Source organism: Dermacentor andersoni, chromosome 10 (assembly GCF_023375885.2).
Source record: "Dermacentor andersoni chromosome 10, qqDerAnde1_hic_scaffold, whole genome shotgun sequence".
In the NCBI taxonomy this organism is placed as follows: Eukaryota; Metazoa; Arthropoda; class Arachnida; order Ixodida; family Ixodidae; genus Dermacentor; species Dermacentor andersoni.
In genome coordinates this window covers 86,042,066-86,176,885 of record NC_092823.1, presented here as the reverse complement: position 1 = coordinate 86,176,885, position 134,820 = coordinate 86,042,066, and the positions used below count along the sequence as shown (strand labels likewise).

At 46.5% G+C, this 134,820-nt stretch overlaps 3 protein-coding genes and 1 long non-coding RNA gene across 4 annotated transcripts; 3 read left to right on the top strand and 1 right to left on the bottom strand.

Annotated features, from left to right (window-relative positions):
* The first annotated feature begins 8,457 nt into the window (after positions 1-8,457).
* LOC129388354 (uncharacterized) lies at positions 8,458-16,118 on the top strand. The gene is made up of 3 exons (XR_008615320.2): positions 8,458-8,547; positions 12,689-12,886; positions 15,910-16,118. It is a non-coding gene; the product is annotated as an uncharacterized lncRNA (long non-coding RNA).
* Positions 16,119-44,693: 28,575 nt separating this feature from the next.
* Positions 44,694-51,497, top strand: LOC126544242 (dehydrodolichyl diphosphate synthase complex subunit DHDDS-like). The gene is made up of 5 exons (XM_050191471.3): positions 44,694-44,820; positions 47,851-47,967; positions 48,137-48,241; positions 49,668-49,890; positions 51,160-51,497. Exons 2-5 carry the CDS (start codon positions 47,867-47,869, stop codon positions 51,337-51,339), a joined length of 609 nt encoding a protein of 202 aa, XP_050047428.3. The 5' UTR covers positions 44,694-44,820; positions 47,851-47,866; the 3' UTR covers positions 51,340-51,497.
* Positions 51,498-70,948: 19,451 nt separating this feature from the next.
* Positions 70,949-92,291, top strand: LOC129388353 (dehydrodolichyl diphosphate synthase complex subunit DHDDS-like). The gene is made up of 6 exons (XM_055078485.2): positions 70,949-71,122; positions 75,257-75,399; positions 88,539-88,655; positions 88,818-88,922; positions 90,358-90,580; positions 91,895-92,291. Exons 1-6 carry the CDS (start codon positions 70,949-70,951, stop codon positions 92,072-92,074), a joined length of 942 nt encoding a protein of 313 aa, XP_054934460.2. The 3' UTR covers positions 92,075-92,291.
* Positions 92,292-108,328: 16,037 nt separating this feature from the next.
* LOC129388352 (uncharacterized) lies at positions 108,329-133,102 on the bottom strand. Its single transcript, XM_055078484.2, has 4 exons — positions 132,958-133,102; positions 130,742-130,933; positions 111,492-111,602; positions 108,329-108,657 (listed from the first exon to the last, which is right to left on the bottom strand). The coding sequence occupies exons 1-4, from the start codon at positions 133,015-133,017 to the stop codon at positions 108,409-108,411; spliced, it is 612 nt and encodes a 203-aa protein (XP_054934459.1). The 5' UTR covers positions 133,018-133,102; the 3' UTR covers positions 108,329-108,408.
* Between the last annotated feature and the right edge of the window lie 1,718 nt (positions 133,103-134,820).

Genomic DNA, 134,820 nt, shown 5'->3' with positions numbered 1-134,820 from the left:
GGCCCTGAAAGGTCCTTTAGATTGGCAAGCCAACACCGGGCCTCGTGGTCGCTTACGACTCTGAAGGACCTGCCATATAGGTAAGGGCGGAACTTCTGGGTCGCCAGAAGAATGGCAAGGTATTCTTTTTCTGTCATCGAATAACTAGCTCCTGCGTTCGGTAGTGCCCGGCTAGCGTAAGCAATGAAACTTTCATATCCGTCTTTTCTTTGGACTAGGATGGCGCCGAGGCCTCGGCAATTTGCCCTCGTGCAGATTTCGGTGTCAGCGTCTTCGTCAAAGAGCGCAAGTATTGGTGGTGACTGCAGGTGTTGTTTAATCTCATAGAAGGCTCCGGCTTTCGGAGCTTGCCACATTATTTGAATCTCTCATTTCGTGAGAAGAATTAATGACCTCCCAATGCAAGAAAAGTAATTCACGAAGTGCCTGTTATAGGCATACTCGCCAAGGAATCTGCGTTCTCCCTTCTTGTCGGTGGGCTTAGGAAAGCAAGCGATGGCAGATGTCTTCTGTAGTACCGCGAGAAATCCATATTTCATGACGACACGACCTGGGAACAGAAGCTCATTGTAGGCGAAGCGGCACTTTCGCCGCTTCAGAATAAACCCTCGTGACCTGGTGACCTCGAGTACTGTCCCAAGCCACCTAAGGCGAACGTCTAAATTTTCAGTCAAGACAACAACGTCATCCACATAAACAAGACAGGTCTGCCACATCAACCTTGCTAACACCGTGTCAGGCGTTGCAGGCGTCAAGCAGTCCAAATGACGTTACCTAGAACTCATAGAGACCGCCTGGCATGATGAAGGTGGTATTTTTGATATCTCCTGTCCACGTCCACTTCTATCTGCGAGTAGCATGTCTTGAGATCAATCGACGAGAAGTATTTAGCGTGGCAGAGCCGATCCATTGCGTCATATATCTGCGGAGGGGTTTATATATCCTACTTCGTAGTCTTGTTCAGTCGACCATAATCGACGCAGACACGTAGGCTCCGTCCTTTTTCTTCGCCGACAACACAGGAGATGCCCATGGGTTGTTCGGCGGCTGGATGATGTCATTGCACAGCATTTCATCGAATTGATGCTTTATATCTTCCCATTCGCGGGTCGAAACTCCGGAAGTGCTCTTTCGGAGTCGTCGAGCTTGCTCTTACGTTGTCATGTAACGCTTTGCGAATGGTGTTCGTCGATTTCTTGATGAAGTGCAAAAGCAGTCGTATCGTCGAAGGCATTTGAGGTGTTGCTGCTTACTCACTGGGAGACTTGGAAAACATCGGAGGCGAATATTACCACCGTTTCACGCTAAACTAAACAGAGGTGCGTCAGTTGCTAGGAGGCGATTAGAAACAGAAACCTATACGTGTCCCGTGCAATTAAAGACTTCCTACCCCGAGATATACGAGACCGATATATGCAAGCTATTTAAGTCTGCTAAAGCCACCCTTCAGCACACGCTGTGGAGGTGTAAAATATATCAAGATAAAATGGCGGGCTCCCCGGAAAATCTACGGGTGTGGTGGTCGGCCGCGCCGCTCAGCTTAGGACTCCAGGACCAACTTTTGGCCATCCAGCGAACCATGGAGTGCGTACGGGAGCAACAACTCTTAGTGGCCATCTAGACAGCTTGCCCGGGTCTCCCAACGCCCGGATTACAAATAAAATTATCTCACTCGCACTTTGGGAAATGAGGCAATGTGATTGTGAAATGTGAATAAATGCTCGTTCCGGACTTTCTGTGCATTCATCCAACGCTGAGCCACCAGGTAAGCAGCAGCAATTCCCGTACGAACCTCCACCGGGTGGCATCAGCTGAAGTAAGTAAATTACAAGCATCTGTAATCTTGGTATTTAGATCTTATGGGATGACTGCGTGTAGAAACTAAACGTGTGAAAGTGGTGAAGGGGAGGCATTAGAAGCAAAAGCATTTCGCTTTTACATAAATGGCGTAGATAATACCCGACTCATCTCAAACAATACCATAGATGAAGCATGATGAAACCAGCCTATTTACAAGCATTCTCTTGCCTTAATTCCTGCACTGTAACATGTCAAATACACGGGCGACGGCGCGTTTCCAAAACAACTTCACCTCAACCAACGCGACGGTACGCTACGTACACAGATCTGGCTACAACGCAAGCTCCCAACCAAACAATGCTAGACGCTCGTTTAATACCTTCTAAGTGTACTCAAAACAAATACGCGGATACAAAGTCTCTTTTCAGTCGCTCAGAAGACTGAATTTTCGAGCTCCTCGACGTTATATTTAGCGCGTTCTGCCGGCTCAAGCAAAAGACCCCCATGTTATTACTCTTGGTAATCGCTTGTCGCATTTTTCATAAGCGCAAGTACCGAAAGTAGGTACATTTTCTTGCGGAGCCATTAAAAGTGCCAGAAACTTTTCCCACTAAGATTCAGTACACGCCAAAATAACTTGGTCTCCACGGCCGAACTTCGCCAACTGCGTCACAACTCCAGGCGCGGCGAGCACGCCTCGAAATTGTTCCTAAAATAGCGAAATTATTTACAATGATGTTGGGGGTCAAAGAAAGCGTCACGAACTTGTCCCAGTGAGATAGAGTACTCACGAAACTGCCTCACTCGTCGAGCTGCTTTTCGCTACCAAGGTAAGTTAGTGTTGGGGCCCATAGAAATTGTTGCAAACATCTCCCAGTATGAATCATGAACTGAAATTAGCTGTGCCAGGATGGCCCAGCTGTTCGCTAACTGCGTCACAAGTCTAAGTTCCATCATCATCATCATCATCATCTTTAGCAGCCTGATCGCGCCCACTGCAGGGCAAAGGGCTCTCCCATACTTCTCCAACTATCCCGGTCATGTGCTAATTGTGGCCATGTTGTCCGTGCAAACTTCTTAATCTCATCCGCCCACTTAACTTTTTGCCGCCGCCTGCTAGGCTTCCTTTCTCTTGGAATCCAGTCCGTAACCCTTAATGACCATCGGTTATCTTCCCTCCTCATTGCATGCCCGGCCCATGTCCATTACTTTTTCTTGATTTCAACTAAGATGTCATTAACTCGCGTTTGTTCCCTCGCCCCCCAAATCTCCTCTCTTCTTATCCCCCTTAATGTTACACCCATCATTCTTCTTTCCATAGCTCGTTCCGTCGTCCTGAATTTAAGTAGAACCCTTTTCGTAAGCCTCCAGGTTTCTGCCCCGTAGGTGAGTGCTGGTAAGACATAGCTGTTATACACTTTTCTCTCATCCAGTTTCGTCAAGTAAGTCTAAATTGCTTGAAGTTCCGTCTCAATCTGCTAAACAAAACTTCCCACTTTACCCAGCAGTGCAGTGGTGCAATGTCGAAATGCCGAAGGAACGCGTGAATACGCCAGGAGCCAAACACATCAGGTTACATAAAAAAAGAAAAAAAAATTGACCGCCCTTTTACTACTGTGAACGGGGAGTACAAGCGAAGGCCGGGATGCGCGACTCTTCGCTGTCGTAACGCCGCTGCTTGCACTCCCTCAAGGCGAGGTTGGCACGTCTACAAACAGCCCTTTCTCGAGCGAGGTGCAACCTAGGAGAATATCTCTCCAGACACGTTAAACTCAGGGCAATAGAGCTCAGCGGCTACAGAATTTCGAGTTCCTACTTTCGTTCGAAGTAAGTCTCCTGGCTCTGCAAACGACCCTTATACTGAAAAGTGAACTCAAACGTAAAAGGATGAGTGAAAACGTCGAAAAATCTAAATAACTTGTCAGAGAAGGTCACTTTTTATATTTTTATGTATTACCCATGAAGCGCTATAACACAAAGCTATTACAAATATTTATATTTTAATTCTGCAGTCAGCCCTCCGCGATTGGTAAAAAAAAATCTTGGACCAACCCCACTTCGCCTGTCGCTCACGCGACATCAGGAAACCGGCGAGAACGCCCCATTCGATGTAATATGTGTACATCTGATTATGTGTGATTATACCATACGAAAGAAACATAATGATCGCTGATTCGACGCCTTTTTCGGCATTAGCCCTCTTCTATTGGTCATACGCTTCTGGGCTGCGATCACTTCGCCTCTATGTCACGCGACGTCATTAAACCGCGAAAACTCACCGCATCAAAGTGACGTGTACGCGCTAAAAGCGCATTATTATGCCGTACAAAACTGATTTATTTTTCTGAATAGCCTGGCAGTGCCCCGCTCTAAGCGGAATCGAAGATGGCTGCCCGCCAATCACTCGAGCACTGTTAAGCCGGATGTAATTATTTATTAGATTTTTCTGCCTATAATAAAAAAAATTTGTGGCAGTGTAACGTTGTGGAGATCTTTTGGCACATATGCGGCATTCCTTTCCAAGTCTTCCGTGCTGAGGACCCGTTTTAGCGACACTTTTAACCTTCAGTAGCACGCCGCCTCGATTTTCGACCAGTCAGCGCAATTTAAGCAAGGGAAAATGGACCTATTGCAAATACCGACACCAGCCTCCTCCTCCACTTATTTGCTTTAACTGTGCTGGCTCGGCCCCATAGAAACCCGCTACACTTGAGCGTGTTCCTCGCCTTTCGTCCCCCAATTAAATAAGAAAAAAACTGCTCAATGTAGAAAATGCTATTCGTTTTGAAAGCGAAATAGGTGTCCTACTACAAACGATGACCGCCTTTGATTGGGCTTTTCAAACAGCGCTGCGGGTTACCGCACGATGCATGCGTCGGTGGTTACGTGAATTTGACGTAAGGAGATTGGAATAAAAACACATGTGGATAGTTGAGTGTTATAGGGCTAATGGGCTATAGGGATAAAGTCAACGACGTGTTCTATCATGCCGCCTAAAAAACATCGCATTAGTAATGTCTAACACAAATGTGACATCAAATGTGACCAATTTAGTCTAATCACCACGACACACATTTTACATGTTTTCATTTGTTGAACGGAACTCAATCTAATACAAGGTGAAATTATTTTTAACAGATAACTCTGTTATCTGTTAAATATTATCTGATAATATGTATTCATCTTCAGCAATTTTTATGCTAGTCGTAATGACTGTGACCAACGAGCACGCTGGACTTGCTCTAAGCTCACATTTCAGGGTAAAGGAGCTGCCCAGGCATAGGCCCTGAAGGTCTTTGAGGCATTCCCTCCAAACGAAGAGTTTTTGCCGGGCACAAAATGCCATGTTCATGTTCGCTTATTATTTACACTCTTCCTGTTGTTGCGTGACCATTTTGGTCACAAACAGCTTTGTACATCAGACTACGGTGCCATGTTGGGCTTCTTCATACAAACCATACGCTTCGCAATAAAGCCGCGTCATGACGTGCTTCACAATGTACCATTTCTTTCCACCGAGTATAGCCAACACACATCAATCTTCTTTAGGATGGGTTGAGTACAGTTTAACTAATTTTGGTCTAATAAGGTTCAGTGTTGCCTCTATGCACTCCCAGTTTAGCGTTCTCCTTGGATAGGGGTCAGGAGTTGTCCACGCACCATGATTTTTCTGTTTTCTAAAATTACGGATATTGTGCTGGACGCTTGCTGAATCAATTCGCTTGATATCATTCATGTCAAGTGATGTCGGCAGCAGAACTAAAAGTTGATAACGTGCACTGAACGAGTCTGATGCTATGAAAGCTTTGTTCAACTTATTGAACTATTCGACTGGATATTCAAGCTCTATTGCGTTGTCACGGACGGTGTTTATGTGTCATATGCTGCTCATCAACTACGCTGAATTCTTTTTCAGAGAGCGTGCCCAATTTCTTCCTTCTTGCATTTGGCGTGCGACCTTGGTTTTCTTTTTTTTTACCAGACGTGGATGTTCTAAAGGCGCAGCTTGAGGCACATACTTTTAAGCTGTTCAACAGCCGCTTCTTTTGGAACAAACACTTCCTCTTGCCCAAATGTGTCGTCTCCCTCAGATTTATTGTTTGCGGATGTTTCTACCAGTAGCAATGAATCCTCACTTACCACCGTGCTTTCAGGTCACGATGCCGTTGAAGAATCCACGGTTTGTGCCTTGAAGCGGCATACATGCTGCCTGCGGAGAAAATTTTGATTCGAAACAGTGCTTTCACGCAGGGATTACCGTAAGAGAACAATGCCTCAGTCTCCTGCGATAAAACAGTTCCGCACGTACAAAATTTTCTTCTTGTGTTTATGCAAATAGTCTGCCGAAAACACGGTTTCCTCGCTATAATTGGCGACCGCAGCAATCACAGTGGAGAAAGACACTCAGCCGTGCTGCACCGGAGGCGCTTTAGGCAAAACATCTGGCATGACATTTCCTAGCGTTACGTCAGCCTGCTTAGTGCATTCAGGACTTCCGCTTTTCACAGTGGTACATTGTCCAAGTCTCTCAGCCTGTACGCTTCGATCCTGCGCGCAGGCGTACAGTGTTCAGTTTGGCCGGGCCTCATCAAAGCTGCATGGATGAAAGATTAACGGCAGCCACCGCGTGCCACATCTCGCCGTCCGCCATACGGCGGATCTGAAGACAAATCCTACCGGCTCATGCAGCTTAGCTGTGTGTCATGTGTGTTAACGGCTTTTTCTTGCCTTTGACGCGTGGAACATTTTTTGAACGACAGGAATATAATCTTCGGCACAATATCCATGTCGCGTTTACCTAGCTAAGTTGGTCACATTTGACGTTCGGTATACGGTTAGTCACTGAAGGATTGCAACGTCTTTTTAGGCAGAACTGTAGGCCAAGTCCTTGACTTTATCCAGGGTGATCTATGACAGATTAGGAAACGGTCTTTTTTGACAGCGTTCTTGACCAACCACCTACGTTGGAGAGAAATATTAAAATATAATGGTGCTTAACTAAGCCACATGAACTACCCGGCAGAAAGCAGTGCATTTGCGTTTCGTGATGCATCTAGAGATGTTAGAACTCGCAAAAGAACAGTGATATTTGGGGGGAAAAGTCTTTCGTTTTTTTCTGACAAGGCATAAGAAGCAGGGGGAACAAAGAAATGGGGCTATTTACCCTGTAAAATGGAGTGTGTTGATGTAAATTAGGGGAAGTTAAAACAGTGTTATTTTGCGAGTCTACATGTTCAGGCAATGTATTGTCTGATCGAGTTTGCGTAATATTTTTGATGATGCTTGTGTGATGCAGCTCCATCGTCAAACTCCTGTTTTTGATTCGAGTTGTCGAGAACTTCTACTTCGTCCAGCCATCGGCTAACCGCCTGGTTAGCTCAGATGGTAGAGCGGCTGCCCCGCTAAGGCGGTGGTCCCAGGTTCGAGTACCGGACCAGGACGAATTTTTCTTCAACGGCGACGTTTTTCTTTCTAGGAAGCCGTATGGGTTTCCTTTGCAGAAAGTGCTACGAACGGGGATGTCTAATTTTCCCATTATTATTTTTTATATTTCTTCCTTTCTTTATAGCGTCGCAACTCGCGGCACGAGGCACGGAATACCCACGCCGGAAAGCGCCATATATTAGAAGCAACTGTCGAAACCATGGCGGCTCAAGAAATGTATAAGGAAACAATAATAAAACAACAGACTTAGGAAAGCTTGGTAAGGTTTGAAGAGACAACCAAGCTAAAAACAGTTTCAGACGCGGACGCTAATAAGCTGAAACAAGCTTTACTGCCACACGTGGCCATACGAGAGAGTGTATTTCATGAGTCTCGGTGTGATTTATTTTGTCCTGTGTTCTCGTATTTGAGAACTGCGGGACAATGCTTCGGTAAATTATACAGAGTCGCTTTAAATTAAAGCGCTGCAACGACATTTTGCTTAGCTTGCATGAGACAGGCAATATCCTGTCCAACTTTAACACACCTCCGCAGTGTAAGCACCGTTGCGTGATATGGGTAGCCGATGTACTATTCAGTGTGGCAGTCGCCCTCGTCCGCGCACGGTGACAAACGGGGTTAGTACCAGCACTCAGGGCAAGCTTCCTGGCCCCTATTAAATTGCTCTTGAATTGCTTGAATTGTTCGTAAAAGGAAATTTGAGACAAAAAACAAAACGCCCACAAAAAGCAAGAGTATCTTTCTGAGCAACACAATCAGGCAGCTGGCACTATCCAGCCTAGAGATTACGCCGTTGGAGAAAAAACAAAACACTGCTTTGACTGCCCTGATCCGCATGTTTGTCGACATAATTATTGTTTTTTTTTTAGAGAAGCTACAATCTATGGACGCGCTGTCGCCTCGTAACATGCCATGAAAATGTAACAGCTCGCGCCGTCAGTTGTTATTCTACTAGCGGTTGACTCCTCGAATAAACACGAAAATTCCTGTAATTCTCGTGTCAAATGAACGGATGTTTGAGTTGCCAGTCTCCTAAACAAATAGAAAACGCACATGTTTGTCTGGCCGTCAAAAATCCTATTTCGCCTGACCACGTGCAGCGTCAAAATGAAAAAAAGAAAAAGAATCTTCATTGCTGCCGGAAGTGCGTTGCGCGTTCTTTCAAATATCCTGCGTGATAGTAACACTATTTCTCGCAGTCTATCGCATGGTTGCCGGGGATGGGCAGCCTATGCACAATTCAGTGTCTCCGTCACTCTAGTCCGCGCACAGTGGCAAGTGGTGTTAGAACCAGCACTCACGGTAAGCTTTGTGGCGCTTATTCGCGAAAAATCCTTTAGCCTATAATTAATTGTAAAAGCAAATTTCGGCCCATCCTGATGCGGAACATTTAGGCTCGTTAAAGCATTTCACTTTCTATATTCACGAGGTGCGGTCTTGTTTTTCTGGCCGCATGCTACAATCCTTGAATTGCTTGTGCAAAAATAGTCCCAGCTTCTCCCGAAAGGCAAACCTTCGATTGCGATAGGGAATTATTATAAAGTATACGAGGTAGCTTTATTGGCCATAACAACATGTAAATATTTACTTACTAACTAAATTACCAAGCATGATGTCCCGTGTGCACAGGCAAACGAGCACATGTCGCTCGAAGACCTAAAAAACTCCCTGTAAAATCACTGGTGTGAGGAAACGGGGCAGCACCAGCGAGCGAAGTGACCTGCCTGCTGCCTCTCGCTTCAGTCCTCGCTGTCAATGCTGCTCAGATCAGGTTCTATAGCGCAGTCGTCCTCCGTACCTTCCGCGATGTCAGAAATGACAATGAGACCAAAACTTTTCACAACGATGTCCGGAGATTATGCACAAGCCACTCAGAATCGAAGAGCATGCACAGAAGCTGCCACGCTCTCTTCAGTCTTCGAATGATTTTTCTCAACGTCTAGTCTTTTTTTTTTTTCTAATTTTAGACTGGCATGGTTGGGGTGAGGCTGTTATATGAATGCGGCCTTTAAGAGGCATATACGGTAACACTAGTATAGGCGGCCAACCAATGCCCAAAACTCTTACGAATAAAAGTCTATGTACTCATACACTTGGCCCCTGATACGTGGTATTCAATAATTAGAAAATTGAAATAGTAAGGCAAACAGTACCGTATTTCCTACGAATTCACAGTTGAATGAATAAATGACTACGAAACTTCAAGACCGGGGGCACCAAAATACATTCACATTGCTGCATAAGGCGTCGGGCGAAAAAAGCATAATTTTGGGCAATTACGCGAATCACAACACGTGCATTGCGTTCGTATAAAAGCATTGACGCAGACATCAGCATGCGATACATTCCAATAAGAGCATGTTGACTATTCCATGCATAAACCGACGCGAATGCAGTCGCTATTCGGCAAAGAAAGCTTTGCAGGAAAAGGGACGTGTCAAATCTACGAAGTTTCGCGAAGCCGCTTATTGCAATAGATAGGAACATCGTATGCGTCCTTGCGTCGGCTCCGTAGCTTCTCCACTGAGATGAATATTTATTGAATCAACAATTGAGCACAGTATTCTTGTCTACGTAGGTGCTGTGTGGTGTTCACCCATGATTATTAAAATACCAAACTGTCTTCGTATTAGGTCGGAGTTTACAAGCGTTTCTAAAGATAGCATTATCTCAGTGGTTAGGCGTGTGTTGCACCGTGACCGCCGCCTTCGGCTTTTTCCATTTGTTCAGAACGCTGGAGAGCATACTTCGAGAGACTTTATCGTATTTTTTTCAACCTATATTTTTAACGCCAGGAGAATTTACGCAACCTAGATGAAGCGCAGATCAATCGGATTATATCTTCTCGAGAACGTTCTAGAACGCCATGCTGGCATTTTTGAAAAATATCACATTTCACAAACTTTTGAATTTGTCGCTTGTAAATTTATTCAGGCGGGACAGGAAATGTAGTTCACATTGCCCCCCCCCCCCCCCCCCCCCCCCATAGAGACTACACTGCTCTATTCTTAGGGGAGATTTACTCCCGCGGCATCACTGCATTTTTTTACCCTTGACACAACTTGCGTGCCAAATTGAATTTTACGTAATGTTTTCACAAAAAGCACAAAAGAGGAGCAACATGCCACACGAACACTCATATCCACAAGCTATTGATTAGCAAATAAACAATGACATTTGTTTCTTCTGCTCGACGAAATCCTATTCTCGGCTTTAAGAAAAGAGAGTTTAGTTCCCGACGTTCACGTGCTTTTAGTATAGACAGCGAGAAACATGACATACCTTTCTAATACATTAAAATATAATGTACATATGCAAGGCAAGTTTGGTGAACTGTAGAAAATAAACCTATTTGTTCCGTAATTATGCTTATAGCTTCACTCATAAAAAATGCACATAATCCTACCATATTACCCAGAAAAGCATTTTCACGGCGGTATAGCCTGCCGACCAAGACAGGACTGACCACGTAGTCCTAAACAAGTCGAGAGCTGGGCACCAGCCATTGTGGTCTACGCTGGTGTTACGCTCTAATTCACTTCTAGAGAATGGCTCAACAGCGACATTAAAATCTGTACTTTAACAGTATACTAAATTATCCGGGTTGGGGAACTTTTGTAGGAAAAGAAAAGGTAATTAATAAAAGGAAAATCGGACATCCACCCATTCGTAGCAATTGCTACAAAGGAAACCCATATGGGTTCCTCGAAAGAAAAAACTCAAAGCTAAAGAAAAATTCGTCCTGGGCCGGGACCCGGACCCGGGACCACCGCCTTTCCGGGGCAGCTGCTCTACTATCTGAGTTAACCAGGCGGCTAGCAGATGGCAGGGCGAAGTCGAATTTCTCGACAACACGAAGCAAAGGAAAGTGTTTGAGGTAGTAGTTCTGCGGAAGCCCGCAAGGTGGAGAGAGGTAATTAATAAAGGGAAAATCGGACATCCACCCGTTCGTAGCAATTGCTACAAAGGAAACACATACGGGTTCTTCGAAAGAAAAGCCTCAAAGCTGAAGTCCGATTTTTCCTTTATTAATTACTTCTCTCCACCTTGCGGGCTTCCGCAGAACTACTACTTCAGAAAAGGTAATGCTTAAAATTAAGTTAACTTATGGGGTTTTACGTGCTAAAACCACTTTCTGATTATGAGGCACGCCGTAGTGGAGGACTTCGGAAATTTCGAGCACCTGGGGTTCTTTATGAAGCGCCTAAATCTAAGCACACGGGTGTTTTTCGCATTTCACGCCATGATCACAATGCAGCCGCCGTGGCCGGGATTCGATCCCGCGACCTCGTGCTGAGCAGGCGAACACCATAACCACTGAGCAACCATGGCGGGTAAAAGATAATGCTAAAATTTACTGGGAAAATGTTCCCATCAATTTATTGCTATAAGGCAGCTGGTACACGTTCGAAAGAAAAAAATACGACACACAGACATGCAGCGCTGAGTGTTCAGCCTGCGATTTCTCGGCGTTCAAAACTAGGGGCCCTACGCGAAAAAGTCCTCAACATGTACCAACCAGACGATATATCCACGCCTATCACTGTATGGTAAAGACAAACAGATTTGCATGATTGTCTGGCGAGTACATCATGAAGAAATCCGAAACACGAACACAGTCACGTGGAAATTACAAGAAAACTTCTGCTATTTACGTTTATAACGTTCTTCTTACTTTCTTCGCTGGTCCGCCCGGCAAGTCACGGGTACGCGGATTTTTAATGCGCAAGCACTCTCTACCCCATTACGCGAAAATCTGGCGTCGGCGGCGACGTGACCGAGCGGTGGTACCAAACATGGTTGACTGAGCAAAAAGTACAAACACATTATTAAAATGCTCGGGCTGACATCAAATTTCTCAGGGAGGTTCCTGTAAACCAATTATATTAATGGCTTCGAAAAGGATATCTTGCAAATTTCGCTCTGTGGCGGAGTCAAACCCTGGCGCCCGTTGTGCCAGACGAGCACGCTTCCATGACGCCCCGACGGCTTCACGGTTCTGGCTGACTAAAGACGTGGCCTCGTGCATGCGTCATTGGCCACGTAACGGTGCAGCCAATGGGGAGGAGGTGGCACGACGTCATAAGTGTGTGAAACGACCGAAAACATTCCACCCAAGGAACTACTATAATACTTTCGTATTGCCACACGTAAGCAGGCATGAGTTTCTCTGCCGAAATTTTCCCATTTGCGCCGGGACTGCTTTCTTTTTATTCGAGTTGTTCATGGCATATATATTTGTTGTTCACGATCGCAGCAAACGGGCGATCGAGCGTGTACCTCCGTCTCTTCGTCCGCATCTGTTTTAGCGCGGCCTTGAGAAGTGTGAACAACAATACAGTAAAGAAAATAAATTCACTCCGGGGCGTCTACCTAGATGCACCACTTTCATTGTGAAAACGCTCGTTTTTACGTAGAGTCTAAAGTATTCTTCATTGCTCAGCATCACCGCACAGGGTTCACCAGGATGGCATGGAACGTCCAACTATCGTGGCACCAGCGAGTAGTTATCTGGGTGCTGCGTCAGGGAGTCATTCCCCGTCACTCTGCTATCGCACCAGACGGAAATCGACGCTACGCCAAGAGCACTGGCATAGGACTGGGCTCCGCTTACGATGTCATGCTTCAAAAGATAGCTATGGTAAGATGATGAAGGAGTTGATTGCTTGATTTATAAGCGTGCTACTCTTATTCTTTCATTCTGCACATTAGAGTACGACGGAAAGCCAGCTCAAGAAAGCAACAAATGATGGTGTGTGTGACTGCGTAGTTGTTATCTTTGTAATGCAATAATTTGCGCCAGTATCTTTACTTCCCTCTCTACACACACATTCAAACTGAAAAGTAAAAATGTCAATAATACAGCCAAAACATTCGCTTTAGCTTACACTGTCACAACACTGTTAAATTCGAAATTCTGTTGAGAAAGGAAGATTTTAATATTTTAAGGATCCCCGAACAAAATGTATTTGCTTCCTAATTTAGTATATTTGAAGAGAAGAGCGCGAGAGATGGGGCAGGTGATGGCAAACACACACATGGTGCGCCGACTTGAACGAAAAATCGAGGCCGAATTCACAAACAATTTCGTTCGTAAGTGCTGTCTTTCATGGGCTTATTATCGTTTTCACTAATAATATGTCCTACATCACAATTCCCTGGCACGAACACCTTTAGCGAAATAATGTTTTGTGAATAAGAGCTCTGGTGGAATACCCAAAAATCTCGATCTGATTATGAGGCAGGTTTTAGCGGGAGAATCCTGATGAATTCCCAGTTCTTTGGGTTTTTCTGAACGTGCACCCCATGCGTGGTACTCGGACGTTTTTGCATTGCGCCCCTATTGAAATGGCGCTTCCAAAGCCAGTATTTGATTCATCGACTTTATGCTTAGCAGCGTAACCCCATAGCCACTAAGCTGCCTTCGCAGCCGAAAATAACTGTGGGACACTGCACTTGAACCAGTTCTGCTACCAGCATACAAACGCGCATAAACGACGTTAAAATGTTTGTTATTAATTCAAATGACAGACACTGGGGGTGTCCAATGTTTTGCGTCAGCCCCGAGGATGAATGACGCACCACGGCTAGCGGCTCATGGGTGGCCGAACCCCAGGACGTTAACTGCAAGCCCATGCTCTGCGACTAGACATTCGTGAACATGACTCGTACAAAATACGCGCAGCTGACCTTTCGCTACTTGTGTTTCACTCATATACCATCAGTAGGATGATTTGTTAGTCGTGTTGGTACCAAAATCTTGAAGCAAATCGCGGAAAGAAACAGTTACATGTTGGCGAAAATACGCTGGCCAAACACTCTGAATTATCCATGAAGAGCTTTCTCTTTTTCTCTCTAAAACGGTATCAAACTTCAAGATTGTGTTGATGATCTGACGGCCTCCTTGATGAAGTAAGCTTTGATGTACTCCGAAGGCTCGCTAATAAACTCTTCTGAATGTGTGCAATAATAGTGACCGAATGGATAAGCAAAAATATTACTTGCGAATAAAATGGATCGATGTATTGAACTTTACCGAAGTCCCTGGAGGAATATTTCCACAGTAGTTAACTACCTTATTACACCTATAAATGACTACTTAAAAGTAGGTAAAGCGCCATATTGTCAAAAAGTTCCTTAAACTGACCGACAGCCTTCTCATTTCAAACAAATGTGTCGCTAGGTAAACTGGTCCGTGTATCTGTGAGGCCAGGGCCTGTGTTCCTGTTTCGCGAATCTTACGAACAAGAACGCCGTCTCCACCTCCTCGCATAGCTGTCGTGTTACGGTGCTCGCCCACCAAAATGGTATCCTTTCTCGCACCGCAAGATAGTGCCCACTTCCTACAAGACACTTTCCGTCATCCTTTCTCATTCATCTCCTAGCGGAGCACCATGTAACAGTTGCAAATCAAATTTGCAAATGGCAACCTACATAATGAAATGTTCAACGTTGGCGCAAATTAAAAAAATTTTGGGAAATGTTAGTAATTCTTCTGCGTCACATCAACACGTACCAGAATATACAACAATATCCTCATTGTTTCTGTTGTTAGCCGTATTTTGTGCGAGTAGAAACTGTGGAGCGTTCTAATAAATACTGAGCATAAGATACGGAACGCTCTTGAAAACATAACTTCATTACTTTCTATTCAATGTGTTTGTAATTCAATGCACCAGTATTTCCTATAGATTTGTTTAATTCACATAGAAAATATTGACAACAATGTATTGCGCGCACATACTAAGGAAATAGTGTGTGAAATATAATTAATTTAAGAACACTAGAACAAGATTTTTTCATTCTTTTTGAATACCTGCACATTCTTTGCAGTCCTTTTTCTGCTCATTCCCCCGACACACTCTATAAATGTCATTTTCAACCCAAAGCAATATTTCTAGCTCTTGCTACGTAGACAGGCATTATCCGATCGTCTTGTACAATTTTTTCACGGAACGCTATGATAGAGCAACCACTTGCACAACTCTTCTTGACATACGCGGTCCCAACTGTACAAAGCTGATGTGTTGGTTTCTGCCAGCTTAGGACTAACAAACTCTGATCTTCTGTACGTTTTCGAAATCATTAGAAAGGAAAAAAAGCAGACCTCACACGAGCGCCTACTAACACAATGCATTTGTTGATTGTGTCGCGCAGTGGCCACACCACCTCAGCATGCATAGCATGGAAGAATGCCTAATGCTCTCCTCCGTTTGTTTCTTTTCCTTCCTTCTTGTTTCTCTCTATGCTTCTTGCTTTCTTTATATCTTGTTAACCCGACTCCGTGTGGGAAATCACATCTTGTTATTGAACATATTTAATGCGCGACGCAATAAACGATGTTAGTCAGCTCTCGGCTGCTGTCTTTCTTGTCAGTGTCGTTATTTTCACCCTCCCAAATGCGTTGAAAAGCGTAATTGCTCTTCAGCAGCTGCCATTGGGGCTAATTTTGGCACCAAAATAGCCGACATGTACAGGTCGCGTTTTCGAGCGAAAATGATTGCTGCTGGTCCACGAATAGGTCTAGGTCTAGCAAATACACACTGGCATGCAGCTTTATCCAGCGACACAGAATGCGTTTCGAAAATGAAATGTTGTTTCAGCAACGTGTTTTCCTAATCGTTCTCTTTCGTTTCTTCTCTGCATGCCTTTCTGCGGACCCAGCTGTCTCAATGCATGGTGGCTGCCGCAGTCCAGGACGTCTCGTATGGCGCTTTTAGGACTCCCAACTTCCTCTGCGACGCCTCGGAGACCGACGCTGTCTTTTCTGCGTTGGTCCCGTTCTGCAAAGCAACGCTCTGCAGCTTGTAAGCATTCTGCGTAGCATGCATGCATAATTCCAAGTTCCAATAAATACTGCTTTCATTCTTGTTTTTATATAGCGTTACCTAATCACAATGCACAACGTTTGAAGTAACCTTAGTAGGGCCCGATTTAGCAAGCTGTTTATTGCTGACCCGGTACGTCATCACCAATGTCTTTCAGTTGTGACCAGCGAAGTCCACTCGTAATTATATTCGTAAGTATTTCTTTACCTTGAGTAATAATAACAAAGTGCAGGTAAGAATAGATGGAGGCGTCCAGCCGTTGCATTTATTGCCGAGCGCTGCTCATAGTGCCTCCAGCCGACCGCAAAAAGAGTTCCCTGCATGGTATTCTCGAAACCGACTTTCCGCGTGGCTTTGTTGGGGTTAGTGCGAATGATATAATTAGAAAACAGCGTTGCTGATGTTGAGGCACACAACGTGAACGTCCGTGCTCAGGGTCACGTCGTGTGGGTCTTAATATACGCGAGAATGCTTTTTTTTATTTTGCGCTTCGCCTCTTGTAGTTGAATTTAGGTCACAGATGCAGAGGTCATGTTGTGTGAGCCCTCAGGAACTCCTTCGCGATTGCGTGCAGATGTACTGGCCTGCAACAAAATTTCCTATATCACACTCCATCTTCCGAAAACTCTTGAAGTTAGCGATAACATTCTTACACGCTGGTCGCGCTTCTATAGAACAGTTATAGGTACCGAGGTTACGTGAACTTCAAGAATGTGTGACTCAGCTAGCGAAAGACCTCAGAACTGTTCTAACCGACGGCAGGGGCCGAAGAAGCGCTTTCTTTATTAGTCATCCATTTCCTCTTAATCTCGCACCTTGCAGCGCAAGGCACGAAACACATGTGCCGGAACGCCCCATATGGAATAGCCGGCTGAGGAAGATGGTTCTGGCTATGATGACTATGTGCAGCGGTGCCCAGGAAACAGCTTTTGATGCCGGCGGATCACGTGTATCTGTCGTTTCGGCGTTTGTGAAGTTGTTTAAAGCGCATAATGATGGCGATGTCGTTAAGTAGGTTGGTTTGATCTTGTGTATCACCCCTGTGTCTGCACGTCCGTTGAGGTCGATGATAACAGCTTTTTCCATCCGCTTAAGTACCTGGAAAGGGCCGTCACAGGGAGGCGTAAGAAATGGTCGGATGCTTTCAGGCTGAGCGAAAATGTTGCTCCGTGTAGGCATGTGGGCTGACAAAACATTACATTACGATGAAACCCTACTAGGGCTAAGGCGGAAGCATGCAAACAGGAAGGGGAGCTGCTGGACATAGCTATGTGGATCAGGCGTGGCAGCAGTAGATGGCGCGCAAAATTTGCCGCGTAACCACAACGTTGTGCCACAGACCAGTTCCGCCACCGTGGCGCCGAGGTCTTCCTTGAAAGAGGAGCGCATACCTAGCTGATTGTGCAGGAGTTCAATCATTCAACGACAGTTCCGAAACAGCTAATGCGCTAAATCGATATTTATGCTCAGTGTTTACGCGCCACGATGGTATCAGCCCACAGTTCCCTATCTATTAACACATTCTGCCGATTGGTGATGCCAGAATTACTGAGAGAGGTGTGTTAGCACTTATGCTTAACCTCGACGCTAAAATATCGCCTGGAGCTGATAGAATGCCGAATGCGTTTGTTTACCGGTATGCCGAATGGTGTTCAAACTATTTAACTTTAATATTCTAGAAATCACTGTCATGCGCGGAAATCCCAACCGACTGGAAATGCGCGATAGTCATCCCTATACCAAAAAAAAGCATATCCGTCTCTCTTCACATCATATAGACCAACATCTTTACTCTGCACATGCGCAAAAAGCTTCGAACACAGAATTTTTCCGCACATTTCTGCCTTTCTTATCAACGCAATAATTGACGGAAGACAACACAGTTTCCGGCGAAGTTTTTCTACCGTAACTCAGCTCGCAGAAACAGTTCACGACTTAGCGGCAGTTTTAGATAGAGAAGGCCAAATTGATTAAATATTTCTCGATTTTGAAAAAGTACTTGACCGCGTCTCTCCCTGCAAACTACTGCTTAAACTAAAACTCATTTTAAAGACCGACGCCTTAGTACACTGGATTAAAGCGTACCTTTCATTACGGAAACAAAGTGTTCAAGTCAACGATGCAGCTTCGACACCCGCAACTGTAGACTCAGGCATTCCGCCGGGATCAGTGTTAGGGCCGCTCTTCTTTCTTGTCTTTATCAACGACCTCATCAGTTACATACCCGTCAAGATAAAGCTTTTTGCAGATGACTGCATTTTGTACAACGAAATACGCAATCCAAATGATCAGGAAGCTTTAAACACCTCGTTCTCTACAATACAAACATGGTGCTCGAAATGGCATATGACAATTAACCTCAGAAAGACTGTTGCAATGATCATTACTCGGAAAAAGAATCCCTTAACCCCTACTTATAGCATTAACAACCAGTCTTTACAGTCGTTTCTGCGTACAAAAGCTTGGGAGTAGTAATAACATCAGATCTTAGGTGGAATGAACATGTAACATACATTTATAATAAAGCAATGAAGAAACTAGGCTTTGTAGGCGATCAATAGGAAACGCTTGACCTGAAATAAATCTTTTAGCATATAAAACATTCATCCCACCCATTCTAGAATACGCTGCGATTGTTTGGGGTCCGCACACACACGCCAACATCATTATAATTGAGAAAGTCAAAGAAAATCAGCCAGGTTTATTTTCAATTCGTACAGCTGGCGCACATCCCCATCATCTCTTCTAGAAGCTGCAGAACTGGAAAACCTTGCAATAAGGCGTTAGCGGAACAGAATGAAATTTTTCTTCTTACTCTATACCAGTCAGTTAGGCACACATAAACCATTAGATATTCTACCTGCTAGCCACGACTCCACGCGCACTTATCACAACAGAAAGGTTAGAGATTTTTCCTGCTGAACCAACGCATTTATTTGCCCGCGCACGATTTCCGAATGGAACGCATTACCTGCCACAACTGTTGGCTGTCCAACGGTTTCATCCTTTCTTTCAGCACTTCGTGAATGAACCATAGCGTTCATCTTTCGTCTCTACCAGTCAAATCATGAGTGTGAAAAGGTTTCTCTTAAGCTGTTTGTTATGCAGATTCTTGTTCAGTGTCTGCTATCTTGTTTGATCTTATTTCATACTTGTGTTTTGTTCCAAATGCCCACTCGTGCATAAGGCCTGATAACAAGGCTGGCAGTACTTGTAAAATAAATAAATAAAATTCCATTTGCCGATGGACGATGCGCGGTAGTGGTGGTATGGCGAAAAAAGAGGAGGCATGTGACTTCGCGGAAGAGATCGGATTCCAACAGTCGTCCCCTATCGGCCGTAGCAACGCTGAGGCATCCGAAGTGCGAGATCCAGCCAATGACCAAAGAAGGAAGCCACTGTAAGTGCTTATTACACATGAAGAGACGCAATGTTCATAATAACGACACTTGCGGAACGCTGCATTTAGGATTTATGCAATCAGAATATTCACCAATAACTGATACAATTTGCGATCCGTTAGTCAGAAAGTGCGCAATCTAGGTTAGTAACAGTTCAGCAGTACTGAGTATAGAAAGCTTAAGCGACGCTAGTTGCGGGGGGGGGGGGGGGGGGGGTGGCTGCTCTGTCCAAAGCCTTTGCGAAATCGAAGAAAGTACAGTACCATCAAGAATTAACGTCAAGTATTAGGCGCAAACATCATCGAAGCAAACTGTTTTGACACGAAGATGAGCGTTGAAATCCGTATTTCTGCAACCTCGGAAAATCTGCAACCTCGGAAAGGAATTCCGGGTGTGTCGTGAATACCACGCCAAGTGTGCTTGCTTTTTTCTTATAGTGACGTTCACCAGATGGGCCTAGTTACCAACTTTGATAAATTAAAACATGAACCTAAATCTATATCTCCTTGGCAGTGCGATGAAAATCCTAAAATGCGTATATATAAACTGGTAAAGTACGAGACCAGTTATTGCTCGGAAGCGTAGTCTCCCACAAGGATTACTGGTTAAGATGGAGGGCGATGGGCAATGTTATTGTGAAGTCGTGCAGGTCTGCTGCAACTGCTGACAGTGAGTTTGCGGAAAGTAACAAGTTAGCACTAGAACACAGGTATATTTAGGTGTCATTGAATGTCATACAATTTTGAAGTTTCAAACTACGTCGTTAAGAAATGATGTCGCTTCTTGCAACAATATTATGACATGTGAGATGGTTGTCAAATGAACTTTAAGCTCAAATATGTTTATGTGAACTAGAATGAGTTTGGCAACCCCAAAATACCCGCCCAAAGCGTGATATCGTTCGCGCGCGTGGAATTCAACGATGGCGGCATAGTCGCATGAACTTCCGACGCCGCTCATATGAGACCCATCATGCTCGACGAGCTGTTCATTGATGCAACGCCATGTTTTCCGGCGCATTACCACGTTCTGAAGTGACATGGCATGCGACGTATTCCGTGCATGTAATTACAAATACTGTAGAAGCTTTGCGGGGCTTTGGGAGAGACATTTGGTTAAGCGCTAATTCAATGGCATAAATTTTGATTGCCTTTATGTGTTGCTGTTGTCTGGCCTGTAGAGACTCACTCCAGCGGATAAACCTGCTTGTTAGCGTCGTGGGTGACGTTGGCCTTCTTCCTAGAGAGCTGCAATCTAATATGGCGCAGGTTGAAATCGCCACTTCTAACGGAAGACGGTAAGTAAGTTGCTCGCATTTGATTACCATAGCCAAAATGGTCTTACCTTCGGCTTTTATTGGACACTACAAAAGTACTCAAACTGTATTGTTAGAGAGCTTGTGTTCTTTGGAAGCGATCATCACAGTTTAGGGAATCAAGCAGTTTCTTCATTTTTGCAGAAAACACACATGTCGCTTATGCACAGCTCACACCAGCAAATTCGCCATGAACATTGCGATGCTACATACAGCAAATGCTGTGAGAGCAGGCGTCATCAAATCTGAGTGATTACGCATGATTTTATTTTCTAATTTTCGTGGCACGGTATTAGGTGTATTATCCATGTGTATTTCCGCTAAAAAGGACATAAGCTAATTTACAGTTCCTCAGAAATGAAAACTTGCATAGCGCTATAATACATTCACCTTGGTGAATATTCGTCAAAAGGAAAATAAATAAAAGAAACGTACAGTACCTTTCTTTCGGATGTGATACTCATTAAAACGCGTGATGGAAGAAAGCATAGCAAAATAAACATTCAAATATTTGTCATTTGTGGCTATGCAAGTGTGGCATCTTCGGGCCGCTTTCGTGAATATTTCAACTTTAACGAAATTTGAATGGCCCCTAAATTGGCTGCGTAATCTAAGAAGGTCTGCCATTTATTCGACAAAAGTTGATAGGGTTGTGCGGCAAGAAACGTGTCTTCAGAGGCCTGCTACTCCAGTGACATATTCTGTATCAATTTCAGTTGACCGAACTTTGAAAACATTTTCCAGGCCACAATCTTTAGACAGCATAGAATATTTGATATCTCAGTTGCCCTTCAATTTATTGAAACAGACTATATGTGAGCATAAGTAGCACCGTCAACTCGAAGAAAGCTGGTTGCGTAACATAAGAATGTTACCTTGTTGGTCTAATGACAACCTTAGGTAAATGTCGGGGCCGACATATTATTGCGATAACAATTATATGAAGACATCACTCTATGTGGAATTTCACCGCCGTCATCAGCGTGAACGGGCGAAAGTAAGCCGAGAAAGATGGCGACTTGATGCGCGCCGTTCCCCCACGCGCCCAATTTTGGAGGTCACGTGATCAAGCGCGCGCTAAGGTGGGATGGGGAGCAGGGTGAGGTGAGCGTACGAGGGGCAGATGAGGGCGCGCCGCCTCTCCAACGTCGGCTATGGCTGCCCGTGGCTGTACCTGCGGCTAAGCGCATACGCGGCCTTCGCGCTGTACTTTGGAGGTAATCTGCAGCGAGCTCAACGGTTAGGGCGAGCGAGATGGCTGGTCAATTCACGTGACCTATCTTCCCGCCTTCCTACTGTTGCACGTCGGATACGTGTTGAAGCCAGAAGCAGTCCGAAACAACCGCTCTCTGAGGTCAGCGTTCTTCAGTACAGCAAACTCATGAAAGCAAGCTTTCGCAGTTATCGAGTGATACCTCTTGTTTTTTTCATGTGCACGCGTGACAGAAGGCTGGTTAATTTAATTTGTGAGCAAATGCTGACTGCTATTTATTCGGCGCATGAATCTGCTAAACCTTGCTTCATGTAGTTGTCTAATATATTGCTATTTCTACCCATGCTTCGCCTTTCGGATTAAACTGCGACTTTCTTATAGCAAAGCACGCATAAGAAAAGCCATAGAAGCCAAAGATGCGAATCATATGCAGTGACGTCACAGCGGAAGTCATCTGGGACCTGTTTCCGCTTATCGAGGCTTCCGAGACGGATCTGTGGTATCGAAGCTCCGGGAGGCAATGCTTAGCGGAACTCATGGTTCTTCAAAGTGGATACCCTTACATGCACATAGCACCACAACTATGGCCTGTAATAGGATTTTGGGAGTTTGTCTTGCCAATTCTGCGATTCAAGCTTCACTGGCCGTACATTAAGGTAGGTGAAAAATTTTGAGCAAGAAACGTGATTAGATTTTGTTTAAATATAAAAGCATAACACCATCTCAGCATCACGATGCTCCATATGCGCTAGAAAATTATACAACAGTACGTATATTAAATGATTGTAGCGTTCACACTTCCATACATCCATATATGTATGGTGTCGAAAACATCCTCGGCAAATAAGAGCACAGGAATCATTTTTTTACAAGTGCTTTGCCACCATTATTTATGCAACACTCAATGCCTTGACAGCGCCAAAGTGCATGGCTTCATGGCACAACAACACAACTTCATGACCTATGCTTACGAAAATTTCGCGACTCATGAACATCTGGCGGAGCAGTTAGGAACACAACGCAAAGGACGAAATACAGCACGAGTGGAATCCGCGGAGGATCCTAAGCCGACAACACCAAACCGCCAACTCCAGGTGGAGGACAACCACCAACATGGCGGCTCCCAAACGTAGGCACACCAAGCCGCGTCCTACCCTCTGCATTTCCCACTGGAATTGCAGATACAATAGACCCCGCTCGGCCAACCTGAAAGATTACCTCAAAGCAAACAATCCTGACATAATCGCGTTAAAAGAAACCAACACCAAGTAAATAAAGCTCCCCGGTTACGACACTATGGCACACACTGCCCGCACCATCATTCTTCTCAAGAAGACACTAACCGCACAGCCCCACGAAAATGAAGACACTAAAATCAAACACACGATACTGGAAGCGTTGCCGACTCGCAAGAACCAACAGAGCCTATACCTCGTCAATCTCTACAGGCCGCCGCGGAAGCAGCTACTCCTTTACGACCCCTTCGTCCGGGACCTTCGCAAGAACGTTAACGGCAACCGGCTTGTTGTAGTAGGGGACTTTAACGCCCGACACGCCACCTGGCGCTACCCCAATATCACCAAGATAGGGGCACGGCTTCACGACGCCGCACAGCAGTACCGTCTTATGCTATGGAATGACCTGCTCCAAACCAACCGAGTGGGTAACAGGTTGTCTAGGGACACCAATCCTGATCTCACGTTCACTCGAGACGTGCGAAAGACCATGTGGACCTGACTCCCGGGCACGCTACGGAGCGATCACCGCTTAATTCAAATCAAGGTTGAAAAATCTCACCGCGCGCCCAAGACAGGAAAGGCACGACTCGCTGACTGGAACGCGTATAGGAATGAGCTTGACAACGATTCGGACGTCAAAGACATTGAAGCTGGGCTGAACAGTATCGTAGGTGCGGTTGATGGCCACACCAGGACGACTCGACTAGACGAGCACAATCCGGTGGTCGATAATCACCTACTGCGCTTATGGAAGGCTCGGCGATCGCACCTCAAACGATGGCGATACCAAGAGCTCAACCGCCAGCTCTGGCACCGAATTTCTCTATTAAGCATGCAGGCACAGGAGTACGCTGAACAGCTAGCGAGTCAGAACTGGCGATCCTTCTGCGACCAACTTCAAGGGACCCTCAGCACAAAGAAGACTTGGCATCTACTTCGAGCCCTGGTCGATGACACCCACACCAAAACCCAAAAAAGACATGCAATTCACCGACTAATCCACAACTATGGCGGCACAGAGGATCAGGCACTCCAAGAACTTCAGACGAAGCTACACGGCTCAGCTAACCCGCAAACCACTGCCACCAACCATTCCACCTCCAGGGTGTACGAAGGAGCGCCGAACGAAGAGTTATATCGGCCTTTCACACAGGCAGAGTTACAGGCGACCCTCTGTAGGCTAACACGCAATACGAGCCTGCGCAAAGACAGAGTCACCAAAAAGCACCTTCGACACCTACCCCCTCTGGCGCTGACGGCTCTCATTCAGTACTATAACGACTGCTGGATTAAGGACGAGCTACCAACAGCCTCTAAACACTCGGAAGTAACCATGGTACCCAAGTCAAACAAACCCATCTCCATCTCATATCTCCATCCCATCTCCCTTTCGTCCGGCGCCGGGAAACTGTTTGAACACGTGGTCAACGAGCGGCTCACCACACATCTCGAGGAAAACGATCGCTATCCGCACACCATGTTCGGCTTCCGCCAGATGCTCTCCACGTACGACGTCCTCTTCCAGCTAAAGGAAGATATTCTTGACCATTTGAGCAAACGCAGCAAGTCTTGCATTCTAGCTCTAGACGTCAAGGGCGCCTTTGATCACGTGAGCCATGAAGCCATTCTCAGTAACCTAGAAGATATCGGCTGCGGTGCCAAAACATACGCCTACATGAGCGCTTTCCTCATCAACCGTACGGCCACGGTGGGGATTGCCAACCTCCGGAGCAAGACATTTTACCTACCTAACAGGTGTACGCCACGAGGATCGGTAGTCTCGCCACTCCTCTTCAATGTGGCCCTCCTCGAACTTCCCCGCCTCCTAGACACCATCCAAGGGATATTCCATATTCTATATGCAGATGATATCACACTGTGGACGAGAGGCGTGAGCACGGGCGAACAGGCGACAAGTCTTCAGGAGGCGGTCAACATCATCGAACGGTACCTGAACACCTGCGGCCTCCACTTTGCCCCGAATAAATTCGAGCTGTTAGCACTCGGGGCACGCAACCAGGGCCGGCCCACAAGCCACGCCGCACCGGACCCACAAGTTCTTCTTCAGGGAGTCCCGATGTCGAAGGTCGACTCACTTCGAATCCTCGGAGTCCACGTACACAAGGACGGGTCCGGCTGCCCCACACTCCCCAGGCTACACAGCACCGTAGCACAGCTTACTCATCTGATACGACGGGTGGCCAATCGCCGCAATGGCCTCAAAGAGCACGACACCTTGCGAATGGTAGAAGACCACATATGGAGCTCCTTACCTCAACCTGAAGAGAGCCGAGACACGAGAGCTAAACCTCCTAATAGGAAAGGCCACGAAGCTCGCCCTAGGACTGCCGAAAACCGCCTCCACTGACCGATTGTTCGCATGGGAGTTCACAACTCCTGGGAAGAACCCGTGGAAGCGCACCTCATCCACCAGATCGAGAGACTCAAGCTCACAACCACAGGCCGAGCAGTCCTCCGACGCAGAGGATACGTAACAAACCTAGAACATGATGGCGAACGTAAGGAAAAGATCCCGTCCAAGCTCCGAGAATGTCTAGTTCTTCAGATACCTCGGAACATGCAGAACAGAACACCATCGAGGCAGGCGGCTCGCTAGGGTAAACGCCATCAGAGACAAGCATCGTAACGACCCGCAGGCGTGCTACGTGGACGCAGCCAAGTATCCGGGCCGAAATGTCTTCGCCATCAGCGTCACAGACTACAGGGGTACGACACTGGCATTGGCGACAATTCTCGCCAAACGTGCCGACACAGCTAAGGAGGCCGCTAAAGCACTCGCCACCCATACAAGCGAGGATGACGTAGTGGCCTTCACCGACTCTCAAACAGCGGCACGTAAATACATGAAGGGCAGGATCTCCATCAAATCAATCAATACACTGAAACGTGGCGACACTCCTCCCCCATACACCTGCAGCATGTGGGTTCCGGGACATGAGGGACTCGAGGAAAATGAAGCGGCACACACCGCGGCCCGGGCAAGCGTCAACCGGGCCCCCCCGCACGAGATTCTAGGCACGTCCCACCCACCCAAATCCGCGGAGGAAATGGAAATGTAGCGGCCGCACGTCTACCGATAACCTACACGTGCGCTACTGCGACACGCCCCTTTGATAAGAGCTTATATACCGCGGCGCCGAGCGTAGCCGGCGCACTTCTTCCCAGCTTATCACAGTCGGCGGCCCAGCTGTGCTGGTGCTCGCCAGTCACCTTGTCAATGGAATAATGCAATTCCTTTTGCGTACTGTCCCTGCAACCGCCTGGTTCCTGCCTGCCTGGAAGAACAGCACAGGAAAGAATACCGCTAACTTATCAAGTACTACTGCAGCACTATCGGCTTGAACGCAGGGTATCCAAAACTAACGAGAAACGAAGGGACCGACTACAGGTGACTCCAGAGCAATACTTTTACCCATGGAAGCTTACAGCATCATTTCCACCCGACGCTATACAGCTACGCCTGTCCACATTGCAACGTGCCAGATACCCTGGCGCACCTCCTGCTGCAATGTAAGAAAACCCGAGCAAGCATCAGAGCGACACAACCAGTGGCAGCAGACGCGGACCCAAACCTCCTCGCTGAAACGTGAGAGGCTGCGATCTCCATGCCGGACCTGATAGGCCAGCGCGAACGCGTCGCCCGGGCCCGGAGGGCGATCCAAGCAAGAGGGTTCCTGGAATAAGGGACCGTCCCACCTCGACTGACAAGTCACTGCTTCAAATGAAGGTTTCATAATTTCGCTCTCTTTGCATCAAACAAATAAATGACACCAAGTATGTCCCAAGTAATTCTGTTTAGTTTCTAGGAGATTCTTCACGCTCCAGCACTTCGATCGTGCGATATGTTTTTATTTTGAACGATCGTTGAGTAAATGGAGAAAACATACCAACGTAAAGCTTTTCAGGGGCAAGCTAACCTTGCGTTTGAGCTGCTCGCCAGACTTACGCAAAGAAAAAAGATTTCCACCCTTGGGGACTTCATTGCCTTCAACACGAATGGTCACCTATGCTTTCAGCATTATCCTTATTTAACGGTGCGTGCTTCCTGATTTTCTGTCGGGATCGCTGAAATACAGGCATGCTTTCCAGACCTGACAGTACCGGGACCACAGCGTTAAAGAAAAGCAACGCATGAGAGACACGTTACCAATATTACCCCTGGACAAGACTGAGGCCCCAATCGGTACCAATTTATCGTACAGTCCACGTATTATAGGCAGCATAGTTAAGTCCACAATAACCTCGTCACACTACAAAGAACGTTCGTGGAGAAGGAGGTGGGGGACAGCCTTGTGGAATTTCCTCGCCAACTCCGCACAAATTTATGCTGATTTAAATATTCCGTGAATACGCAGACTTCGCCTAACATTGTGTTTGGATAACCTTGAGTGACTTCAAAGTCTCACAGACAAAACGAGGTGTGCGTGATATGTGCAGGCTACTTAAAATTCGCACGCGTTAGCACATTTCTGTGGCAACTTCTCATTTTTCGTAAGTTATTCTGGATGCTTTGACAATTCATCTGCTAGTTAATTTCGCAAAATAAATACAAGATGCAGTGACTGGTTTCGGTTGTATGGTGCATTAGTGCTAGTGGTCAGACAAACTTTATTTTTGTTTCTTAACAGTTTAGTTATTTTCTATTTATTTGACATCATTGAAAATCAGGGCTTGTGCGTTCTATTTACACGAAACCAGGCTGTCAAGGAGAGACACCAACAATTGGATGACTCATTCACCGATATGGATCCCGCGATAGCGGTTCGCCAACGCATGTTTCTAAGCAACATAAAGTCATGGAGGATGACGTACATCGGTAAATTCGGCTCCAGAAAGGTGCCTGAAGGGAATGCCTGTTTTCCGAAGAACCACCTGTGAAATGCTTGCACCAAGCAATTGTTTGTGAACGCCAGTCCTGTGAATGCAAAGATAGACGTTCAATGCTCCAAGGCCAATATGTGTAGCATCTCCACAACTTACTTAAGCATGTGCCCATTCTTTTTAGGCAGTCAAAATAATCAAGGTAGATACGTTTCCCTGTTACGAGGAACGATGTCGAGTACAAAAAAAATAAAATGTTTTCAACATGAACTAATGACCATGAGGATCATCAATTGATAGGTGTAGTGGCTATAATAGTCGCCACTTCGGGAAAATTTCTCACTCTTACAATTTATGACTGTCGTGTAACCTGGATACATGATTTTAAATGAGCAGAAGCGCACCATGGTGAGATAACCCCTTAGGTATAAGTGATTCCCTTTTTCGATTAGGTCATTTAGATGGCTCCAAATTACATAGTTCTTCGGAAAAGAGCTTTTTACAAAATCAAAGTGAATGTTTTTATTGGCGCATGCTATTAACGCAGTGCTTGACAAGCCAAGTGCTGCCATCTGTATAATGTGCAAAACAAATTTCCTTTCGCAGGCTCTACACGTCCACGCTCCACCTCGCTGTTTTTACAGCTTTACCCGTTGAGGCCAGTTCATTCTGGCTTGCCCCAATGTTCAGTGCTCGGCCCTCTCCTGTTTCACGTTTATATTAATGACTTGCCGCAATGCGTGATTTCTAACTTTCACTTATTCGCCGACGATTGCGTAGTCTTCCGTGAAACTATAGACCAAAATGATGTTACGATCCTTCAATGCGATATCAACTGTATATCTAACTGGTGTCAAGTCTGGCTGACGGAACTCAACACAACCAAATGTAAGGTCTTACTTATCTCCCGTACAACTTCTTACCCCCTTCCTACTTACTCGAGAATTCCGCTCTCGAATCCGTAAACTCCTATTCCTACTTAGGCGTCCACAGAACTTCCTCTCTTTCTTGGTCTCTTCATATTACCAAATAAATAGCAATGCAAACCGCTCGTAAGGTTACCTCCGGCAGAATATTTCATCTGCTCCTGTTTTTTTAAAATTCCTCCTTTACAAACCTTTAGTCCGAAGTAAATTCGAATATGCCTCTTACATCTGGAACCCTAGCACTGCTATATTAACCTCTGCCTTCGAGCTTGTCCAAAATAACTCTGTCCGCTTTATTCTAGGAAATTACAGTCGTACTGCCAGTGTCCCTTTATTGAAAGAGTCCCTACAGCTCGCGTCACTCGCCTGTCGCCGCAAGTTTTCTCGAGTATGTCTCTTCCACAAAATATACTACAGTCCTGCCCCACACGACGGCCTTATTCTTCCTCCATCATGCATTTCCCCTCGTTGCGATCATACACAAAAGCTGGGAATAATGTCGTGCTTAACGCAAACATGTTATCAATCATTTGTTCCCCGCACCTCACAGGATTGGAACCACCTTCCGGGATCAGTCACGTCCACTGCTCACTATTCCAAGTTTTATGATGCTTTGAACACAAGTGTCTTGCACTGTAACTAACCATGTAATTATATTTGCTATCGGTCAATTGTTTGAATTTTGTTGTTTCCAGCTGTTATCTCATCTTTTTATCTAACATTGTATTAACAGAACAAAAACCTGTATCGTGTATTTTTCCCGTATGTTCTACTTTTCTCTGTTGTGCATCTGGCCCTGAGGGTAATACTAATAAAAAAATAAACTTCATCTAAAAAAAACATTTTCCCACTATTCTCGTTATTTGTCTGCGTCCAAGGAGATACTCATGCCTGCAGAGGGCTTTATGCTGCATCTATTCTCGACATTGACCGGCGTACGCCAAATAAATTTATAAGTTCAATCATGGCATACATTCAAGTGCATAGTGACAACAGGTGTCAAGATGGTATAGTATGAAGAACTTTATTTAGGTCCTGAGGGATCAGTCTGGGACTGACACGGGACACTCCCACGTCGGGACAGGGAGGCCGAGCCCCTCTGCCTTCTCACAGTCAGCCGTAACTCTTCCTGTGGTGTGTTAGTGTGCGAACCATTTTAATGTGACATATTCAGATGCATTTTGTGTATTCACACGCAAGCAGCTTCAAGTGTTCATGTGTTCAAAGTTGGTTGTTACAAGGACGTGCTTAAGTCCTGCCTTTTGATTAGCTTTGTCTTCTAGTCATAAACTTAAGTCGAAGGTGAAGACGACAATGATCGTTTAGACTGAATTCTTATGTATAGGTTTTTTCAGCTGTATTTACACTGCTAGAGTGCTGTAGGCACTAGCCTATGTATCCAAGTTCGATGTAGTGGTGCCTTATGTACTGTAATAATGTTTCATGTGCACACATCTTTAGTGTAAGTAAAGGTACTTCAAATTGATCAGTCTCTCTTTTGCTATTGTTTGGGTTTGGAAATGTTATGAACAGGCACCGGGGCATGCAAGTGTGAACAGCAAAGCAATTTCAATATATGAATAAAGATCCTCTAGCCAAACGAAACTTCAATCATATTTCAATGGCTACTTCTGAAATCTCAATGCCATCTCAACTGGGCCACAATGTACTTTTCAGTGCTGTGGAAATATTAACTGAACAACACGTCAACAGAACTACCACAACGTCAGTTCAACGCAGAATCAATGGTAACCCAACAACCATTCAACAAGACGAACACAACGGGCCCTCTAAGTACAATGGACTTTCAACGGTAACTTAACAATTATTCCACATTGAGAAACCCAATGGTGCTTCAATTAAATTTCAGTGGCAAATATTTAAGAGCCCTCAACACTAAGCCCAACAATTCTCCAGCAAACTCTCAATAATTCCTCAATAAAAACTCAACATTGACCAACGATATTTCATTGCCTTCTCAATAATGTTTGTATGGGTACGGATATTGTTTGTACGGATATTTCATTGCCCTGACCCAATCTGCTCTCTTGTAATGCCCCTTGATGTTGCACCCATCATTCTTCTTTCCATAGCTCGTTGCGTCGTCCTGAATTTAAGTAGAACCCTTTTCGTAAGCCTCCAGGTTTTTTCCCTGTAGGTAAGTGCTGGTAAGACACAGCTGTTATACACTTTTCTCTCATAAAGTTCCATCAAGTAAGGTTACATCAAGTAAGTTTAAATTGTTGAAATGCCGTCTCAGTCTGTTAAACAAAACTTCCCCACCTTGCCCAGCAGCGCAGTGGTGCCATGTCGAAGTGCAGAAGGAACGTGTGAATATGCCAGGAGACAAACACATCTGGTTACGTAAAAAAATAAAAAAAATTGAGCGCCCTTCTACTACTGTGGAGGGCGAGTGGAAACGAAGGTCGGGATGCGCGGCTCTTCGCTGTCCTAACGCCACGGCTTGCATCAAGGCGACGTTGGCACGTCTACAAACAGCCCTTTCTCGATCGAGGTGCAACCTAGGAGACTATCTCTTCAGACAAGTTCAACTGAGGGTAACAAAGCTCAGTGGCTATAGAATTTAGAGATCATACTTTCGTTCGAAGTAAGTCTTGTGGCTCTGCAAACGGCCCTTATATTTAAAATTTCACTCAAGCACAAGATGGTGAGTGAAAACGTCGAACTATCAAAATCGCTTGTCAGAGAAGGTCACTTCTTACATTTTTATGTGTTACCCACAGGGCGCCATAACGTAAAACTATTACAAAAGTTTGTATTCCAATTCTACAGTCAGCCCTCCGAGATTGGTCAGAAAATTTTCAGACCACGCCCACTTCGCATGTATGTCACGTGACGTTAGGAAAACGGCGAAAACGCCCCATTCGATATAATATGTGTACACCTGATTATGTGTGATTATACCATACGAAAGAAACATAACTATCGCTAATTCGACGCCTTTTTCGGCATTAGCCCTCTTCTATTGGTCAAAAGCTTCTGGGCTGCGCTCACTTCTCCACTCTCTCACGCAACGTCATAGAGTGGCGAAAACTGACCGCATCAAAGTGACGTGTACGTGTTAACGGCGCATTATTATGCCGTACAACACTGATTTTTTTTCTGAATAACCTGGCAGTGCCCCGCTCCAACCGGAATAGAAGATGGCTGCCAGCTGATCGCTCGAGCACTGGCAAGTCGAATGTAATTATTTATTGGATTTATCTGCGTATAATAAAAAAACTTTCGTGGCAGTTTAACGTTATCGAGCCCTTTTGGCACATATAGCGCATTCGTCTGCCAAGTATTCCTTGCCGACGACCCATTTTAGCGATATTTTTAACCTTCCATAGCACGCCGCCTCGATTTTCGAGCAGTCACCGCAATTTAAGCAAGGGAAAACGGACCAATTGCAAATGCCGACACCAGCCTGTTCATCCGGTCATTTTATTTGACTGTGCTGGCTCGGCCCCATAGAAACCCGCTACACTTGAGCGTGATCCTCGCCTTGCGTGACCCAACTAGATAAGAAAAATTGCTCAATGTAGAACATGCTATTCGTTTTGGAAGTGAAATAGGTGTCCTCCTACAAACAAGGACCGCCTTTCATTGGGCTTTCCAAACAGCGCTACGGGTTACCGTACGATGCTTGCGTCGCTGGTTACATAAATTTGAATTAAACAGTTTGGATTAAAAACACATCGGAATAGTTGTGCGTTATAGGCCTAAAGGGATATAGGGATAAAGTCAAGGACGGTGTTCTATTATGCCGCCTAAAAATATCGCATTATTAGTGTCTAACACAGTATAAAAAATAAAATATGACCAATTTAGTCTAATCACCACGACACACAATTTACATGTTTGACTTTCTTGAACAGAACTCAAACTTATACAAGGTGAAAGTATTTTTAACAGATAACTCTCAAAAATACCTTATTTGCTGCAGTTTAATCAAGGCGTATATAATATGTATTCATCTTCAGCAATTCTAATCCAAGTCGTAATAACTCTGACCGACGAGAACGCTAGACTCACTCTAAGCTCACATTTCAGGGAAAAAGAGCTGCCCAGGCATAGGCCCTGAAGGTCTTTGGGGCATTCCCTCCGAACAAAGAGTTTTTCCAGGGCACAACATGCCAGCTTCATGTTCGCTTATTAATTACACACTTCCAGTGGTTGCGTGGGCGTGACTCATCTTGGTCACAAACAGCTTTGTATATCAGACTACGGTGCCATGTTGGGCTTCTTCTAACAAACGATACGCTTCGCAATTAGGCCGCGTCGTGACGTGCTTCACAATATACCATTTTTTTCCACCAATAATAGCCAACACACATCCATCTTCTTTAGGCTCGGTTGAGTACAGTTAAACTAATTTTGGTCTAATGAGGTCCAGTGCTGCCTCTACGCACTCCCAGTTTAGCGTTCTCCTTGGATTGGGGTGAGGAGTTGTCCACGCCCCATGATTTTTCTGTTTTTCTAAAATTACGGCTGATGTGCTGGACGCTTGCTGAATCAATTCGGTTGATATCATTCATGTCAAGTGATTTCGGCAGCAGAAATAAAAGATGATAACGTTCACTGAACGAGTCTGATGCTATGAAAGCTTTTTTCGACTTATTGAACTATTCGACTGGATATTGAAGCTCTCTTGCGTTGTCACGGGCTGTGTTTATGTGTCGTATGTTGCTCATCAACTACGCTCAATTCTTTTTCACAGAGCGTGCCCAATGTCTTCTTTCTTGCATTTGCCATGCGACCTTGGGTTTTTTTTTTCACCAGACGTGAAGGTTCTAAAGGCGCAACTTGAGGCAGATACTTTTAAGCTGTTCAACAGCCACTTATTTTGGAACAAACACTTCCTCTCGCCGAAATGTGTCGTCTCCCTCAGATTTATTGTTTGCAGATGTTTCTGCCAGTAGCAATGAATCCTCACTTGCCACCGTGCTTTCAGGTCACGATGCCGTTGAAGAATCCATGGTCTGTGCCTTGTAGCGGCATACACAGTTCCTGCAGAGAAAATTTTGATTCGCTGGAGTGCTTTCACGCAGGGGTTACCGTAAGACAACAATGCCTCAGTCTCCTGCGATAAGACAGTACCGCACGTAAAAAATTTTCTTCTTGTGTTTATGCAAATAGTCAGCCGAAAAGACGGTTTCCTCGTTATAATTGGCGACCGCAGCAATCACAGTGGAGAAAGACACTCGGCCATGCTGCACCGGAGGCGCCTTAGGCAAAACATCTGGCAGGACATTTCCTAGCGTTACGTCAGCCTGCTTGGCGCATTCACGACTTCCGCTTTTCACAGCGGTACATTGTCCAAGTCTCTCAGCCTGTACGCTTCGATCCTGCGCGCAGGCGTAGAGTGTTCAGTTTGGCCGGGCCTCATCAAAGCTGCACGGATGAAAGATTAACGGCAGCCGCCGCGTGCCACATCTCGCTGTCTGCCATGCGGCGGATCTGAAGACGAATCCTACCGCCCCATGCAGCTTAGCTGTGTGTCATGTGTGTTAACGGCTTTTTCTTGCCTTTGACAGGTGGAACATTTTTTGAACGACGAGAATATAATCTTCGGCACAAAATCCGTGTCGCGTTCACCTAGCTGAGTTGGTCACATTTGACGTTTTGTATACGGTTAGTCACTCAAGGATTGCAACGTCTTTTTAGGCAGAACTGTAGGCCAAGTCCTTGACGTTATCCAGGGTTATCTATAACAGATAGGAAACGGTCTTTTTTGACAGCGTTCTTGACCAACCACCCACGTTGGAGAGAAATTTTCAAATATAATGGCGCTTATTTAAGCCACGTGAATTACCCGGCAGAAAGCAGTACCTTTTGTTTTATAACCACTGAGTTTTAATATCATCTGTCTAACGTACTCGGAGAAATAAAATGCTAGCCTTCGGGCCCTCTTCATATTTGTTATCTCTATTGTCACAGTCGCTTCTGTAATGAAGTGAAACAAAATGTGCATCAGGTTCTGCTTTACGCGTTCACTGCTGAAAAAAAATGCCAATTGTAGTAATGAATTGTCCTAATTTTGCGCAATACACGTTCGCGAAATTGTGAAAATCACTGTAAAGGGTTGTGGTGGAGCAGGAAATAGATCCTGCCACCTTCACGGGGAAAAAGCAGCCCCTTTCTTTCTCTCCTCACGTGCTCACTCTGCTCACGCCTTCTTAGACGTCATCGTCGCATTTGCGTCGGCACATTGCCACGTCGACCACGATGTGGTGGACACATCGGCACATCGACATCGACACGTCGACAGTCGGCCACGATGAAACGGGGTCGACTGAGGCAGGCAAGAAGACTCAGCAGATGCGAGGTGAATAAGGACGGGACCTGCGCACAGTCTTCGCCGACTTGCGTTTTGGAAGGCGCTGCCCGGGAGGGATTGGGAGCTGTAAAAAACCGGGTGGAAGACCAGAGGCGTGTGCGAAACGCGGTATATGTGACGGACTGCGAGGACTAGCACTTAAGGGAGCCGGCGCTGTGGTGGTCGAAAGCACCTCAAGTTGTGGCTTGACGGAAGCGAGAATTTGTCATGGCACTACCAGTTATGTTAGGACAAGCACGAAGTTCCGCGGGGCGCGGTAAGCCTGTGGGCCTGGAGACGAGACATCACGGCGCAATGCCACGGACGGCAGTCATAAAGCCAGCGTTCTAAGACACCTGCAGCGCCACTGGCGATGCTCATCAATGCAGCGTTCTGGGACGCTTTGTAGTAGCCAAGCTGCCGTTTCCCGTGCGCAGCAGCATTTGCGTTTCGTGCTGCATCTAGAGATGTTAGAACTCGCAAAAGAACAGTGAAATTTGGGGGGAAAATTCTTTCGTTTTTTTCTGCCAAGGCATAAAAAGCAGGGGGAAAAAGGAAATGGGGCTATTTATCCTGGAAAATAGAGTGTGTTGATGTAAATTAGGGGAAGTTAAAACAGTGTCATTTTGCGAGTGTACATAATCAGGCAATGTATTGTCTGATCGAGTTTGCGTAACATTTTTGATGATGCTTGTGTGCTGCAGCTCCTTCGTCAAACTCCTGTCTTTGATTCGAGTTTTCGAGAACTTCTACTTCGCCCAGCCATCGGCTAACCGCCTGGTTAGCTCAGATGGTAGAGCGGCTGCCCCGCTAAGGCGGTGGTCCCAGGTTCGAGTACCGGACCAGGACGAATTTTTCTTCAACGGCGACGTTTTTCTTTCTAGGACCCCGTATGGGTTTCCTTTGAAGAAATTATTGCGAACGGGGATGTCTGATTTTCCCATTATCATTTTTTATATTTCTTCCTTTTTTTATAACGTCGCAACTCGCGGCACGAGGCACGGAATACCCACGCCGGAAAGCGCCATATATTAGAAGCAACCGTCGAAGATGACGATGGCGGCTCAAGTAATAATTAAGGAAACAATAATAAAACAACAGACTTAGGAAAGCTTCGTAAGGTTTGAAGTGGCAATCAAGGTAAAAACAGTTTCAGACGCGGGCGCTAATAAGCTGAAGCAAGCTTTACTGCCACGCGTGGCCATACGAGAGAGTGTATTTCATGAGTCTCGGTGTGATTTATTTTGTCCTGTGTTCTCGTATTTGAGAACTGCGGGACAATGCTTCGGTAAATTATACAGAGTCGCTTTAAATTACAGCACTGCAACGACGTTTTGCTTAGCTTGCATGAGACAGGCAATAACCTGTCCAACTTTAACACACCTCCGCAGTGTAAGCATCGTTGCGAGATATGGGTAGCCGATGTACTATTCAGTCTGGCAGTCGTCCTCGTCCGCGCACGGCGGCAAACGGGGTTAGTACCAGCAATCAGGGCAAGCTTCCTGGCCCTTATTGAATTGTTCTTGAATTGTTGTTGAACTGCTTCAATTGTTCGTAAAAGGAAATTTCAGACAAAAAACAAAACGCCCACAAAAAGCAAGAGTATCTTTCTGAGCAACACAATTAGGCAGGTGCCACTATTCAGCCAAGAGATTATGCAGCCGGAGAGAAAACAAAACACCGCTTTGACTGCCCTGATCCGCACGTTTGTCCACACAATTATTGTTTTTTTTAGAGAAGCTACAATTTATGCCAAACATGCCATGAAAATGTAACAGCTGCACCGTCAGTTGTTATTTGACTAGCGGTTGACTCCTCGAATAAACACGGAAATTCCTGTAATTTTCATGTCAAATGAACGAATGTCTGCGTCGCTAATCTCCTAAAGAAAACGAAAACGCACATGTTTGTCTGGCCGTCAAAAATCATATTTCGCATAACCACGTGCAGCGTCAAAATGAAAAAACGAAAATCTTTATTGCTGCCGCAATTGCGGTGCGCGTTCTTTCAAATATCCTGCGTGATAGTAACACTCTTTCTCGCTGTCTAACGCATGGTTGCGGGGGATGGGCAGCCGATGCACAATTCAGTGTCGCCGTCACTCTAGTCCGAGCAAAGTGGCAAGTGGTGTTAGTACCAGCACTCACGGTAAGCTTTCTTGCCCTCATTCGCAAAAGATCTGTTAGCCTATAATTATTTGTAAAAGCAAATTTCAGCCCATACTGATGCTGAACATTTAGGCTCGTTAAAGCACTTCACTTTTTCTATTCACAAGGTGCGGTCATTACACAGGGGTCGGCCATTGCAGTCATGTTTTTCTGGCCGCGTGCTACAATCCTTGAATTGTTTGTGCAAAAATAGTCACAGCTTCTCACGAAAGGCAAACCTTCGATTGCGATAGGAAATTATTATAAACTATACGAGGTAGCTTTAATGGCCATAACAACATGTAAATATTTGCTTACTAACTAAATTAGCAAGCATGATGCCACGTGTGCACAGGCAAATATGAGCACAGGTCGCTCGAAGACCTAAAACACTTCCTGTAAAATCACTGGCGTGAGGAACGGGGCAGCACCACCGAGCGAAGTGACCTTGCTGCCTCTCGCTTCAGTGCGAATTAAGGGGCGAGAGCTGAGGGCACACGAAGCTATCAGCCAACGGCGCACCTAGACTCTGTACTCACCGCAGATCGCTTTCAAGTTAAGGCCCGCGGGGCCGCGCTCAGCCACGCCATACACAGCCGCATCCGGAGTAGAATGCCCCCTGTCATTTCCCTCCCCCTCGGGGCCTTGCGCGCGATAAAAGACGGCGCGCTTACGCCTCTGCGAGATCAAGATCGAGCAACCATCCTCGGCTCACCCTCGCAAGCTTTCACTGGCAGACAAAGCATACGGCACGGGGCCACCATGTAATCGCGGAACACCATGGCTACGCCGACGACAATGGCGGAGGTGTGCGGGAGCGCCCATATAATTGCTATCTCAGTAAAAAAAAACTAATTCTGTTGCTTTCATAATGCACGTCTTTGTTCATTCAAGCAGGCCACGCAGCCGGTGGCCGTATAGTCCTCACCGATGTCGCTTCCACTGCTGCTAAGATCGGGTTCTATAGCGCAGTCGTCCTCCGTACCTTCCGCGATGTCAGAAATGACTATGAGACCAAAACTTTTCACAACGATGTCCGAAGACAATGCACAAGGCACTCAGAATCGAAAAGCATGCACACAAGCTGCGACGCTCTCTTCAGTCTCCGAATGATTTTTTTCAACGTTTAGTCTTTTTTTTTTTCAAGTTTTAAACTGCCATGGTTGGGGTGAGGCTGTTTCATGAATGCGGCCTTTAAGAGGCCTATACGGTATCACTAGCATAGGCAGCCAGCCAATGCCCAAGAGCTCTTACGAGTAAAAGTGTATGTACTCGTACATTGAGCCCCTGATACGTAGTATTCAAAAATTAGCAAATTGAAATAGTAACGCGAACAGTACCGTATTTCCTACGAATTCACAGTTCAATGAATAAACGACTACGAAACTTCAAGACCGTGGGCACCAAAATACATTCACTTTGCTGCATTAGGCGTCGGGCGAAAAAAGCAGTACTTTTGACAATTACGTGCATTGCGTTCGTATAAAAGTATCGACGCACACCTCAGCATGCGATACATACCAATAAGAGCATGTTGCCTATTCCATGCATAAACCGACGCGAACACAGTCGCTATTCGGCAAAGAAAGCTCTGCAGGAAAAGGGACGCGTCAAATCTACGAAGTTTCGCGATGCCGCTTATTGCACTAGATAGGAACATCGTATGCGTCCTTGCGTCGGCTCCGTAGCTTCTACACTGAAATGAATATTCACTGAATCAACAATTGAGCACAGTATTCTTGTCTACGTAGGTTCTGTGTGGTGTTCACCCATGATTATTAATATACCAAACAAACTATCTTCGTATTAGTTTGGAGTTGAGAAGCGTTTCTAAATATAGCATTAACTTAGTGGTTAGGCATGTGTGGCACCGTGACCGCCGCCTTCGGCTTTTTTCATTTCTTCAGAACGCTGGAGAGCATACTTCGTGAGACCTTATCGTATTTTTTCAACATATATTTTTCACGCAATGAGAATTTACGCAACCGACATGAAGCGCAGATCAAGAGGATTATATGTTCTCGAGAACGCTCTGGAACGCCACACTGGCGCTTTTGCAAAATATAAAATTTCACAAACTTTTGGATTTGTCGCATCTAAATTTATTCAGGCGGAACAGGAAATACAGTTCACATCGCCCCATAGAGACTGCATTGCTCCACTCTTAGGGGGATTTACTCCCGCAGCATCACTGTATTTTTTAACTTTGGCACAATTTGCGTGCCAAATTGAATTTTACGTAATATTTTTAACACGGAGACAAAAGGGGAGCAACATGCCAGTAGAGCTTTATATCCACAAGCGATTGCTTAGCAAATAAACAATGACATATGTTTATTCTGCTCGACAAAATCCTATTCTCGGCCTTAAGAAAAGACAGTTTGGTTCCCGACGTTCACATGCATTGTCTACTATAGACAGCGAGAAACATGACATACCTTTTTAATACATTAAATATTAGGGACGTATGCAAAGGAAGTTCGGTGAACTCTACAAACTGAACCTATTTGTTCCGTAATTATGCTTACAGCGTCAGTGATAAAAAACCCACATATTCCTCCTATATTGCCCTGAAAAGAACCTTATGGCGATATAGCCTGCCGACCAAGACAGGACAGACCACATAGTTCCTAAAAAAGCGGAGAGCTGAGCCCCAGCCATTGTGATCTACGCTGATGTTACGCTCTAATTCACCTTGAGAGAATGGCTCAAAAGTGACAATAAAATCTATACTTTAGCAGGATAGTAAATTATGCTGGTTAGGGAACTTTTGTACAAAAAGAAAAGAGAATGCTTAAAATTAAATTATATTAAGGGGTTTTACGTGCCAAAACCACTTTCTGATTATGAGGCACGTCATAGTGTATATTTGTTGGTCACGACCGTAGTAAACGGGCGATAGAGCGTGTACCTCCCTCACTTCGTCCGCATCCGTTTCAGCGCAGCCTTGAGAAGTGGAACAACATTACAGTAAACAAAATAAATTCACTTTGTGGCGTCTATCTAGCTGCACCACTTTAATTGTGAAAACGCTCGATTTTACGTAGAGTTCAAAGTATTATTCATTGTTCCAAATCCCCGCACAGGGTTCACCAGGATGACATGGAACGTCCAACTAGCTTGGTACCAGCGAGTAGTTATTTGGCTGCTGCGTCAGGGAGACATTCCACGTCACACTGCTGTAGCACCAGATGGAAATCGACGCCACGCCAAGAGCACTGGCATAGGACTGGGTTCCGCTTACGATATCATGCTTCAAAAGATAGCGCTGGTAAGATGACTAAGGAGTTGACTGCTTGATTTACAAGCGTGCTACTCTTGTTGTTTCATTCTACACATTAGAGTACTGCAGTAAGCCAGCTCACAAAAGCAACAAATGCTTGTGACTCCGTAGTCTACATTTTTTGTCATGCAAATATGAGCACCATCATTTTTGCTTGACTCTCGGCGCATACAGTCACATATTGATAAGTAAAAATCTCATTAATGCAGCCAAATGATTCGCTTATAGCTTACAGCGTCATGAAATTATTCAATTCGAAATTCTATTGAGCAAGGAACATTCTAATATTTTAAGGATCCAGGAACAAAATGTATTTGCTTGCTAATTGGATATATTGCAAGACAACAGCGCGAAAGACGGGACAAGTGATGGCACAACCCACACGGTGCGCCGACATCCACAAAAACATCTGGGGCCGAATGCACAAAGTATTCCGTTCGTAAGTGCTGTTTTTCATTGGCTGATCGCGCTCGCTAAAATTAGGTCCTACGTCACAACCGGCTTACACGAACACTTTTAGCGAAAGAACGTTTTCCGAATACGACCTCTGTTGTTTTGCACGCTAAAATCTCGATTTGATTATGAGGCATGTCGTAGTGGGCGACTGCTGATGAATTCCAACTTCTTTGGGTTTTTTTTAACATGCACCCAATGTGTGTTACGTGGGCGCTTTTCCATTTCGCCCCCGTTGAAATTGGGCCGCTGTAGCCAGTATTTGATATAGCGACTTTGTGCTTAGCAGCGTAACCCCGTAGCCGCTAAGCTACCAAGGTAGCCGAAAAGCACTGTCGGACACTGCCCTCGAACCAGTTCTGCCCCCAGCAAACATGCGTGCATAAACGAGATTAAAATGTTTGTTATTAATTTAAATGGCAGGCACTAGGATCTCCAATGTTTTACGTCAGATCCGAGGATGAATGGCGCATCACGGCTAGGGGCTCCTAGGTGGCCGAAACCCAGGAGGTTAGCTGCAAGGCCGCTTTCTTTCTCTTTCTCTTTTTGTCTCTAAAACAGCATCAGACTTCAAGATTGTGTTAATGATTTAACGGCCTCCACGATGAGGTCAGGGGCCCTATAACGTAAAGCTATTCCAAACTTTTCTATTCCAGTTCTGCACTCATCCATCCCTCAGCGCTCAGTAAAAACTCTTTTTTGGGCCACCCCCATTTCACCTAACTGTCACGCGACTTCACGAAAACCGCGATAGCTCCCCATCTGATATGACGTGTACACACTGTTTTGCATGATTGACCGAAAGGTGACAAAATAGTTCTTTCTGATTAGACGCCTTTTCGCCATTGGCACTCGGCTATTGGTCAAAAGTTTTTTGGGCTCGACTCACTTCACCTGCCTTTCACACGACGTCAAAAAACCGCAAAAACTCGATGCGTCAAAGTGACATGTACGCGTTAAAGACGCAATAATATGCCGAACAAAACTGAATTTTCTTCTGAATAGCCGTTCCGGAGTGCCCCGTTCCGGAAGGAATAAAAGATGGCTTCCGCCGATCGCTGAGGCACTGGCTACTCGCACCTGCCATAGAGCATGGGTTAATTGCGTATAATAAAGCTTTTTACGTCGCCGTGTACCGTTTTCGAGCACATTCGGCGCGTTCACGACCTCGTTCTACCAACCCTCCTTTGCTGAGGATCTGTTTTAGTGTCGTTCTTAAGCGGATGCGGCCGCGATCTTCGACCAGCCACAGCAAGCTAAGTTAGGGAAAGTGGACCAATCGCAGTTGCCGGCACCACCCTCTTCATCCGTTTATCGATATTCAGTGCAGTGGCTCGGCCCCATCATATCCCTTTCAATTTGAGAATGCTCCTCGCCTCTTGTAAGCCAATTAGATAAGACAAGTAGTTCAGTGTATGCAATGTTATTCGTTTTTCAAGCAAACAAAAGTGACCTCCTATGAAGGAGGAGAGCGTTTGATTGGTTTGTTCAGACAATCCTGCTTGTGACCGCCCGATGCTTGCGTCGTCGGTTACGGAAATTTGACGGCAGGAGATGGGGATAAAAACATATTGGAATAGTTTTACGTTATAGGGCCTTTGGAATAGAAAGTTTGGAAAATATTTACGTTATAGCGCCCCGGCTTTGATGAAATCTGAAGGCTCGCTAATAAGCTCGTCTGAATGTGTTCAAAAATAATGACAGATTGGATGAGGAAAGGTACTGCTTGCAATTAAATTGCGGCGAGGTATTGAACTTTACTGAAGCCCGTGAAGGAATGGTTGTCACAGTATTTGACTAGCTAATTACACCTATGCACATTTAGATGACTTCTAAAAAGTAGGTAAGACTCCATATTGTCAAACATCTCTTTAAGCGGACTGACAGCCTTCTAATTTCAAACCAATTTGTCGCTAGGTAAACTTGTCCTTGCAGCTGCGAAGCCAGGCTCTGTGTTCCTGTTTCGCAAATCTTATGAACAAGAGCGTCGTCTCTACCTCATCGCGCAGATGTCATGTTACGGTGCAAACCAACCAAAATAGTCTCTTTTCTCGCACCGAAAGGTAGTGTCCACTTCCTACAAGACACTTTCCATCATCCTTTCTCCTCCATCTCCTAGCGCAGTACCATGGAACACCTGCAATGCGAATTTCGCTAATGGCAGTCTACTTATCGAAAAAACGTTTCAAGGTTGCTGCAAATACCCAATTTCTGAGAAATGTTAAACAGTCATTCTTTTGCATCAAATCAACACGTACCAGAATATCGAACAATATCCTCACTACTACTTTTGATAGCTGTCTTCTGTGCGAGTACAAACTGTGGAGCGCTCTAAGAAATACTGTGGATAAGGTACGGAAGCTCTTGAAAACTTAACTTCATCATTTTCTATTCAATATCTTTGTAATTCAATGCGCCAGTATTTTCTTCAGATTTGCTTAATTCACATGGCAAATATTGATAACACTGTATTGCACGCACATACTAAGGAAACAGAATGTCAAGGACATCTAATTTAAGAACCCTAGATCAAGATTTTTTCTCTCATTTTGAACACCAGCACAATTTTTGCAGTGTTGTTTGCGCCCATTCCCTGACAAACTCTATAAACTTTCTTTTTTTCAACCCAATGCAAAACTTCTAGCTCTTGCTATGTAGACAGGCATTATCGGATTGTCTTCTACAGATTTTTCACGGAACGCTATGATAGAGAAACCACTTGCACAACTCTTTTTGACTTTTTGGGTCCCAACTGTACAAAGCTAATGTGTTGGGTTCTCGCAGCTTAGGACTAACAAACTCATATGTTCTGTACGTTTTAGAAAGCATGAGAAAGGAAAAAAGAAAGATCTCACACGAGCGCAAACTAACAAATCTCTTTGTCGATTGCGTCGTGCAATAGCCACTCCATCTGCGCCATGCATAGCATGGAAGAATGCCTTGGCGATTAGACTGTCTCAATGACGCATTGCCAACAGTACTTTCCTTATGCATAGTTTGTCTAATGATCTCCTTCGTTTCTTTATCTTGTTTCCACCTTGTTTCCCTCTATGCTTCGTACTTTCCTGATGTCGTGTTAACCCGACTTCGTGTGGGAAATCACATATTGTCATTGAACCAATTTAATGCGCTACGCAGTAAAATATTGTTGTTAGTCAGCTATCGGCTGCTGGTTTTCTTGTCAGCATCCTCGTTATTTGCACTCTCCTCATGTGTTGAAAAGCGTATTTTTCATCAGCAGATGCCATTGGGGCTAATTTTTGCAACAAAGTAAGTGACACGTACAGAGCACGTTTTGGAACGAAAATAATTACTGCTGGTCTAGGAATCGTACCCAAATATGCACTGACATGCAGCTTTATCCAGCGAGACAGAATGCCTTTCGAAAATAAATGTTGTCTCAGCAACATCTTTTTCTAATCGTTCTCTTTTGTTTTTCCTCGCATGCCTTTCTGCGGACCCAGTTCTCTCAATGGATGGTGGCTGCCGGCGTCGACGAGATCTCGTATGGCGTTTTTAGCACTCGTAACTTTCTCCGCGACACCTGGGAGATAGACGCCGTCTTTTCTGCGTTGGCCCAGTTCTGCAAAGGAACACTCTGCAGCTTGTAAGCACTCTGCGTAGCATGCATGCGGAATACCAGGTCCAATAAGTACTGCTTTCATTCTTCTTTTTATATAGCGCTACCTAATCACTAAGCACAACTTTTAAAATAACCTTAGTAAGGCCCAAATTAGCAAGCTATTTATTGCTGACCCGGCACGTCAGGACCATTGTCTTTCAGTTGTGATTAGTGATCTACATTCGTAGATACATTCGTAAGTGTTTCTTTACCATGAGTAATAATAACAAAGTGCAGGTAATAATAAGCGCAAGCGTACAGCCGTTATTTTTATTAGCGAGCCCTGGTGATAGTACCTGCAGCCGACCGCGAAAGGCTTCCGTGCATGGTATTCACGAAACAGATTTTCCGCGTGGCTTTGCTGGGGCAAGTGCGAATAGTATAATTAGAAAACAGCGTTGCCGACGTTGAGGCACGCAACGTGAACGTCCGGGCTCAGGGTCACGCTGTGTGGGTCTTAATATACGCAAGGCTGCTTTTTTTTATTTATCGCTTCGGCTCTCGACCTTGAATTTGGGTCACAGATGCAGCGGTGACGTTGTGTGAACCATCACCAATTCTTTCGAGATTGCGTGCAGATGCATTGGCCAGCAAGAACATTTCCTATTTCAAAAGCCATCTTCCGAAAACTCTTGAAGTTAGCGATAACTGTCTGACAGGCTGGTCACGCTGTCATAGAACACAGTTATAGGCACCGATGTTAGGACGAGAGAGAGAGAAAGGGAAAGGGAAGACAGGGAGGTTAACCAGAGATTATCTCCGGTTGGCTACCCTGTACTGGTTGAAGGGCCAGGGGATGCGATAGTGGAGAGAGAGAAGGATAAAAAAATTTTAAAAATGATACCTAGACACACACGCGCACACGTACACACGAACTGTTCCTGTGGGACACATGTGCTCATGTTCGCGTAGGCCAGTTTCCAAGGACGTTGTTTTCCATTATTGGGCGCTTGTCCACTGTGTCTAGGGTGGCTGAGAGGACTGCACTTTGCGGGTTGAAACAAGAGCATTGAAAAAGAAGGTGCTCCATTGTTTCATTGCACCCGCAGAAATCACAAAGTGGACAATTTGCCACTCCGATAAGTAAAGAGTACGCATTCGGAAATGCTACTCCAAGCCATAGGCAGGCTAGAAGGGTGAAGTCACGTCGTGGAAGCTAGGACGGAATACGGAGCTGTAAATGAGAGTCCCGGGTATTGAGACGTGCACTTGTGAACTCGGATAAATTCCATTCAGCTAATGTCAGGTCACGCGCAAGTGCGGAAAGTTTTTTCGGTGCGTCGGCTCTCGAAAGAGGAATGGCAACGCAGTTTAAGCGGTCATGGGCAGATCGGGCCACTGCGTGCGCTCAATCATTGCCATGTATGCCACAGTGACTAGGCAACCACTGATATATTATATCGAAACCTTCGTCAACTATGCGGTAGTGTACCTCTCTTATCTCTGCGACGAGCTGCTCATGTGAACCATGGCGCAGTGCTGAGAGTATACTCTGTAGAGCTGCCTTGGAATCACAGAAGACTGACCATGCATGGGGTGGTTCCTCCTGAATGAAATAAAGAACCCCACGGTGCAGGGTTACCAGTTAAGCAGCTGTTGTTGGTAATTCATGCAACGTATTTTAGCTGAATCTTCTCGGATATTGTTGGTATCACCACAGCAGCAGCTGAACTTGCATATGTGACTGAGCCATCGATGTAAACGTGTACGCGAACACTGTGCTCCTCACGTAAAAGTTCTAATGTGGCATGCTTCAGGGCAAGCGATGGCATGTTAGCTTTCTTCGTGATTCCTGGGATGGTGAGGCGTATTTCAGGTCTGTGCAGGCACCATAAAGGTGAGGATGGCCTTGCTGCAGGCATGTATTTGATGGCAATGAGGTACGATTGGCAACAATTATACGACTGAATGTTTCGTGTGGACTTTCGGCGAGTAGAGCGACAAGATGGTGAGAAGGTAGTCGGGCAACGTGTCGAATATGCGCCCTGAGAGCGTCGGTTGTCAAGTACGTTGATATTGGGTGATCTGGAGCTATGACAATCGTTGCCGCTGTAGACGCACACCTCGGAAGACCGAGACACATCCTTAGGGGTTGAGCTTCTAGTCCCTGGACTACACGCAAGCTTGTTTTGCAGGTGTTACCAAGCGCAGGCAGGCTGTATCTTGTGATACCGAGGCACAAGGCGTTATAAAGCGGCACCATTGACCGCACCGAAGTGCCCCATGACTTTCCGTCGAGAAATTGGAGGAGATGTATTAGCGTCATTAACCTCTTCTTTAGGTATGAAACGTGCGGGCTCCATGACAGGTTGCGGTCGGTAATTACCCCTAAGAAGCGGTGTTTACGTTCATTTGCAACTCCTTGCCCATTGACACTTACATAGTAACGCTTCATTGCCTTCCGAGTGAATGTAACAAGGCAGCATTTCTCTGAAGACAGCTCTAAGTTCTGTTTTCGCAAGTACAGTGATGTTAACGTACCTGACTTTTGTAGCCGAGCTCGTAGCTGCAGTCGTGTTACAGCAGACGCACAAATGCAGATCTCGTCTGCATAGATTGATACTTGAACTGTGTTGGGCAAGCATCTGACTAGGCCAGCGAGCTCTAGGTTGAATAGCGTCGAGCTCAACACTCCGCCTTGTAGTACTCCACGGAACGTTTGGTGTTGAGTCGTGGCGCCATCCTTGGTCATCACAAAGACATTCCTGTCGGTCAAATAACTGCAGAGCCACTGATAAGTGCCGCTATCGATTCCGGCTTCAATCAGAGCCTCTATAATGAAAAAATTTGCTATATCATCATTGGCGCCTTTAATGTCAAGGAATAATGCCGCAGTGAGTCGGTTCAGAAGTTTTTGATGTTGAACAAACGTAACCAAACCGATGACATTATAGCTGTAGTATATACATATACTGTAGAAGTATTGCGGGACATTCGGAGAGACATTTATTTAAGCGCTTATTCAATGCCATAAATGTCGATTGCCTATATGTGTTGCTGTTTTCTGGCCTATAGAGACTCACTCCAGCGGATGAACCTGCGTGTTAGCGTCGTGGGTGACGTGGGCCTTCTTCCTATAGAGCTGCAATCTAATATGGCGCAGGTTGAAATCGCCACTTCTAAGGGAAGCCGGTAAGTAAGTTGCTTGCACACGAATACCATAGCCAAAATGGTCTTACCTTCGGTATTTATTGTACACTACAAAACTGCTCAAAATGTTTTGTTAGACACGTTGCGTTCTTTGGAAGCTATCATCACACTTTAGGGAATCAAGGAGTTTCTTTTTTTTTTTTTTTTGCAGAAAACACACATGCCGCTTATGCACAGCTCACACCAGCAAACTCGCCATGAACAGTGCGATGCTACACACAGCAAATGCTGTGAGAGCAGGCGTCATCAAATCTGAGTGAGTACGCATGATTCTCTTTTCTAATCTTTCGTGGCACGTATTAGGTGTGTTACCTATGTGTATTTAGGATAAAAATGACATAAGCTAATTTACAGTTCCTCAGAAGTGAAAACTTGCCACAACACTATAATACTTTCACCTTCATGAATATTAAAGTGACAAGCAAAAGAAAAAGTAAGAAAAACCTATAGCACCTTCCTTTGGGATGTGATACTCATAAAAAACGCGTAATGGAAGAAAGCATAGCAAAAATAAACATTAAAACATTTGTCATTTGTGGCTATGCAACTGTCGCATCTTCGGACCGCTTTCATGAATACTTGAACTTTAACCAAATTTGAATGGCCCGTAAATTGGCTTCGTTATCGAACAATATCTGCCATTTATTCGAAAAAAGTTGACATGGTTATGGGGCAAGAAACGTGTCTTCAGAGGCCTGTTACTCCAGTAACATATTCTGTATCAAATTGAATTGACCGAACTTTGAAAATATTTTCCAGGCCACAATCTTCAGACATTACAGACAGCTTAGAATACTTCGTATCTCTGTTGGGCTTTAATTTATTGAAACAGACTATATGTGACCCTAAGTAGCACTGTCAATGCGAAGAAAGCTGCTTAGGTAACAAAAGAACATTGCCTCGTTCGTCTAATGACGACCTCAGGTAAATGTCTGGGCCAACATATTATTGCGATAACAGTTATATGAACCTATCGCTCTATGTGGACTTTCTCCGCCGTCACCAGCGCGAACGGGCGAAAGTAAGTCGAGAAAGATGGCGACTTGATGCGCGCCGTCCCCCGCACGCCCAATTTTGGAGGTCACGTGATCAAGCGTGCGCTAAGGTGGGATACGGAGCAGGGTGAGGTGAGTGAACATACGAGGGGGCGGATGAGCGCGCGTCTCCTCTTCAACTTCGGTTACGGCTGCGCGTGGCTGTCCGTGCGGCTAAGCGCATACGCCGATTTCGCGCTGTACTTTTAAGCTAATCTGCAGCGAGCTCAACGGTTAGGGTGAGCGAAACGGCAAGTCAATTCACCTGAGCCATCTGCCCGCCTTCCTACTGTGGCACATCGTGCAATATCAACCGTCTCACACGTGTTGAAGCCAGAAGCAGTCCGCAACAACCGCACTCCGGGGTCAGCGTTCTTCACCACAGCAAACTTATGAAAGCAAGCTTTCGCAGTTATCGAGCGATATCTCTTCTTTTTTTCATGTGGCAGGATGCTGGTTAATTTTATTTGTGAGCGAATGCTTAGTGCTATTTATTCGGTGCATAAATCTGCGACCGTTGCTTGACGTAGTTGTCAAGTACATTGCTATTTCTACCCATGCTTTGCCTTTCGGATGAAACTGCGACTTTCTTAAGGCAAAGCACGCACAAGAATAGCCATAGAAGCGAAAGATGCGAATCCTATGCAGTGACGTCACAGCGGAACTCGTCTGGGATGTGTTGGCGCTAACCGAGGCTTCCGAGACGGATCTGTGGTATCGAAGCTCCGGGAGACAGTGCTTCGCTGAACTCATGGTCCTGCAAAGTGGATACTCTTACATGCACATAGAACCACAACTATGGCCTGCAACAGGATTTTGGGAGTTTGTCTTGGCAATACTGAAATTCCAGCTTCACTGGCCTTACATTACGGTAGGTGGCAAATTTTGAGCATGAAACGTGATTATAAAAGCACAACACAATTATTATAAAAGCACAAAACAATCTCAGCATCACGCTGCTCCATAGGCGCAAGAAATTTATGCAACAGTAAGCATATTATATGATTGTAGCCTTGACACTTGATATATCCATACATGTGCGGTGTTGAAAAGAACCTCGGACAATATGAGCACTGGAATATTTTTTTACAAGTACTTTGCCAGCATTTTTTATGCCAACACTCAATATTTTGCCAGCGGCACGTTGTAAATTCTTTTTTTGTTTTGCTTTGCATGAAACAAATGAATGACACCAAGTATCACCCCGAGTAGTTCCGTTTTGTTTCTAAGAGATTCTTCACGCTCCAGCAGTTCGATCCTGTGATATGCGTCTTTTTTTTTTTTTTTTTTTTTTTTGACGATCGTTGAGTAAATTGAGAAAGCGTACCAACGTAAAGCTTTTCAGGGGCAAGCGAACCTTGTGTTCGAGCTGCTCGCCAGACTTACGCAAAGAAAAAAGGTTTATACAGCCTTTGGGGCTTTATTGCCCTCAACACCAATCGTCATCTATGCTTTGCGCATTTTTCTTATTTAACGGGACGTGCTTCCTGCTTTGCTGTCAGGATCGCTGAAATTCAGGCATGCTTTCCAGAGCTGACAGTACCGGGACCACGGCGGTAAAGAAAGGCAATGAATGAGAGATACATGACCATTATTATCCGTGGACAAGATATAGGCCCCAAAAAGTACGAATGTTTCTTATAGTCCACGGAGTATAGGCAGCACAGTTAAGGCCACAATAAAGTCGTCACACTATAAAGAACGCTAGTGGATAAGGAGGTGGGTGAAAGCTCTGTGAAATTTTGTCGCGAACTCCTCACCAACTTATGCTGATTTATATAGTCCGTGATTACGCAGACTTCGCTAACATTGTGTTTGGATAACCTTGAGGGACTTCAAAGTCTCACAGACAAATCGACGTGTCCTTGATATGTGCAGGTTACTTAAAATTCGCACACCTTAGCAGATTTCTATGGCATCTTTTCGTTTTTCGTAAGTTATTCTGCATGCTTTCACAATTCCTCTGCTAGTTAATTTCGCAAAATAAATACAAGATACAGTGAGTAGTTTGTGTTGTATAGTGCATTAGTGCTTGTGGCCAAACAAACTTTGTATTTCTTTCTTAAAAGTTGTGGTTTTTTTTCTTTTATTTGACATCACTGAAAATCAGGGCTTGTCTCTTCTATTTCCATGAAACCAGGCTGTCAAGGAGAGACACCGAAAATTGGATGACTCATCCACCGATATGAATCCCGCGATTGCGGTTCGCCAACGCATGTTTCTAACCAACATAAAGTCATGGATGATGACGCACATTCGTAAATTCGGCTCCAGAAAGGTGCTTGAAGAGAATGCCTGCTTTCCAAAGGACCCCCTGTGAAATGGTTGCACCAAACAATTGTCTGTGAACGCCATTCCTCTGAAGGCAAAGATTATTCGAAGCTCAATTTTCCAGGGCCAATATGTGTAGCATCTCCTCAACTTACTTACACATGTGCCCATTTTTTTAGCATGCCAAAATAATCATAGTAGATACGTTTCGCTGTTGCGAGGAACGATGTGGAGCACCAAAAAATAAAATATTTTCAACAAGAAGTAATGACTATGATAGGTGTAGTGGCTGTAATAGTGGCCACTTAAAGAAAATTTCTCTTTCTCTTACAAGTTGTGACTGTCGTGTAACTTGGATACATGATCTTAAATGTGCAGTAGCACACAGTGGTGAGATAACTCCTTAGGTATAAGTGATTCCCTTTTTCGATCAGATCATTCAGATGGCTCCAAATTACATAGTTCTTCGGAACAGAGCTTTTACGAAATCAAAGTGAATGTTTTTATTGGCGCGTGCCGTTAACGCAGTGCTCGTGAAGCCTAGTGCTGTCATCTGTATATTGTGCAAAAAAAATTTCCTTTTGCAGGCTCTACATATCCACACTCCACCTCGCGGTTTTTACAACTTTACCTAAAAAGAATTTCCCAGTTTTGTTATTATTTATCTGCGTCCAAGGAGATACTGATGCCTGCAGGGGGCTTCCTGCTGCTTCTATTCTCGACATTGACAGGCGTACGCCCAATAAACTTAGAAGTTGATTCGTGGCATACATTAAAGTGCATAGTGACAACAGGTGTAAAGTTGGTATAGTATGAAGAACTTTATTTAGGTCCTGAGGGATCAGTCTGGGACTGATGCGGGCTGTTCCCACGTCGGGACAGAAAGGCTGAGGACCGTTGCCGTCACACGAGCCCTCTGGACAGCACTGAGTTGGTCCGCCAGCACTTCACTGTGCAGCATCCGTTGCCACCACTGTTCGCCTCGAGAACCATCACTACCAAGCAGCGCCAAGGAACGCCAAGCAGCGCCAAAGCATGTGTTCTAAATCGAGCAACCCCCCCCCTCCGCTCGCTTAGTACAATAAACTGAAACCCCGCCGCCCGGAATTATATTATTCATGATGACCGGGTTAGGGAACGTTCGTGTCTGGAGAAGCCTTAATGTAACCGCTTGTGGCCTATTTAATTTAGAATAGGCCAGGGGGAATGTCGTTCTCTCTTAGTAATAGTGCTTGGTGATCTCGTTTTAGGTTACCAGTTGGTTCCTGAGCTCAGCCCCGGGGGTTCCAGTCCCTTCAGGGAGTACACGGCCCACTAATCCTCGTGCCTGTGCGTCCCCTCGTTGAGGTTACGCGGGGCTCCTTCCCCTGTCCCCATGTGCGCCGGGACCCAAGTAACTGTATGCGAAGTGATTTCCCTACACTGCAGCAGTCTATTAGCCGGTTGCGCAATAAGTCCTCTCGAGAAGGCTTTAATCGCAGATCGGGACTCCCTAAACACCAAAACTCTTCTTCAATTAATTAGTGCTAGAGCAATAGCCACCTGCTCGGCGACCCCTGGATCTCTGGAATAAATGGAAGCGGCATCTCTAACGCTCGCCTTGCCATCTACCACCACCACCGATTAAGCATCTTTCCCATTAATTCATGCGGTGTCAAGAAACGCAGACTCCTCCTCCTGAGCCTTTGCCTCTCACAACAAAGCCCTAGCTCTCGCAACCCGCCTCCCTACGTCGTGCACGGGGTGCACATTCTGCGGAAACAGACGAACCATGATATTGACCCTAAGGTTCACGTTCAACTCGTGTAGGGGCGTCCAATCGTGCGACAAATCCACCGATTCTTCAATTGACTCTAAGATATACCTACCCGCTGCTGTACCTAGCAACTGCTCCCTCTTTGCCGTACGCTGAGCCTCGGCGATTTCATCTAAAGTATTACGCAAACCCAGTCTTAACAACATATCGTTTGACGTAGTCACAGGCAGACCAAGCGCAGCCTTGACGGATTTTCTGATTAAAGCTTCCATTTTATTTTTCTGCCCCTTATTCCAATTTAGCATAGCTGCCACATACGAGAAATTACACATAATAAATGCGTGAACTAAGCCCATCGCACCCTCTTCTCCTAAACCCCTATGCCTATTAGAGATCCTTCTTGTAAGCCTCATGGTCCCCTCCGTCTTCTTCGTAATACGCTGAATGATTCTAATATTCGATCCACTCGCTTCAAGAACAAAACCCAGATCCCCGATTGCTTCAACTTTGGGTATCAACGACCCTCCCTAGTATCGTTTCCTATGGAAGGCTTAACTTCCGGCACCTAATCCTTCGGCCTACGACCTAGCTTCTTAGATTTGAAGATCAACAGCTCCGACTTCCTGTGGAGCACTTGAGCCCTATATAAGACCCAAATACGCTTCCGTAAGCGTCGCCACCTTCTGCAGCATAGCCTCAAGCTCTCTATCACTACCACCAGCACTCCATATAGTAACGACATCCGCGTACATAGAATAGCCAATACCTTGGACAGTGTCCAGTGTATTAGCCAACTTCGACACCGCCAGATTAAATAACATAGGTGAGAGTACGAATCCCTGCGGAGTACCACAGCAACCCAATTTAAAGAATTCCGAGTTTATCTTCCCAAACCCGAGACATGTCGTCCTATACATAAGGAAAGCCTTTAGAAAACGGAAAAGCCGCTGTCCCATATTCAAGTCCGATAGCACCCGTAAAAAGAAAGAATGTCGGATGTTATCGAAAGCTTTTTCCACATCAAGTCCAATTAGTGCAGTAGTATCGCTTGTCCGCCTGTCAAGGAGCGGATGTTTAATCCTGATCATAGCATCCTGAGTCGAGACGCCGGGCCGAAATCCTATAATCGAGTGCGCAAAGACCCCATTGCCCTCAACATAACGGGTTAGCCTATTTAAATTGACATGCTCAGTGACTTTTCCCAGACGCCATGTCAGGGATCTGGATCTGAAACGTTCAAGCCCTATGGCATCCTCCGGTTTGAGTATCAGAAGAGTACTTGCAAGTTTCCACTCTTCCAGGAAAGAGCCTTCCTTCTATCGGCTACTGACATCCCGCATTAGGTACTCAACTGATCCTTCATCTAAGTTCCGTAACATTTTATTCGTAACGTCATCCGCCCCTGATGTCGATCGACCATTAAGATTCTGCAGCGCCATCCTAACATCACTTTCAGTAAACTCTTCATCCATAACTGTATTTCATCCCCAAGATACGTCCCCCACACGTCAGGTGTATCGTGCTAGGTCTCCAACGGAAGGTATCGCTCAGCCAAATCCTTCAGCAACTCCTGCTCCATGGAGTCCCGACACACCTGATGGACCAGCTTACTCATCACAGTCCTCTGATTACATTTACTGCTTGTCTCACTTAGTAAATGTCTGAGAAAACTCCAGGCGTCTCCCTTCTTAATGCGACCATCAATAGAATTGTATACTTCATCATATTGCTGCTTGCACAGTACCCGATAATGGTCTTCAATTTCCTGATTAACCACTGCTATACGCTTTATAAGCCTGCTATTCGATCTGTGACCCTTCCATCTCGCTAACATTGACTGTTTCGATTCCAACAAATGCGCCGGGCAACTATCCATGTGTTCCTTGTCAATATCGGTCTGAACCTCTTTAGTGGACGCCTCAACGTAAGCTTTAAGCTGACTAGTCCACTGTTCCAAGGTCAACTCATTTTCCTCATCTTCGATTCTCTGCGCTATTCATTCCCTAAAGGCATCCCAGTCAATAATCCTGAATGTGCACTCCTTTTTACTGGCCACTACCAAAGTAATTATAAGTATGTGATGGTCACTACCAAAATCTATATTAGAATTGGACCAGGAGCAATCCACCACCTCCCGAACAAAAGTTAGATCAGGTGTCAAATATCTACATGTCGACGCGCCACATCTGGTGGGATACGAAGGGTCAGTAATCAGAGGCAAATTCAAGTGTAGTGTCTGCTGCCATAGTCTCTCCCCCTTATTAGTGTTTTATACGTACTTCCACACATGATAGGGTGCATTGAAGTCCCCTCCAATAAACAACGGCGCATCCTTAGCCAGATTGGCTGCCTTGGTCTAGAGAGATTTGAAACTATGCTTCGTGTCCCGGGGGCTACTGTACAGATTCTCATCTGAGATTACCTCATCTGAGATTACCTTTGCCGACGTAAAATTACCTCCACCATATTATATTCAATCTTCCAATCCGCCATGTGAAGATCATGTCTAGTATACGCCAAGCTTCTATTAATGAGAGTAGCGAGTCCTCTGCCCTGTTCATTGTCCTTAACCTCCGTTTTGAAATCCATTAAGGTCATGTTAGATGCCAGTGTTTCTTGTAACATAACTTGAGGTTTCACATCATGCGTTCTTACAAACTGCTGCAGGGGCGCCTTCTTATGATTGAACCCCCTACAATTCCACTGCCAAATACTAAAAAATACTAAATGGACTATTTAATCGAGCCATCTTGACCACGGAAATTCAGTGAACTAGTTTTGAGCTGAAGTCCACTCGGTGACTTACCCTGCTGGGCGAGCGGCCGAGTGCACTCCCGCTCCATAACAGGGACCAACATCTCGTTTAGATAAATTTCAATTTTCACTAATCTCTGATCCGTGACATTTTCCTGCTTTTCTATCCACTCCGCTCTACTAATCATCTGATTTACACTTTCTTGCAATGTCGCCATCACTGCTTTAAGCTCGAAACACACTTTGCCCTGAACCGCACCGTCGAGGATAGGGCCCTCTTTTTCGAAGCAGGCGTCTCCTCGTCAGCCATGTTCGCTTCTGCGACCTCCACAGACCTGGATACCTACACCTAGTCATCATGTTTCCTAGCCTGTCCGAAGCTACCGCTGTTACCGGAATGTAAGCCGTTCCTAAATTCAGCTACCTCTATGATAAGCCCGTCAGTGGCTGCTTTTAAGCTATCATTCTCTCTCTCCAATTGCGCGATCATATCCCTGTCCCTATTGCCATCCACATGCTCCTGGCGCTGCTCACGTGCTAAGTTATCGCAACGACTGGCTTTTTCGATTGACATCGAGAGACACAGCGCGCTTGCCTAGTCCGGTGTCAATCGCGTCGGCTAAGCGCCGCAACGACTTCCTGGCGATAGCATTGTTATATACGTAGAATGTGCACCTAAGTTAGAATTACCTTCCCGTGGAGCATTTGTTGTTATATCCAACGAATGACGAACGACTGTCGTGTTTTCGCGGCGACGCGAGATGGCTGACACACGGTCTCCCTTGCATGGCCTTCCTTGCAGCTCGCTGGACGTATCACCCTTCACCGGTGCTGTGCTGGTCCGCGATGTTGAGCGCGCGCGCGGTGTAACAACTCCGAGTGAATATGTAGAGCGCTCGCTACGCGTTACTTTGAACTTTGGCTACCTGTTCTCTTAGCGTAAAAACGGTGTGCTCTTTGCTCAACATGCGTGAGTGATACATCGCCATGTTCGGAGCCAGCCTCCTATAGTTGAAGGAGAAGATTACGCTACCTTTCGTTCTCTATTTCGCTAGAGAAGAACGGGCATCCTACTCTATCTCTGAAGGGTAGAGTGAAAAGCACATTTCACTCTCCGCTTGGTGACGGAGTGAACAATGCATTTAACTCCACTCGACATTTTGCGAGAGTAAAACAACGCTTTGAAGAGTAAGTCGGCCGCTTCACTCCTGCGATTCCCTTCCTATTGTTTAGAGTGTATTCCCTAACCACAAACCACGTCATTTTCCATTCTTCTCGCTCCTCTTCAAAGGATCGAGCGCGATCGGAGGCCGCCTCATCGTTCGCTCTCTTTGCTATGAGGCCACTCTCAGTACGATGCATTATATATATAAGAAAAATTAGATAGAACTCTTGTAAAGACGAGTCCTGGTTGTGTCAATCCTAATATGACATAAGAAGATGCTGCGTGAATGTTTTAGCATTTGTGAGAAAGTTTTTTCTGGTAGTTCATCCACGAATTCAAAAATAAACCGTGTGTAAAACTGAGCACATTAAACACATTGGGGTCGTTTTATTCTGGCCTAAAGATATCGGTGTTTGTTTATCGGAATAGAAGTCGCTATGATAGAAAGGAAATTTGGAAAGAAATTGTAATCTTGGGGTATGGTTTTTCCGAAAATATGTGACCCTTACAGGGGGAAGTACAAGCACAGACGCCGCCAGTTTATTTTTTTTCGGTGGGGGGGGGGGGGGTGGAATGTTTCGCAATGCAAACGACGCTGTGCTTCTCCACGACAGTATAGCCTCTTGGGAGCCGCGAACTAAATGGCACAGGAACCAAGCTCCCTGGTTTTAATCGGGGCCAAAAACGTGCTAGCAATTCACATGTCTACATTTATTACAGCATTTCCTGTTGTGATTGTGATCTCCGAAAGAAATGCATGGGCACTGCCACTCTCAGAATCTGTAGGGTGGGAGGGCGAATGGGGAAGAGTGGGAAGCACTCTTGTCAGCAGTTGCGAAGGGCCGAAGATGCTTGCTCGCCGTTCCGTTAAAGTCATCGTAGATTTCTTGGCGCAGTGCATTGTTGTTCAGGCAGAGTGGCAGACGGCACTATCAGGAGTAGTTACAGACTAAAGTTAGTTCTGGCTACTCGCACCAGAAAACCTGACGAAAATAATATTGTGTCTTTGGTATGTGTGCTGAAGGGGTACAAAATGCTGTAAAAAATGTTGTGGACGGGAGTAATTGGCCTCAGCACGGGAAAATGAGCTTTCAGCTGTCCAATGTAAAAAAAAAAAGATCCGACGGTGTTCGTGAGTTTACTCCGAGAAGAGCTATCTAACGATTTCGAAGTTAAAAGATTCTGAAAAAGAAAGGCGGTGCATGAGCGCGCCTTTGGCGGGTCTTTGGTGGTCACGTGTTCAGCTTTGGGTTCGAGGGAGATCTGAGAAGCCTCTATAGGTGCACTGTCTTCACACATGCCCAATGTAAAATTGCGCGACAGAGGTGAAGTAGTGAAGCGAGCAGCAGAGCGGAACGTTCCCTTTGGTACAAGTGCGTACGCTCCCCACTGCGGACAATGCTCATCACGCCAACTCCATGACCACATCGTGTTTTGTGTCTTTATGGTTGTCGATGAGCATGAGACAGCATGCGTGTTCAGTTCGTAAACAAATGTTTGCTCCAATTTACACTGCCAATAAAACCGTGAGCCTTATTTGGTGTAATGTCATAGTACCTTGCAATTTTTGTATCAATGCTCCACACATGCGTAACCATTCCAGTGCCGCCGCCCCACCGCGTACCCCAACATCAGACCCAATAAAAGCGTCCTCACGCGCAGATTACTATCTATTAGATCAACTCGAGTATCCTATAACACTTTCATTAGTTTCAAGTTTATTTCATGTGCCTACTATCGAGGAGTATTTCTAAGAAACGCGCTGCACGTTGAAGTCTCTCGTCAATTGTAAACTTCGATCATCAGCAGAAGCTACAGTCTCACCGTCTCCTTATTAGGATGAGGCTGTAGTCCCATAGATACAATTACCTATCTCAGAGAATATATTTTGCCCTGCTATAGGACTCTGCTGCAACGTGCTTTTTTCTGAGGCTTTAAATCTAATGAAAACGTGATTTTTTTTTATCCTAACAAAACACAGCACTGAAATTTTGGCAGACCGTACACACGATGAGCCAATAACAGTATGGTAATTCTTCTCATAAATTATAGATATATGCTATTGTCATTAGGTGCATGATTTTTGCGCTTCGTCAGCCTGTGCAACCTCTTTGTTATGAGCATGGAAGTATATTCGTAATGACGTAATGACGCGTACATCGACCTTTCAGTGTATTTTGCATCTGTATTTTAGACATATCCACCGCGATTTGTCTCCTTTCATTGCGCAGCGGGTTTTTAATTAAACGACGGAAGAAGGTCAGTGAACTGCCTTAATTTTGAGTGCTTTTTTTATTGCAGTATAAATACATGCATGTTGTTTCGCTTAGTCAGCTTCTGCTATCTACTAGCCTGCTGTCGCTCAAGAGCGGATGACGCTGCGCAGTCACCGCTTCGCAGCTGGTCGCGTGGTCAATGCGTGTGACAGTGACAGAAAGTTTAATTCGACGCTATGCGTTTTTCCTACCGAACATGCTAGACTGAACAAGAACGGAGCCCTGCGTATCGTGAAACTCCAGTATGCGAAATCTACTCCGCCGGTTTGAACTTTGTCTAATCGCTTGTGCAGGAAGTAAAATAAAAATTTTGCTTCACTTTCTTTAGTATGATTTGTCTTCCATCCAAAAGCATACTATGAGTGCAAAAAACGACCTTCCCCTGTTTCAGCGAAAATAAAAATACAGCATTTTCTACATTTGCATCATCTGCTAAACCACTGCTACAAGTGTACTGCACATACGTCATTGCCCTCAAAAATAACTATGTCGGCCTAACGCACGTTGCGATTTCTCAAACAAGTTGTTAACTTCAAACCCATGGGAAGGCGCACAATAAATGCAGAAACTGCAAGTGAACGGCACACAAACAGCTGCCTTTACCTCGTTTGAAATCAAAATCAAAGAGAAATATTTATGCACCTATATTTCTACTTCTGTTCACATATTGCAAAAATGACTCACGCTTCAACCTGTTAGCACTTCATGTAGGCGGGTCCATTACTGAAGAAACAGAACAGATCAAGGTCCTCGACCTTTCCATCTTTGACGGGTAATGTCACACAATGACTCCAACAAACGAAATAATCGGCTCGCGTGGCCCTTAATCTGATTCGACGGATTTCTACAAAGATTGGCAGTGCTAGCAAGGATGTGCCAAGACACTTGGCTAAAACTGTTCATAAACCAATGATCGTCTGTGGTTACCAGCCATCTTGATTAGCCCGTAATCAACACGATCAACTGTAGTCTGTAAGCAGGAAAGCGATGCGAACCATTACCGTTTTTCCAAGCATAAAGTTTGTTCCATTGTTACAACAACATGCTCCTTTAAATACCCTACAAGAGCTTGTTAATAAGAGTAAAGCTTCAAGAATAGAAAAATGGCAACATACCCATTCAGGTCTGCCCATTCCCTAATACATGGAAGGTACGGCTTCCCTACAGCCGATATCAGAACGGTGGCCCCCTGCCTAGTGACGTACATCTTTGGTCACAAACAATCCGACTCACAGAAAGAAGCCCCGAACTCCACAACATGAAATTGCTGTACGCAACAGTATTGCAAAATATTATGATCATCTCACGGGTCGAGTGACCTTTTACAGCGAAGCCTGGCTTGAGAAAGAGAGTGCCCCAGGTTGCTTAATATACCACAACTTATGACACAAGGCGTTCAAATTTACAAAGTGACCGATACGATATAGCTGTGTCCAAAAAGGTAGTGGCCGTTCGAGACACTATGACTGCGCGATCCTTTGGAATAGTAAACACCAGTGAATCACTCGTGTTTAGAATAGACTCAACTGAAACACTAGCACAATTTAAGCGCGTACATTCCACGCTACGTATAGCCCCGGAGGTTCACCATCTCAGCCCACAAAGTCAGTGTTTTCATTATAGTGAATTCACCGTAGGTTCCGCGACATAGTGCCATCCTCGGAGACAATGCCGCGTACTTGATCTACAGACAGCCTACAAGTCACACAGACCCTACCAGCTCCCCCCCCCCCCCATGTGCTGATGACCAAGAACTACACCTCCTAACGCGTAAAAGTCCCCTGCGTCTTCAAACACGTGCCCTGAATTCTCCGTGCTCTCTGGCCATCCCTTGTAGGCTGACAAAGAAAGATGAAGTGATGCTACGCAGCCTTTGTTTGGTGTCGTCCTAACACCTACGTCGCGGCAATATGGAAGAGAAACAGCAGTACCAGTGGTCAACCGAGCTAGTCAGATCGAGATTTATTGGTTACAAAAAAGTAGTTACAATATCACAAATATACAGACGAGGGTCAAGAAGTGAAAGAACCGTAATCGACGAACAAGTGCCGCCTCTGCCAAAAGGACCAGCTCATGGACGCATCTTACTTATATGGCCAGGTGCAACTAATATTCTACGTCGTCATGCCGTCAAAGCCAAAGTGAAGCTGCATGACGAAGGCTGCCTTTCAGAGCAGAAGGGAACCTCGTATTACACGCTCCTCTGTCAGATTTGTAAGGCTGGCTTAGGGCCCCCAAACAATGAAATCTTCCTTACCTCAGTAAGGAAGCCTTCATTGCGGTGGGCTACCTTTTGTTACTCTGAAAGCTTCCTTACTGAGGGGCCCTCGGTGAAGGCTTCGTTGGCGCTTCCTCAGCATAAGGTAGCTCCAAAGCTACCTTCAGGCCTCCTAACGCCGCTCCTGGTCCTGAACGAGCGCTTCACCTCACTGCTTAACCACGTGACGTTCGCTTGCGCATGCGCGCTGTCGCCCACTTGCGGAGAAGCGCGAGCACGGTACGTCTTGCCAGGCTATGTTCGTTTCAGACACGCGTGCGGCATGAAAGCGTTGCTAGGCGTTGCACGATGCACGACGCCGGCGTGCCAGCGTTGATGGAGCACATCAAGTTTTGCACTGTAATGCGCTAATTTTTTTTAACTTTAGTAAACAAAGCTAGAAGAAAGCGTCCACGCTTCTCTATATTAGCTTTTCATTAGAAAGATTGTGCGGCGATACAATATAGAATAATGGTGTTCGCGTAAAGCTGTTAAGAGATAGTCTCGAACCCAGGCATGCGGCAACCGCTCCTTACGTGAGGACGGGTGAAGGGAGCTTTCAGAGTCAGGGTTGCCAGATTTGGCTACTTTGCGCCAAATTGGCTACTTTTTGAGGCTGTTGGCGGGGAAAAAAATGCCTTGGCTACTTGGCTACTTTTGTGGCTACTTTTGAAATAGCTTGACTATTGTAAAAATTGGATAGAACCTTGTGTAGCTCATATTAGGCAGCAACATTAGCAAATATTTAGGCCAACGCACGACGACGACGCTTCAAATCTTTTCAAGCTGGACCATCATCACGGTCAATCTGACTCGGGCGCTTTCATTTCATGCAAAGGATTTCACACTGGTGACGTCACAGCGTGTTCCATCTTCGCATTGACGTTCCGCATCCGGCCTTCCGCACATTGGGCTTGTTCGATTTTCGGAGTTCTAGCAGCCCGCTGGCAGCCAGACGGCAGCCAGCTAGTGCCGGTCCTGATGGGAAGTCAACGTGAGGTGGGATCCTAAGACAACCCGAAGCTGCCCGAAGTTTGCAAAATAACACTTGGACAGCTGGCCGCGGGATAAACGTAAACATGCTACCAGCATGTCAGCAGCCGGTCTGGCCGGCGCGCTGTCGGCGTAGTCGGTCCATTTATGTGTTCCCAGCTTGAAAATATACAACTGTATCCGGGAATACGGTCACATTTGCGAGATTTCGCGCGGCTGGGCATCTCACTTTGGAGAACGTAACAAAAGGCCTACGACGCGTCCAATGCCTAGACGCAAAATCGTACGTAAATAATCGCGAAAGCGATCGCTCGAGGATGCCTCGAGCTTTGACCTTCTTCGAGAAATGTGTGCCAAGATTAACTCAGGCATTTACACCTGAACTGGAGCTGTGATTCTCACTTGCGATAATATTCTAGTCATATTACATGCTGACCAAAGCGCTCTTAGCTATAGTCACTTATACACGTTTTATAATATTTTTTATGTTCCTACATTTACTAAAAGCAGCTTTAAGTGTTGGCTGTGATAAAGTCTTCAGAGTTGCATAATAAATGAAAATGCAACGTTTTTCTATAACGTGGCCACTTTTTTGGCTACATTTATGTATGTGGCCAAAGTTGGCTACTTTTTTGGCTACTTCCCGTGATTTTTTGGCTACTTTTCAAATTTTGGACCTGGCAACCCTGTTCAGAGTACGCTTGCTTCCTCCATCGGTCCTTCGCTGTAACGAGGCCTCACGTAAGGTTAGGAAGCGCTCGAAGGAAAGGAACGTTTCATTGTTTGGGCGTTAGCGTTCCTGCTATGAGTAGACAAGCCTGGCAATATTTTTGCCTCATTCCCTAGAAGGCCTCGAGGCCCTCCAAATAATAATGACGTCTGTGCTACTATTATTTGCGTATCAGTAATGTTAAGTTGAAAATTTATTTTTGCAGTGCCAGACACAGCCATGTGTGGAAGTATCTGTCGCTCGGTCGCAAACAACAACTTCGTTTATAAACTTTTGTTTTCAGCCAGTTGTTCCCATTGCAACTTTTGCCGGAAGAAAAAGCTTTTGCTGTGGTCTGCAATATATTTGTGAAAACATTCTTCTTAGAGTCAATACAGCTCTGGCTTTTGGTTGGGCTTTCGACGGCACCCTTTGATTTCTGTTCAAATGTTATCTTATCTTCTTTTCTTCTCCTTCGGTAGACAGAAACGGACATTTGTGGATATTCTTATGTAATTAAAAAGCGACGCACAGAAGCAAGAGCCATCACTGCCATGGGGAACTTGGCATCTCGTCGGTCTTTTTCATGGGCTTACGTATCCATAAGAAATGTCGTGTAAGGCTTGATTAAGTAAGGCTCCTGTAAGGCTCCTGTACTGCTGTGATTCTGCTCTGCGCACAACACTCGCCTTGATGCGTGCCTGATTCCAGCGGCACTAAAGAAGACACAGAACACCTTCTCCTACGTTCCAATACTTACGATCCCCAACGTAAGATTCTTTGAGCTAAGTGAGATGTTTTGGAAAGTTCCCGCGGTCATTAGGAAAAACATTAGGAGAGAAGAACGGCCGGGCCAAAGGCCCTCATCGACTTTCACGCCAAGGACGAGCACGCAAGGTTCGTGGATGCGGCAGAATACCAGGGAGACTGCGCGGTGTTCGTAGCTACCGTCATCGAGGCGTCGTCCGGCGCGACGAGGGCAGCGGCGAGCTTACGGGTCCGCGAGGCGTGTCAGGCGGAGGAGGTGGCCATTGCCCTGGCCATTGCCGACCCCGGGTGCCAGACGGTGTTGTGCGATTCGCGAAGAGCAGTGCGGAATTATGCAAAGGGCAAAGTGTGTGGTGAGGCTGTGCGCGTTCTGTGTTCGGCTGACCTGCAACGAGAGAATCGATATATTAGAATCGAATGGTTCGCCGCGCATGCGGGCAACGATGCGTCGGAGAAGCACGATAACCACAACGAGACGGCACACGCAGTGGCGCGAGCGCTAACCAAGCGAGCCGCTGCAACCGACCGTCCAACGTGGTGTAATGCCAAGGACCGCATGACGACGTTCAACGAGCTTACACAGTTCCACCGCCTGGCTCGAAGGGCTTTCCCATCCCCGCACCCGGGGCTGAGCCGAGCGGAGGCGGTGCTGTTCAGACAATTGCAAACTGGTTCCTTACCCACCCCAGTGGTAATGACTCATCTATACCCGAAATAATATGTGAGTGATGTGTACCGCGTGTGCCAGCGCGAGAGGGCCACCCTGACGCACATCCTATGGGATTGCACCAAGCTCCCCGACGAAGCTTCGATATGTACAACGATTCCGCCACGACTCGCGGCTGCGGCGGAATGCTACGACCACGAAAGCCAAACCTGGGCCGTCCAGCAGGTCTCGGCGGCTCTTGAAAGACAAAGGCCGAGCGAAACCGACGGAACGTTGCCCCTCAGGGCCACCGACTGCGGGAGTAACACGCGCTGGAGTTGAGTAGAGACCACTCGCTGAGAAGACGTCAGGGCCCGCGTCACGGTGCCATTTAGTCATGGTGTCGTTCTACAAGCAACTACATGAAGTTGTTTCTCTCTCTCTCTCTCTCTCTCTCTAGGTCCATTGCCCCACGGGCAACTGATTCCGGCGGACATTTCATTATAGCATTTGGAGGGATCAGGAATATCAAGATGTTACGTAGGGTGATGGTGCCTTTTATCTCGTTTTTATTATTTTTAGTCTTCTTACTCGTACGTTTTCGATGATCTGCAATACCACAAATACTTGTCCGTGTGCTTTAGTCTGCCTCCGTGTCTCCCTGGCTCTTGTGTCCGTGTTTACTAGTGCTGCGTTCGGAATAGGGCGCTCGAAAAGAACCCCATCGATTTTTATGTCTTGCGAAGTGTCGAATTTTGTGGTCGCAAACATTACAAATGATCTCGCTCTTTCTTCTAATCGCTGCTTTCGTTGTGGCAGTCATATCGAAAAGAAGAGTTTACTGGGAACTTCGGTACCAATTTATGCTTAGGATATCTATACACAATTATCCTAGTTACACACAGAGACCCTGGATGCCTTCCTGTTTTGTGTCTTGACACAGAGCGCGTATTTTCAGTTTTTTGTTACCGCACGTCATTTCAGTATTAAAGCTTAAGTTTGACGCAGCACATCGGAAATAAAAATATTGGGTGTCTTAGTTTGGACGCATCACGGGTACATTTTTATTTGAACGCATAAGCTGACTGCATGGAACTTGAAACAACACAAGAACGCGATCTTTCTTGGCATATTAGACTGGTAGGACATGCTACCAGAAGTTTCTCAGAGCCGCAACCTCACTGACTACCACTGCGCGTGCAACAACGCCTATATAAACTACGACATCTATATTTACTGTTATCATATTAGCACAAGCACGCCGTTTCTTATTTTCCACTGTCAGTATTGGACCCTGTTACCCAGTGTTAATAGAAAGTTATCGTGCGGCGCTAGACGCGTCAAGACGAGTCCGATGTGCCCCCGAGTGTGCTCTCCCGATTCTATATCGAAAGAGCCTTGCGTAAACAGATCGCAGGCTTGAGGCGAACAGTGGTGCACTTTATCTAACGAACGGAAGTCCCAGCGATTACGCTAGAATGTGTGACGTGTCATGTATATATAGCCGACGCGCTTGGCCAAAATATAAGATTTTGGCGATCGATGACTTCGCTCTCCCTTGGGCTTTATGTGTTTTTCGCTTTGCTGGGGACGAGCTCCGCCAATGACCTTAATGAGCATCTCGATTTTCCACGTACTTCGTCGTCTAGGTTGTTTTAATAAATTTCCGTGAGGTGAAATTCAGGGCTTGCGCGGTGCTTCATCGTCTTTATTTTGTCCTGCAAAGTTTCATCGCGCAACCCTTCAAAGATCGATTGAATTGAGCACAGTTATCACTTTACAATAGGAGCAGTTAACGCCCACTATAGGTATCAGCCTCTACATAAACAGGTAATAATTTAAGCATCGTGATACTCACATTATTGTTATTATTATTATTATTATTATTATTATTATTATTATTATTATTATTATTATTATTATTATTATTATTATTATTATTATTATTACTGATGTATGTACTTATTTTCCTTTTGTTTGTCGCCGTTTAGTTTACTCTAGGCTTTTGTTTCGATGCCTTGGAAATCTGATCTACGTTTATCACGCTCATTTGTTTCCCTTTTTCTTTGTTGCTTTTAAATTTGTGCACGTACACTGCAACCACATCGCTTAGCTGACGATGCCGGGCCATGTCACACAAGTAACCATCGGCTTAGATGGGCCCGTTTTGCTGTACTGATTTTTTTGGGTGCTTAATAAAGATTATTTTTATTATTATTATTATTATTATTATTATTATTATTATTATTATTATTATTATTATTATTATTATTATTATTATTATTATTATTATAGATAACTATAGGGACCCAGGTTAGGTCCACTGTGACAATGCAACAATGTGTGAGACTGCGAGTGAAAAGACCTGAGAACCGTTCGGATAGATGACCGCAGCAGAATAAACTTTTCGTTATTCGTCTTCCCTTACTTCTAACCTCGCCGCTCGCGGCATGAGGCACGAGATACCAGTGCCGGAGCGCCCCTTATACAAGCAGCAGCCTTGATAGATGACGAAGGCGGATCGAGTAATAATTAAGAAAACAGTAATAAAAAGCAACAGACTTCGGAAATTGTTATAAAGTTTGAAGAGGCAACAAACGTGAAAACCATATGAGACGCGGACGCTAATAAGTTGAAACAAGTCTTGCTGCCAGACCTGGCTATAGAGAGAATGTTTTTCATGAGTCCCCTCGTGATTTATTTCGGTGTGCGTTCTCGTATTTGGGCACTGCGGGGCAATGCCTCGGTAAATTTTACAGGGCCACTTTAAAGAATTAAAGCGGTACAACGACCTTTTGCTTAGCTTCCATGAGACAGGCAATTTCCTGTGCAACTTTAACACACATGCGCACTGTAACGCAGGGTTGCGAGAGATGGGTAGCCGATCCACTATTCAGTGTGGCAGTCGCCCTTGTCCGCGCACGGTGAAAAGTGGGCTTAGTACCAGCACTCAGGGTAAGCTTCCTGGCCCTTATTCACAAAAATCATTTAGGCTTGAATTGTTTGTAAAAGCAAATTTCAGTCAAAAAACACAACACCAACAAAAACGCAAGAATATGGGCGCTATAACGTAAAAGTATTCCAAAATTTTTTATTCTAAGTCTGCAATGAGCAAACCGCGATTGGCCAAAAACTTTTTTGGACCACCCCCGCTTCACCTGTCTGTCAGGCGACATCACAAAAACCGTGATAGATCCCCATCTGATGGGACGTGTACACACTGGTTATGCATAATTTGACCGAACAAAACAAATATAGTTATTTCTGATTCGACGCCTTTATGCCATTAGCTCTCAGCTATTGGTCAAAAGTTTTCGGGCTGCACCCACTTCACCTGCGTGTCACGCGATGTCGAAAAACCGCAAAAACTTACCTCGTCAAAGTGACGCGTACCCGTTAAAGATGCATTAATATGCCTAACAAAACAGAATTTTTTTTCTGAATAGCCCCAGGCTGCCCCGTTCCGAAAGGAATAAGAGATGGCTGCCGCCGATCGCTCAGGCACTGGCTACTGGCAACTGCCGGAGAGCACGGGTTTATTTGCGTGTAAGAAGACTTTTTGCTTGGCCGTGTAACGTTTTCGAGAATTTTCGGCACGTTTATGACCTCGTTCTGCCAACTCTTCTTTGCTGAGGATCCGTTTTAAAGTCATTCTTAAGCTTCCGTTGCATGCCGCCGCGATTGTCGACGAGCCACTGCAAACTAAATAAGTGAAAGCGGACCAATCGCAGACGCCGGCACCACACTCTTGATCCGGTTATCGATATTCAGTGCAGTAGTTCGGCCCCATCCAATCCCTCTCCACTTGAGCACGCTACTCGACTCTTGTGAGCCAATTAGATAAGACAAGCCGCTCAGTGCAAACAATGTTAATCGTTTTTCAAGCAAACAAAAGTGACCTCCTAAGAACGAGGGGAGCATTTAATTGGTCCGTTCAGACAACCCTGCGGGTGACCGCCCGATGCTGGCGTTGGCGGTTACGCATATTTGACGACAGGATATTGGAATGAAAACATACTGGAATACGGCCCTATGTTTCTGAGTAACACATTTAGCAAGGTGGTACTATCCAGCCAGATGATTACGCAGTCGGAGAGAAAACAAAACACTGCTTCGACAGCCCTTGATACGCGCGTGCGTTCATATATTGTTTCTTGGAGAAGCTACAATCTAAGCGGGTGCTGTCGCCTCGTAACATGCCATGAAAATGTAACGGCTTCTGCCGTTGGTAGTTATTTTACTAGCGGTTGACTCCTCAAAAAAAAAAAAGGGGCGAAACATCCTATAATTTCATGTCAAATTAACGGATGTCTGCGTTGCCCGTCTCCTAAATACAACCAAAACGCACATGTTGGTCTGCCCGTCAAAAAATCATATTGCCCATAACTATAATGCAGTTGTTTGGGCTTGTTGGGAAGACATCGCGAGGCTTATAACACACAGGCGCTAGGGTGTGTTTCATGTCTTCCTTTCGTCCTTGTCTTTTCACGCGCTATAAGCCTCACGTCGCATAACTACGTGCAGCGTCAAAATGAAAAATAAATATCTTAATTGCTGCCACAATTGCGTGGCGCGTTCTTTTCAAATATCCTGCGTGACATTAACGCTATTTCTCGCAGGCTAACGCACTGTTCGGGGGGATGGGCAGCCGATGCACAACTCAGTGTAGTAGTCATTCTAGTCCACGCACGTAACAAGTGGTGAAAGTGCCAGTACTCAAGGTTAGCTTTCTGACCCTTGTTCACAAAGATCTATTAGCCTTAAATTGTTTGTAAAAGCACATTTCAGCCCATCCGGATGCTGAACATTTATGCTCGTGTAAGTGCTTCACTGTTCTTTTTTTCCCGAGGTGCGGTCATTACACAGGCGTCGGCCATCGCAGTCAAATTTTGAAGGCCGCGTGCAACAACGTTGAATTGTTCGAGCAAAAAAGTCGCAGTTTCGCCCGAAAGGCGAACCATCGATGGCGATAGCGAATTATTAGAAACTACGCGAAGCAAAGTTGTTTCATTGGCCATATCAACTTGGGAAGAGTTTCTTAAAAACTAAATTGATAAAAAGCATGATGTCACGTGTACACAGGCTAAGATGAGCACATCTCACTCGAAGACGGCAGACACTCGCTGTAATATCACTGACACGAGCAAGCGCGGTAGCAGCAGCGAGCGAAGTGACCTTCGTGCTGCCTCTCCTTTCAACTCCAAATAAGCGGCGAGAGCACAGCGCACACCAAGCTATCAGACCTCCGCGCACCTAGACTGTACTCACCGCAGATCGTTTTCAAGATAAGGCCCGCGCGCCCGCGCTCAGCCCCTCCATACGCAGCCGCCTTCGGAGTAGAAGGCTACACCGAAAAGTCTTCAAAATGTACCAACAAGACGAAACATCCACGCCGATGACGTTCTGGTAAAGACGAACAGATCTGCATAATAGTCTGGCGAGTACATCATGAAGAAAAGCGAGACGTAAACTGAGTCACGTGGACATTACAAAAAATATACTTCTGCTATTTACGTTTCTAACTTTCTACTTCCTTTCTTCGCTGGTCTGCCCGGCAAGTCACGGCCACACGGCTTTTTCATGCGAAAGCAATATATGCCTCATTACGCGAAAATGTGGCCTCGGCGGCGGCGTGACCGATCGATGGTACCAAACATGGCTGACTCCGCAAAGAGTAAAAACACGTTGAAAATGCTCGGCCTGACGTCGAATTTGTCGGGGAGGTTCCTGTAAGCAAAAGCGAAATAATGGCTTAGGAAATAAAACTTGGTACATTTCGGTCTGTGAGGGATTCAAACCCGGGCGACCGCTGCGCGAGCCGAACCCGCTTGCACGAATGCACGACGGCTTCACAGTTCTGGCTGACTAAAGGTATGGCCTCTTGCATGCGTCATTGAGCACGTGACGGGGTAGCCAATGGGGAGTAGGCGTCGGGACGTCATGAGTGTGTGAAATGATCGAAAACATTTCAACCAAGGGACAATAATGCTTTCGTACTGCCACAAGTCAGCAGCCTTAGGTGTCTCTGCCGATTTGTTTTTCTATTTTTTTCGTTCGGATAAGGAGAACTTCGTTCTCCTTATCCGAGTTGTTCAGTGCATACAACTTTGTTGTTCACGATCGTAGTAAATCGGCGATCGAGCGCATACCTCCCTTTCTTAGTCCGCATCTGTTTCAGCGCTGCTTTGTGAAGTACGAACAACAATACAGTGAAAGCTAAATTCACCCTGCGGAATCTTTCTAGCTGCACCACTTTCATTGGGAAAACACTTGTTTTTACGTAGAGTTTAAAGTATTATTTATTCTTGCACATTCCCGCACAGGGTTCACCAGGATGACATGGAAGGTCCAACTATCGTGGCACCAGCGAGTAGTTATCTGGGTGCTGCGTCAGGGAGTCATTCCACGTCACGCTGCTATTGTGCCAGACGGAAATCGACGCTACGCCAAGAGCACTGGCATAGGACTGGGCTCCGCTTACGATGCCATGCTTCAAAAGATAGCGCTGGTAAGATGATTAAGGAGTTGATTGTTTGATTTACAAGCCATTTACCAGCCATCGCAAGCTATGTAAAAGAAAGCGAACCAGTCGCAGACGCCACCACCACCCTCTTCATCCGGTCATCTATATTCAGTGCGCTGTCTCGGCCCCATCGAGACCCTCTCCACTTGAACTTGCGGCTGGCCTCTCGTCAGCCAATTAGATAAGAAAAAAAAAACAGCTCAATGTAGGCAATGTTATTCGTTTTGAAAGAAAACAAAAGTGACTTCATTAAGCGAGGAAAGCGTTTGATCGGGCTGTTCAGGCAACGCGGCGGGTCACCGCCCGATGTTGCGTGGGTGGTTACGTGAATATGACGTCAGGAGATTCGCATAAAAACACGCCGGAACTGTTTCACGTTACAGAGCCGAAGAATTGAGGAACAAAATTTATTTGCTTCCTAATTCGTTATATTTGAAGCGAACAGCGCGAAAGACGGGACAAGTGGGAAATACACACTGTGCGCGGACATACAAAAAAAAGACATTCTGATGTTTTACGCGCTAAAGCCACTATATGATTATGATACATGCTCCTGATAAATTTCGGCTACATAGGGTACTTCAAAGTGCACCCAATGGATGGTACACGGGTGTTCTCGCATTTCGCCCCCATTGAAATTGGGCCACCGCCGCCAGGATTCGATTCCACGGCTTCGTGCTTAGCAACCACACGGTAGCCACTAAGCCACCACTGCAACTGAGCAAGTTCTGCGCCAAGCAGACAAGCACGCATACACGACTTTGAATATTTTTTTTTTGTTAATAATTAACGTGGCAGGCATAGGGATCTCCAATGTTTTGCCTCAGCCCCGTGAATGAATGACGCACCACGACTACCGTTTCCGGGGTGGCCGAAGCCCAGGAGGTTAGCTCCTACGCAGAAGTTCTCCGACTAGACATTCGTGAAGATTGATCCCACAAAAAATGCGCAGCTGACCTCGCGCTGACTGTACTTAACTGATGGAGCATCAGTAGTATGGTTTGCTCGGCATGTTGGTATTGACTCTTTTCGCGGAGCAGTTTGTTCTAGAGAAACGAGATGGTGCTTTCGGCGGCGCGCCGCACGTCGCCTCAGCAAAAGCGCACGAACACAAACCCGCTACCGCTTCCACCTTCCTTCCGCGCGATAATCTGCCGGAAATGCTTCTGAGTTCGTGTCAATACGTGAATGGGCGTGCACTTCAATATCTGTGCACCATATATGCACAATAAATGACGGACTACACCGATAGCAGATGCATTGTAGAAGCTGAACATAAAGTGACGGCCCCCATCAAAATGCGGCCGCCGTGGCCGTGATTCGATCCCGCGACCTCGTGCTCAGCAGCCCAACACCATAGCCACTGAGCAACCACGGCGGGTCTGGAGGATTATTTCAACAGTATTTGTCTAGCGATTGCCACTAATAAATGACTACTACAAAAGTAGCTAAGGCTTCAAAATGTCAAAGTTGTCATTACGCTGACTGAAAACTTTCTAATTTGAAACAGCTTTGTCGCTACGTCACCGAAACGGGTCCGTGTATCTGCGAGGCCTGGGTCTGTGTTCCTGTTTAGCGCATCTTGTGAGCAAGAACGTCGTCTCTACCTACTCCCACAGATATCATGTAACGGTGCTCACCCACCAAAATAGTCTTTCTTCTCGCAGCGCAAGATAGTGTCCACTTCCTATAAGACACCTTCCATCATCCTTTCTCCTCCACCTCCTAGCGGAGTACCATGGAACGCTTGCAATGCGAATTCACCTAATGACAATCTACTCACTGAGAAAGGTTTCAACGTTGGTACGAATGACACATTTCTCAGAAATGTTAAACAGTCATTCTTTTGCATCACATCAACACGTACCAGAATATCCAACAATATGTGCATAATTTCCGTTGTTAGCTGTCTTTTGTGCGAATACAAACTATGGAGCATTCTAATAAATACTGCCCCTAAGCTATCGAATACTCTTCAGTACTTCATAATTTTCCACTCAAAGTCTTTTTAGTCCAATGCGCCAGTATTGTCTACACATTTCCTTATTTCTCGCGAAAGAATGCTGGACAACACTGTATATTACGCACAGACACTAAGGAAACAGAATGTGAAGCATATCTACTTTAAGAACCCTAGATCAAGATTTTCTTTCTCTTTGAAAATGTGTGCATTTTTGCAGTGCTTTTTTCGCCCCTTCAATTAATACTTAAAAAAAACATTTTTTTTTGTTTTCAACCCAATGCAAAATTCCCAATTCTTACTATGTATGCAGGCATTATCCGATAGTGTTATACATATTTTTCACGGAACGCTATCTGACAGAGGAACCACTTGCACAACTCTTTTGACTTTTGGAATCCCAACTGTACAAAGCTGATGTATTTGGTTCTGCCTGCTTCGGAATAACAAATGCTGATGTTCTGTGCATCTTAAAAAGCATGCGAAAGGAAACAAGGAAGTTTGTACATAAGCACTGACTAACAAATGGCTTCGTTGATTGCGTCGCGCAATACCCGCCGTGGTTGCTCAGTGGCTATGGTGTTGCGCTGCTGAGCACGAGGTCGCGGGATCGAATCCCGGCCACGGCGGCCGCATTTCGATGGGGGCGAAATGCGAAAACACCCGTGTACTTAGATTTAGGTGCACGTTAAAGAACCCCAGGTGGTCGAAATTTCCGGAGTCCTCTAACTACGGCTTGCCTCATAATCAGAAAGTGGTTTTGGCATGTAAAACCCCATAATTAATTAAAACTGCGTCGCGCAATAGCCGTGCCATCTTAGCCATATACATAGAGTTAAAGAACGCCTTAGCGATTAGACTGCGTCAATGACGCATTTACAATAGCACTTTTCTTATGCATATTTTGTCTAAAGCTCTCCTTTGTTTGTTTCTTTTCCTTCCTTCTTGTTTTTCCCTATGCTTCTTGCTTTATTGATGTTTTGTTAACTTAACTCCTTGTGTGAAATCACATCTTCTTATCGAACCCATTTAAAGGGACACTGAAGGCAAATATTAGGTCAAGCTAAAGTGATAGATTACTACTGCAGAATCTCTAAAGCGTCAATATTCTCGCGAAGAGGGCCTTATATATCGAGAAACTGAGGTAAATTCAAGGCATGATTAGAAACTTCCCCGGGACATTCAAGCACTGCCCCGATGACGAAAGCACTCCTCAGTTAAATTCTCTCACTAGTACTCAATCACTCGTCGCAAAAAACATCTTTGTATTGTATTATAACACCAAATAAAGTGCTATTTATCCAGTTCTATTTCGTTTTTAGAAAAACGAACTCATTGAAATGGCCCTTGACAACGATGCGGGCGGTCGAAATGTTTTGTTTTCGTTCGACTCCACGCCGCCCAAACTTTCACATTTCAGCAATTTCGTTATCGCGTACTGCTGCGCTGGATTTTCTGGCTCGCGAAACTCGCACAAACTACAAGGGTAGCAGAGAATTCAACTTCCAAGTTATGTCGGATGCCCGAACAATCTACACCACTTGACCAAAAAGCAGCTGCAGCGTCGAATCCCCCGCTCTGTCTTGAGTCGGTGCCGGCATCTGTCGGCTGCCGTTTTACTCACCGACGGCAGCACCGAGTGGTGATGACGTATGCAACCTCACCACTCCCCGGTTGGGTAGCGGGAGATTTGAATTTCTTCAAAGGCATTCGGAACATTCAGATGCAATTTTCTTGTAAACTAAGGCCTTTCTAGGCATGAAACATGCGTTGCGAGGTTTCTAAAAATGGCATTTAAGCAGCCCACATCGACTTATTATTTGCCTTTAGTGTCAATAAATATTATTGTTAGCTCCGTCTACTGTCTTTGGTCATCGGCGCCCTCGTTATTTGCGCTCACCCCGTGTGTTTCAAGCGTATTTATTCCTCAGCAGATGCCCTATGGGCCAATTTTGACAAAAACGTAAGTGAAATGTAGAGGGTGCTTTTTGGAACGAAAATAATTTCTGCTTGTCTAGGAATCGGAAGCAAATACGCAGCGACATGCAGCTTTCCCCAACGAGACAGAATGCGTTTCGAAAAATTAGATGTGGTCTCAGAGACGTGTTTTTCTAATCGTTCTCATTTGTTTTTCTTCGCATGCCTTTCTGTGGCCCCAGCTATCTCAATACATGGAGGCTGTCGGAGTCGAGGAAGTCTCTTATTTCATTTTTAGCACTCGCAACTTCCTCCGCGACACCTCGGAGATCGACTGCGTCTTTTCTGCGTTGGTCCGGTTCTGCAAGGCAACACTCAGCAGCTTGTAAGCACTTTGCGTAACTTGCATGTAGAATTCCTGTTCAAATAAGTACTGCTTTCATCCTTTTTTTTTTCTGTAGCGCTGCCTAATCGCTAACCAAACTTCTGAAATAACCTAAGATCCGCATCACCAAGCTGTTCATTGCTGAGCCAGCGCGTGAAAATCACTGTCTTTCAGTTGTGATTCTTATTCTTATTCTTTTAGTTGTGATTCTTAAAGATCTTATTAAGAAACGCCAATGTATGAAAGCCTCTGACCCTATAGCTAGAATAGAATTGGCAGAACTTTCCAAGTTAATCAACAAGCGCAAGACAGCTAACATAAAAAAGTATAATATGGATAAAATTTAACGTGCTCTCAGGAACGGAGGAAGCCTAAAAGCAGTGAAGAAGAAACTAGGAATAGGCAAAGAATCCGAAGAGACAAAGCAGGCAGTATCATTACTAATATAGATGAGATAGTCCAAGTGGCTGAGGAGTTCTATAGAGATTTACACAGTACCAGTGGCACCCACGACGATAATGGAAGAGAGGATACTCTAGAGCAATTTGACATCCCAGAAGTAACGCCGCAGAAGTAAATAAAGCCTTTCTGACAGAGCGATGCAAAGGGGGAAGGCCGCTGGGGAGGATCAGGTAACAGCAGATTTGTTGAAGGATGGAGGGCAGGTTCTAGAAAAACTGGTGAACCTGTATACGCAATGCATCATGACCTCGAGCGTACCGGAATCTTGGAAGAACGCTAACATAATCCTAATCCATAAGAAAGGGGACGCCAAAGACTTGAAAAATTATACACCGATCAGCCTACTGTCCGTTACCTACAACGTATTTACTAAGGTAATCGCAAATAGAATCAGGAACATCTTAGATTTCTGTCAACCAAAGGACCAGGCAGGATTCCGTAAAGGCTACTCAACAATAGACCACATTCACACTATCAACCAGATGATAGAGAAATATGCGGAATTTAACGAACCCTTCCATATATATATATATATATATATATATATATATATATATGTAGCTTTCATTGATTACGAGAAAGCGTTTGATTCAGTCGAAACCTAAGCAGTCATGGAGGTATTACGGAAGCAGGGTGTAGACGAGCCGTGTGTAAAAATGCTGAAGGATATATATAGCGGCTCCACAGCCACCATAGTCCTGCATAAAAAAGCAAAAAAATCTCAATAAAGAAAGGCGTCAGGCAGGGAGATACGATCTCTTCAATGCTATCCACAGCGTGTTTACGGGAGGTATTCAGAGACCTAGATTGGGACGAGTAGGGGACAAGAGTTAATGGCGAATACCTTAGTAACTTGCGATTCGCTGATGACATTGCCTTGCTTAGTAACTCAGGGGGCCAATCGAAATGCATGCTCACTGACCTGGAGAGGCAAAGGAGATGGTGGGTCTAAAAATGAATCGGCAGAAAACTAACGTAATGTTTAAAAGTCTACGAAGAGAACAGCAGTTTACGATAGGTAGCGAGACACTGGAAGCGGTCATGGATTACATCTATTTAGGGCAAGTGGTGACCGCGGATCCGGATCATGATACTGAAATAATCAGAAGAATAAAAATGGGCTGGAGTGCGTTTGGCAGGCATTCTCAGATCATGCACAGAAGGTTGCCATTATCCCTCAAGAGAAAAGTGTATAACAGCTGTGTCTTACCAGTACTCACGTACGGTGCAGAAACCTGGAGGCTTACGAAAAGGGTTCTACTTAAATTGAGGACGACGCAACGAGTTATGCAAAGAAGGATGATGGGTGTAACGTTAAGGGATAAGAAAAGAGCAGATTGGGTGAGGGAACAAATGCCAGTTAATGACATCTTAGTTGAAATCAAGAAAAAGAAATGCGCATGGGCAGGACATGTAATGAGGAGGGAAGATAACCGATGGTCATTAACTGTTACCGACTGGATTCCAAGGGAAGGGGAGCGTAGCAGGGGGCGGCAGAAAGTTAGGTGGGCGGCTGAGATGAAGTTTGCAGGGAGAACATGGCCACAATTAGTACATGGCCGGAGGAGTTGAAGAAGTAGGGGAGAAGCCTTTCCCCCGCAGTGGGCGTAACCAGGCTGCTGCTGCTGCTGCTGGTGGTGATGATGATGAAGATGATAAGTGGTAGTATGGATATGGTGGACGCCAAACAGGCATGCGACTTCACGGAAGAAATAGATTCGAACTTGGGTCCGCGATGGGTCGTAACAATGCTGGTGAATCCAAAGCGCGAGATTCAGCCACTGACAAAACGCTGAAGCCGTTGTAAGTGCCGTTATGTCAGTGAGAGGAAATGCTTCCGGCCAGCGGGTATAACCGCCTACACAAGTGAGTGTGCAGGGAACACCTCGGTGTGGTGACAGCGGGTTAATGATGTCGATGTTATCGTGGTTGAACGGAGCATCTGGTGGGCGAAAGGAATGAATGTGTGACATCGTGTGTCATGTCGTCTTGGAGCACTGAGATTGAAGGTATTCGCTAGCCCAGCGGCGCACGTCAGAGTTCACACTCGGCCGCACAAAGCGGAGGTAATTAGACGCTGGGCGCCAGGAACTCCGCGACGACTTGCGATGTGTAGCTTGTCAAATACTTGATGGCGGAGTCGGAATGGAACGAATGGGCGTTTTCGACCCACTGACCCGTCGCAAGTGATAGCGCCGGAAGAAACTGTAAGGGGCATGAGGGACAGCGCTAATGACGTAGCAGAGGACCAGAGGTGCCGGAACTGGACGTCTAAATGCTCCACTGTGGCTATTTTTTTGAAGTCAAGTGTGGCTGTGGACATTTCGTCGAGAAGGGAAAAGGCTTCTGCGGCTGCGTTAACTGGGCCTTCACTGTATCCTATGTTCACGGTGAACTCGGACATTCAATTGAGGCACCGTATCTCTCGTGCCATGAAGTGTCGTGATTGCCGCTAAAAGCGAAAGCCAAAGGCTTGTAGTAGGTGAGGACATGAAATCTTGTTCCTACCGGCAGGCGTCTGAAATGCCTAACGCCCAAGTCTACCACGAGCATCTCGCGCCCGAACGTGCTGTAGCCCGTTTCTGCCGGCTTCAGCTTCTGTGAGAAAAACCCGAGTGGGCACCAGGGGTTCCGCAGGAACTGTAATAAAACGGCGCCGACAGCCGCACTATATGCATCGATGATAAGACACATTGGTGAAACATGCAGGGGATGCATCAGCAGGATGGTATCTGCAAATGTGTTTTTGGCCGCTTGCAAGGACTCTTCGGTGCCAGACGTCCAAGACAGTGAAGCGGACCGAGCCGTAGTGGTCTTGAGAAGCTCGGTCAGTGGCATAACAATTGAAGTGGTGTTGGGAGGAAAACGGTGGTAGAATATCAGCAACCCAAGGAACTCACGGAGCTTTCGCAGTGACGCTGAGCGAGGGAACTCGCGCAAAGCTTGAACTTGCTTCTCCAGTGGTCTAATTCCTTCTGGAGCCATGCCGTGTCCGAGCTACTCAATATCGTGGACTCCAATGTCACACTTTGCTGGGTTTGTGAGAACACCGTGTTCAGGAGCCGAGAAAATAGCAGGGGCAAATGGTTGCTATGCTGCTCATGGGAAATACTAGCCACCAAGAGGTGATTTAGGTATGCAAAGACGAAGGGGAGCCCCGAGTGTCCTCGTTGATAAACCCGTGGAACGTCTGAACAGTGTTTCTTAGCTAGAACGGAATGCGGACTTACTCGAAAAGCCCCAATGATGTCGCAGTTGTAGTCTTTTTGATGTGCGCTGGCTCGGCAGGGATTTGATGGTAGGCCTTCATTAAATCTACCTTGCTGAGCATTACATTTCTAATAGGTCGACTTCTAAGTCATTAATGTGAGCGAGTGGATAGCGATCAGTAACAGTGAGTACGTTGAGAGCCCAGGAGCCAATCCCCTGGCTGCCGCTTTGGCACCATGTGGCGAGCTGAAGACCAACTGCTCGACGAAGGACGCATGATACCCAGTTGCAGCATGTAGCTGAAGTCGTCGAGGTGACTAGTGCTGAGGTAAGCACTAAGGGCGAATTTGTCAGAAAATCCGTGCCCAATACGACCATACGATCGTCTGCAATAATAAGTACCCGTTAGAAGGTGCGTCGGAGATCCAAGTCAATGGTAAGACAGCGTTGGCTATATGTTCGGATGGAAGACTTATTGGCTGCTTGAAGGGGCGCAGTTTTTTTTTCTTTTTGGCATGCTGTCAGTGTAGTCCCGCTGCAGGAACGAAGCTGACCTCTTAACCTGTGTCCACAAGAAATCGCTGTCCGGCAATCTTGTCAGTGACAGTAAAAAAGGCGGCCTGCCGTACGACAAGAGTCACCGGCCGCCATCAGTGACTCTGTAGCATGTTGCCATGCGAGCTGTAAGGTAGATGGCACTAACGAGCGCTGGCACCAAATTGGTTATGATACCAGCAGTAGGCTCCACGACGAGGGCCAGAACGGGACCTGCACCGAGAGGGGAAGCTGAAACGGCAATTTCGGTCACACTGAAGTCGGTGGGGCGGTTACTGTAGTGCAGTAATGGTATAAGAAAGTTCATCAGCCATTTCCTCAAAGCGAGACTGTCGATATTCGAGCTGCAGCAGCGGAAGGGTCGTTGTTGCCGCAGTACCTGTCGCTGAATAGTGACGGATGCGGTCAGCCAAGTGTGCCAGAGTGTCGAGGGATCTGCCTCCTGGTGTGGTAGCCAAGCCAACGACCAGTTTCTGTGGCAGGCGCTGAAGGAACAGTTCCCGCCCCAGCGCGCTGTTTTTGTTGAGCCTACAATCACTTGGAAGCCGCCGCATACGACGTAGAAGTTGCGAAGGTCGGCGGTCTCCGAGCTCCTCTTCGTTGAGAATCTGCTGGAGGCACTAGGGCACAGACACAGCCTTGCGTTGCAGCACCGTCGTTTTGAAGTGATCATAGAGGGTGGTGTCGGGGGTGCGTTAACAGCGTCTTGAAGCTACTCAACTACTTCTGCAGATAGCGCAGAGACAGCGTGGAGGAACCTCGAACGCTTCCAGATAATGCGCGGGAGGTCGAAGATGGCCTCTATCTGAGTAAAGCAGGCTGTGAAATTTTGTGGCCATAAGTACGGCAGGTGAACCGGCACCGTGGTGAAGCTGTCTGCGCTGATCTTCGGTCTCTCATTTGAATTTGAATTTGAATTTTATTTCTCGTTCATTCAAACGAGGGTAGACTGAGACTAAAGGCATAAAGCCTGACAAAGGTCTCAGCCCCCGCGAACGACAGGTTTGACAGCAGGTCACACACATATGCACAATTTTGCGCGTTACAACAGCGTTGGTTACTGTGAAAATTCATGGTAGCAATGTTCATGGTCATTCGATTCTACAAATATATGGTACAATGTACAACAACGGCTAAGTGCAGGTAAGTATTTGAGATGCTATTGGTATGCTAAAATTGTACAATTAAACATGAAATAAACGTCAGCTTATTTATGGAGCAATATAGAGCAACAACATGCGCAAAAAAAAGAAAAAAGAACATCATAATTGTGTGCCAAAAGTAATAAAACACTGGGAACAATACGTGGATGCAAACATATTTGTGTTAATACAAAACCCAACAATAGATGTTAAATGAAATGTGTGAATCCTGAAAAGAAAAAATATGTCATTCATGGCAGAAACATTTTTTATGTTATTACACGCATTCATTCAATTTTAAAGTATATGTCTTCCCTATCTAACCAATCTCTTATTCTTTCTTTAAATGTCTGTAAAGAAGTGTTTAAGGATACAGATGCACTGAAACTGTTCATTATTTTTGTGGACTGATAGAGAAAGGTTTGTTTCCCGTAATTGGTCCTTGCTTTTGGTGTGTGTCGTGAGCTGTGTCGCAAGGAGTATCCGGACAGGTTACATTCACTACATTGAGCGCTTGGATTTCTTTTTCGGATTGCCAGAAGAATTTGCATATGATATATCTTGTCCGCACGCAGAATATCATATTTTTGGAATAGTGGACCGGTTCTTAGATCTGAAAAACGGCCATAGTAATTTGCATATAAACGGATAACTCTTTTTTGTAAGGTAATCAATTTCGTGTAATTTGTTCTGGTGGTTGTACCCCAAACCAATATCCCGTAGCAAAGCTTTGAATAAATAAGTGCATTATATAGTTGTTTTTTCAGCCATGGAGGGATCAGGTGTGCAATTTTATAGATTACACCGATGTTTTTTGATAATTCACCGCAGAGGGAATTTACATGTGTATTCCATGACAATTTTTCACTGAAATGTATTCCCAGAAACTTTTGTTGTTTGACCTGTTTATTGAGGTAGTTGTTAAATTTTACTTGTATCCTACTATCAATTCTTTTATTAGGCGCCCTAAATATTATGTAGGTTGTTTTACTTGCGTTCAGCTGGAGTTTGTTGGTCGCCAACCAGTCAGATAACAAAATTGTATATTCATTTACACACTGTTGTAATTCTGCTGTGTTATCAGCTGTAAAGAACACATTTGTATCATCTGCATACATTGCCAATGTTTGTGAACCTGATAAATCTGTGATGTCATTAACATAAATTAGAAATAGGAATGGTCCTAACTTTGAACCTTGTGGGACACCTTGATGTAGGGTAAGCATGTCAGATGCAGTAGTTCCCAGCTGCACGAACTGTTTTCTATTACATATATAACTTTTTATCAAGTCATTTGCAACGCCTCGAATTCCGTATCTTTCCAATTTTTCAGTTAGGATATAGTGGTCAATCGAATCAAATGCCTTTCTCAGGTCCAAAAACAGGCCAAGCGTTAACTTCTTCTGTTCGATGTTAGCAATAATTCGATCTTTAATATCCAGTAAGGCTTGCTCAGTTGACTTATTTTTTTGAAAACCGTATTGGCATTGCGCAATAACGTTGTGTTTCGTAAAAAAATTTGATAATCTTGCATAGATAACACCTTCAAAAAGTTTTGAAAATACCGTGAGAACTGAAATTGGCCTGTAGTTCGACAATTGGTCTGCACTTCCCCCTTTATAAATTGGTGTGACACGCGCTATCTTAAGCTCGTCTGGAAAAACGCCTGTGCTAAGAGACAAGTTTATAACATGCACGAGTGCTGTCCCTATTTCGTGTGACACATATTTAACCGGAATAGGACTGACACCGTCTACGCCAGCTGAAACATCATGCTTTAATGTCTTGATAAGATCACGTACTTCACTCACACATGTTGGTTTGAAAAAAAGTGAGTTTGATATACGTGGTGTGGAAAACCTATGATCGTTTCCGATTGCAACGTGTGCAGGGTTCATACCAGCGTTAATAAAATGCGTATCATGCAGCTAACCATTTCTGCACGTTCTATTTCCCGTCCGTTTAAGCGTTTCATTTGCGGATGCGCGTTTGGATTTTTTCCTGTTATATCATTAACGGCATCCCATATTTTTCTCGGATTGCTTCGTATATTCGAGAAAAGGCGCTCATAGTAATCACACTTTGCTTTCTTTAAATCACCTTGTACTTCATTCCTAAATTTCTTGTACGTCGCGAATAGGTCAGGCTGCCGCGTGAGGATGAAGGTGTGATACATAGCGTCTTTCTTTTTGATGCGTTCGTACAAATCTTTGTCGACCCAAGGTTTGCGCGCCTTTTTATGCTTCTTTCCAGAAGCAGCTGGCTGAAGTGGAAAAGCCAAATCATAGCACGCAAGCACATTTCGTTGAAATAGAGCAAACGCTCTGTTCACATCTGTTTCATTATAGATTTCTTGCCAGTCTACGCACTGGAGGAGACATCGGAATTGCTCTAGAGTATTTGATCTGATCATTCTGCGGAATCGCGTTTTGTAGTCATTGTTTTGTTTGTCAGGGTCTTTAGGTATAAGACAAAACACAGGTAAATGGTCACTTGCATCTGATATTAGTACTCCCGACTTGACATCACATTCATTTAAGTTCGAAACGCATATGTCTAACAATGTAGCACTATTGATTGTTACCCTTGTTGGTGCAGTGACCTCGTCCATGACATTGTGCTTGCCGTACAATCACGTCCGGTTCACCACGTTATATGAATCGAGGTTAGGTCTACTACACCAATGTAGAAGTCGGAGAGCAACAGAGCTGAAAACCACTCGGAATGATTCACCAGCCGATGAAGCTAATTTTTCATTCGTCCATTTCTTTCTAATTTCGCAGCACGAGACATGAGACACACATGCCAGAGCGTGTCATATATAAAAGGCGGCCGAGGAAGATTGCGATGGCTACTGTACAGTTTTCTGCGATCATTTATAAATTGATGATCAAGTGCTAATGTACGAGACGGAGCATCCACTATTCCTGAATGTGAAGGTACCCTGCTTCTAGACTTTGCTAGAAATTGAGAAAATAATGAGGACGACCCTCATGTAGACGAGACAGGTCTGCCACTTCAAGCCTGTTGTCACCGTGTTCATGACGCGCTGGAAGGTTGGAAGTGCTGAGCAAAGTAGCAACGGCATGACCTTCAACTCAGAGGCAGTCGGGCCTATTAAAGGTCATCGTAATCTCTCTCGTGAACTTCTATTTGCCAGGACGTAGTTTTGAAATTTATCGATGAAACGTACTTTGCATTACAGAGGCAGTCCAACGCGCCGTCTATTCGTGATAGTGGGTTTACGTCATTCTTAGTGATCTGGTTCAGGCGAAGATAATTGGCGCGAAAGCACAGAGTTCCATCCTACTTCTTCACTTGGATGACAGTAAACACCCACGGTCCCTTCGATGATTGATTTCTTGGCGGTGCACTTCGACAAACCTGTGATTTTATGGCCTCTCTTTCTGTGTCGAAATCCGGTGCGGGCTTTTACGGAGTGGTCGAGGTTATCGTTCAATTAATACGCGATGTTCAGCATTGTTTGTCAGATCCTTCACGCCGACAACAAGCAGTCCTTGTATTGTTGGAAAAGACATTTGAACGCCGCGGTATGTGCCAAAACTGGGATTAATATCGAAAGCTGGTTCTTCAACTTAGATCGTCAAGTGATGTAGGTTGGAATCCAAGTGGAGAAGCGCATTGCTGACTGCCGTCACATTTTCACATGTATGGGATCTTCATGCCATTGTTTATGTGTTTGCATACCTGGCTGACGTTAATGACCATTACTTTCGCTATCCTGCTATGAAATCTGGCAAATCCGATTTCGACGCAAATTTCACAGTCGAGCACCAGATGTTGGTTGCCACCGACGACACCTTCTACGGCTGCTGGTGTTTTCTGAAGCACAGAAATAGGTTACTTCTAGCTGTCCAATTTTAGGATCGTCGCACGTAGTCTTAACTTTCTTCGTCATCATGACGAGGGATCGGCTGATGACGTATCAGTCGGCTCCTGTGTGCACTAGAGCTGAGACCATGTAGCCATTGATAAGCACATCGAGGTCGGTGGTTCTCGGTCTTGATGTGCAGTTGGGTCTTAACTTCAGATCAAGGTTGCGCCGCATTGTCACGATGTTGTTATGCCCCATCGTGATCTATTTTTAAGGTGGCATGTTCAAGTGAATCGTCGTTGCAATCATCTCGTTGCAACATCTTCGAGACGTATCTTCAAGCGTCTTCGTCGGCATCTTAGCATATTCGCCCTTTCGGCGAAGCACAACCGCACCTTTATCAATTGTTGCTTTCAGCTTTCGGAGTAAGCGCTAACAGACCGGCCGCGAAATTGTCAAGCGTAGGGTCAGCACTGCGGCGAGAGGTAGCGTCCTCGCGATGATCAACTAGTCGCCCATGAGGTCTCCTCTGAGTCGCTGCGAGGTAGTCATGATTTCACCTGGTGATTAGCCTTCCTGAAGATATGGCCAGTTGACGGCAGAACATCTCAGTCCCCTCTCGTGATGTGGGCATGGGTGGTGAAGGTGGCCTGTTTATTCGTAGCGACACCATAACGGGAAGTAATCCAGTGCGCGCCAAGTGTCTTATCTTCATTGTAGCGTTTCGGGGGCCGACATACAAGCGGGCTGGGGGTGCCTGCGGCGGCTGCGGACGAGATTTCCACGATATGGGGCCCTGACGCAGGCACAGAGAGGGAACAAGACGGCACGCTGCAGAAGCGTAAGTTCATTGCTTCCGGCTGAGGGGTTCAGAAACTTGTGACAGCTGCATTTCCTCGCCGTGTGTCAGAGATGTTAGCTACTTAAGGCCGCGGCAGAGGAAACTTACGCTGTTATTCGGCGTAACGGCCTGCATGATCTCTCAGGGCTTGCCGTGGGCGAGTGCTAGGACTTCGCACCGTGGTATAAGTAGTTGGTGGTAACATTGCCTAGTGCGCATTTCCTACCTGACGGCGAGCGATGGCGGCGTAGGTGATCACTTCCGGCTGGAGCTACTGTGATTATGGCTACACATCGGGAACTCATTATGGCCGCTGGATTTCTTTCCGTATGTCAGAAACGCAAGCCATGTGAGGCGGCTATAAAGAAAACATCGTTTACACCTCCTGAAGCGTCACGGCTCTGGTTGTGTCGTGCAGGTCGTCGGTGCATTGAGCTCCGGAGTAGTTTGTCGTCAGCGTACGGCAGTTCTGTTAACTGCTTCGCATCTTTTCAGTGTGGGTGGCCTCAGAACGAAACTATTGGACGGTCTTCGCGGGTTCTGTATTATTCCGGCGAAACTCTTAATTGGGAGCATTATATGTCCCAATAGGTGACAATACGGTGTTGTCGGCAGCGGCGTGACCGAAACATGGTGCGAAAAATGGCCGACACCGAGAAGAATAAAAAGAAGTGGTGGCTCCATGGTTATGGATGCCTAAAGTTGTGCCTAGTGCGTGCCTCATTGTACACGTCACGTTCCTGCCTCCATCATTTTCTTCCACGTGTCACTTGCAATTCAGATTTCATCGGTACTGTGTCTACTGCGATACACTCTCTACGCCTAATCATGAGTGTATAAAATGAGGTGTGCTTAGTGTGTGCGTCAGTGCGCACGTCACGTCACGGCCTCCCGCGGATTTGCTCTTTGGATTTCATCAGTGCTCTGTCTACTGCGATGCACTGTGAAGCATCTACGTCAGCGGTAGCCGTGAAACGCCTTCGCCCACCAATGGCGTAGCCAGAAATTTCATTCAGGGGGCGCTCACGTTGCAGCTGGGCCTCCTCCTTGTGTATAGAGTTTGTCGAGGTATCAAACAATTAAATAACTGCATTGCCATTGCCAAAGGTGCTGCGAACGAATTCTTGAACCTACGCACTGTCAAGACAAGTAAAGTATGTATTTTTTCATAAAAGAATATACTCGATGTCCCAAAAATTGCGGCCAAAATATTGATATCAATGCTTCGATGTTCTTTGTCTATTTAATAATCCACAGATATTCACATCAACTTTAGAACCATATCAGTTCGAAACCAGCAAAGCAGTGTATGCCGCTGACATGAACAAATGTAAAGGCCATGAAATGAACAAGTTGAGGACAAATATGTTAATGAAACTTCGTCAGTCAAGAACCCTTCTTACATTTTTGTACGTATACAAATGCCAGTGAAAAATCAGAATGACGCTGCCATTTGTTCTAATGTATTGCGCAGTAGCAGCAGTCACCGGCCGTGCATTCTGAGTGCTTGCACCAAAATTATAGTCGAAACAGAGAGCACATATGAAAAGCAGGAGTTCTGCAAAATATGCGAGCGCGAGTCGAATGAAAGTGACCCAATGCGAATAATATGATAAACGGGGCACTTTATTTAAATGTAGTCTCCATGAGCATTTAGATATTTGTCCCACTGACTAACGAGTCGCGTAATTCCCGTCTGATAAAACTCCTTGGGTTGCTGCTTCAAAAAGTCCGCAAATGACTCTTTCATGTCGTCGTCGGACGCGAATCTGGTTCGCTTCAGCTGCTTTTCTTGTTTCCGATTTTTTCCAAAGTGAGCAAGTCTCAGGGCGACAGGTCTGAGCTGTATGGTGGATGTTGCAGCGTTTCCAACTTGAACTGATGACCACAATCATCAGCTTCCCATGTCGTTTGTTCATGATAGCGACATGCAGCCGATCCGGTGTTTCACAATATCGGAAGTGGTCGATAGTCTCTCCAAGTTTAGTAAATTCGTTCAGTAATGGCCCCTGACGATCAAAAAAGAAAGCCGACAGCACCTTTCCGGCGGAAATGACGGCTTTCGCTTTCAACGGGGGTGATGAATTTGAATGTTTTCACTGTAAGCTTTGCCATCGTGTTTCCGGCTCGTTGTAGTGGCACCATGATTCATCCCCGGTCGCAATTGCAGCCAAGAAGTCGTCACCCGCATTGGGATACCGGATCAAATGAGTTAAGCCAGCGCCGAACTTCTCCATCTTCTGGCGGTGGTTCAAAATGTTGGGCATCTATTGCGCACATATGAGCCGGTAACCGAGAAGTTCACAAATTATGGTGTGAACCGAACCGTGACTGATAATCGCATGCTCTGCCCGTTCATCGATGCTTATCCTCTGTTCTTGTCTAATCAGCTCATCAACCTCTGCAATTGCATTGTGGGTGATTGGGGCACTGGTGGCATTGGTCCGGTCTTGGATCGTCTTTGCAACTTTCACGTCCTTCTTCGAACCGTTTCCTCAAACGCTTCATTGTGGCCAATGAAACGAAACGTTCAATGTACACGGCAGCCACACAGCGAATAATTTCTTTTTAGGAAACACCTTCAGCTGTTAAATTCTCGCGACACCACGCTGTTCTACTTTCGGAGCGTCCATTATTTCACGCAACCATGTTCAACCCAGTGTACGAGAGCATTAAAGAACATTTGTTCTCACACCACCGCGTCACTTTTGTAAATTAGAGATGCAGGTGTGCTACGCGCATGCCTCTCAGATAATGAACAGAACCGTTATTGCGCGGGGTGGGTTGGCTCACTTTCACTTGACTCGCCCTTATACGTTAGAAATGCGAAGATACAATGGAACATACGTGTACAAATGCGAAGATACAGCTTGATAAATGGCAAAAAAAGTGTTACTGGAAACAAAGTTCGCAGCCCATGTATAGAAAACCTCGCAATAAGATATTTAAATATGCTTATAAGTCTCCAATAAATCTACGTATCTAAGAAAACGTCGCTGTATATAATGCGTCGAACAAGGCAAATAACTGTATGTGTTGCTTATGTTGCAAACTTATATGTATTGCTGCTTTTTTTTTTTTTTTTGGCCTGTAGAGATTCACTCCAACGGATGAACCTGTGTGTTAGCGTCCTGGGTGACGTGGAACTTCTTCCTAGACAGCTGCAATCTAATATGGCGCAGGTTGAAATCGCCACTTCTAACGGAAGCCGGTGAGGAAGTTGCTCGCATTTGGTTACCATAGCCATAATGGTCTTACCGTCGGTATCTATTGGATACTATGCAACTATTGAAAATGTATAGTTAGACAGGTTGTGTTCTTTGGCAGCTATCACCACAGTTTAGGAAATTAAGCAGTTTCTTTATTTTTGCAGAAAACACACATGTCGCTTATGCACAGCTTACAGCAGCAAACTCAGCATGAAGAGTACCATGCTACATATGGCAAATGCTGTGAGAGCAGGTGTCATCAAATCTGAGTGAGCATACATGATCTTTTCTAACCTTTGGTGGCACGTCTTAGATGTGTTAAACATGTGTATTTCGGATAAAAATGACTTAAGCTCATTTACAGTTCCTCAGAAATGAAAACTTGCATAGCGCTATAGTACTTTCACGTTTATGAATATTCAAGTCACAAGCAAAAAAAAAAAAAAAAAAAACCTACCGTACCTTCCTTCAGGATGTCATACTCATAAAAAACACGTAACGGAAAAAAAGCATAGCAAAAGTAAACATTAAAACATCTGTGATTCGTGGCTATGCGAGTGCCGCTTCTTCGGACCGCTTTCGTGAATGTTTCAACATTGACGAAAACTGAATGGCCCGTAAATTCGCGGCGTTATCTAAGAGACTCAGCCATTTATTCGCAAAACGTTGACATGGTTATGGGGCAATAAACGTGTCTTCAGAGGCCTGTTACTCCAGCGACATATTCTGTATCAATTTGAGATGACCGAACTTTGAAAACGTTTTCTAGGCCACAATCTTCAGACATAATAGAGAGCTTAGAATATTTGGTATCTCAGTTGCGCTTTATATTATTTAAACAGGCTATAAAAAATTATGTGGCCATAAGTAGCACCGTCAACGCGAGGAAAGCTGGTGACCTAACATAAGAATGTTGCCTAGTAGGTCTAATGACGACCTCAGGTAAATGTCGGTGCCGACATATTATTGCGATAAGAATTATATGAGCACTTCAGTCTATGTGGATTTTCAGCGCCGTTATCAGCGTGAACGGGCGAAAGTAAGCCGAGAAAGATGGTGACTTGATGCGCGCCGTCCCTCCGCAGGTCAAATTCTGGGGGTCACGTGATCAAGAGGGCGCTAAGGCGGGATGGGGAGCAGGGTGAGGTGAGCATACGAGGGGGCAGATGAGCGTGCGTCTCCTCTCCAACTTCGGGTACGGCTGCACGTTTTTGTACGTGCGGCTAAGCGCATACGCGGCTTTCGCGCTGTACTTTGGAGGTAACTGCAGCGAGCTCAACGGTTAGGGCGAGCGAGGTGGCGAGTCAATTAACCTGAGCTATCTTCCCGCCTTCCTACTGTGGCACGTCGCACAATATCAACCGTCGGACACGTGTTGAAGCCAGAAGCAGTCCGAAACAACCGCTCTCCGAGGTCAGCGTTCTTCATCACAGCGAACTTTAGAAAGCAAGCGTTCGCTGTTATCGAGTGAGACCTGTTCATTTCTTCATGTGCACGCGTGACAGGATGCTGGTTAGTTTAATTAGTGAGCGAATGGTTACTGCAACTTATACGGCGCATGAATCTGCGAACCTTGCTTCATGCAGTTGTCTAATAGATTGCTATATCTATCCATGATTCGCCTTTCGAATGAAACGGCGACTTTCTTAAGGCAAAGCACGCACAAGAATAGCCATAGAAGCTAAAGATGCTAATCCTATGCAGTGACGTCACAGCGGAACTCGTCTGGGATTTGTTAGCGCTAACCGAGGCTTGCGAGACGGATCTGTGGTACCGAAGCTCCGGCAAGCAATGCTTAATTGAACTCATGGTCCTGCAAAGTGGATACTCTTACATGCACATAGGACCCCAACTATGGCCTGCAACAGGATTTTGGGAGTTTGTCTTGGCAATACTGCACTTCCAGCATCACTGGCCTTACATTAAGGTAGGTGGAAAATTTTGAGCAAGAAACGTGATTAGTTTTCGTTTGAATATAAGAGTACAACAGCATCTCAGCACTAGGCTCATTGATATGCACAAGAAAGGCTATGCACCAGCATGAATATTATTTGACTGTAGCGTTGACACTTAACATATGTGTACATGTACGGTGTCGCGAATGCACTCAGCCAATAAGAGCCTTGGAATCTTTTTTTGACATGTGTTTTGCCATTATTATTTATGCCAACGCTCGGTGTTTTGAATGAATGTTTGATGTTTTATGGCGCGAGGGCCAAGTATGGCCAAAGAGCGCCATGTCCGTGGTATCTCGGTGTTTTTAGAATGCCACATTGTCAGATTGTCTAGTATGTGTGCAAGAATCAATCAATAAGACGAACTATAACCTGAATAGCTCCGTTTATTTCTGAGAGATCCTTCATGCTCGAGCCGCTATATCGTGTGGTACGTTTTTTTTTTCTTTTTGACGATTATTGAATAATTCGAGAGAATGTACCAACATAAATACCTTCATGGACCAAGAAAACCTTCTGTCGAGCTGCTCGCCAGAGGTATGCAAAGAAAAAAGGTCTGCAGCCTTAGAGAATTTATTGGCCTGAAAGTAATCGTCATGTGCATTTTGCCCACAATCTTTATTGGGTGGTACGTGCTACCTGCTTTTCTGTCGGGATCGCTGAGATGCAGGCATGCTTTCTTGACCTGACAGTACGAGACCGCAGCGTTAAAGGAAACGCATCAGAGATACGTGACGAATATTATCCGCGTACGAGATATCGGCCCCTATCAGTAAAAATTTTTCTTCCAGTCCACGGAGTGTAGGCAAAATATTTAAGTTCATAGTGAACTAACCACGCTACAAAGAACGTTCGAAGAGAAGGAGGTGGAAGAAAGCGTTGCGAAATTTGCTCACGCACTCGCACAAATTTATTCTGATTTTAATATCCGTGAATACGCAGACTTCGCCTAATATTATGTTTGGAGAAACTTGAGTGTCTTTAAAGACTCACTGACAAATCGAGGTGACCTTGAGAAGTGCATACTACATAAACCTCGCACAGATGAGCAGATTTCCTTCACAACTTTAGTGTTCACTTTTTCATAATTATGCTGCGTGCTTGTACAGTTCCTTTGCTAGTAATTTTTATCAAAGTAAATGCGAAATGCAGCAACTGGTTTTTGTTGTATGGTGCATCAGTGCTAGTGGCCAGACTGTCTTTATATTTGTTTCTTATCAATATTGTCGTTATTATTTGACATGATCGAAAGTCAGGGGTTGTCTATTCTATTTCCACGAAACCAGGCTGTCAAGGAGAGACACCGAAAATTGGATGACTCATCCACCGATATGGATCCTGCGATAACGATTCGCCAACGCATGTTTCTAAGCAGCGTAAAGTTATGGAGGACGACGTACATTGGCAAATTCTGCTCCAGGAAAGTGCTTCAGGAGAATGGCTGCCTTCCGAATAACCACCTGTGAAATGATTGCACCAAGCAAGTGTTCCTGAAAGCCAGTCCTGTGAATGCTAAGATTATTCGAAGCTCAATGTTCCCAGGCCAATATGTGTAACATTTCCTCAACTTACTTGCGCATGTGCCCATTTTTCTCAGCTAGCCAAAATAATCAAGGTAGATACGTTACTTTATTACGAGGAACGATGTCGAGTACCAACAAATAAAATACTTTCAACAAGGGTGATAGTCATGAGGCCCCTTAATTAGTCGGTGTAATGACTACAATAGCGGCCGCTTGACAAAAATTCCTCATTCTTTTCCAATTTGTGACTGTCGTGTAAACCGGATACATGATTTTAAATGTGCAATAGTGTACAGTGGTGAGTTAACCCTTCATGTGTAAATGATTCTTTTTTCAATCACATCATTTAGATGGCTCTAAATTGCATAGACTTTTTGAACAGAGCATTTTAATACAAAAGTGCATGCTTTTATTGGCGCTTGCTGCTAACGCTATGCTAGTCAAGCCAAGTGCTGTCTTCTGTATATAATGCAAGAGCTTTCCTTTCGCAGGCTCTACATGTCCGCGCTCTTACTCGAGCTTTTTACAAAACTATCTAGAAAAAAAAGCATATTTCCCGTTTTTGCTCTTATTTATCTGTATAGAAGAAGATATTCATGCTGGCATACGGCGTCTGCTGCTTCTCTTCCCTTCATTGACCGGTCAACGCAAAAAAAATGTGAATTTCAGTCATGGCGTACATTAAAGTACATAATGACACCAGATTCGAAGTTAATGCACCGATAAATATGTTCTGGTGATATTATTTTTTATTGGACCCTAACAGACGCAAAGGAAGAATGCTTGTGCTATGAACAGAAACCTTGTTCATGAAGAGCTGTTATGAATTGACACTGCCAAATTGTAATCAGTTTTCCTTGCCGGATATATTTAGGGAATGCGTGAGAAGCATCGTTACACGCATAAGCTTTGTGTAGATCTCTCCGTGGCTTCCTTGTAGGTTGTGATATTGTAACGTAGCAGTGATGATTCAGAAAGAAACAATGTCAAAAATGGGAGTTACCAATTTCACGTATTATTGGGCGAACTCGTGCCCAGCAAAACAAGTAACAATTAATCCCAGCCATAGCGACGAGCACAGTCGACGATCGTCGAAAAACTGATTTGGGGTCAAGCGCGTCGGCATTTCTGCATGAGTCATCAAAGGTCCCAGAGTAATCGCTGGAGCCCGCATGTCTTCGAGAAGGTACTACGCAATTCGTGTAACGAATACAATCAGATTACACCAGGATCGGTGACAACATACAGCGGATAGAACCATCGATAACATTTGAGAAACTTTCCATACTGCCTGCGCGTCCTGCGCTCAGCCATAGCGTTTAACATTTCTTAGCAGGTGAAAAGCGGTCACCCGACAAAGCTCAACTAGTGCGCGTGCCAGTACCCCCTCTTGAAAAGCATCGTCCGGATGCTTCCAACGAATACGAATGCGAAAGCAAAACCACGCAAAATAAAGAAAGAGCAACAACAAACCAACAAAGTTCCTAAGTTCGTCGACGGATGTAGAAAGACTTCATACGCACCACGTGGACTACTTCAGGTCGTGCGCGGCGCCGCCGTTAATGCAAAATGCCGTCTGGCACGACCTGACAGACTAGTGCGCCAATACGTCAGATGATGTTGCAAGATCCGCAATAGCGTCGTAGCAGTTTCTCGCTAAGTTCACGTCGGCGTATCAGAGTGCAGACCCCAAAAACGGGCGCCGGGCTAGTATTCCACGTAGCGTCATCAAAATTTTTTTAGTGAGGGCTGTCGGTCGTATTCTGCTTCTTGATGCGTAGGCGGGCGAGCTGTCGGGCTTCTTCGGTGTATTGGAGATAGGCGGCGACGTTCAGACTTCCTTCGTCGGTGACGTGTGGCATCATGGCCTCAAGCGTCGTTGTTGGGGTCCTTCCGTAAACCATCTTGTACGTCTTAACATACATTTTTTTCTGGCACTGCCTTGTTGTAAGCGAAGGTTACGTACGGCAGGATGGTATCCCACTTTTGTGCTCGACGTCAATTTTACATTGCTAGCATGTCGGCGAGGGTCTTGTTCAGCCGCTCCGTAAGAACATTAGTCTACGGGTGGTAGGTAGATGTCCTCCTGTGGCTTGTCTGGCTGTATCCAAAAATGGCTTGCGTGAGCTCTGCTATAAATGCCGTTCTTCTGTCGGTGATGACGACCTTTGAGCACCATGTTGCAGCAGGATGTTCTCGACGAAGAATTTTGCCACTTCGGCTGCCGACCTTTCGGCAGAGCTTTCGTTTAAATGCTGCCGTTAATTTAGTCCATCGCCATGACTATCCAGTTATTTCCGCATGTTCACGTCAGAAATGGTTCCTACAATCAATCCGGATCTGCTGAAAGGATGGGCAAGCAGGCTGGATCGGCTGTAGAAATCCCGCTGGCCTTTTGTCAGTAGAGTATTGCGGCGCTAGCAGCCACAGCATCTCTTGCCGTAACGGGCGACGTCGTTGATCAGCGGCAGCCAATATTACTTCTCTTGTATTCCTTCCAAGGGTACGCGAAACAACCTACCCGGCTGCCTGATCGTCCTACAGGGAGTGCAGGACTTCTGGCGGGAGTGATGCGCACACAAAGAGAAAGTGATCTGTGCTGACTGGGGAGAAGATCTCTTTCCGGAGGACGTCATCGCGCAAGAAAAACGAGAAAGTCCACACCGAAATACCATAGCGATAACTTCGCTCTTGCCTTCTAAGTACCCGGCAAGGCTTCGTAACCCCTCGTCTGCTCCTTGCTGTTCGGTGAAGTCGTCTGCGGTTATTCTTCCTGGGTAGGCGGCGCCCTCCTGCTCGCCTTCCGTTGGCGGTTCAGTAAGTGCGCGTGACAGCCTGTCGGCATCAGAGTGTTCCGTACCGATTTGTAGACGATGGCGATGTCAAATACATGGAGTCTGAGACTCCATCGTTTGACGCGCTCTGAAGGGTCCTTTAAATATGCATGCCAACACAAGGCATGGTGGTCGCTTGCGACTCATATAGGTAAAGACCAGGGCGGAACTTCGTGGTAGACAAAATGATGGCAAGGTTTTCTTTTTTCTGTCGTCGAATAATTAGCTCCTGTTCTCGCCAGTTCCCGGCTAGCGTAAGCAATGGTCTTTTCAAATCCGTCTTTTATTTTGACTACGATGGCGTCGAGACCAAGGCTATTTGCGCTGGTGTAGATTTCGGTGTGGCCGACTTCGTGGAAGAGCGCGAGTGCTGGTGGTGACTGCCGGCGTTCTTTAATCTCATAGAAGGCTTCAGCTATCCGAGCTTGCCAGTTGAAATCAACGTCTGATTTTCTGAGAAAACTGAATGCCTCGGCAATGCAAGAAAAGGAATTCACGAATAGGCATACTGGCCAAGGAGTCTGCGTACGCCCTTTTTGTCACTGGGCTTAGGAAAGCTAGCGATGGCAGATGTCGTTTTTGGTTACGGGAGGAATCCAGATTTCATGACGACGCGGCCTGGGAACAGAAGCTCATCGTAAGCGAAGCGGCACTTTGCCGGCTTCAGAATGAGCCTTGATGACCTGATGGCATCTAGTACTGCCCCAAGCCGCCTAAGGCGATCGTATAATTTTCCGGTCAAGACGACAACCTCATCCAAATAAACAAGACAGGTCTACCACTTCAACCTCGCTAACACCATGTCCATCACAAGCTGGAACGTTGGAGGCGTCAAACACTCCGAATGGTGTTACCTTGAACTCACAGAAACCGTCTCACATGATGAAAATGGTCTTTTCGCGATCCCCGCTCCGTGTCCACTTCTATTTTCCAGTCATCATCATCATCAGCCTATTTCATGGGCACTGCAGAACGAAAGCCTCTGCCCGCGTTGTCCGATTACCCCTGTCCTGCACCACCAGACTCCAACCGGCACTCGCAAATTTCCTTATTTCGTCGCATCGCCTAGTCTTCTGCCGTCCTCTACTGCACCTCCCTTCCCTTGGTACCCATTCTGTCACCCTAATGGTCCAACTGTTATCTACTCTACGCATTACCTGATCTGCCCAGCGCCACTTTTTCTCTTCGCGTCAATTAGAATGTCGTCTATACCCGTTTGCTCTCTGATCCAAACCGCTCTCTTTCTGCCTCTTAAAATTACGCCTATCATTCTTCGTTCCATCGCCATTTCTCAGCAGCCAGTTCAAGATCCATCGACGAGAAGTAGTTAGCGTTTAAAAGCCGATCCAATGCGTCCTCTATGCGTAGAAGGGGGTATACATCCTTCTTCGCAATCTCCTTCAGTCGGCGATAATCGACGCAGAAATGTAGGCTCCGTCCTTTTTCTTCGCCAAGAACACAGGAAATGCCCACGGGCGGATCGCTGGTGTCGTAGAACCGCATATGATCGATTTGTTGCTTTATATCTTCCAGTTCTCGTGTCGAAACTCGGGAAGGGCTCTGGCGGAGTGGTCGAGCGTGATCTTTGGTTATCATGTGACGGTTTGCGAATGGTGTTTATCGAATTGCCCTTAAGTCAAAAAGCAGTTTTTGTATCGTCGAAGACACTTGAGCTGTTGCTGCTTACTCATTGGGAGACTTGGACAAAATCGGAGGAAAATATTGCCACCACCTCACACTAAACTGAACGGAGTTGCATCCGTTGCTTGGAGGTGATTGCAAACAGAAACGTATACAATTCCTGTGCAATCAAAGACTTTCTACCTCGAAATACACGATAGCGATATACGCAAGCTATGCAAGCCTGCTAGAGCCACCCTTCAACACATATTATGGGTATGTAAAATATACCGCTACAATGGCGGTCTCTCCAGAAAATACACAGGCGTGGTGGTCGGCCGCGCTGCTCACCTTAGAACTCCAAGACCTCCAAGACCTCCGTCCAACGAGCCACAGAGGCCGTAGGGGACAAACACCTCTCAGTGGCCGTCTAGACGACTCCAGGGGTGGGCCTCCCTCTTGCCAGATTCCAAATAAACTTATCTCACACACACTTTACGAAATGAGGCAATGTTTATTTTTCTCTATATAAATGCTTGTTCCGGATTGTCTGTGCATTCATCCAACATTGCGGAATCAGGTAAGCAGCAGTAATTCGCGTACGAAGCTCTATCAGCGGAAATAAATAAATTACAAGCATATGTCATTCTGATGTTAAGCCTTATGGGATTACTGCGTGTAGAGACTAAACGTGGAAAAGTGGTGGATGGGCCGCATTACATAGAAAAGCACTTCGCTTTTACATAAATGGCGCAGAAAATTCCCAACATCATCATCATCATCAGCCTGGCTACGCCCACCGCAGGGCAAAGGCCTCTCCCATACTCCTCTAACTACCCCGGTCACGTGCTAATTGCGGCCATGTTGTCCCTGCTAACTTCTTAATCTCATCCACCCACCTAACTTTCTGCCGCCCGACTAATACCCGACTCATCCTAAACAATACCATACAGAAAACATGACGAAAACAACCGATTTCCAAGCATTCCCTGGCTTTATTTCCTGCCTTTGAGAGCGCAGATACATTGTTGACTGCGCGTTTCCAAAACAACTTTACCTCAGCCAACGCGATGGTACGCCACGTACACAGATCTGGCCCCAACACAGCCTCTCAACCAGACCATGCTAGACGCTCTCAGAACGCCTTGTACAAGCACTCACCTCAAATGCGCGGGTGCAAAGCCTATTTTCAGTCGCTCAGAAGATTTAATTTTCGAGCTCCTCGGCAATAAACTCCCGTGTTATCACTGTTGGCAATCGCTCGTCGCATTTTTTAGAAGCGCGAGTCCCGAAAGAAGGTACATTTTTGCGGGGCCATTAAAAGTGCCAGAAACTTTTCCCACTAAGATTTAGCGTACGCCAAAATAACCTTGTCACCACGGCCGAACTTCACCAACGGAGTCGCAACTTCGGGCGCGGCGAGCCTGATTCAAATTTATCCCCAATGTTAACCAAATTGATTATAATCATTTTGGAAATCAGAGAAAGCGTCACAAACTCGTGCCATTAAGATTCGGCGCATGCGAAACTTCGTCACACGGTCCAGCTACTTTTCGCTAACTGCGTCACAAAGCCGGGTGCTGCAAACGTGCCCAAAAACTACCGAGATAAGTTACAGTAATGTTGGGGTCCATAGAAAGCGTCGCAAACACGTCCCAGTACGAGTCATTAACTGAAATTAACTGCACAGAAACTGCCGATCTCTTTGTCGCTAATTGCGTCACAAGTCTAGGTTCCACCAAGAAAGCCTACATGGCTTGAAATGCGTCTAAATCGGTCAAACATTACATCTCACCTTGCCCAACAACGCAGTGGTGCCGTACCGAAGTGCAGAAGGAACACATTAATATACCGGGAGCCCAATAAATGAGGCTATAGCAGAAAATGATTGACCGCCTTTTCACTATTATGGGAAGGCTGCGAGCGCGCGACGGAGTAAGACGTGGCGTATCGGCTCCGTCGATTTTTTGCTGGAACCACGGCTAAATTCTCTGCACACCAACAAGACCGACGTCAATCGACGCGGCAAACCATTTGGAGCACGTGGATACCATAGTGCACTAGGTGGGCCCACTTTTGAAGATTTTACGACCGAATTACACCCTACCACGTGGGCGAGGCCGTTAGGCCGAACGGCAACGCCGACGCCCGGTGGCGTGGAACCGACCTCCCGAGGTACAATGGCGATACCCGCGTCATTCCTGAGGGGTTACGATTCCGACGACATGGCCTAGATGACGGTTTCAACATCAGAGGACAAAAATCCCGCTGTTATTCTGACACTTCGGCACCAATCTGTCATTGAAGCGGTGGAGCACCGCTCGCTCGTTCAAGCAAATATAGCGGCGTCTGTCGCCGGCCCGGAATCCGGCACAACAACCGGCAAGACGCTGGCTCCTGCCTCGCGTGCTGCGGGAAGCAAGGGCAAGCCCTTAAAAACTGGAAGCCACGCGAACATGTGTCGCTGCACACGACACATGTTCCTTTTCGCAGAACCGCTATGGTGCCGCCATTACGGCCTACCTCGGGCTCGAGGTGACGAGGTATATTACGGCTCTACCGTCCCGTGAACAGAACCTCATAGGGATCCACACCCCGAACCCGGCGGCGGCAGATCGGCTCCTCGGGGACATATCCATAAACACCGAGTGTGGGGCGATTCCGCTCCACGGTTACCTCCCGACGAGACGGAGGCGATGTCTGCCACGGCATCATCGCCGTCAGGAACAGCGACAGCACTGAATCGCTTCGGCAGCAGCTGCAATAGACAACGGCCGGCGTGAGAGCCCCGCATGCGGGTAAAATTCAACTCGCCCGGTGCACCCCTCTCCCATCCGTCGTTCACACCGCCTTGATTGCCTCTTGCACTGCACGTGCTTGGGCACGTTTCGTACCGGGCGTGGTGTGTGCCTGTGCGTGTGGACGTTTTATTCGATGGACTATGTACACGCTTCTACTTACCTTTAAGAAGATTTGGGCGCTTGACGATTATTGTCGTGGTTGCAATGCGGCGAAAGGGCACATCTGCCTAGCCATGTAAGTGACGCGGAGCAGGTAATCGGAAACGACATGGTATGTGCCGCCAGAAAAATCATCTGCTCATACAACGCCTGTCAGCTTAAGTCATTTTTGCAGTTTTCCAAAAAATGTTTGGTACAAATCCGTGTTTTCTCTGTTGGAGACAATGGACTTCCATCGACACTGGGCGGAAATATACAAAATATATTGCCACATAGCCTAAGTACGACATGCGCACACAATTTTAACTGTTACGTCCTCTACAATATAGAATAGAGGCAGCATCGTAAATTCTTTGGCAATATTGTAGCAGTGGTCAAGGGACGGAAGTTGAAAGCATTAGTAATCCTTTCTGCTTCAGCATTGCCGTCGGGACCCAGACGCGGCCGTGTTTCGTCCAGTACCTCGATCGATCACTGCAGTGGTGATGCAGGAATTAACTCCGGTCATATTCAATGCATCGTGCACATATTCAATTTCTCGGCACGCGTGAACTCCGGCCACTGCTAGCGCATGCAACATAAGTTGTTTCCATTCTTGGGCAGCGCAGACACAAACGAAGCACGAGAAAGGAGGCAGGACAAGCGGTGGTCTAACAACTGAAAGTTTTTATTTGAATAAAAGGATCATATTACCCAGTGACGATGAAATCCATGTGGATTCATGTGGAGGAACCAGATCGCTTCGTCTGTCCGTTGTTTACTTACTTTGTTCGACGCACCGCAGTAATCCATTTCTGTCGTCTGCTTTTTCCGCACCATTATCTTGTGATCGGCAGAAATTAAGTGGTGGCAACAACCCTTTCGTGTCTGCATTGCTGTTATGGCAGTTCACAACGCAATAATAATTTCCACTCATCCGAAGAGGCACCGTCGCAAACAAGAGACGTTTCACGCGCAGCGCCAGCTAAGCGCGGGCGCGACCATGACGGGAAGCGGCGAAACCATATACCCGTGGGAGGAGAAATCGTTCCGCCAGGGAAGAAACGAGCGCTGGCGTCTTGGATGAAACTTGGCATGCGGACGTCGGTGGTGACCAGGCATCATCGTCAAGGTGAGGAAATTCGGCTCCTGTAACAAAGCGCGGCTCACGTTCACCGCGATATAAGAACCGCGCTTTGTGAACTATGAAAACATGCTCATCCGAGCGCAAAACTACTATCGGGCGATCCCGGCCTGCGGCCTCTGTGGGGCCGTCGGCCACCGAGCGGATGCATGTACGAACACATAGGGGAACAGGTGCGGAGTCTGCAGGCAACAAGCCACGCTTGTGGAGGGGATGCGGGCCTCTCACTTCATTTCACTTCATTTTTATTCCTTAAAATCTCCGTGACTGGGTGTTCGGCGGTGCTCAGTTTCTGGCGGTGCACCCGCCACAAACTCGCGGGATAGTGCGGTGAAATTTCGCATACGCAAGATGGCCGACCGGAAGGGCGGGACAAAGACGAAAATGGCGGCCAAGAAGTAAAACTGCCATCTTGGCTTCCCCGGTGAGTCACCAAGCCGGTAAAAAAGCATGGATGGGTGGATCGCTGTTACGAGAGTTTCCTTTGGGACGGAGTGCTAAGTTGTGCCACCAAGCTCTTGCTATTATACTGCGTAATGTCTCACCTAGATAAAGAAAAAAGAAAACGCACAATCCATTCCCATAACCATCTTTTCTAACCCCCTGTTGTGAACTTTGTATTTCTTAAGTCTACGTTTTTTGTCGTTTCCTTACTTTTCTTCGACCAATCTTCCAATGGCCTCTAACTAATCTTTAATGCGGACATGTTTACTTTCCCCCTGCTCTCGCTGAACCCAAGGGCTCAAGGCCTCCTTTGGAGCCTCCTTTGGAGCCTAAATTTACATGATCCATCATTTCCAGCTTTACCGCAGCAAGCACACACTTCGTTCTTCTCATATCTCGCTTTATACGCGCGTGATCTAAGAAATCCTGATGTCGCTTCGAAAAGTAATGAGCTCCTCTTTGAGTTATCGTAAATTCCTTCTTTCCTGACTTCGTTTTTTCCTCTTAAGAGGAAGCTTTAGCTCTGGCCCAACTCCGACGCGGCCTATTCAAATATAAGTAAAACGCAAAAACGTTTTTCTGAGATAACACCTGGACAGATTTTAATTAAATTTGCTGCATTTGAGAGAGAAAGTTAAGTTCTAGTGACTGTTGGAAGTGGAATTTCGATTTAGAGCCTAAATTTTGTTAAAAAGATTTTCAAATATTCCACAATTTGAAAAAAAAAATAGAAGCACAATGTTTACAAATCCATAGCTCTGCATCAAGAACAGATGTCGCGGTTCTGTAAATGGCATCCATGAGATCATTCAAAGCGGACGAATTCCATGTGTCATTTTACATCTTACGTGAATTTGTTACGTTGGTAACAAGGGTTCTGCAAAAGCTGCATTTCCATGCTACTAAATTTTTTTATATTCATGTCTGACATATCAATTTTGTCCGATTTAGATGTGCCATTATATGAAATTTACAAAACTGTTGTATCAATTTTCGTTATTGAGTTACAGAGTTGTAAACTTGATAGTTTCGTTTTCTGAAAATTTTCGATTTTTGACAATTTTGAATAAAAAATCGACGATCTAACTCAATTATTCAAAACCAACAGTCACTAGATTTTAAGTTTTTCTTTTAAATACAACAAACATCGTCAAATTCGCTGCACTGGTTGCCGAGAAAAACGAATTCTTCTTTTACATGTATTTAGATAGAAGAACTCGAGCTAAAGCTTCCCCTTAAGTACCGTATTTACTCGATTCTAAGCACCCCCTTTTTTTCACGATCGCGATGCCCAAACTGAGGGGGGGTGCTTAGATTCGAAAAACCTAGAATGACGCGCCCTTCCTCCCTCTCTTCGCTGCGACATCACGACGAGATGGGTGCAAGAAATAACATTTTATTTTGCAAACATTCAAAAGAAAAATCGGTGGACACAGTGAACCCACTGCTTGTGTAGGATGCTCACTCGCTATCACTGCCACTCGAGTTCGTCGCACCGCTTGAACCGCTGCTCTAGGTATCCCACAGCAGGTCGTCTTCCGTTCAGTCGAAGTTGTTTGTGATCGAGCACTTAAATGATTTGACCACAATGTCCACTTGGAACTTCTTCCACGCGTCCGAAATCCACTTTGCGATGGTTGATGGGGACGCTTTCTGCAGCTTTCCCGTCGGCGTCTTCTTCCAGTCAGGGTTTCGCACGCACTCTTCGTACTCATGTGGGAGATTGGCTTTGAAGGGCTTTGAAGGGCAGCACTGGCGTCATGCCACCTGGAATCACGAACCACGTCGCTGTTGATGTTCCGAAGCTTTGTCTTTACCTTCGGGGTCAGATGGCCGCGAAACGCGTCCTACAGATGCATCGACCACGTGCCTGCAGGCCCGCCGAGTAATGATTCCAGAGTGAGCAAGCGCGTTTCGTGGCATTGGCTACGCGCTCTTCCTAACAAATAGGGGGTACTTAGATTCGCATGCAAACTTTTTTCCTAACTTTTTCGCGAAAATAGAGGGGGGGTGCTTAGAATCGGGGGTGCTTAGAATCGCGAAAATACGGTAGTTTACTCATGGCAGGTTTCTTTTCCTTTGCCGCCACCCATGAGATTATTTTAGACTCTCTAACTTTCCGCTTGACGTTCTTTGTTGCAGTGTTGCTCACCCTACTGGCCGTACACTTGCAGGTAAGATTCCTAGTTCTTTCCCTCCACTGTGAACCAATCTTTTTCCTGTACAAACACCTCAACACTATCCCAGCCCATTTAGTTTCTTCCATATTCCTCAGTCGTTCTTCATAATGAATTTTACTGTGAGCTTTCGTGACTTCAAAATTTGTGCAGCCCATATCGCCCTGCGCAATTTTCTTTGTAGTCTTCCCGTGAGCGCCCAATGCGAGACGTCCCACTGACGTTTGGTTGCAAACATCGCATTTCCAAAAGTAAGTCTCGGAACCATTGCACTTTTCCACATCACCCGGAGATCTCGTACCTACTGTATCCCCAAGTGCTCTGTGCTTCATTATGGCCGCATTTCTCTTCCCCTTTACCGATATTGTTTTTCCTGGTTTCCGTATATCTATTGCCTGCGTTAATCCCTATACCAAGATATTTATATTCTTTAGCTGAGGTATTTCCTGGCCATGTATTGGCACTTTTTGTTCACTTTTTCATTGAATACCGTAGCACCTGATGTTCTAACGCTAAATTTCAAACCTAAATTGTTGCCTTGCTGTTTACAGATATTAGCGAGACGTTTCAAATCACTTTGCTTGTTACCTAGCAACACAATGTCGTCCGCATAAAAAAAACCTGGAAGAAGCCCCTCTACTACTGTAGCTGCCTGTTTGTATGAGAGATTAAACCCAATATTATTTCCTTCTAGCGCCCCTTTCCATCCTCACCATGTACATCATAAACAGCAGTGGGAATAAAGGGCACCCCTGCCTCAGTCCCTTGTTGATATCAACTTTCTCATCACTCCTCACCACTTCCCATTCAACGCAAACGGCATTTTCTAGGCAAATCTCTCTTAAATGCTGTAGAGAATTGTCGCCTAAGAGTTTCCCTGTCAGAATATCCCGCAAAATGTTGCGGTATACCTTGTCATACGTTCATCTAATGTCTAAAAAGTCCACATATAAAGGTGTGCTTTCTAGTCTTCATGTTTCAATATACTAAGTAAGATAAATTATCCTAGAACCCCTACCTATTTTGAAGCAGTTCTGAAGTTCTCCCAAAATGCCATTATTTTCTGCGCATACTTGCAGCTTTGATTTGATTACCTGCATTGCAAACCTGTATATTACTGATGTAATGGTCAACGGCCTATACCAGCAACGCCGAGAAGCCGGCACCGCCTACATGAGGAGGGGGCAAACGACCGCCGACGCAGGTGCCACCACACGGCGGCATTGAAAAGCCGTCGACGTCTCCACCACGCGGCGACGCCAGGGCCTGGGCCAACGCCGTGAAAAGCGCAACGCAGGTGAGGGGTACGGGCAGGGCTGCTTCCTCCTCCCTACCACCTGCGGCACGCAGTGCCGAGCACACCAAAATAGCACCTTTCGAAGGCCAAATTTACATGCTGCTCAAGAAAATTGCCCTCCTAGAATCGCAATCAAAATAGCCTACCACTCTGCCCTCTACCCGCAACTGAGCCTATGTAAACTGAGCACGCGGCAGCGAAGGCAGCACTGAGCGTGGAAGCTGCACTTGAGGCCCGCCTAGAGGCCCGTATACAGGCCCGTTTCAATACCCTAGAAAGTCAAATTTCCGCGGCAATCACCTCCGCGATAGCGAAATGACTGAAAGTATACCCACAATCGTCTCGCAGCACGTCGCCCAATCCTCGCGTGGCGTCCGGCTAACCGTTGGTCTTATCAAAGACGTGTCTGGCCGCTATCCAAATACGTCGCGCCGCGCCATTGAAACTGAAGTAGATGACAATGACAGCGGCTCGCTCACCGGAATGGAGGGTGCTCCCCTAAGCGCGAGTGCTGGCTTCGGACCAGGGTCCCTACAATCGCTCTTTCACTTCAATGACCACGGCAGACATCCCTCAAATTAGGCGCTCCCCCGTACCCGTTCAACCACCCACACCCTTAATGCAACTGCCGGGGATTCCGCTACCGCACCAAGCGGGCAGATCTCCGGTGATTCCTCTTAACATTCGCTTCACTGCCTGCGGTGGTTGTCCTGCCGGAGCCAGGAAGCGACGCCACCCTTACAAATTATGCCACGTTCCACCAGGACCCCTCTTCCTGTATCTGCGTTCACAAAATTTATACAGCCAACCAGGTTGATTTGGAGCTCAATACTAAATATTCCTATGTGAAGGTCACCCTTCTTCCGCTTAAGAAACTAATCGTCACACACACTGAAGATTTATTGTTCTCTCAAGCTCAAACATATAACTTTCGTAGCCCTCTTCATTCGCGCCCTGAAGCCTGCGGGCGGGGACCCCCCGGGTGATCGGGGGCGATTCCAACGCTCACACCACACTTTGGGAGCACGTGCGTGAAAAGAAGCCCGGGCGCAAGCTAGGGGAACTTGCGTTCACGCTGGGCCTGACTCTTCACACTGACCCTACACATCCAACGCGGGTGGGTACCTCCGTGATTCGGGTCCCGTGTACGGGCCTTACTTTCGCCAAAACACTAGACACGTAGAATGGGCCAACACCGCGGAAACCCTCGGCAGTGACTGCTGCCTACTCAACGCCACCATCCGAAGAAAACCATTGGGAAGATCCCACGCCGAAACCCACCTACCCGACTGGACAAGGTTCCGGCAAAATTACACTTATTGGCATCAAATGTATGTGGTTCTCTACCTCAAAAAGCCTCTTTTCAGAGATATGACGTCGTTCACTAACAGCCTGAGATATTCACCTTTATCGGTCGACTACATACCTAAAATTTATTCGGCACAAATTTGAGTGAATCATGATTCCGGCAAGTTGTGCTGCAACACCGCGGTCAGGCTAGGTCAGTGCTTGCACTTGAATGTGATAATTTGTACACCTTGACAAGCTAATCAAGTTTTACATAGCCATGCGCATCTACTTAAAGAAAGTAAAAAATTAAACACACCGTTCTTTACATAGTTTACATAGCAACTTCTAGAACCTGCCTGATGAAACTCAAAATACACTGAAAGAAGAAAAATCGTTGTTCAATTAAACAAAAATCTCACAATTTTCGTTGCCAATATTGTGTCTCGAAAAGAAAGTAAGCCTTAGTTCTACGACTGCTCAGTTATGTAATTGGTTCGTGCCACTTCTTCCCGGTTACATTGAACTTACAACTTTTTACACGCGTTGTAGCAAGTATGTGACGCCCCCTCGGGCATAATGTTTGTTCGCCCGCCAAGCTCGGTGGCCTGCTAAAGCTCGACAGGAAACATTGCTCACCGCACCACAATAAACACCGACGAGCACGGCTGCTCGCCGGTCAGTCATCGTTCAGCACCACCACGCTGCGGAGCGTCCGTCTATCGAGGGTGCCTCGAGCCCTTCCTTGTTCACGAGCCCGGGTGGATCATGACACGAGTGAGGGGCTATAAAGAGATATAAGCTCTTAATACCGCTGCTCTTAAGCTGGCACTCACCGTCTTTATTACTCGTGTTAATAATGAGCTGCGAGAAAAAAATCATTGAGTAGGGCATTGTGTAGCGCTTCTTATTTTGAACAGTTGATTGACAAGCAGAATTATGGCGCACTACCTCTTATTTGCGCAGTACAGCTCCAGCTTCCAGGCGCTAGCTACATGTGTCTTAAGAGATCGGTATAAAGTAATTTTCTTTTCACATCATTCTCGGCTGCAAAACCACATTCATTGACAAGTAAGCAGTAGAGGATAGACGGCGAAAACCACTCATCGCTGCAATAATATGGCAGACGAAACACCGTGCATGAAGAGAGAAATGACCTCAAGACACATGAACTCCATGAACTGCTTGTTAAATAGCACTGGTTTCTCATAAAGAATTAAGTGCTTATCTAAACTGCATTACCCGCAAACAAACAGTACAGGACCAAGCAAAGGTCCCAGCTCAACAGTAGTAGACGATGGGTGATTCGTGACTAAAGAAGCGACTGCAGCGCTGGTAGTTGCAGCGGTAGCCGCTGCGGCTACGCCGGCTAGTGGGCACGCTTGGCGGAAGGAAAAAGTTTGCATAGAGCATTACGTCACGGAGCCAGCATTGGCAAGCGAACGACCTTTGACGCCAGTCCCTTGGCTCAATGTCAGCCCAACATGTGACCTCTTACGTCGAGATCGCAGACTAACAATCGACATTTACTCCAACGGAGGAAATTTTCCTTTCCTCCGTGCGAGTGGGTATGGAAAAAAAAATTTACCGTGAGTACTTAAACCTTCCACACGTTCGTCCATAGCCTCTCTGCTCTGACGTTTTCACCAAGTGTTGGGACGACACTGTTGGCTTCAATCGGGTTGTGTGATGTTCCTTCCCAACTTCTTTCCTTCCTCCACGCGGGCTCGTATACGGAGCTGTGAAGCTGAAATGTTTCTAAAACGTTGCTTGGCCCCGCGTCTGCCCCGTTCGTGCGTCGGCGCCTGTTCGCCTTGTTTACAAAAGAGTACGCACTGACGTGCCTGCTCTTCCGGCTTCAAGACAGCTCTGGGCAGTGGCTACATGTTGGGCTCGGTCGCGCTTTCTCTAGCTCCGATAAAGAGGAGGCTCCACATCGGTGCAACCAGAGTACGAGCAAGATAGGGACCAGCGCACGGTACCATTAGACAAGACTGGTTTGACGTGGACTGCGGCTCAGGCTCAGGTGTTCCCAAAGCAGATAAGCACCAACCTTAGTGTGCTTATACGGTGTGACGCGCATGACGCTCACAGCAGCAGAGGACGGCAGGACTCTGCCCATGCTCCAATGTTGAACATATTGAACCATGCAACATTGATGCTGAGTTCACGGTACTTCGCCGTTTTGCAGCCAAACGCACTCGGCGCATCTCGAGTTCGAACCCGCTGCGTGGGAGCGGCGCAGGCGCCATCACCAGGGCAGCACGATAAGGTCAGTGGCAATGGCGGCGCCTTGAGCGTTCGTGTAATTGCTATCGCAAAAAATTATTGTTAATTAGCTTATTCTGTACATCATACATTGTTGAGGATTGCAGAAGCAACATTGAACAGTTTGGAAACGGACACGTGAAGCCCAACTCAAAAACGAAGTTTTTCTTCTCCCTCTCCTCTTTTATTTTTTGTAGAAGTTTGCCTGACAATCCAGCAGCCACGACGACTTCAGGGGAAACCCATATGGACGGCATTCACTGAAGTTTAAGGACCAATCAGGGAGTTTAAAGGATCCGAAACCGCTAAGCAGTTGAAGTTGTCTTTGGAGCTGGTGTAGTTCGTACGCAAAAAATCCATCACTTGGCGCATATTAAGGACCCGGTTCAGTTGAGAAGGCCGTCCAAGTGATGTTGCAAAGCCGAAAGCCAGGCATGTTTGACGTACGTCGTAGTCTATGTCGTAGGCAGCAAGGCCGTAGTTTAGTTTCAGGTTGAAGTCCTTAGCATCACATACCTGCAAAAGAAAAAAAAGAAGGAAACGAAAGAGATCGCACCACGCATGGAAATAAGTTCACTCTGTTAGGTATTAGCACAAACTGAAGGAACTCCGTAGTAAGAAAATTAATGTCTTAAATAACAATTCCATAAACTTCTCCTATAGGGTGATCTAAAACGGACCAGATCGCTGTAATAGGCGGTGGCTCAGCGAACACTTTCAAAAATTTTATTAATTTGCATGTGGCAGGTAGCCCAATTCTAGACCGTGACTGGTCAGCTCGAAGAGGCTGACATTACTTGCCCAAGGAATTGAAATTCCTAGTCATCTAATTACCAAACATTCAATAGTACTGTTTTTAACTAATTTACTCATGACACATAAAGCAATTTAGAAATTCTAGCGGGTGTAAAGAATTTTGCGCATTGAACAATTTATGAGATATGCGCAGTCGCATTTGCGGTAAAGTATGTGCGGTCGTTCCACCTAATTTCTTACCAAAACGTCGTTCTATGCAATTAAGGAAAATTCCGCTGTGGGCTAGTCGATTCCACATAATTACCACTGTTGCGCAGAGCGTAGAAGGGAGAGGAATTAGGCGAAACAACTACACACGGCAGCTGAGCGCAGGCTATCAACTGCTTTATTTTTGTGCAAACGAAGCGTACATATACCCTACATGTATGCGCAGGGATGCTCTTCCCAATCTGCGACGCCCTCAATCGTGAGTGATTATGCTAATCGCTTTATTCCTGAGTGAAACAGACAGCGCGCTGACACGGCAAGGCTATCTTGCACAAGACGATGATTCTGATTATTACTAGCAACCAAAGAAAAACGTAGATGGTCTATTAAGATATCTTTTCAAGAAGTGAACGGCGAAAACCTACTCTTCCTTGTCTTATCATTCCCCTCTTTCTGTTTGCCTCTTCTCTTTCTCTTCTTTCTTTTAGTCACTACTGCTCACTACTAAGAGTTTTTAGTTAATTTAATCAGTTGTGGTCGTAAAAAGGCGTCGTTAGATATGTTGGTCATATCATGGTCACCAGTAGTCATTACAAGTAATTTCTATCATTATTAGTTATTACTGATCAGCACTAAGCACATTTAGTCATTTCTAATCAATTGTGGTCATTGCAATACGTCGTCAGACAAATTGGTCATCGTATAGTCATTACTAGTCATTAAGAGGCATTAGTAGTCATTTTAGTGATTACTGCTCTTTATTACACATTTCTAGTCATTTTAATCAATTGTGGTCATAACAAGACGTCGTTAGACATATTGGTCATTTCGGAATCATTAGTAGTCAGTACAAATCGTTAGTAATAATTAGTGGTCATTATTAACCTCTACCAATCCCTGTTATACCATTGTCATTAACTAACTGTCACTATCAATCGTTTTTCATTCTTTAATCAGTCTTCATATGATGTAATGACCCTTCGGCGGGCACTCCGGTGGTCAGGCTTGCTGACACATGCTTTACCATGAGCCTAGAAAGCCCTTCGCCTTAAACGAGAAGTCGTGGAAGCCCGTAGTTTGCATCGGCGGTACCAGCCGCCGCAGCCACGAGTCAAATCAGCATCGTGCACAGCGTCGCCAACACAGCGACAGAGATCCTTGACTGGCGCGAGTATTTTGTTTACTCCGACACCAAGAAGCCTTCGCGGACCTCGCCAAGCACCCTCAAAACTCTCCCGCAAGTGAGCTACATTCTGCCTCGTCCTCCTCCTCTCTCGGCCGCTGAATACAAAATTGTTCTTCGTGTACATTGTGGCGTCCACTGCGTCAACATACGTTCATTCTGTCCCCGCAACATTGTCATCAAGTCCACTGGCCACACCGCGGCTGCAACATCACTACATCAACTCCGGGCCAACGAGATTAAAAACACAATTATCATAAGCTCCTCCTGCATGCACAGGGCTGATCGCCATTTCAAGATCGCCAGCCTGACTATCATAAGCAAGAGATACGAGGTCTCCACGCGTGTGACAGAACCAAAAATTCATGTAGGGGGCTCATCCAGCTACCGGCATCCAGAAGGGCTGAGACTGAACTAAGTGGCAATACACTTCAATGTTTCTAGCGCACTTATGCGCCCCCTTTACGCTTTTAGTCTACATCAGCGAGAAACGTGAACGCTCTAGCGCAGCTCTGACCTGGTATGTGAGGCTATTTTCGTGTGTTCATAGAGGTTCGCCACCATCCCCAATGGACCTCTTTCTAAGTTCAAGTCTTCAATCTAAGACAAAAATTGTGGTTATTGGTACTGAAAGAACCGTCAGAGGTTTCGACTGGTGCGAATTCTGGACTTGCAGATAGCATTGAATCATCGAAAGTTGCGAAGTACAAATATTTGTCCGCAGCATTCCCTTATTGCATAGAAACCAATAGTGAGCGAGAAAAGATGCCACAGGAAAGCCGAAAATATTGAGATAATGCAACCTCCCTCATTCCATTTTATGGCGAACGTAAATTTTAGAAAACAGCACTCTAGTGCGCTGGGCTTTCCAGAAAAAAATTTTTTCCTCAGATGCAAAGCGGAAGTTTCTCATATTTCAGCCTGCGCATGGGGGTCTTATTTAAATAAGAGCTTTAGTGCCTGTTATAGGCGCTTAAGAAGCCTTTGTATAGTGCCTAAACATGCGGTTTCTACTCATTACAGTGGCCAAATATACCCATTGCCGTATTCTCAGTGGCACAGAGCTACAATGAAGTTGGCGTGGCAGGAAAATGGTTGGATGCCGACATAGATAGAAAAAAAAAAACGGGAAGTGTTCGATGTGCCCTGTGAATAACAGTCACATTAATAGAGGCTTCAACGACAGGCCAGCCTGTGAACTCACCAGTGTAGCTATAGTTGCCTCGGTTAGGTAGGTGATTGTCATCTTCTCCGCCAAGTTGTGGGCATATGTAGGCAAGTTCTTCGGCACTTCCCAGCCGCTCTTACGGCACACCTATAAAAATGAATGAAGAACGAATACAACATAAACCGGAACTAAAGGACCTCATTGACAATCAGCAGTACAAATGAAATAAAAATGGAATTGTTAACTCATTGCTTGAGTGACTCGCCAATTAAGTGGAAACTCCCCCTGAACATGTAAGCGCACGTCAGTTCTTGAGCGCCAAGGTGTTCTCGGCAGCTATAGTATTGGCTCAAACATGGTACAAACTCAAGGCCGACTCTATTCTAACGAACACTGGAAATTCTTCTTCCGCCCGTTTCTATATCTTTCTCAGAAAGAAAAAAAAATTGCCTGTCATTTAGCTCTGGTTAACCCTAGATGAATTGCGAAAGCGAGAGCTGCATGGCTACGCTTGTGCTGTTAGCTTGTGGTTAAGCGTTTGGTTTAGCTTCATTGTCTGGACACGATAAGACACACTGTGCAGGTAACGACTAGGCTTTTACAACGCTTCTCGAGTCGTGCGGCGCGTTCTTCTCGCGTCTCTTTCGCGCTCTCCATAACGACTAAATACACTGAGGCGAAGCGAATATATATATATATATATATATATAGATATATATACCCCCCGCGAGGCGACACCTCATCTACCTCTACACTAGCGGAGCACATCCGGTGGAGCGAGCGGCGACGGCAACGGCGTCGACGGCGGTGCCATCTGTTGGAGCGCGGCTGCAGCGTTGCTAGGCAACGGCGGCTCAAGGTCGTTCGTCGGCCACGGCATATGGCATACGGCAGACGGTGCGACCAGCCGAAATGGCTCGCTGGCTGGCGTAGTAAAGCTTTCGCTTTGAAAAGAGCTTGGTCATCTATCCTGTCCCTCATGCGCAATTAGTACACATTTATTCTGGAACAGAGTTGTAAGGTGGCGAGTATCGTCAGCTCGTGGATCGCGGCAGGACCCAGGTTAGCAAGGGCTGCGGAAAGCAGTGAAGCCTAGGGCCTATTTCCCTTCCAGAGGCCGGCAGGGTGGCTATCGGTGCCGTTTCTTGGTCGTACCTGCTGGTATCGGGTCGTAGACTGAGTTCAATGTAGGCTTCTTGTGTTGTAAGTCAGGATAGCATACATTTATTCCTTCATCATTCCTCCACGCCCTGTTTTTCACCGGTACTGTCTGTGCGTTAGTAAACCAGTTAAATTATAGTACCCTTCCTGTAGTTTCCTTCATTTGTGTTAATTTTGAGTGCTGTAACGAAGTCAGACTACTCGGAAGAAGCCCAGCTCACTGCCTTGACGGCAAATTGCGTGGAGGGACTAAGTGCCGCAGACAAATATTACTGCAACGAGAAACACGCCATCTAGCACGAGACAAAACTGCGAAATTACATACGCTGCGCTGAACGTGTTCTACCTCTCCACATTCGCAAGCTTTCAAGAAATATCATCGCGCTATAGCCATACTTTCCAGAAATTTGTATTGCAATTGTGACGAAGAAGATCGCAGGCTGAAAAGTCCCTTTGCCATCGCGTGGTTTGGACCCAGTTCGTTCGCTGGCTGCGCCCTACATGCTGGTGGTGAGTTTGTCGCTGCTGCTCTACGAGCCGAATAAACCCCCCTTACAATTGGTAAGGCTGCTGGGTACAACCGCAGTTCTGCAACTTCGTAATCGGACAGTGCAGCCCGTCTTCATTATGCTGGAAGAAGGACCACCACAACCACAACCCGATGCCCCGGTGACTACCGTGGTCTGCCCCGGCCAGTTACGTCAACACGACCCACCCATCTTCAGTGGTACCGAAGACCATCACGTAGAAGACTGGCTCGCTGACTACGAACGGATGAGCATCCACAACCATTGGGACGACACCAAAAAATTCAAATACGTGCAGTTTTATTTGAGCGGGTGTCACCAGCTTGTGGCACCGCATCCACGAACGTGATCTGACGACGTGGACGGCCTTCAAGACTAACGTGACAGAGGTATTTGGGCGCCCCACCGTTCGCAAGCTTCGCGCCGAGCAGCGTTTGCGTGGCCGTGCGGAACAGTGTGGGGAGACGTTTATCAGCTATATAGAAGATGTTGTCGAACTCTGCAACCGCGTTGACGTCAAAATAGCTGATGCCGAGAAGATCCGCCATATCTTTAAAGGCATTGAAGGCGACGCCTTCCAGGTGCTGTTGGCGACAAATCCGTTGACAGTCTTTGAACTCGTCAGCCTCTGTCAAAGCTTCGACCAACTACGCAAACAACGCGTAGCCACTCGCCAATCTACACCTTAGGCCACTTCAATGTCGAGCTTTGCTGCTGCCCCGGATAACACTTCGCTGTTGCTACAGATCAAGGAGTTCGTCCGTGAAAAGGTGGCTCGTCAGCTTTCCTCGATTCCACTTACACATGGCCAGCCGAGCACTCCGTTAGCACCCGCTCTCCAATCTGTTATCAAGGAACAGGTAGCCGACCATATTTCGCCTTCTCTCCAGGAGGCTCCGACGGCCGCTCCCCTGACGTACACCGAAGTCGCGATGAGGCCTGCGCCGCTGACCTACGGCCCCCTTCGCCCACTTTTGCGCCCACCCGTATCCCCTCCAGTTCCTCCACTGGTGCATTATGCACAACCTCGAGACCATTGGCGCACGGAAGACAACCATCCGATTTGTTTTTTATTGTGGCCGTGCTGGACACGTGGCACACGCTTACACCGAACGTCCCCAACAATGTGCGTCCATATGCGCCACGTTTCCAACAACGCCGCAACTATTCGGACACCTTTGAATCTCCTTCTGCCGTCGACACCGCATTCCCCGCCGCTCGCCGTTCACCTTCTCCTCGCGGCCACTCCCTTTGCCCCATGAAACGGCGGCGGAGCCCTCTACGCCAGGAAAACTAAATATAGCAGTTCAGGAGGCGAGAACTGCGGTGTCAGCGAAATGTATAAGGCCTTACACTTCCCCGAAGAACATTATTGAAGACGCCATGGAAGGAACATTGACGCTAGCACTTGTCCACACTGGCGCTGCACTTTCAGCGATAGATACCCGTATTTGCCGCAAGATAGGAAAAGTGACGACGCCGCTTTCTGGACTGTCCCTTGAAACTGCCAACGCGCAGCACGTCTAGCCTTCCGGGGCCTGCACCGCTCGTGTCGTCATTCAGGGGGTCCTCTATGTCAGAATTCTTCGTGTTGCCATCATGTTCACACGACGTCATATTAGGTTGGGACTTTCTCTCCACACATGATGCGATCATTGACTGCGCCCGCGCAGAAATCGAGCTGTTTCAGTTTTCGACCGATATTATCACAGACCATAAGGACCATTCGCAAAATCACTGTTTCACAAGACACTGGTATACCTGCCTTGTCTTCTACTCTTGTCAGTATCTCTTGTGACTCTGTAGATGACGGCACAGTACTCTTTGCTCCGTCTGAACCCTTAGTTCGACGCCGTTCACTACCACTGCCGTTCGCCGTCCTCGAGTTCAAAGCTGGCGCCTCTTTCATGTGCGTCTCAAACCCATCGGCTGAACCAATTACTTTACGCCGCCGTGAAAGCCTTGGCAGAGCAGAGACACTGACCTCATCTTCAATATTTGACACGATGGACGAATCCACTTATCTTGCCGCTCTCCAGACATCGCCTCCTCAATCACCGCGGCGTTAGTTTACGCCAGGTATTGCCAGTGGCATTACGACGACGCAGCGCGACGAACTCCTCCGCTTGCTCCAAGGCTTCTCTTTCTCTTTTGACTGCTAAGCAACATCACTCGGCCGCACAACGACTGTTTCGCACACTATCGACACTGGAAGCCATGCACCAATTCGACAGCGTCCGTACCGAGTATCGGCGAATGAAACAGGCGTTATCAATGACCAGGTGAACGATATGCTCAATATGTCAACCAGCCTTCTAGTAGTCCCTGGGCATCGCCAGTCGTCCTAGATAAAAAAAAAAAACGGCACCATGCGATTTTGCGTCGATTATCGAAGGCTTAACAAGATTACCCGAAAGGATGTACACCAGTTGCCACGTATTGACGACGCACTTGACTGTTTGCAAGGAGCGGAGCTATTTCCTCCTTAGATCTCCGTTCTGGCTACTGGCAGGTGCTCATGGCTGACGCTGGCTGTTCTAAAACCGCGTTTGTAACACCAGATGTCTCGTATGAATTCACAGTAATGCCGTTCGCTCTGTGCAATGCACCCGCCACCTTTGAACGCATGATGGACGGCATCCTACGCGGCCTGAAGCGGCATACTTGTCTCTGCTACCTCGACGACTTTGTCGTCTTTTCCTCTGATTCTCCGACCCATCTTCGGCGTTTACATCAAGTTTCGACCTGTCTCCGGAGTGCTGGTTTCCAGCTTAACTTAATAAAGTGCCGATTTGCAGCTCGAAAACTGACTATATTAGGCCACGTTGTCTCCAAAGAAGGCATTCTTCCGGATCCTGCTAAACTTCGTGCCGTATCCAATTTTCCGAAGCCCACTAACTTGAAAGCACTACGCAGCTTCATTGGCCTAGCTCATATTTTCGACGTTTCGTTCGCAATTTCGCCACTGTGATCGCACCACTAAACGAACTTCTTCAAGGCGACAATGAACTTTCGGCTCGGTCGGAAGCCTCTGATGATGCCTTTTGACTCTTCGTCACCTACTCACGTCTCCGCCAATCTTGCGCCATTTTGATCCTAGCGCGCCTACAGAACTTCACACTGACGCCAGTGGTGCCGGCCTTGGTGCCGTGCTCGCACAACGCAAGAACACTAACGCCGGATATCTAGTCGCTTATGCCAGTTGTGCCCTCACGAAACCTAAGGCCAATTACTCAGTAACAGATAAAGAGAGTCGGGCTATCGTATGCGCTCTTCAAAAATTTCGGCTATGTCTCTACGGTCGACCCTTTGACGTGGTGACGGATCATCACGCTATTTTTTGGTTGTCTTACCTAAAAGACCCATCGGGCCGCCTCGCTCGGTGGGCCTTGCGAATCCAGGAATATAATATCCGTGGCACTTATCGCTCTGGACGCCAATACTCTGACGCCGATGCCCTCTCGCACTTCCCAGTTATTTCAGACAGCAATACTTCTACCTACAGACATGACATCTCACCCCTTGACATCCTGGACATGGCATCGGAGCAACAACAAGACCCATGGATAGTCATGATATTTGACTTTTTGTCAAATCCTCCGGCAACTTCGGCGCCTGGAGCGTTTCTCCGTAAGGCGCAGCATTTCACAATCCGTGACGGACTTTCATACCGCCGCAACTACCACAATGACGGCCGCAAATGGCTCTTAGTAGTGCCCCGCCACCTACGACAAGATTTATGCTCCGCTTTACATTCCGACCCACAGAGTGATCACGTCGGAGTGTCAAAAACGTACACACGGCTTCGCCTACGATATTATTGGCAAGGGATGTACACCTTCGTCCACAAATACGTACGAATTGCAGAATCCTACCACACGATGAATTGCCCGCGGTCCCCCGCAGCTGAGTGTGACCTATTCGGTGGCAGCCGCGGTCAGCAAGAAAGGCGCATAGGGTGAGGGCGGCGGCTGGTTCGCAAAGAAAGCTTCGCTTTGAATAGCCCAAGTTATACCAGTAGCCCGAATAGGACTACCTAATGAGAACACCGCGCTTTTGCCGCTTAATATTCCTATATGCCAGAGGAAAAAAAAATGAATTGTGGTCTTGGTGGCGACAAACGAACGCTTCGCCGCACGGTTGCGCCACCCATGCATTCAGTGCCATGTCAGAATTACTGCGGGAGGCCACGATGTTTCAGAATTGACTAGAAATGCGCATTACAAAGTATAACCGTCGCGCGCTGACAGACTGCTGCTAAGCACACGCCTTAGGCTACATCAGTTTCCAGGGGACCATTACACCCGCCTTTCGCGAGCGACTCTGCAAGGTGTTCCCAGCGTCGCAGGCTCTGCCCGCCTATACGGTTGACATCGTCCGAGAAGAGACACACCATTGGCGAACAGTTCCCAAACTGGGAGTGCAACTGCCTCAGCAAGAGCCCGAAGCATTGACCTAAGCTACCACCTCTGCCTGCTGTCGAACGTCATCCCTCGTCAGCCGCTGCGGCCATCGCGGTCAGCTGGCCCACAGTTGCCCAGTGCAACGTCTCAGTAAACGAAGGGTGCTTTCCAGTTTTCACTGAAACATGAATTGATCATAAAAATAATACTCAGCTCGCGTTCGAATTATAAGAGGGTCTTTTTAAAAGAAGGAGGATATACTTGCGTGAGCCTTCTTTCTGTCATTCTACATGACAAAGAATTTGTATTTCTCGATATGCCCACATTCAATACGCCATATCCAAGCATGCCTGTGGGCATGCTTGGACTTAATTTTTTGAAATTGCTTCGATATGGTGGGTTGGCATATCCCTTTATATTTGTTCCCTTTGTTCGCTACGCATGCGCGGTCATTTCTGTGTGCTCATACAAACCTTCAAAAATTCTTGAATTATGAATGCGTCGCAAGTCCTTTCTCTGAGTCTCTCTTCTGTGTTTGTTTTCAACATTGAAAATATCTTAAGCTAAAGGCAGGAGTTTTGCATGCCCGCGACCACCACCCGCTTTGCGATCATGTACATCAGAGGGATATGTAAATACTCCCTGAGCATATCTACATAACACGACTTTTTGTGAGCTTATACTCACAGAAAAACAGATTTGCATGTGGCATCACCAATTATATCGTAGTAAGGTAGAGAAAATTTCGCCGACACTCCCGTTTGTAAACAACAGACGTACACAAGTAGCACTGATCTGATAGCCGTTATCTAAGAAGCGGCTAGGGTGAGCTTTTACCTATCTCCCAGCCTTAATCTCGAAAACTGAATGCAGCAAATAGAGGTTGAAAATGCTGTTCTTTGAAATACCAAAGGTTCTCTGTGTCACCGATCTCGGGGGCGTGCATTCTGTAGATGGAAATAAGGGACGCCGAGCAGCACAACACACAGGCTGTTATCACACATCAAAAATACAGGGCACGTCCGAAATACAAATAAACACAAGAAATGTAAACCAAAGCAAACCGACAAATACAACACTAATAGTCTTAATCTCGCCACAGTCTAAACTTCTCACGAAACCTTTCAGTGGTTAGTCTAAACTTCTGTCTTGACCTTTTCATAGTCTAGCGATTCTTCCGCTGGCATTCGGCCAAACCCACTCAACGCTTCACCCACTAAACACAGGCGCAGGCCCAATCACTCTTTTTCCGACCTTGCCCGACCGCAATTCTCTCAAATCGACGCAAATGCGCATCCAGGTCATCCCTTCGTCAATCGAAGGCCGCCTTTCATTTTCTGGGAAAAAGCTGTCTCGGCGTAGGAAAGGATAATTCGGATGACACCGACATTGGTGTACTAGTGTCATTGCGCGGACACGCACTTATCTCCGCTTGTCTCAACTTCACCTCGAATATTTCCTTTTCCCGTTCATACGCTTCGCACGCACGCTTGTGCTCTTCGCGCGCTCATTCGTGCTGCTTATCCTGCTCCCGCTAGAACCTCTCAAAAAACGTAATCATCTCTTCCTTTGATAACATTAGGTGTTTAGCTACTGCCACCAAACGTTCCCAATCAGCCTCTGCAAATCCCGATAATCGGTGACTAGGCCGATGAAATTGTGGCATTGTTCGCCAGTCTTGTCAACGTTCTCGGGGGGTGTGTTCTAGAGATGAAAATGAGGGACGCCGAGTCGCACAGCAGACAAGATTTATTCACACAGCAAAAATATACGAAAGAACACGGAAACTAACACTCGGTAACCATGCATATATGTAGTAATCCTAGGAGATATCTCAAACCAATCCCAAAACAATGCTAACAGTTATAGCTGACCGCGTTAGTTCGCGTCCTCGCACGTCACAGCAGTCTCACCACCTTCGCCTCTCTGGCAGCACACTGCTTCCCTACACAAACAGGAGATCCTTACTTTCTGTTACCGGCTTGTGTTGCCTGAAAGTCCGAGCTTGGTGACAACTCGTCCTTGGTCAGTGTTTCCAACGACCTTGTACATATCATCGCCTGAGTATTAGTCAGGCAATCCATCTGTCTCTCATGGTTAAAAGGTAGAAAACCCGGGGCACTTCGCCGACCAAATAAAGACTTAAAAGAAAACAAGACGTTTCGGCTCCCACACGGGAGCCTTGTTCACAGGTAAAATAAACGAAAGTGCTCGAGCAGCTCGCTTAAATAGTCTAGAACACGTGACGCAGGCAGCGCGCATACACTGACGGCAGATTGCCATCGCTCCTGTTCAGAGTGTGTGGCGTAGTCTGGATCATGAGGGACTCAAGATAAAGGCGTCGAGATAGCCCTTTTTCCCTGGCAAGGACACGTGCCTTCCCCCAGTCGATTGCGTGGCCGCTTGAAGTGGCATGCTCAGCCAAGGCACTGGATTTCACATTTTCTTTTTTGACGTCATAATTGTGCTGTTTAAGACGCCTTTCAAAGTCACCAGTTTCGCCAATGTACACGTAGTCGCAATCCGCGCATGGGACAACGTACACAACACCTGGGAATTTCTCTTTTGGTAATTTGTCCTTAACATTGACGAGTGATTGCCGTAGTTTCTGGTTAGGAATGTGTGCCACTTGAACATTGTATGAACGCAGAATACGGCTTAGAGCTTCACTCGTGGACGGGATATAGGGTATACCGGCGCGCTTTTGACTAGAGGCAGCATGGGGTAACTGCGGACGTGCCATTTGTCGTTCGACAGCATTCAAGAAAGAGCACGGGTAACCACAGGCTGATAGTTCCCGCCGTACCACGCTTGCGTCGGCTGCGTAGTCTTCTTGCCTCGTGCAGATTTTCTCCGCGCGTCGTAGGAGCGTCGAAACCACTGCCCTTTTGTGAGAAGCAGGTTGCAAGGAGGCGAAGTGCAAGTAGCGTCCTGTGTGAGTTGGCTTTCTGTAAACTGCGAACGACAAAGTAGGCCCCTTTCTTTCAATCAGCATATCAAGGAACGGTAGCTTGCCGTCGACTTCCTCTTCTACCGTGAACTGGATCGCTGCTTCCATGCTGTTCAGGTGTGAAGTGAACGACTGAACTGCTTCTTTATGAATGATGCAGAAACAGTCGTCCACATAGCGAAAGAATGCCTTCGGAGCAGGGCTGAACGAAGCGAGCGCTCGACTTTCAAGTGCTTCCATTGTCAAGTTAGCGGCGGTTACCGATATGGAAGCTCCCATAGCCGTTCCGTGGACCTGTTTGTAGAAACACTGCATCCCTGTCGTCGTTGGTGATATGGCAGCGAGGCGTGGCTGATTATGGCTATCGACGAATTCAGCTGCCTCTCCCGACCAGTGTCTTGCTCAAGGGATGACGCGGCGCTCCGGAGACTGTCTTACGTGGCGCCGCTGGTCTGCCTTCGAAAGGGGAATGCTGCTGGAGTGCCCGGAACTACCTTGCGAGGTTGCAGCAAGTCCAAGGAGCCTCGCTCAAACGTCGCCGAGGTCAACGGCCACGCCTCGGCATGCCGGCATCACGGCCTCCAGAACCGAGCACCCTCTGCTACCGTGGCCAGTACGGTGCTGGCGAGACAGCGTTCTTCAGTGCCAGCGCTGCTTTTCTTCGGATCACGGCTCGGGTCACGCTCCTCATGCGTTCATGCCATTTCGAACTCTTTCATTTCTTCAAAATTGTCGTCGTTTCGCGTGGGATGTCTCTTAAACGTGACACTCTGCCAACAATGAAGACGATGCTAGAACCATCATGACCAGACATAGCCAAGACGCAAGCATGCGGACGAAGGCTTCATCCAGAGATAACGCTGCTCAATGAACGCTTGACGAAAGTGATGCAGCCAGATTGTATGATGCACACCTGGCACGTGTCCTCTCCCCCCTCTCCAAAACGTTTCTGCGTATTATGAATGCGTAGTATGAAACAACGCGCGACAGCATCCGCTTACACCTATCCCCAATTTCAGTAAGTACCAGCCTTCTGCCCCCCACCCTCCCCTCACCCCCTGCAAAAAATGCCTGGCTATGCCACTGCCTGATGATGCGACCTAGTCATAGAGGGAAACTACGATGTATATGTGATGGGACGCCGAGACCAATGTCTGCCGAGCATCACCAATAGCTACTGACCGCGAAGGGGTTATTGAGGACGAAAAAGTCCCTGCTTTCGTGGACACAAGAGCCGATTACTTGTATTCAGTCCACCTTTCGCAGTTTCGTTGAAGAAAGCATCGACTGCACGGAGCAGCCTTCAAAGCCAGAGAACTGGAGATTACCTATGAACGCCAACTGGTATGTGCATAGCACGACTTACGGTTCCTAACTAAGCGTGCCCCGAGACCTTCGCCATCCTGCAGCACTGCTCGCGGGATGTAATTGCAAGCATGGAGTTCACTCTAACCAAGGAGTTCTCGACTTGAAATCAAGATAATCAGGCTCTTCACGGAATGGCCTACTTCATCGGATATAAGTGCTAGTTACAGTAACCAGCAACCATTAACCAGTAACCAGCCAGCAACCACTGGGACCAGACCATCATGCTTGCGAATTTGATATTTTACCTTGTGGGCACGGCACGCGTCCCGTTTCAGACCCACGAAGAACAACCTACCAGCTGGGACATATGTAAACCGAAACTGAAAGATTTGTTTGGCAAGCCTGTTGGACATCAGCGTGCCGCTCAAAAAGACCTCGCTTCGCGTGTCCAGATGTGCAATGAATCCTATCTGACGTACATCCAGGACGTGCTCGCTCGGTGCCACAAAGTGGATCCGAAGATGTCCGAACCCAATAAAGTTGCACATGTCATTAAGGGCACAGCAGATGACGCCTTCCATCTCCTTGTCTTCATGAATTCTTCCACTGTGCAAGCCATCATTACCGAAAGCCGTCGGTTTGAAGAAGCCAAGAGTCGCCGCATTGCCCAGCCATTTCCTCGCTTTCCCAACACGGCTGCTACGTCCACCTGCGAAGACGTCCGCAGTCCGCCCACACCCACTCGCTCTGACGACATCCTCCATGTCATCCGACGTGAAATAGAGGCCGCATCTCCTGCCACGATCCCAACCCATGGCCCCGGCGATTGCCAGGCGACCGTCTCATTGATACAGTCCGTGTTGCGCCAAGAATTGGCCAACGTTGGCTTGACCAACGTCTGCTGGGTTAATCGGCCTGACTACACTCCGTCCAGCACTGTCATACGCACCCGCAGCCTGAATGCCCCAACGTGATATCGCAACCCGGCCGAAGGGCGTACTCCAGACGACAGGCCTATAGGCTTCACTCGTGGCCGTATCGGCCATATTTCAAGTCACTGCCGGTCTTCGTGGAATTCGACCCCCTGGTCCTACCACCCATTCCACGGCGCTCATGCTGCTCCTAGGTTCGCCCCGCAAACGCAGCCAGCAATTTCTGGCGACACTTCTCGTACTATCCGCTCTAGCCGCTCTCCTACGCCACGACGTCGCTTCTCCCGATCGCCCCCATCTCGCCGATCACCGTCCCCTAGCTCCTTCTGGTGCACCCTTCCGGAAAACTGACGGGTGCAGCACCTGGAGGTGATGCTGCCAAACCGACCCGACGCAATAACCCTCTTTTGACCTTGCGCACTCAGCGGAACCTCATTAACGTGAACGTGGATGGTGTACCTGTTACTGCTCTCATTGACACTGGCGCGCACGCATCTGTGATGAATGCTCAGCTTCGGAATCGTCTCAAGAAAGTCCTCACTCCTGCCCCTTCGCCTGTGGTCCAAGTCGCCGACGGTGGAACGCCAGCCGTTATTGGCGTGTGTCCGGGTTGCGTGAGTGTCGCCGGACATCATACTTCTGTTTTATTTTATGTACTAGAGCACTGCCCTCACGACGTCATCCTGGGCCTTGACTTTCTGTCTGCACATTCCGCTTTGATAGACTGTTCTACTGGTGCTGTGCAACTCGGTGTACCTGCTGCTATTGACCCTCCCGATAGTGCCCCGATACGGCTATGTTCCAGAGAGCATATTCGCCTTCCTCATCGCGCCGTTACCTACATAGGTGTCTCCCCCGTTCCACCTGTACAAGACGGTGACTACATCGTATCTCCTAATCCGGATGTCCTGCTCTCGCATAACGTCGTTTTCCTCAAACCGTCGTTACCATTTCGGACAACACGTCCTGCCGTCCGCTTTTGAACTTTGGACTCTGCACACGAGTACTCCTGCGCGGAATATCCCTGGCGCAAATAACGCCAGCCAGAGACTACCACATTTCGGCTTTAACTTGTGACAGCTCGTCGTGTTCAACCCTGGCTTCGCCCCCGTCTCTTCAGACTTGAATGCCCTAACAAAAATGATTGCTCCCTACCTTCCTCACGAGTGTACTCAAGAACTACGTTGACTCCTTGCCTCATACTGGGATATATTCGACCTTGGAGAACGCCCCCTAGGATAAACATCTGTCGTAAAACATCGAATAATCACCGGTGATGCGAGCCCGATCCCCCGGCGGCCCTACCGCGTCTCGTCTACTGAGCGACATATCATCCAACACGAAGTTGACAAGATGCTTTCTCGAGACATCATCGAACCTTCTTGCAGCCCGCGGGCATCCCCTGTTGTACCAGTTAAAAAGAAGGCGAACATTTGGCGATGTTGCGTCGATTATCGAAACCTCAACAAGGTAATAAAGAAAGACGTCTATCCGCTACCACGCATTGACGATGCCCTGGATTGCCTGCATGGAGCACAATATTTTTCGTCCATCGACCTTCGCTCCGGCTACTGGCAAATTGCCGTCGACGACATCGACCGCGAGAAGACAGCATTTATTACTCCCGATGGCCTGTATCAGTTCAAAGTGATGCCTTTCGGTTTATGTAATGCCCCGGCCACATTTGAAAGAATGATGGATGGCCTCCTACATGGTTTCAAGTGATCCATCTACCTCTGTTACCTGGACCACGTGATCGCTTTTTCTCCGACTTTTGCGACACACCTCGAACGCCTATCGACGATCCTATCTGTTTTCCGTCAGGTGGGGCTACAATTAAGTTCGTCCAAGTGCCACTTCGGTCGTCGGGAAATCTCTGTGCTCGGGCATCTCGTCGGTTCTTCTGGTGTACGCCCTGATCCCGATGAAATACGGGCAGTGAAAGGCATTCTCGTGCCAACATGTGCCGAGGATAATCGCAGCTTCTTAGGCCTTTGCTCCTACTTCCGTCAGTTTGTCCGAAATTTTGCGAACGTTGCGCGTCCTCTCAATCAGCTCCTAAAAAAGACGCCGCATTCATTTGGGGCCCTGAGCAAGCTGGTGCTTTCACCGAGCTGATTGGGCTGCTTACGTCCCCGCCCATTCTGGCTCACTTTGATGCGTCAGCTCCAACAGAAGTCCGTACCGATGCCAGTGGCCACGGTATTGGCGCTATCTTGGCACAGAAACAACAAGAGGGAGAGCGTCTTATTGCCTACGCCAGCCGCCTTCTTTCCTCTGCTGAGCGAAATTATTCCATCACCGAACGCGAGTGTCTGGCTTTCCTTTGGGCAGTGGGTGAATACCGCCCCTATTTGTACGGCCGCCAATTCTAAGTCATCATTGATCACCACGCTCTGTGTTGGCTTTCGTCCCTCAAAGATCCTTCAGGGCGACTTGGCCGCTGCGCTCTGCGCCTTCAAGAATACAACTATTCAGTTGTATACGAGACCGACCGGTTACATCAAGATGCGGACTGCTTGTCGCGCCATCCTGTCGACCCTCCTGACGTTTCTGCGGCCGGCATACCTGTGACTGTTCTCTCTCTGGCTGCTTTTCGCGATATTGGAGCCGAACAACGTTGGGACGCCTCCTTACAAAACCTTATTCAACGGCTCACTTCAACGACGCCCGATCCTTCCCTTCGCATATTTGAACTCCAACATGGTATATTGTACCGCTCTAACATGCACCCGGACGGCCCTGCCCGACTCTTCGTTGTGCCTGAGCATCTGCGTAAGACTGTTCTCGCCCAGCATCATGATGTCCCGACTACCGGTCAGCTTGGCGTGTCACAGACCTATGACCGCGTTCGTCGGCGCTTCTATTGGCCAGGTCTATACCGTGACGTCTGCCGTTATGTCGCTGCGTGTGACCTTTGCAAACGACGCAAAAAGCCGACCCCACTCTCTGCTGGTCGCCTTCAACCACTTGACGTACCATCACAACCATTCTTTCGTGTAGGTGTTGATCTTGCAGGCCCTGTTTCTACGTCTGATTCGGGAAACAAGTGGATTGCTGTAGCAACAGACTACGCCACCCGATATGCAATCACACGGGCTCTTCCGACAAGCTATGCAACGAATGTCGCCGACTTCCTCTTAGAGAACGTCATCCCTCACTACGGCGCCCCTCGACAGCTCCTCACCGACCACGGCCGCTACTTTCTTTCTAAAGTTGTAAGCGACTTTATGCACTCGTGCGCGACTAAACACAAGCATGCTGCTGCTTACCATCCACAAACGAATGGTCTAACCGAGCGCCTTAACCACGCCCTTACTGACAGGCTGTACATATATGTCTCCACTGACCAACGCGACTGGGACGTTGCGCCGCCGTTCGTTGCTTTCGCCTATAATTCGTCTCGCCATGATACCAACGGCTTCTCTCCATTCTTCCTCTTGTTTGGCCGCGACCCTACGCTAACTTTCGACGCAATTCTGCGTGCTAGCCTGAATTCCACGTCCTAGTACGCCCGTGAAGCCATACTCAAAGCTCAAGAAGCACGCGATATTGCCCGACGTCGACTTGTGGAGTCGCAGGACAATCAGCGGCGCTTATATGACGCCCGTCATCGTGACGTCCATTACACACCGGGCACCCTGGTTCTCCTTTGGTCGCCGTCGCGACGCGTTGGTCTCTCGGAGAAGTTACTTTCACGCTACTCTGGCCCTTACCGTGTCTTGCGTAAAGTAACTGACGTCACGTACGAAATCGCCCCTCTTGAGTCAACCGTGGCGCAGCATCGCTCCGACGGGGTCCTTGTCGCGCGTCTTAAGTTGTATTACTCACCCGCCTCCTAGCCAGCACCGAGCCGGTGCTTCCGCCAACGGGGGTCATGTGACACGCTGACGAAGCAGATGCTAGCTGCCTAGACGATCTGGGTTGCGCGCGCTGGCTACCATCATGTCAGCTGCTATAGTTATTTTAAATATTCTGTAAACCCAAGCCTGACTGTTTTTAACCCAGTAACATTTTGAATGTGCTTGAGAATATACCCAGCACCCTCCCTGCTAGAGTATTAGTACTTCGTTCTCTGTCAGTCCCGCCGCCCGTATAAAATGCATCGTCCGGGGCGGCAAAAGCGTGCTGCCTGATCCCAAAATATACATCACAAGGGGATTCACTCAACTGCTTGGGAGGAAAACGAAGGTGAACAAGATTCAGCCAGGAACATGACGTAGCGGACTCGCTCAGGAGATAATTCACTCTGACTCACTCAGTCTCGGTTTCACCCGTGAATCGGAGTCACAGTGAGCCCCACTGAGAAGAATTTTCTTGAGTCAAAGTGAGGGGTGGGGGAGGGGCGGGTTGAGTAGAATTTTAGTTAGCCTAGGCTAGAGTAAGCCGTAAGCGAAAAATATACTTCGTGCGTGTGTGTCAGTGAGTTTCATTTCTTTTGCCTCACTAATACATCTAACAAACAAATAGGTGCTGGTGGCGTCGGCAATGCCATCCAGTGCCCAGGGTACATCGCACGTGCGGATCAAAGAAATTCGAACATGGGACAACACTGTCACCATCCCCAATCTGGTCCGGCTGCGCGCCCCACCGTAAACGCGTGCGCATCAGTCTTATGCGCAGCCTTATCCCAGCACCGGCCACACAAGTTAGCGCCCCTAATTCTGAAGCGTAGACTCGCGTGGCGCCACACTTGGAGCCCCCTCCCTGTGTGTTCTTTACATCTCGCTTTCCCACTATTCACGCCTTCCCGGGACGCTAGGTGCAGGTGTGGAAGGGAATCGTGTGGATTTTCTCTACAATGCGCGCAACCTGCGCATGTAGGGTTGGTAATATCGATGGACGATTACTCCGTTAAAGTTATGCCGCGAAACGATTAATCTTATTCGATGTCCAGCTTTCCTTTAATCGACTTAATCCATTAGACATGTTTGAACAATCATTTGAGAGAGTGTGACAGAAGATGCGTGCGAATTTTGAAATTGTATTAGAACGGCGGAGCATGAGCAGTGCCTTTGCGGCTGTTGTGAGCGACTGTCGAGTGTTTTTCCGCTTCCCGAGTGATGCCGAGCCGAGCGCTTCCCCACTCTTCCCCCGCCATCACACCGCTCGAAGCCAAAGGCTTGAAACACCCTTGCAATTCAAGGAATACAATAGCAATGCAGCCGTTGATCGTCGATTCACTCCTAGTCCACAAAAGACGTGGCACAGCATTGACACCGGTTTAGACCATGTATTCGATATAACGATGAAGTGCATGTCGATTACAGCAACTTTCGCATACTGGTTGTGTGGCCATTAAAAGAAGGTGTCAGCTTCACCCACACATCCCAGTCTATTGACATCCCTTCGATCGGCGGCAAGATCATGTGACTTCAAATCCTCAACCACTAATTTCCTTTTAGACTGTGCATATTGCAATTTCTTGCCTATCTTAGTTCGGCTTCACCTTTCACGTTTGCCCTTTTTCTTATTTCTTGTCAGACTGTACTGCACAGGTTTCACTAGTGTCAATTATTTTGTTTAATGCTGCCCTAAGTGTCATTTTGTAACATATATTTTTTTTATACAAGCAAGAGCACCAACAGCAGCGATCAAATCGACCTTCCGCTGCCGCTCGCGTTAACGTGAAATAAGTGAGGAGAGCACAGTGGTGCGCACGAAACTTCGAGCTTTTGGTGCACCTACACTCTGCACTCATGGCAGATCGCTTTCAATATAGGGACCACGTGGCGGCGCTCAGCGGTGCCACCGCAGTCACCGCCGGGGAGGGTGTATTCCCCGCCCCACCCCACAGATGCCTTGAGCGCGGTGGAAGACGGCGGGCTTCCTCCCTGGCAACCTTCCTTGCGCGTCCGAAATAAAGTCACCATTTCTCGGCTTCTACTGCCACCTGCACCATACGGCGCGTGGCTCCGCTGTTATCGCACATGGACTTACGCGGTGGCGCCGACTGTACTTGCGATGCTAGAAGTGCGTCTGGCGTATCCATATAATTGCGATCCCAATAAAACGAGAGCAGAGTATGACGCCAGGCGGCTAGCCTCGGCAAGCCAGCTTACTATGACCTCGTCCCGTAGCTTTCTCTCCTGGGCGTACCTGCGCAATGAATTTCGGGGAATTGGCCATCCAGGTTTGCCTAACCCTTCCGAGATACTCTCTGGTCCACCGTGGCTCTTACTGGAATCCTCGTCAGAATTGATTCTCGACAGGAACTCTCCTGTCCACTGTCTCCCATATAGTAAATACTCCACTCCCTAAGCGACTGGACAACATCATATGCGCATCACAGTGTCAGCCTATTGCCCACGTACTTTTCCTTTATATATATATGAATACATCAAGATCGTAACGTGACACCCTTTCCCAGTCCATTTCCTTCTGTAGTGTCGGATGCTCACGTTCTATGCGTTTGACAGCAAATCTCTATGTCAGCAGTGTCATTGCTCGAAATGCGCATCTGCACTTGTGGCACTATTGGCACAGAAAAAAACTACTGTTGATTCTGGCGACAGACCAGCTCCATGGAAATTCTCAAATCCTCCCGCAGCGATAACTCAGAAAGGTAAAGGGCGAGCAAGAAAATCTGCAGTGATATGCTCAATCGATAACGGCTTTGTGTAGTCATGAATCAATCATTTCGATCAACGTAATTGCGTTATACGTGTGACGATTGTTAATGATTACACCTGCGCAAAGGGACTTATTGACTTGCCGTGTGTTCCAAGCTACGTTTCCTCACACTTGTAAATATCAAGTGGTGTGTCACTTCATATGTCTCAAATATCAAAACACGGTGTCTTCCTTGTGTGTTCCACTGTGCTTGTGCTGAGTCTGTAGCGTCTACCGCGGATATTTCTTCGCATTGTCATGTCTGATGCTGCGCACGATGCCAAACAGGTGTTGCGTGCCGGTGTGCACCGGCAATTTTTATACTGGGTAAAGGGTGCAAGTGTTCTCTTTCGCCGAAGACAAGGACACGCGAACAAAGCGGTTGCTTGCCGTTTTGTTCAACTGCACATACTGCATCACCTGCAATACTAATCAACTGCACATAGTAAAGTAAAGCTTTTACACCAGTTGTACTTATGCAGCTATTACAGCGAAGCTGTCTATACCTAGGATCTGGAAAAAGTGTTGTCGAGATGTTCACCAAAAAGAAATAATCATGCGGACCACTCGGGGTGATTGTGCATAAATGGTCCAAGCTCAATGACACACGCCCCTGTGGGCTCGGGGACCTGCAATGCGCCCTCGAAAAGCCCTTATCACACGTGAGACACAAAGAGGTCCTAGGCACATGTGTAAGAACCGATTTTTCAAAAAAAATATTTTTGTTTAACATTTTCACAAAAGACTTGAAAAATTATCGTCGTCGTCGTCTTCCACAGTTGGCTCCGTCGAGCAAAAATATATCATCAGCAGCAATGGCTGTAGCTTCGTCCTTTTCCTCAACTGGCTTGGTGCCCGCTATCACTCCAGCTTGCAATTTCACTTCTCTGCCTTCGTAATGGGGAGGCCGCGTTCACTGGGGTATGAGCCATTGTTTAAGGGGGTGTGAGCCACTCTCAGCCTTACGTGACCGACACATTTATTAACAGATGTGATATGAGAATGTATGTGCGTACCTATATGCCGCGATGACGACAGATTACTTCAATAATTATGCCCGTACATGTGTTCAATGTTATGGGTCACCTATATGGCGTCCGCTAAAGAGCTTCTATGGTCATCCACCTTCACAGAGTGTAATATCACTGAATTTTTTTTTTCAGCACGCATTTTTGTTTGTAGATGAATGTAATTCGTGTTCGTGCAGTTAGCAAACGATACAAAGCGTTGCGAACTTCTCGCTTTCATGACGTCGCTATTTTTATTATAGGTGTTTTTCTGTATGCAACAGAATGGTTACGCCTCTACCACAGGCAGTACCGTGAAATCGATTGTTTCAATATGCATCCTGCATTCGCGTTGTTCAAATGGCTGAGGAGCTTTGTATGCTCACCTCCTTAGGGTCGTCGAACTTAGCAGAAGCAAAATCCTGGCACGGTTTAAACAGCACGAACTCTTCGGCTTTCGGTGACGACGGATCGGCAAACTTGGGAGCGTAGTACATTCCCTTCATCCCGAACGATATTGCAACGGGAATGGAGAGGTTCAGCTTCTCAACTTCCCTAAGGACTGCGATGCTTTCCTCCTGAAATGGGACGAAAGAAAGAGAGCTTGTGAACGTGGGCGAGGCATGGACTAGCTGCCAAAGCACACGCAAAGAATCGAACACGCTCGTACGCTGCCTGCCTTCTTGTTAAGCACTGAGTTACAGCAGCACATCAAGTGAAACACTCAAAGAAGGAAAACAAATTCTAATCAAAAAAAACATGTGAACCTTAAATACTCAGAGATGGCACAGCCATGAACAATCGCCCACTGACATTTACAGAAGGACCTGCTCCTTTAAACGTGAAACCTGCTGTCGTCGCACGGCAACATAATCCAATCTTGTCGTAACATGAATGTCGCAGAGCGTCGCATGGGTGTCCGACCTTATAAGTTGACAACTTAGGTGCGGAAATGTTATTTCTGACTATTCACTCCTTTTTTTTTTTTTGCAAAAGATTGTGCATCTTTAGACATGAAAATATTAGTGGCAGGCCTTAGAGCTCCATAATAATGCCTCTGTTGGTATCGTTTCCTCTGCAGATACCTTATTGTGACGGTATGACACAGTAAGTATTCATGCGGAAGAAGGTTATTCCCACGTTTTGACACTCTCTGGCTCTCTCAGCCGCTTGGCATGCTGCTACTAATTGTAAGAATCGATGTAGCTTCATATTGAACGCGTAATTAGGCGAGATGAAGCGACTATCAATCTCAAGCTACATGTGAACGGGAACGGAGACGAAACTTTCATAGAAACCCATATCTTTAGAAAGCGGCTGCGTGTTGAAACCGTTGCCATCTATGTCACGGCGGGATAACTGCTGCGAATTAATTTGAAAAAAAAAAAAGTATGACGTCGCATGCGGAAGCGAAAGCGAGGTCGCAATCTTACCCTGCGTGGTCCGAATGTTTAATTTATTTTAAAGCTAGGCATTTCGAATGCTACGCGAACAATTGATTTTATTCTGTTATCTCGAACTTCAGCTCGGGTTACGCGCCAATGAGTTTTTACATTATAACAATGGTTTGTTTCTTAAGGAGAACACAAGAAGTCTCTCAATATCAGCGTGAGCTTGGATTGTTTCTGCAAGCTGCAACTCGAAAGTGCCGCGAGTATCATACGGTGCTGAGACCCAGGGAATTTCTGTAAGACACGGTCGTGCATTTAGCGATATTGAATCCGTTTAAATGCTTGCTCTGAAGAGTGCGACGAATTAAAGGTCGAACGATGACCAGTGGCGTAGCAACAGGGGGGGCCGGGGGGCCGTGGGCCCCGGGTGCAAGGGGCCAGAGAGGGGGGGGGGGGTGTCATATACGTCTGAAGACACCCCTCTTTCTGCCGGCTACACCAGGGGACGGGGGTGACAGAAGACCTATGGGCCCCGGGTGCCAGACGACCTAGCTACGCCACTGACGATGACGACTGGTCGCATCCAATCGGGCAGCTTTGGGACCCCGTGTCTTCCCATTGCGACACAATGAACAAAACGCCCAAATATTTTTGGAGGATACGCAATAGCTGCGCGTGATGTTCGTCATTTGTCTTCTGTAATGGAATCGTGTCAGTGCGCGGCGGCAGTCGAGAATTTCGTGAGCAGACGACATAGTTACAAAATGGCATGCAATTACCTCGATTTTTTTATTGTGCTGCCTTGTGTTAGCATCGGAGTGAAAGTGCGTTGGACAAGGTGTCATCTGGCCTCGACAGGATTTGTACACAACGTCTTATTCACGACACTACTTCTGAGACGAGCCGGGCGCATCCGTGCACGCTGCAAGGCGCAGCAGCACCAGCTTACTGTGCCGCTGTTCACCGTGCGAGCATATTCATATCGTTCAGAGAAAGTGAGAGCTTTGGTCTACATTTTCTGCAGTTTGCAGGTGGTAGGGTCAGTGTGAGAAATATAATGCTTGAATCCGCTTTTGGAAGTGTAGAAGGACTGAAGCACCGTCCAAATAAGTATATCAAATAGTGACTGTGACTGTCATGCTTAAGATTTTATGCCACCTTTTCCCTAAAGCACGTCTTCAGTAATGTTCAAAGTCTGCGTGAATACGTACCACAGTGTGCCCGTAGCTGTAGTCTCTCCCTCGGACAAGGCCTGGAGGTAGCGTTCCCATAGCAACAGGGAATATCCGGCAGTCTGAGAAATTGCTGACCGAGTAGGAGAGGTGCGCGATGGAAATGAAAAACGATGGGGTGAAGACTGTCCTGCAAACACCATGGCAATAAAGAGAGTAACTTGCTTTCAAAAAGCAACAATATGACGAATTCAAATGGGCACGAATGCTACAAAATTTAAAGTCGAGCTTTTTAGAGAAGCTACATTTACTACATAAACCATGCGATGTTCCTTTATATTCTTAAGCATCAAGTATCAAGCGTTGTGATCCATGTCATGAGTGAAGCAGCCCTTGTCAAGTTAGTGTAATTTGGAATTTTGCTAGCTCTAGTAACACATCCTTAAGCTCTAAATGGACAAAAACTTGATCGATTTGAAGCTAAGGTCTCTTTGTCAAGCGATAAAACCATTATAAATCGTTCTTTGTTTAGAGTTAGCTGCTGCAGTTGACTAGTCCAAGACATTGCGGGACCATAGGGCGATGCGCATGCTTTTTGTGAAATTTTTTTTTTTTTTTGACCACACGAGACATATGAGCCGTCTAGAAAACCTAAAGCTTCATTTACTGATATTAGCACTAGTATGATCCGTGTTATGTAACGGTTCCGTCTTTGAAAAATTCGCTTTGTGAACAGCGATTCGTCGCCGCCTATGTGACGCCATCACCTCGGGGCGCGTACGCATATTATGTCGACGTCACGCACATGCCAATCATGTGCAAATCGAATATGTCGTCTGCTACGAAGCGAAGTGGTGCGAGGTGCTTCAGTGGGATCCGAAGGTGCCGTGTGCCGGGCCTGTGCGTGCTGTATGCACGGGCGAGATCGTCGTTGGGGGCAATATTGATCCCTGTGGATGCTGTGTTAGTGCTTTTAGCGAGCATCCATGAGAGACAACGATGACCTCAACATCGAGAACACGCATTTTAGATGGGAGACAAAGCATTCAGGAGGCAATGGGGCTCTCCAAAGAGACAGTGCATCCCCTCAGCGAGGAGCTTCAGGTTTCTTTGGGGCCGCAACGCACTAGCTGTACTGATACAGTGGCGAAAGTGCTATGCGCATTGCGATGTTTTCTACTGGAAGTTTCCAGCCGTGCGTGGTCAACGAGGTAACTGTCGCCCAACCCAGACGTTAGTCTGCGCAAATGTTTCTCTGTAGCTAAAGCCATAACGACCGTCGGCAAAGAAAATGGTTGGGTGAAATTTCCGAACACGACAAATGAAAAGGCGACGTGAAGAAACGGTTCTTCGAACGCGGCGCCCCAAGTTACTGCATGACGTCCGACCTAGCGGCATAAATCAATGAATCGCAGTGAACGAAGTACGCTAAATTACTCGCCGCCAGTATGTTACACATACGTTTCACAGTGAAAAACATAAACCTTGTCAATACCCCAAATAAAAAAACAGGAAGGCCTTCCTAAGTTTCTATACTTTTCCACGGTTTGTTAAGTTCACTTCCAAAACAAAAACCTGCCCGTCGATTGGGCAATCGCCTTCCTCTCGTTCTCATTACGTCAACGGACCATCCAAATGTGACGCACCGCCAAACCGAATTCTTGAGAAAGAGAATTGTTACAGAATGCGGCTCCATCTCTTCATTCCCATCTTACCGGCATTCAAACATCACGAACACAGTCATTTCAATTTTTTATGATAGCTTAGTGCCAAGCTAGAAAGCTAGTTCACCCAGTCGCTACAAAGGATTACAACTCGTATCGAGCTTTTCTGGATACGAGGGTTTAGTTCGTGTGAGTGCCACCACGTGGCGTGCTGACCTTAAACTTTTCAAACCGCCGC

Excerpts from the sequence above, each read along its gene's own strand:
- LOC129388352 (XM_055078484.2), bottom strand. The coding sequence starts at position 133,017 with ATGGGAACGCTACCTCCAGGCCTTGTCCGAGGGAGAGACTACAGCTAC. Across the intron at positions 111,603-130,741 it reads AGTTCGACGACCCTAAGGAG|GTGTGCCGTAAGAGCGGCTG; the intron begins GTGAGCATACAA and ends TCATTTTTATAG. Across the intron at positions 108,658-111,491 it reads AGGCAACTATAGCTACACTG|GTATGTGATGCTAAGGACTT; the intron begins GTGAGTTCACAG and ends TTTCTTTTGCAG.
- LOC126544242 (XM_050191471.3), top strand. The coding sequence starts at position 47,867 with ATGAACCTGCGTGTTAGCGTCGTGGGTGACGTGGGCCTTCTTCCTATA. Across the intron at positions 47,968-48,136 it reads GCCACTTCTAAGGGAAGCCG|AAAACACACATGCCGCTTAT; the intron begins GTAAGTAAGTTG and ends TTTTTTTTGCAG. Across the intron at positions 48,242-49,667 it reads GCAGGCGTCATCAAATCTGA|TGACGTCACAGCGGAACTCG; the intron begins GTGAGTACGCAT and ends AATCCTATGCAG.
- LOC129388353 (XM_055078485.2), top strand. The coding sequence starts at position 70,949 with ATGACATGGAAGGTCCAACTATCGTGGCACCAGCGAGTAGTTATCTGG. Across the intron at positions 71,123-75,256 it reads TGCTTCAAAAGATAGCGCTG|CTATCTCAATACATGGAGGC; the intron begins GTAAGATGATTA and ends CTGTGGCCCCAG. Across the intron at positions 90,581-91,894 it reads ATCACTGGCCTTACATTAAG|GCTGTCAAGGAGAGACACCG; the intron begins GTAGGTGGAAAA and ends CCACGAAACCAG.